The sequence below is a fragment of the Gavia stellata genome, chromosome 22 (assembly GCF_030936135.1).
Source record: "Gavia stellata isolate bGavSte3 chromosome 22, bGavSte3.hap2, whole genome shotgun sequence".
NCBI classification, from domain to species: domain Eukaryota; kingdom Metazoa; phylum Chordata; class Aves; order Gaviiformes; family Gaviidae; genus Gavia; species Gavia stellata.
The window spans coordinates 2,297,413-2,435,000 of NC_082615.1; the positions used below are offsets into that span (position 1 = coordinate 2,297,413).

Here is a 137,588-nt window from a genome sequence, read left to right on the forward strand (position 1 = left end):
GCCGTGCTGCCCATAACCCCCCCCCCCAGGAACTGGTAACCATCACAACCTTGTTCCGCTCTGTGTAATATATGACTGGATTTTACAGCGTCACTTACGGGCTTCTGTGACAGTTTTGGGCGACTGTGTACCTTGTGGGTCTTTCAAGCAACATATTTGTGCGATTTCTCTGTCTATGTGCCTCAGAGTTGGTGGATTTTTTAAATGAACCAGCAAACCCAGCCGGGGTTTGATCTGCGGGTTTAGAAATCTCCATTCCTGGTGTGGTCCATCATGTTCAGTTGGCTCTGCAGCTCCAAGCTGGTTTATTTACAAGCGCTGAGAAAAACCATTGGCCCAGCAGAAGGGAGGTGGGAACCCCCCCCTTGCCCTTCGAGTTTGTGTTGGTCCTCCTTCCCTGTGCATCCTCTGCTGCATTTGACTGTTTACATTTGTTTTATTGTACATAGGTTTGTAAACATAATATCTTTGCCTAAGATCTTTGTACATAACTTACTTGGGCTTTGTAGCTTTATTTATTCAAAATCTATATGGCATGTTTCCATAGGACAGTGTACCATACCACCGTGGTGACACAGATCATGATGTGGTTTAAAAAGAAAACAAAGGAGAGTAATCTTCCAAAAATAAAGTTCTTTTAATGTGGAATCAGTGGATTTTGCAGAAACGCTGGCAGTGCCTGTATTTTGTCATGTAGTGTTTGCAGCCCAGCCCCAGAGAGGGTTGGGGGTGCTGAGCTGTGCAGCCCCTGCTCCCCTGTCCTGGGAGCAGTTCCTTGTACCGCAGTACCAGCCGCTGCTGAGCGAACACCTTTCCTCAGCTGGCGCCTCTGCTGCTGGGACCGATAGTGCTGGTGGCTCGCCTGAGGCCTGGGTTTCAAGATTTGATTTGGGGAAGTGAGGGAGGCTTCCAGCTGGAGCCCCTGGGGATTTTTGCCTCCTGGGAGTAGCTGAAAGGCATTTCCTCTGCAGAGCAAGGGCCTCAGGGCTGGGGCCCTTCCCCAGTGTGTGCCTGCTGGGCTGGCAGGGCTGTGGCAGCCCTGGGCCCTCGCCGGTGCCTGCTCCCAGCTCTGCACCCTGCAGCACCCTGGGCTGTGCCTGACTTGAAGGCAGGTGCTGCCGCTCATAGGCCACCGGGCTCAGCTCCAGGCCGGCGCTCCTGAGCCCAGAGCAGAGCTGCCCCCAGGGCTGCTGTTCCAGCATCTGCTGCCCACTCCGAGGGCTGTGGTGCCAGGGCTGCGGGCTCTCCTCCTCCTGCTGCTGCCCAGGCCGGCTCTGCCCCAGCCATGACCGGGCACCTGGCAGCACTGCCCAGGCCCTGCTGGGGACACGCTCACTCCAGCTCCTACAGCACAACCCTCATCCCTGCCCCATGCAGGGGGAGGTTGTGCACCCCACTTGTGACCAGCTCCCTCCTCGGGGGTGCGAAGTCACCCTCGTGGCAGTCAGACCTCCTTCCTCCCCTTAAAAATCCCCAGCGAAGAGTAAGCTCTTCTTGCACAGAAGGGACAAACTGCAGGGACAGCGCAAGCCCTGCTGCAGGTAGGGAAAAGCCCTGCCTCATCCCTGCACTCTTCCCAGCACAAGGAGCAGCAGCAGCCACAGCACTGAAGGAGGCCCGTGAGGAAAAGGTGCCCAGCACTGAACAGGGATCCAGGAGCTGGTGCCAGGGACAAGCCAGAGCCCCCAGCAGCCCCTCAGTGCTCCAGCCAGGCAGCTGGAAGCAGAGGTGCCACTGAAAGGGTCAGAGCAGCTCCTACCACACCCTGTCCAGCTGCCCTGTGCAGCAGAGCCCAGACAAGAGCTTCCAGCTGCCCCACCAGCCCTCGCTCTCTGCTCTGTACCCTCTTTCCTCTCATCACAGTTGGAACCCAGTTATCTTCCTAACTCCTCTCACCTCCCCTCCCTGCATAGGTCCATCCTCATCCCCATTTTCTATGCAGACACAGCAAACTGCCTTCACCCAGCAGCACTGGTGCCTGCAGCCTTATCCAACACTGTCACTCCCTCCTGCCTGAGCTCTGCACAGCAGGACACACACCACAGGAAATTTAACTGCTCAGAAAAAGGAGCAGACCCTGCTAAATGCAGAAACAGGGGCTGTGCCTGTGCCACGTGAGGTCCACAGGAGGTTTCAGAGCTCCCTTTGTGCTCCAGCTGTGTTGCCAGTACAGTTCAAAGACAAAGGCTCAGCCCTGACCAGGCCATTCCTGCTGTATTTAGGTCAAAATAAAAACAAAACAGGAAGAATGGAAAAGGCAGCTTCCAGTCATACTCTCGTTTATTAAGGTCTATGCCAGCCTCAGGAGATAGCTCTTCCTGTAAGTAAACAGAGCAGGCGGCCGCATCTATAATGAATAAATTTATTGTCTTACAAAAATCATTGTCTAGAAATATGGGTATACAAGAAAACAAGATATTTGCAGTCAGATGCCTGGTGGTCAACAGCCAGTTTGATTAAAAATATCCAAACACACACAACAAAACCTTTGCGACAGATGTTAAAGCTTTTAACCAAAAAAGGAAATCCATGGTTTTTGAGCATGTGGCAGAGGAAGTTTCCTAGTTAACACTGATTCATTGTCACTAATATCAATAATACCACTTGGACTAGAGAGGTACATGATATGAAGCACAGTCAAAATTAATACATTAAATCATTGTTATATAGGCAAATTATATATGTAACATTGTCTTAGTACTGTAGTGTCTAAGGCACTTTCTGTAATGTCAGTTTTTCAGCTATTTAAACAAAAAGAACGCTAACTATCACTGTAATACTGTTCAAAATAAAAAAAAAAACAAACAACAACAACAAAAAAAGGATTCACATCCACTGGCATGTTAACTCGTAGGCAGGCAACATCCCTCGCCGAACCCCTGTAAGCACAGCCCCTCCTGAGCCCCACGCTGCGCAGCGCGGGCGGCCCTGCTGCTCCCGGCTGGCCCGTGGACCGGCTCCCTCCAACACCAGGCTGGCTGCTACGGCACCACGTACGCCGCGTCTCACAGGGCAGCCACTCAGCTCCATGTCCTGAAGACTAACTCACTCAGCCTTAAATTAATAAATTAATTTTGCCTGTGTTGTATGTTTATTTTCCACTGGTGTTCACATTATACTAGCCTTAATATATATACACAGGTCTGTTGGGCATGGTAGTAGCAGGTCTCTACAAACGCAGAAGTACTGTACAGATGAGGAACGGTGATGCTATTTCGGTTTGCCTGTACTGCAGGAACACTAACTGATGAAGCAGGTGCTGAGAACACTTCAAAACGATATTGCAGGTTAAAAATGGACACTACTCATTCATCCCTACATTTCCCTCTAACACTTCCCAAGGGCTTTTCACAGTTCACTCGCTGATTGTGTGCTGATCACAACAATTAGGAGAAAAGAAAGATACAGGTGCAGTTTGGTCTTCAGTGATCCAACAGACTCAATACAGCCAAGGGCTGTCTGAGCACAGAAGAAATGGAAGGATGTTGTCTGTACAACAAAGCATGCATAGCCACGACAATGGGTCTGTCCCAACCACCTACCCTCTGGGAATGAAGTTTCTGTATTGATAAAAAAAGTTTCATCCTTCACATGATGCTTTATAAAATGGCTTTACAATGAGTATCTGGAAAATAGATGCACTGAACAGAGACGATCCATTTTGTTTACTATATATAAAAAAGCAGTTGTACCTATATCTGAAGCAGGGTACAGTATGGTGAGGCTGGAGAGCCTTAAGACATAGTTGACCTATGGTAAGTAACCTTGTAGCATGCCGGCGTTTCATAAGGCAGATCTACGGCCACAAGGCAGTTCGGTGGTCAGGAAAGTCCTTCTCCTTCTGCCGACTGGTGTGTAAAAGGTCTCTGCATGCAAATGGTGTGACAAGGCTCTACTCAGCAGGCGCCGGCTGCGCTTCGTTCACATCGCTGCCTTTGCTCTCCGCGTCGTCATCCGAGAGCTCCAGAGAGGCCCCTTCGATGTGCAGCTGGCGTCTCCCGGATCGACTGGAGGAGAAGGTGATAGGGCCCCCCCTCCTGCGAACAACGAGCAGACAGCGATTGCTGAGGGGTCACGTCTTGCTCACAGCCCAAGTCCCAGTGCTGGTGGCTGCCCCCAAAAGACCTCCCTACTGAACCGTGGGGAACGCAGCAGCTCCGCTCCAGGCCACCCACATGGCAAATTTCACACGCGCTGTTTTGAGACCACCTCTCCAACCAGGGGGTCAACATGCTGTGCACAAACACGTTCTGGTACTCCTGCCTGGTTTATACCATCACCTTAATTTGGCCAGGCCCAAGTAACTGAAAATACTGTTTCTGGACAAGCACCAAGTGCAGACCAAGTGCTAAACAGAGTGGGTTCTCTAAAAATTAATCAACTGCTCATTTGCTAAGCGCTGCACTGCACCCCTCCTGCCATTCCTACAAGCCTGCCAGCTCGGCTGCTGTCTGTGTCGAGATGGTTTTTGTTCTGCACAAGTCTCACCTTTGCTGACTCCCACCTGTACCTGATACAGACCTTCACACAAAGACCTGCTCTCAAGGAAAGTGCTAAAACACTCCCACCAGAGTGGGTCAGGAAAAAAGGGATCACTACCAGCCACTGGAAAAGCATGACTGAGCCATTTCCTCTCACATTTACCCATGGCTGGATTGAACTGGCAACCCCTGGGAACCTGCCAACGTAAGCTCTGAAGAGTTCAGGCTCAAGAGCTGTCAGGAATATCCCTGTGATCTGGCAGCTTCTTTGTCACCATCACCAGGCTGGGCCAGCAGCTCCCAGCAGGCTCCAGTTTGACCCATCCCCTAGCGTTAGCAGCTCTGCTTCTGCAGTGCCACAGCTGAATGCTCCCCAAGGACGCATTATGGAGACAGTCTATGGGCACACAAGGACTTAGATAAACCCCTGCCCACTGCTACTGACACCACTTACTTACCTTAGCCTGTTTTTCAGGGTGCTGACCTCCCGGCTCAGGCCCTCATTAGCCTCTGTGGCATCATCCAGCTCACGCTGAAGTTTACGTCGGGAAGCATTTGCACGTGTGGCTTCCTCTTCAGCCTCCTCCAGCTGGCGTTTGAGCTGCTTCATTCTGGCGTTTGCCTTTTCCATCTAAAATACAAAACCAGGTCGCCAAGATCAAACTCTGCAGCTGCAACCCCACAATTTGGGAGGTCAGGGAGGTGAGCTAACACCCTGTCCTCCCTGACCACCCTGGCTGGAGATGAACCACCAGCCTCACTGCAGACTCCCGGAAACCCAACAGAGCTCCCAGGTCTGGGATGCCAGGGTGCATAATTGACCATCACACTAGAGCTAATTCAGGGAGGCTTTGACTGCTGGGAGCTACTCTAATGGTTTAGTGATCAAGACAGGGTTCCCTCAAATGTTTTCATTAAAATGCTTCTTAACAAACCCTTTCTACTCAAAGTATGGTTTTATCTGCCTTTTCTGCAAAGCTAAGCCCCTCCACCTACCTGCTCCTTGTACTGGTCTGCGTGTCGACGCTCATCCTCCACCTGCATGAAGACTTCTTTCAATTTCTTCTCTGTACGACGCACCAATTTGTTAGCAGCTGCTCTTTCCCTAGAATAATCAAAAGCCATAATTTGTCCCAGTACTTGAAGGCAAGGAACACAAGGTCTGTCCTTTCCAAAAGGCTCTTGTCTCATTGTGTAACTAATAATTTGAGTCCTCTTAACATAGCTGCCACTGTCAACAGAACTTGGATTTGATCTGCTGGAGGCTACCTGAGATGCAGCTTTGAAATAGTAAAGTATTAGCACTGGAGCCATACAAATATGGTATGTATGCTAAAGAAAGGGATAGGGATGTGCTTCTTCACAAAGAGATTCAACAGAGCAGCTTTAAAGCTATTGCTAAGCAGTAACACGGTGCTCCCACAGAGCCAAAAGCACAAAAGGATTGGAGGTGGTGATAAGACAGTCCACCTTCAGTCTTTCTGGGAGGAACTAACTAAAAAAAATAAGTATTTGGAGGACCGAGATGGAAAGGACAGGCAAGAAGGACAGGAAGCGCTCACTGGAGAAAGAAGACTTCTGCAGAGCACAGAATTCATCTCAACTAAAAGCTGCCATGCCTAAGCTGTTCAACTTGCTTCCTCTAACCAAAGACACCAGGTGTCTCAAGGGGGTGTTTCATCTTATCTCAAGAAACCTGCAGCACCCTGTGGATCCTGGGACTAACAGTCAACATATTCACCTGGTTAACTTCAAGAGTTAATTCAGCAGTTTCAGTTATGGAACAAACAGATTCTGAAACTTTCCACCCCAGTCACTTTACAGCTGTCTTGTTAAAGCGTGTCCCTCAAATGGTAGGTTTCCAGATAATAAACCCTAATGCCTGTGCTGTAAAGCTCGCATCTCAGCCCTACAAAAACTTGAGACATGGAGATTTCAGACATTCAACTGACAGAGCAAACACAGGCAAACAGATTTTTTTTTTCCCCCCCTTACTTGGCTTCCTGCTCAAGCTGTTCTTCTAGCTGCACAATCTTGGCTTCTAGAGTAGAAATTGTTGCCTTGAACTTAGACTTCACAGATCCCTCCAGTTCCTGCAGCTTGGCTTTCAGCTCTTTGTTCTGCCTTTCCAGCTGCTGCCGTGCGTTTTCACTCTTCTGGGCAGCACTCCGCTCCCCAGCTAGCTCAGAATTAAGTGTGTCAACCTTTCAGAGGAGGAGAACAGAAGATAATTCGGTGCTATTCAGAGCCTCCACTTAACTGCACACTGAAACACAGATTGCCCCAACAGCATTGCCAACAATGGATTCACCTGCAGTGTGGTCTTTCGGAACCGCTCATTGAGAAGCTCCATGTTGCTCTGCTCTTCCTCGAGCTCTTCCTCCAACTGTGCAATACGAGCTTCCAGCCGGCGCTTCTCATCCAGCAGCGCTGACCTAGAAAGGAAGTATTTGGGTCAAGACATGTTCAGATCTGATACAAAGCAACCGGGCAGTTTGCTTCTGATACTTTAGGCATTGCAAATTGTCATGAGAAGCCACTGTGTCGGCAATTTGCTTCATGACAACAAGGATTTTTTATCATGAAGACAGGTCAATACAGAATTTGCAAGCAGACTATGAGAACTACAGCTGCTGGTGCCTGAAGTTCTTTAGACACACAATTAATACATTTGATGACTCACTTTCCTGAAGCACTGTTTGCAATCTCATCAGCCAACTCATCCCTTTCTTGCTCAGCGTGACGACGGGCTCTTTCAGACGCAGCAAACTCCTGTGAAGGTTTAGGAAAAGATTCATTACAGCATTAGGAATCTCAAAACTTCTGCAAACAATTTAGCCTTCTAATAACTTCTAGGAGATGCTGTGAAGTGTGATATCCCTGAGGTCTTTTAATGGATAAGCAGAAGCAACAGCTGTAGAAGCTAGCAGGACGCATCATCTTGATATTTTCCCCTCTTAACTGCCATATGACTACAATGGATTTACTCCTCCCTGTCCCTGAAGTGTTCCTGGCACAAAGTTAAGGAAAAAAAGAATCTGTGAAGATCAGTAACATTCAAGCCCTAAACAGCAGGAGAAAACCATTCTGTCACATGCTCTAATAAACACATGCAGGGTAAAGTGGGCACTAAATCAACAAAATTTTTAGGTTCTTGCAGAGTACATGAATGCAAGCAAAGTATAGAAAATAAAATCTTTAGCATAATAGTATAAACAGCACTGAATCTCGTATTATAAAACTGTATTAAGTTGTAGAAACACCCAGGCATTTGCTACGAAGGACAATTAAATGCACTGCAAGTGCAAGACTGACAAGTCCACAAAAGAATGGCATGGAGAAGCTCTAGTAAGTCATAGGTTATCTGTATAGGCTCAAACCTAAGTGTAGTGAAATCTGAGTGATTGCTTCAAAATTTGGCCTGCAGCTAATACAGGACAAAAAGAGGCAGTCCCTCACACAAGGCAATTCTGCTGATGTTTCACCTTGTGACAGTCCAAGGAGATAATGGGAGATAAGTGATACATGGCAAGACTTAGAGCTCTTACATAAATTGCCAACAATCAGGGAACATGTGCCCGTAACAGAAAGGGATGAGGACCCAAGGGGGCAGAGTGATAAACCTCCACAGACTTAAATGGTCCCCTGAGGTACTGGAGAGATTGTTAGGTTTTTATGTATTTCCAATAGTAATTTTAGTACTGACACTGCACTACACCTTTCAGAGACTCTCGAACCACCTTGCAAATTTTAGTGAGGCATCAAAGCCGTTTAAGCAGTAGTAAAGCTTTCCTGCCACCCAGGCAGAGAAATGAAGTCCAGGCTACTAAAATGACTCCTACAAAGCCTTAAGTAGTTCACTAATGACCTGGGACAGGGGGAAAGAGAAAGTTCTCATGGCTCCCATTTCTCACTAGATTGCTTTTTACTTTTTTTACTTTCTGATCTTTGCCTTACTCTAGCAAGAAAAACACATTTCTTGGATTTCAATCTCACCTCTTGGAGTTGGAGTATTTCTGCTTCAAGACCTTTGAGCTTCTTTTCACTCTCTTTGGACTGTGCAAAGATCTCATCTCTGGATGCACGGGCTTCTTCCAGCTCCCGCTGGTAGTCTTTCATTTGAGCCTGCAGTTGGAAAGCAGGGGAAAGAAAAAGCCATGCTGCATTAGGATAATCACAAGATTTATTAGTAGCTCTGAAGCATTTTGGCCCTTAAGAGTTAAGACCCTCCTCCCAAAGTGGCTTCATTCCACTTAAATGCATTTTCAGTTCTTATTTTCATAGTAAAACTTCATTTTCTCATCTTTCCATCCCTCAATTCCTTGTCAGAAATACCACATCATTGGAGTTTTTTCCTACAAGAACTATACCAGATAATGAGGTGAAGTCTTATAAAGAGCTGCTCAATTACATTTGTCATGAAACTTATGGAGAGATAAAGCTGTTGGAATGACTTGTAAAAAATTTACTTAAATTGACTAAAAAAATCCAAAACTTACCACAAGTATGCAAGCTAAGAAACTATTCTCAGTGCAGAAGTAACACAATGCACCATTTTGCACACCTAAAAGCACATACTTATGCTTCCCTTAAGAAACACTGTTAACACTGAAACACTGAGATCTTAATCTGCACAAGTTTGACTTGTGATGCTAATAGAGTAAGAAAGTTGGAGAAACTGCATTTAAGCTGTACCTGCATCTTCAGAATACCACCAGTCATGAGACCACTTATTTCAGGTGCTCGTGTGAAAGCGCACAGAGATCAGGTATGGAATCTCTAGCTGTCCTGTTCTCTTAGACTAGAGAAGTGGGCTACTGCGAGGTACCAGCATTTTTCTTGCTATAACCTGTGCTCCCTCTTCATCCAGGGCTCAGTTCCAGAATTGCCCTCATTCAGCTGAAGTAGCATTTGAAGTCAGATTGCCAAAGAATAAAGCGGACAGGGCAGAAAGGCAATTTAATTTGCCGTATGCTTTACATGGTCTTGCCATGGCCTCATACTCCTGCAGCTTTGGGCTACGGCACTGAAAATTTTTGGCAAAACTGAACCATACCAAATGTTGAATATTTTTCTGGGAATGGGAAATAAATCCTTGACACAAGGACTGTTTTTTTCTTTCCAAACTAAAAAGAATGGGCATCTTGGAGCTTTTTAAAAGCAACTAAAATTTACTCCTCCTTTTTCTCTGGAGCATTTTTGGCTGAAACGCCTTAAAAAGTTCAAAAACTTGCAGAAGCAGCAGTCAACAAGAGCTGAGCTCTTGTAAATCAGTAAATTCGAAGATACAAACAACGATAAATTTTAAAAATGCAGCCTAGAAAGCAATACTCAGTAAATCCTTACACAAAGTGCTGAAATAAAGAAAAAAGATGACTACTGAATAGAAGTAACATGGGGGACAATCTTAATTCCTTACCGACAAAAAGATGAGAGGAGTTTTGAGCAAGTGATAAGTTCAGGCCAGATACTCTGTGACATATGTCACCATAGTTGAGTCTGATACTCCTTTTGCCTTCAAGCTACAAATGTATGTAATGAAAAGCACCACCCTTGACAGACTGTGACCAGGAAAGAAAACAGCTCAGTTGATCAGCTGTGCCTACCTGGAGCTTACGTAGCTGTTTGATTGCTTCATCTCGAGCCTTGTTTGCAGCTTCTATCTGACCTTCCAGGTCTTTCAGATCCATTTCCATTTTCTTCTTGGCTGCCACAGCAAGAGCCCTCTGTTTGCGCTCATCTTCCAGTTCTGCCTCCAGCTCTCGCACCTGTGAAATCAAGACGTTTAACAGGCTCAGTTCCAGGAATGGAGCAAACACAAATCCTAACAAAATGGTCAGTGACTCCAAAAGGCCTTTGCAGAGCAGAATTAACATTACTCAATTGGAGAAGACTACAGAATGCAAGCTACATAGAAGACGCTGCAGATGGCAAAAACATATCCACAAATTGGAAGCAGAGATCTCTGAACTGACAAAAAGGAAAACAAAGACAATAACTCAGCATCTGAAGCATTTCCATTTCATCTGTTCAGCTACTTCGTGATCAGCTTCTTGACCAACACATCTAGCCACATTTAGGTATCACTCTAGGGCAGATGTCACCAATTCTGATTGAACCGTTAAGAGGAAAATAAGAAGTAGAATGACCTCATTTTCTCAAGAAAAAAAATTAAATCATTCCCTTTGAAACAGCTGTGCTACTAGCATTTATACACCAACAACTTTTTTCCAAAACAAAACAGAAAAGTATCTAAGCAGCAAGCCAACACTAACTAAGCCAAACCTATGCAAAAATAAAACTCAGCCAGAAATGCCACAGGTTACCAACATGAAAGAATATATTTTGGTTTTGAAGCAAGCCTCCCTCTTCATGCCAGGTCAAGAGCTCTTGTCCAGTGCAAGATAATAGCAATTTTGCATTGCAGTGAACTTCAGAAGCCCTCCAGGCTGTGTTTATTTTTAAGAGATCTCTATATTGGTGATTCTCAGTAATTGTACGTTTTTGTTTTCTTGTGCTAGATCTTGAAATATTGGGGGTTTTTTCCTCAAAGCTTAATGTTAATTTAGAACCATCTTCTCTTACAAGCATGAAATTTTAAAGGCCTTTCTTGAGTCCCTTTGGATCTGCTTTGTGTTACCAGAATTCTCAAGTCTTACAAATCTGGAATCTTTGCCACAATCTTAATTTAGGAAACTGTTCACTTAATTACAGTCTTTCAGTCTATCTCAGCATCCATGGATTTGTTCCTGCACATCAAATAGGATGGTCTTGAAAGTCCGAATAACATACCCTGTCCTTGAAATACACCCACGCAGCTAGTCAAACCTCTGCTTGCATGTTGAGTGTTTTTGGAGGACCACCAGTAGCAGACTAACACTAACAGTTGACAGTGGTCAGTCCTCAACAAGACCCATTCTACTGTTTGTAAAGATCAGTGCTTGGAATTTCTATAGGATGCAATCTTTAAGCAGAGTTTTATTTTTCTGGTAGCAAGTTATCCCCAAAGCCACAGAGCTTTGGCAAAAGATCCTCACACCCCTCCCACTATGAAGTATAGTAAAATAGACATACTTGTTTAACCAGCATCCTCTTTTTCTCTTCATTCTGTTCATCCCTGGCTTGCAGATCTCTCTCAAACTGGGCTTTCATAGCTTGCATGTTCACCTCCAAACGAAGCTTAGCATCTTCTGTGGCCTGCAGCTCATCTTCCAGTTCCTCAAGCTGAGTCCTCATCTCTTCAACCTGTTGCTCTAAAGTTCTCTTTGACTTCTCTAGTTCATGGACCTAAGCCACAAACATTAATCAGACCCTCTCCTTCAGGTATCTCAACATCAGCAGTTATTAATAGCAAAAGGAGACATTATATGGACTCAGTACACTACATTTTGTGATGCTCTGAATTGTACAACAAATCAGAACAGGCAGAGCAGCATCTCTAAGTCTGTATTAGCAAACCCAACAAACATCTATGCAGATGACTGGAGATGAGCTGTGCAATCTCACAGATGAAAAGTAGTAGCGAGGCAAACTCTTAAATCGAGCACAGGTGCCATTAGTGATTTGGCCAGCAACTTCTGCTCTCCATGTCTTCACATGAAGAGGCACAATGTTAATAAAGACCACCCCCTTATTCTGAACATGAATTCCTCCAGAACGTAGGGTTATAAATCGCTTCAAGAAGTTCTGTTTTTGTGTCAAATATACTTCTCAAGCCAGGGAGTTTTCTTGTGTTATTCCCTATGCAGTATACAACAAAACAGGGTGTGGAAACATACTTACATTTTTGCCCACATCATCTTTAGAGCTCATTAAGTCTTCCATATCTGCACGCAACTGTTTGTTCTGTCTTTCAAATTCTTCCTTAGCTTCCAGGGCTTCTTCCAAAGCCCGAGCCAGAGACAGGGCTTTGGTTTCCTTCTCCCTTGCTTCTGCTTCAGCACGATCTCTTTCCTCTGCATATCTGGCAGAAATGTTCTTTTCTTCTGCCAGCATCTGAACATAAGAAATAATTAATCCATCTCCTAAGTCCTATAATCAGGTCCTTCCTGCCTCAGGTGTTTTAGTCAATGAAATGGTTAATGCTCTAAGTTTAACTGGCCTTCAGAAGCTGTCTAGTCTCTCAAATTTGATCAAAGTGCTAGTAAGAAAACTGCTACAGCTACTCTGGGATGGGATGACGAAAGCAAGAGACTAATCAAGATTTTTAATTTATTTTATTTTATTATTTATTTATTATCTTTATTTATTTATTTATTTTATTTATTTATTATTTTAATCTTTTAGTCTTCACATCCTTTCTTAGTCTATCTTGAGGGATTACAATAATACTGTTAAGTTTTTGTTCCAATATAATTTCCTTTTTATATAAAGAGCTTATTACTTGATCTAAAAGGACTCAAAGCTGGCATTTAGCTCACTGAAATTATAAAGTGACAAGTTACTCTTAACAAAGGCCAAGCTGCTCACAAAAGATTTATCAATAAACAGTATTCTAGTCAGACTCTTCTTTATATAAGGCTCATTTATGCAGTAACAATATAAACAAGATGCCATTTAAAACTCACAGAAAGCAGCAAGATGACAGGAAACTAGACTACCTGATCAAATTTCTTCTGCTTTTTCTCCAAGTTAGAAACAATCTGGCGCTGATGATCCAGATCTACCATCAAGTCATCCAGCTCTTGCTGCAGGCGATTCTTTGTCTTCTCCAGTTTGTCATAAGCCATTGCCTTCTCCTCTAGGCGTTGGCTTAAGGACTCCATGTCCTTCAATAATTTCTTCTTATTTTCCTCCAAGCCTTCAATGGTTCCCAAGTCATCATCTACCTTTTTCTTAGCATCAGCCAACTGAAATTTAATAAAAATGATGTTCCTTAGTGCATCACGAGAAGGAAAGAAAGGCATCAGGTCCAAAATACAAAACCAGAAATAGATGTTATTGCTAGCTAAAGTAACACAAAAATTGTGAGCTAGCAGGGTAGTAAGTAGGGGAAAGTCATGCCCATTGCAGTTAGTTGTACTAGTCATTATTGCAATGGAGAAAGACTACAGGAAATTTTATTCTGAAATCTGGTCTAGCACGTGTGCAAATTACATGACTTTTTCTGAGAGGTTTGAGACACCAGTTCTTCTCACCTGGAGTATGCAGGCCTTACAGAAGTCCCGTCATTTACAACAGCTTACCTGTGACTGCAAGGCGAGCATCTGTTTCTCCAAGTTCTTTCTGGCCTCCTCTTCCTCTTCCTGCTGCTCTTGCAGGTTGTTCTTCTCCTCTTCCAGCTGCCTAATCCTACTGCTCAGGTTGAGTTTCTGGCGGGTTTCTTCCTGAAGCAGCTCCTGTTACACAAACAGGCATATTCGAAGTTCAGTTCGGTTCACAGTGTGCTAACTGTGACCTTGGGCTACCACCCTCCATTACTCTAGATGGAGTTTCAGGTTTGATTGTTTTTCTCACAGCATTTTTGTACAAGGACACGCTTATGAAGATTTCTATAATTTGGGTTTTCAAAAAGGAACTGCTCATTCATTTTGGGCACACTTAAACCTTTATAATGCATACTTCTGATCAGGGAATCCATGCCACTGTCTGTTCTAGAAGTTAATGTATGACACTTTTCCATCACTAAAGGGACAAGCACAGAAGTCACCTTCAAAATTTATTTTTCTTCTTTCAGACAAGCATATAGAGTCCCTATTTTAAACCAGCAGGGAAGAATATATAGCTGCAAATCCTGCAATAGTAGCATGCTTTCAAGTTTTGCTGCATTGCTTAAATATAAAGGTCAGTTTAAAGCTAACTGTAATTTGGCAGTGGAAACTTCCATCGTAACAGAAACAAATAAAAGGTGTAACCACCATTCCCCTGCCCCATCCTGTTCCTCACAGCCCTCTCCAATTGTGATTAACATTATCCAAGCAATCGCCATTAGCATTTTTATACAGGGGGGAAAAAAAAAGTATATTTAAGTGATGAAAACATGCATAAAGCTGCATTATTTAACTCAAAACCAAACACTGGCAGTTTTAAGAACTTAAGCTGTCAGTAGAAGACAGAGTAGTGTCCCTTGTGCCTTTCATAGATCCCAAGGATCTTATTTACATTAACATTTTACTTGGAAAGGGGTTTTTGACTTAATACTTTTCTCCCACAGAGACCAAGAAATAAAAGAGAAACTGAAAGGCTACAGTCTATCAAGTAGTGAATCTTAGATAATGAAAAATTGGCTCCACATGTAGCTGAGCAGTCACTATACATTGCATTTCACTAGACTTCAATAGGAAATACAGCTTCTACCCAAGGGACTTTCCAAACCATGAATGAAAATGTACTTTCTGTTATGCAGTTAGCATTTCAGTGAGGAACAAAGCTCCAGTGCAAAGTTCAAGCTTCACTGCATACACACCTGTGTATCCTGAAGCTGAGATTCCAAACTAGCCGCATCCTTGGCAAACTTAATGCCTTTCTTCTCTGCTTCCTCCAGGAGACTTGAGACATTATCCAACTCGTTCTGCAAAGCAAGCAGTCTAAAGGTAACAGCATGCAGCTGACTCACAGCAAAGCCTACGTCCCACTGGCAGCTGGAACTGCAGAACACAAAACCTCAACAAATTCCAGGTACGGCAAGACAACAATAGATCTCAGTACAGATATACAACAAGCTAAAAATGCTGAAGTTTGGTTAGAAACTTGAAGTTGGATGTCAATCCTGAACTTAAAGGGTATAACATAACAAGAATTAGGCATGCTATTTAGCAGAGCACGTCATTCCAATATCTGCATTCATACTTAAATGTGTGTAAATTAAAATAATTTTTAATTACAGGACCATATATTTTACAAGACCATTAATTCAGGAATTATCAGGGTGGCAACTGGGTTTAAAGCATAACTGCAAGAGAAAAGGTTACTGCCACAGGTGCAAACTCTTGCTATTTTAGGCTATGCTACTTGTATATACAGTACCAGAAAGGTTCCCCTGAAAAGAATTGGGCCATTCCCTTTTTGAAGCACTTTAGTTTGATTTCCCTAAAGTACTCATTGCTGTGGTTTAAAAGTCAGCTCTGACTGCATTTTGGCCATTTTCTCTATTTGCAGAAGAACAGGTCTTTACTTGCAATCCCTATCTGTCAAGCTCCCAACTTTGAAGCACAAAAGGAAACCTGTACCCATCAATCAGTATATTTTTGCTCACACCTACAAATCAGCTCAGCCCAATCTACTCAATTCCATATCCAAGCCAAAAACCTGTAGACCAGCTGTCCTACAGGATTTGGTCTCCAGGATGGGAAGCCATGTACTTAGAAGCCACTATAATTCTCACATAGGCCAAAAAGTTCAGGATTAATGTCGTGGCTGTCCAGCTATCTCTACCTGAGGCACGCCACCACTTTAAGGCCCCTCAAGTACATGAGTGCATGACTGAGATCACCTCCCACATCAACTGCAGACCCAGTTCCTGTAGACCTAGCTGCATCTTTGAAGTCATTTCTCCTAGCCATTTCTGCATATGGTTAAGGCTTTTACTTTCTTGTGTATTTTTCAGCAGTTTAGGACTTCCATATAGCCTTACCTGCAGCTTGTTAGCTTTCTCCGCCAGTTCCACCCTCAGTCTCTCTCCTTCTGTGACCTTAGCGGTTAGCTCTTGTACTTGAGCATCAAGCTTCTTCCTCTTATGTTCAGACTCTGCCTTGACCTGCTGCAGCACCTTCACTTCACAGGCTAACTCCTTGTTGTCGGACTCTAGGCCTTGCTTGTTTTTTTCAAGATTTGCTTTGAACTAGGAAAAACAAAAAGGAAAGAAATTCAGCACTTTGTTACATATCAATAAAGTTTCCTGCTAAAAATATTCAGTCCAGCAAATCAGGTTTACAAGTTCAAAATAAAACACGTGCTCAGCAAGTTGTAAGTAGGGAGTGTTTAAAACACTGCCATGTAACTTTCTGTTTATGTTAGCCAAAGACTAAGTTAATGCAAGTTATTCCACTCTCAGATATCACAGGTAACAGTGAGGACCAGACGATACTTCTCTGAATTCAACAAGATCTGGGATGTCAGTGCTGTAAAATGACTGTTTGAGTAGCGCTGTAAGTAGGAAGGAATGTGCCCATTAACAGATCAGCATGGCTCATCTCACAGAAATAAAAGGAAAGATATCAACTAAAGCTGCCCTGATTTTAGTAGGCATAGCAGCCTGGAAGTGCATAACAAAGCACTTTTCACCACTGCACTGACATTTGTCAAAAACCTTTTTAAAAAGTAATAATTGGCATAAGGGATGTTTAAGTGCCATTCTTACTATATCACCAGAACTGACATAATCTTATCACTGGACCTTTGTTTAGGATTGCAGGGTGTTTTTCCATCTTTTCACACTCTTATTGAGAATATTTAATGAGTAAGGGGCAGAAGACATGAATAAGATCTTCAGGTGAATAAACTATAATTTCCACCAGCTTTAATTACTATGTTTCTCACTTAGTATTTTAAACTAAGGAAGCTTGTGAAGTATTCCCTACATAAAATTATTACTACAGTATATGAACTGTCCACACATTCATTTGTGAATGACCAGAACTATAATTTCACAAACTAAAGATACTTTTTTTTTTTGGCAGTGTTGGAATTTAATAATTCTGCTTTGGAACAGGACACTCAAGCAACACTAGTAGGAACCATACTATCCAGGTGTGCCTCTTCCCACCTGCTCTGGTGGGCTTTTCACCAAATAAGCATGTGGGCTGCTGGAGAATTCCCACAGATGTACTACAGGAAGTTATCTCTAGGTGCACCATTTCCAAGTCTAATGAACAGCTTTCAGACAGATGCCAAGATTGTCTATAGTTGCAATACATTTAAACTAGCAGGATATATTTGATTCAATTGCAATTGTTATGCATGTATAGAGGACAACTTAGATCTGCAGATACCAGCGGAAGGGACCACAACACTTATGTTACTTATAAAAAGTCCTGAAGCAGAAAAATGTATTTCTGTAATTCATTTTCTTCTCACCCTTTTGGCCTGTTCAAGTTGTTCAGAGAGCTCTTCCAGGGCAGTAGCATGCCTCTGCCTGATTTCCTGGATCTGTGCTTCATGGTTTTTTGTTTCCTCTTCAATTGCTTTCTTCAGTTCAGCCACCTCCTGCTCTCGCTTTGTCCTAGAGGAAACAGCAATGGTTATGAAAATCAACATTTTAGTGTTTTGTAAATGAAAGATTAATTTTACTGGTGCCTTCTTACACAGACACATGATAATCCTACCTCAGTTCTTGCTGTGCTGCAGTGGTATCCAAGGTATCTTCCAGTTCGGTTTTTAAAGCCTCCAACTCTTCACTTAAATCTCTTTTCTGCTTTTCCGCCTTGTTGCGTGACGCCTTCTCAGATTCAAGATCCTCCTGGAGTTCTGCAATTTGAGCCTGCAATTCTCTTATTGCTTTCAGTGCATTGTTCTTCTGAACTGCTTCTTCATCACCTCTGTTAAACAGAGGCACAACAGTTAATGATATTTCGTAGCTTCAAATCTATTCTCTTAACAGTCTAGTGTTATTTAAATTATGTACACAAATGGTAACTTTCCTACTAGAATAAATTAGACCTTCTAAAACTTCATAGGCAGAAAACCACTGCTGCACTGTTAGTCTCAAGACCCTAACAAGCACAGTGCCCCAGGTACTACAGGTGGATTGTTACTCAAAAAATACAAAAGGTGTTTAGTTTATAATATAATGTGGCTGCAAGACTACCACACAAATCTTTCAATGATTGAGCAGGACATACATTATCAAGTACTTCAACCATTAACAAGGCTCGCTGAGAATTACCTGTTTTTTCCCCTCCTGAGGATGAACTCTGGGAGACTAAAAAACCTTCCAGAGCCCAAATGCTATTATACCCTGGTGAAACATTGGTTTTGGAGCTTTGCAGAGCAAGGATGCTGATAAAACACCAAATTCCTTTTTTGCCATGCCTACACACAGCACACAGGAGTCTAGAGGTGCTCTAGTACAAAGGTGAACTGGCTTCTGGCTTAACATTCCCAGTTCTAACTGGTAAGTTTGCAGCCAGGTGTAATTCTGTCTGCGCAAGTAGGTTTCTACCACACTTCTGTAGCTATAAGCCCCATCATGCTCTGACCTAGCAAGAGCAGCCTGCAGTTCTTCCTCTTTCTTGGCCAGCTGGATCTTCAGTTCTTCAATCTGGGCTTGCAGCTCAGCTATTTGGTCCTGTAGGTCTGTTGTTTCACCATCAAGTTTTCTTTTAGCTTTTTCTAATTCTTGACGGGTCTTCTCCTCCTTTTTTAAGCGCTCTAAGGAAGCGAAGAATTATATTTAGAAGCAATTTTTTCTCTTGTCATCCTCAGAAGGTTCAAGGGCAGGGCAATGGGGTGGCAAGAAGGGTAGGAAGTTTACTATACGCTGTGTCAATTCCTTCTCCAGTCTGCAGCTGGAAGGGTGACTGGGAAAGATGAAATTGCAAAGCAGAACTGTGTGATTTACATAGAAAGTCAAGAAAAAGTCAGTGACTGGAGAAAAAAGTTTAAAGTAAAGGAACAGAAACATAAGCGCATCTTAACAGAAAATAAGGAATGGGATCTAACAGAGAGCAGTTTGAGCTGCTAGGCCAGGTGATCACAGACATCAGGATTCAAAAATGAAGAACAACTACAGACTGGAAAAAAATTATGGCTTGCATAGTTTTGGAAGGGCTAGGCTAGACTCCAAAAGGTCCACTTGAAAATAGTATAGCTTAAAGAAAACTTTGATAAACTAGTTTTGCAAGTATCTGTGCCACTAACTCACAGCCCATTGATATTTAGCAAGACTTTGCAACCCTGATAGTTTCCAGTAATTTATTTGTGTAGCCAAGATGCTCCTGCGCTAAGGTATTTCTTTGTGAAAACTATCCAGTTTTCAGTGCCACAGCAATAAAATACATTTAGGTGATCTGCCTGTTGTCTGATTAAGGCAGTTACTGGGTGCATTGTTTACAGTTAGCTAATGGCCAGGTATGTAATATATTTAAGTCACAGGAAGGTTTTGCTTAGCATAGCATTAGCACAATTCTACATGCACTAGCATAAACATAAGTCATTAGACTTGTTCAATACTTTGTGGGTCCTCAGTGCAGAGATTTCTCTCACACCCTTCCTAAGACTGCTACTGGATCAGGACATCATCTCCTACATGGGAAGGGAGCCATGTTCAAGAATCATCTCTTACAGCCACCCAGGGCTATTTGGGATTTTCCAGACAATCTCAAGTAACACTGTTTTTCTCTAAACAGTTCCTCATTCAAAAAAATAGCACTTTTCCCTCTGTTTTTACATTATATTTCTGGTGAGTAACAGTTAGAATAGTGTCATAAGACCCAATTTTGTAATTGAGAATGCTCATAGTAACTGAATTAGGTTGGGTTTTCTTCCAAAGTTTCAGTACCTAGCAGTGCCAAGACCCTAGCAGAGAGACCTTAATGGCTTCTTGAATAATCTCAAAGAGTAAATATCATTTTACTGTGCTTTACTAGCCAAGAAGTTGCATACTTTATATTTAAGCTTTAATTTCCATTTCTAAGGTCATCAGTCTTGGAACGGTACCATAACCAAAAACATCTGTCAAGTGTCTTCAGAAACACTAGTCCTGATTTAAGCACACAACTACTCAAGCATTATTTTCCAGTGAGTAAAGCTTAGTTATGCCCCATCTTAAAGTCTCTGAATATGATTTTTAAAGAAAGGGTACATCAATCACCTACTATCCCTGTTAGTTCAGTACCTTCCTATACAGATAAGATTAAAATTTTGGTATTCTTCCATAAGCACATAAGTTTTAAAATATGTAGCAAGACTGGGCATAATACAGCAAGTTAAAAAACTATTTCCAAATTAGGGCATAGAGAGCAACTTTGCCTTGTATTTTGCAACTTTGACTTGGCAGTTTATTAATGCTGCACAATAGCTATTTACAGCCATAAGTAATTAAGAAACATAAAATCAAGGAAGGTTACATACCGGGCTAGTTTAGCCTGTGACAAGACAGGCAAAACAATCAGAAATAAATGGCCAAAGAAATTGAATCATTTTAGATAAACAAAGCATTAAGAAAAGCAAAACAATTCAGGTTTGCTTATTCAAAAGATATTAGAAGCCTAGTGAATGCCTACTAACATTCTTCCAGAAATACGTTGTTCTAATGTGTTATTACAGAAAAGTGTAGCAGCTTCCCAAGAGACAGATGGTTTACCTTGTTACTAAGGGATGCATGCAACAACATGGATTTCTAACTGTGTCTATAAATGAAATGGATTCTCAAAAATGAAAAAGTAACAAGTTAAACATGAGAAAGACTGAGCAGCCAAATGCAACAAGTCTTGCAAGCAACACAAATTTCTTTCAAGATTTAGATAAAAATAGCAGCTATGAAGGTATCTACATATAAGGTTACACTTAGCAGACTGGACCAGATACTGCATACATTGCAATAAGTGATCCATTCCTTCCTAGCATGATGTCCAAGCTGTTAATAGGCAAATGTAGTAGGAACAAACCTTCCAAATCAGTGATCATCATTTCCTGCTTGTTCTTGAGTTTGGCCAAGTTTTTGGCCTTTTCTTCTTCTTCAGCCAGCTGAGAAGTACATTCAGCAATTCGATCCTCCATCAGCTTCTTTTCCTAGTTAGGAGAAAGGGGAGAAAGAATAACTTCTAACATACAATTTGAAGAGTCTAAGCAGTACAAATAACTATATACAAAATCCATATAGAGGTTTCATACAGCATATATAGTACAGATTTTATTTCAAGTGACTGACCTGTCAATATTAAGGATCAAGTGGAATAGTATGGAAATGTAAACATTTGTTTTCCAAGAAAGTGAGACTTGGAATTTAATACACGGGAGGCCTGGTTTTAGGACAGCATTACCTGTCCACTTTTGGAAATCTGTTTGCAAAGAACAACAGTAGCTATGATAAACACTGTTTGCAGCTCTTAGATTTGGAAGACTCATGAAATTGGAAAGAATGCATGGCAAATACCTGCCTTTTAAAGGTCAGTTTAAAAGAAGCTTTAAGTGCCTCAGCTTCAACCTGTTCAAACCCCAAAAGTCTTCAGGCACAAACTCCATAGATAACGTAACAGCAGTCTCAAATGTTTTGAGAGCTATCACTTGGTACTACCATTACTTATGTGCAGAATCACCACTGGTCTCACCTTCAAAAATTTGGAATTTTGGTCCTCCAACAGTAGGATCTCTTCCTCCATCTTCTTGATCTTAGCTTCAGCTGTCACTTTTTCAAGCTGCAACTTCTGTCGAGCTCCCTCCTCCTCATCAAGCTGTTCCTCCAGGTCCTGGGAAGAAAGGCAATTGCATATGTGCATTTTCCAGGTTACCCATATGGGTTTTTTTTTTATTAAAATGGTGAAAAAAAGTGTTATTTTGAAAAGCCACCTGCCCTAACTAACACTAAAAATGCATTCGCTTTTTGTTAGATTCATTTATATCAATGATCTGGTAATGAAATTAAGGGCTATGTGATACACATGGAATTCTTTTTTATACTCTATTTCAGCCTTGGCTGAAATATGCCATCTAGGAAATGTATACTCACTTCAGAGTCTTGCACCTTCTTAATTCTGAACATAAAAGAATCTACTTAATGACAACCAAATCAGATCAGGCTTTATGTCAAATACTTCCTAGAATACTGCAACTGAATAGGGCATCTGGTGTAAAAGTGCAAGTGTCTGGGAAAAGACACCACAGGAAACAGATCTCCTGATCTCAGTATGAATCTAGATCTCAATATTATAGCTGAAATGGTGCAGATATTGCTGCAAATAGCTAGATATGACTAGAAAAGCAATAATGTATTCTGCTTCTATTAATTCATGATTTTAAACAAAATTCTCAGCCACATACTAGTGTCCACATACTAATGGACACATTAAAAGGCAGCAAGGGCTCCGAGACATGGGGTTTATTTCCCCTTCAAGTACCTTAAATATTTTGAAAGACAGTAAGTTCTCAGGTATTCCCTTTTTCAAGGTCTCCATGCATTTAAAGGAAGCATCTAAATAATCTGATTTTCACAAAAAAATAAACCAGGTAACTTGGAGGAGATGAAGTTGTCTTAGTTTCATAAAAGTCAAAGAAGTAATATTCTTCATGATATTCACTAGATTTCAGTCAAAAAGGAACATTTCTCCCATAAGCAAGATCATCCCATCAGTCTTTATTTCTATAAGAAAGCAGGTAAGCCCCATGCAGTCATTCCCAGTTCTTCCTCCCTCTCAAGTGTTTGCTACCTTTAATACTCTATGTGCACACGCTATAGCTACCAACAGGGCATTTTGACTTTTCTTTTTCTTTTTTCACCCTCATATGCCTGGTGACAACAAGAAGCTAAACACACCAAACACAGGGAAGAGAAAAAAATTCAAATTTATTTTATTTCACACATGATGCTAAGGAGCTAAAGTCCTCCATGCTGCAGAGATGCTGAGGGAGCTTTCCCATCCTTAACTGTCCTGTTTGCATGCTTTTACATTTTCAGTTACCAAGAGGCATACCTGAATATGGCCCTGCATTTTCTTTTTCTCATTCTGCAATATTTGGTTTCTTTCCTCTTCCTCCTCAACCCTGGACTCCAAATCATGGAGAATTTCTTCCAACTCTTGTTTTTTGGCAGCCAAGCGAGCCCTCATCTCCTCAGCTTCTGCAAAGAGCTCCGTCTCAGCCTGTAACTGCTCTGCAAGAATGTTCTTCTCTTCTAGAAGCTACAAATATACACAAAAAGTAGTAAAGCAGTAAAAACAACGTTTCAAAGTCTCTCATGAGAGATTATACGTATGACAACTACAAAGTTACTTAAGAGTCGGAACAACACTTGGCCTTTGACTCCCTGGTTAATATGCAAAACCAAAAGACTTTTAGCACAGGGCTTTATCAGCAGTCCAGAAGAAACCAGCTTTTGTAATAGGGCTACACCAATATTCACTCACTTGTCCCCCCAGTTCAAGCAACAGACCCTGCTGTGCCTACCCCACGTGCCCTGTTCTACCAGCAGCAAAAATATGAGGGAAGTGCCTGTTCCCTGGACTCACACTCATCCCTGCATAGTGGCAGAGCAGTGCCACTGGAACAGTACTGGAACACATTACTTCTTGCTGTGTAAACTTGACAATAGAATAGAATAGTCCCAATTGGGAGGGACCTACAACAATAATCTATTCTGACTGCCTGACCACTTCAGGGTTGACCGAAAGTTAAAGCATGATATTAAGGGCATTGTCCAAATGCCTTTTAAACACCGACAAGCATGGGAAATCGACCACCTCTCTAGGAAGCCTGTTCCAGTGTTTGACCACCCTCTTGGTAAAGAAATGCTTCCTAATGTCCAAGTCTAAACCTCCCCGGCACAGCTTTGAACCATTCCCATGTGTCCTGTCACGGGATCCCAGGGAGGAGAGAGCAGCACCTCCCTATTTACCCTCCTCAGGAAGCTGTAGAGAGCAATGAGGTCTCCCCTCAGGCTCCTTTTCTCCAAACTATGACAAACCCAGTGTCCTTAGACACTCCTCACAGGCCATGCCTTTCATCAACAGGAACTGATGCTTTGCCATTCTAGGTATCCATCCCAGTTTTATCATGTCTCAAAATTACCATAGTGATAAATACGTGTATATCTTTACTGACACTCTTCCAGCTGTTCTTTAAATTTATATCAATGTTACTTATCAGCATAAATTCATTTTCAGTTTTGTCCAATAAATGTCATAATTGCTTCCCCATGTCATGTGTCACGTACACCACACAAGTATCCTACCCTGCAAACACATCTGAAAAAGGAAAATGACAGTGCTACTGAAATTCTCCCAAAAACTAGGAAAGGCCAAAATTCAGTTTCATTAACATGATATTTCTGCATTCCTGGAGGAATAGCTCATGTTATATCTTCCTATTCCAGATTTTAGCAGAATGTGAAATGAGTTAGCTCTCCCGATTCGCAGTGCTTTTGCTCACAAGTGTCTCCCCAACATGGCTCCCTCACACAGGTTATAGTGCAATATACATTCTACATATCAAAAGCTGATCTCAGGCACAAACCTGTTGATGTTTCCTTTCCATTTCCTCAAGTTCTGCCTCCACTTTTGTCTGTTTTTCTTTCACCTTCATTAGCTCCTCGTCCTTGGCTTGAAGTTCTTCTTCTTGACGAGTAACCTGAAGAAGAGGCTTCACCTGCAAAGATTTGAAATGAACAAGTAAGAACCTGCATCTACCTATTTACAAAAGTCAAAGAAAGTGACAGAATATAATGAACCTTCGTGAAGACTCTCCACCACTGCCAGTGCCTAAGCTTTAAATACGCAGCACAATTCCTCTGCAGGATTTTCAGTGCACTCAGTTGCTGTTGTTTCTTTGCAAAGGCCCTGAAGACAGAAAGAGAAAAACATTTCATGTTAAATACAGCTGAGCATCTGTCCGTGTTTTTAATTTTTAGGTTACCCTACCCTAGAACACTTGCAGACCATAAATAGGCTTATTTTTAAGTTTCAGTGACTACACTGATTTATGAGCACTCATTCCTTATACGAAGAGGCAGAGCAAAAGCTGGATTCACTATCTTCAAAACAATAATTACAAACGCTAGCTGTTCTTACTCTTAACAGACGTTTTTCTTAAAAAGATAAAATCAGGATGGATTAGATGCTGAACTGTCCTCTAAATTCAAAAAAGCGGCTTTCCAGAGTATCACTAAGAAATTCCAGTGAAGCAGAAAGAGAGATATTTTTTTTTTTTGCAGCCACTAGCTGTACCATAAACATCTGCCTGTGTCACAAAGGGAAGATGAAGAAAAGGAGATATTGCCATGGAATGAAGGCACAAATCCTTATTATTAGGTTAAAATTCCCCTATATACCCTGGATACAGCTACAGTTTGTCAGGCAACACACTTTAAGAAAATCTCTCCTGAAATGGAAGTTTTAATGCATAGCTCCTTATCAAAGAGACTTAAGATGACCATGAGAAAAATCAAACCGTAAGACCACACATACTTTCTAGCCAGGTATCCTCTGCAGACTGCCTGGAAGAAGATGATAATGTCTGTAATCTTCAGATCTCGTTCTTCTTCTAAGTGTGCCAAGACACCAGCTCGGAAAAAGATCTTGCTCTGTCCAATTCTGTATAAGTTGGGGTCCAGCTCTAATGCTCTGATCTAGACAGGCAAGCACATTGTTTTTACATCAAGGAAAGGATAATTTTTGTTTCAACTTCTCAATGTTTTGACAATATATAGGTATAAACACTTACCATACGCTCACAGGCTTGCTTACCATCCATAAAACCTTTTGGAATTGCATTGGGAGTAAGGATCTCATACCTTTAAGTCAAATGAAAAAACACCTTTACATTCAACAATATTATTATGTTATTATAAACCCATAAAGCTATAGTCGTCAAGTGCACGGCTAAGGAATTTCTCCAGAAAGTTTCTCCAGAAGTCCATTTTAGATTGGTTTCCCCTTCCCTAGTGTCTTTAGAATAAACTTGCAATATTTAACTGCTTCAAGTTCAAGCCACTTCAAGTCCTCACACATGGTTTTGGATTTTCTTCCAGTTGGGTTGGGGGAGGGAGTAGGGGTGTGGGGTGTCTTCATTTATTTAACAAGGAACTTTATCTCGTGAAAACTCAAAATACTGTTCCTGCTGTTACCTCTGTCTAAATTCCTGGAACACTATCCTGTTTGGAAATCCTTGTCGACAAATCCTTATTCCTTCCAAAACACCGTTGCAACGAAGCTGATCTAGAACCAGATGTGGATCTAATTTTCCAGCCTGGACAAACAAAACAAGCATGATTTTTAGTCTTTTATTTTGTATTAATGAAAAACTGTAGTTTAAGTTCTTCAGGCTACCCTCTACAAAGTCATGTGTCTAAATAAAGGGATGTATGGGGAATACTGGGAAGATATTTGATCAGTGAGAACTTTGTGAAACCTGGCTTCTGATTTCAAAAGGAAGATACAGACAGCATGCATCACCTTAAATGCATGTAAAGACTTTATTAAAAGGAGAAAGAATTAGAGGAATGGTCTGTAGTACATACCCTCTTTTCATGATTTGGAATGATGCAGCGAACAAAATTGGGATTAGTGTTTCGGAGCGTTGCCATCAGCTTGGTGAGAGATTCTTTGTACAGCTGGCCAACAGTACGAAACATGCCCTTCTTGGTCTTGTACGCAGAGCCAAAAGCCGTTTCTGTTATTCCAGTGACCTGATCCAGTCCCACAATACGATCCACTGGGAAGGACAAGAGAAAATAATTAAGTGGACTTTAATATTTGTCAGGTATAAAGATAGGCAGAAAGAGGAGCAACAGTGCAGCAGCAGAAGCTTTGTGGAACAAATGACAGAAGATGCCATCAGTAGACAAGGCAGTCAGCATGTACTGCGGACGCTGTGCAGAAGCAGTGGAACCAAAAGCCACAAACTTATACAGCAGAATAGTGTAGCTTTAGTAGGTACAGACTAAAATATCCAGCTCTTTACTTGCAGTTCTACATGACCAGTAAAGCCATTTTCTTTATTTTAAGTCAACTTTTAAGAGACAGAAAGTTGCCTGGAAACTGGCAAGTATTTGAATTCTTACAATGCAAAATATTTCTGGGTTGAATAGTTGAAATTAGACATCTGTGCATATTTGCTTAAAATGAAGAGTCACTTATGGTAATTATATAGATTAAATCTGAGTTTCACTGAATATTTAGAAGTGTTTTGAAAGCATACTATTTACGGAAGAGTTGGAAATAGTGTTACTTCAGTGACAAGAGGGGAAAAAAGTAGCAGACTAGCAGAAGTCTGGCAGATATTTTGAAGAATTCTTCCAAGTTTTATATACAACTGCAGAGACCTCCCTAGCCAAAAGACAAGTTTAAAAACAGGAAAACTGCACACCAAAGCACTTGAAAGCTGCCATAAAGCATCAGAATAGAGATTTTTCTTTGATTTTTTTGAACATTTTGGGTAAGGATCTCTATGGTTTCTTCTTCAGAAGCACAAATTAGAAATCTGACTGCCATCATTAAAACATTTATGCTAAAAGCATGAACGTGATTCCAGGTGCGTGTCAACAGTTATTTAAACAGCTCGCTAAAAAAATACACAGGTGGCTTAACACCTTAATAATTATAGTTGGCACTTCTTAGTACTGAGCAAATACACAACATATATTGGTTCTCCATGAAAACCAAGCTGGCCAGCCAGAAACAAGCCACTATACGTAGGCTACAATTTAAATTTTGTGAAGTTATCTTCAAATTCATTCAAACCAAAGCAGAGGGAATTATGCTGTGCTACCAGAATTCGTTTTGTTTATGAGAAATAACGTATTGACACTTATTTCATACTCATATTCAACTGGTTTTCAAAGGTCTATTAAAAAAAAATTAAAAGCAGAAAAATACAGGGCAACAAGTTTGAATAACCACTTGTAAGTCTTTCATGTAGTAGAGCAGAGCCCAGATCCTCCACACAGTTTTGAACACAAAAAACTAAGTGGCTTATTAAAGTTAGAAGAGTAAGTAGGTGGTAAGTTGTTCATAAGATCATATCCCAAATATTAACTTTGAAGCAGAATTCAGTTCTAAACCAGAAATGGGATAGAGATTACTGGGAATCAGTCTTACAGAAGATGAACATAACAGCTTGTAAATATTAGAAACATGCAGCTACCAGACACCACTAATGACTGGACACCATTCAGCTTTTGTTTGGCCACGTGCTTTTTAAGATTTTGTAAATATATCTCTTAATTGTGCATCTTTTGTTTTGCTCCCCTCTGTCCTCCAACTATAATATGGTCATTTATATTTCAATGAGGATTATTGAAGTTAAATGTAAGCCTTCCCTATGGGTTAAGAGCAGTCATTGAACAGCATGACTGGACAATCATCCATTGGCTAAAGCCTCTGAACTCAAGCCCTCCAGTCATTACTTTAGGAAACACCACTAGCTTCCTCAAATGTGTGATGTATCATGAGTAGTGGAAGATAAGCCCAAGTAAAGATCAAAAATCTGAAGGCACAACCTTCACATACATGTATTTCTAAACTTGGGGAGAGGAATACGATAAGGATGAGGAAGAGGTTGGATAAAATATCTAAAGCGCCTTCAAAAAGACATTCCAAATAAGTGAATTCTTTGATTTCTCGATACCTCAAGAAACGTGTGCAGCTTCTACAAAGGGAAATATTAAAATTAAGAGGTTTTTAAATAAAAGAACAATTGCAACAAGTCTGGAAGAAGTTTATTTCACTTACTACCCCCACTACAACTGCAGCACTCATTCTGATACTTCAGTACATTCTTCAGCTCTCCTCCCAAAAAAATATATCCACATCCTAAAGTGTTCTAGAGTTTTGTCAATGTTGGACTGCAGAAAGAAGCTTGATAGTGTTACAAAGCTTACGCATTCTCTCAAATGCTTGGAGCTACCAGAATTATCACTTAAGAAGCAATTCTGCATCTCAACATGGAACTAGGAAGCAACAAACCTTTTTATCTGCAATGCTTAAATGCAATGCATAAAATAGAGATGCTATATGTATGCAGCAGCAACTGAATAGGTATGCACTCAGAAACCATTTGCCTTGTGGAGGTATACCTAAGTTTAGCATGAAATGAAAAGTTCATGCAAACCTACGAGCAAAAATGGTTTTCCTGTAGATATAACAGCCCTGCCTTTAGTAGGCCTACTGTTTTTATATCCATTCACCTGGTGGCTCATGAAGACCAGTAATATTGTCATAGAAACAGGCTCTCTGAATATTCTGAATCTCTAAGGCAGAGAAACAGCAAAAACAGAAAGACAGAAGAGCAGATACACAAGACACTTCAGTTAGTATACAGAACAGGTTTATCAATTGCAAACAGACTTAACTGTGCTACAAAAGCAATTAGGCCACAACATATTCCATGCACATTTCAATTATCTGTGGAAGCAGTTTTGCATATTTGGACCAAAACACTTTTGCTTCTGTGCGTGTACTCAAAAGGAAAGGAGCAGATCCCCAACCAAAAAGTTCTTTATATATTCATTAAAACTGCTCTCTGTAGCTGAACCAAGTAAGTATTCCTGAGAATAAGAGGGGAAACTCAGTGTTAACCTACAGCATCTTCTATATCACAAGATTAATTTCCTCCTGGAATAAGAAACTTCAAGATTTATATACTGTGGCATGTAAACATACTCTAATTAATGTACTGTGATGTTAAAAACCAGAATAGAAAAGTCCTTGTAAGTATTTATTTGGCTATTTCTGCTTCTTGGGGTATTTTGGTAAAAATGTTGATAAACACTTCAAGCTAATGTGCAGGTAGACTAGCTAAACAGCAGTGTACAGTTAAAACAGGAAAATAATTGCATTTGATTTTAACATGCAATATCTAAGCCCTAGTATGGCTGTTAATGAATTTTATTTTATGAGATGCAGATTTCCACGATATGACCCACCACTGCACAAGAAACAACTGTGCTGGTGCTCACATAAGACAATATTTTATTAACAGCAAGTACTATTACAGCTGTTTACACTCAGGACTTAACTGCAGCAATTCCAGCTGAGAGTTTTGGACAAGATTCTACAGATGACATCTGACACAGGGTAACAAGTAGCAAGTGAATATCAGTTCAAATAATGAACATGAGAAGCAGCTAGTCAGAAATGGTACATGTGCAAGGGACCATAGGTGCAACCCAGCTTCCTTGTGCTTTTGGCGCTAAACAATAGAGAAAATGTTGTAGATATTTACAATGTAGAGGTGAGGGTGAGGAGGGAACAGGCACAAAAAAATAACTCATCCAGCAAGGTAAAAATCGCTAACAGCTTCCGTACTCAAAGTATGATCTCTTACCATCCTTCCAAAGCTCTGCAACAAATTTATCAGAAGACTGGTGCAAGAGTGTAGCCACATTGTCATTCAGAGGGTCCATATTCTTCATCAACCACTCATCTGCCTTGTAGTCTACCTGTAGAGTAGCCAAGTTGCACATGATCAGACTGACTAGTTTTAAATTTACCAGCATCAAAAAAAGCTTTCAAAATATTATACTGATGTTTCCCTCCTATCCTCTTCTTGATATTTGCCTGCTATGAGTTTGTTGCACCTCCTTAGAACAGTTCAAAGTACCACGAAAAGTTGGTTTTCTTTTGAAAAGGTAAATGGGAGTTTTAAAAATTTAGCAATCTGACTTTTTGCTTACTAATAGCTTGGATACATTTTCAGCCTAGTGTTATTGCCAAAACAAGGCTTTGCTGCGACGATGTAAAAACAACTCCAGTATAGATCCTAATTACTTTATCTGAATTAGTAGAGAGTAAATTAAGGATGTGCTGCAACATGATTTTTTTTTTTAATTTCACTGTAGCAGTTATACTTCAACACTTTGTTCTATAAAGAAAACAAACAAAGCCCTTATCTTGAAAGAGCCAATTCTGTGGTTTGCAATTAAACTATAGCTCAGCAATTGAAAACGCTACCATCGTGGTTTCATCCCAACCCAAAAGAGAGCCCTAAAATTCCGTAAGTCCAACAAGACCTCTATGTAGACTAGCACGTTTTTGCTTCAAACAAACTGTGAGTTTTCTATTTTTAAACAAGGGCTTTGGAAGGAAAGCCACATTTAAATGTTTCCAGCATCCAAAATTAAATCAGATCGTCATCTTAGTACTTCTTGCAGTAAATGCTATTTTACAAATTATACTAGTTTTGAAGGAAATAAACATTCTGACAGAAAATTGAAAAATGCCTTCTGTCAGAGGAAGATGTGCAATGCGGTGCCAGTATCTCAGACATGCCCACTCAGTTTGGCAAAAGTAAAGCATTCTTCAGAACAATTACTTTCCAGGAGTCAGGCACCAAGCTGTTTTACTTCATTTTGATTACCTAAAGGTAACCTTTTGTTTCACAACTGATCTACTATTAAGTGCAGTAACAGTGATGATTCCATTATTTCTAAGTTACTGTTTTAAATATTGATACAATAAAAGGTCCCATTTCTTTATTTCAATTTTTGCTACAATTATCTACTTGGCATCACTGACATCAAGGAGTAGATAACAACAAACCATTAGTACTTTAAATGAAAATTAAAGAATGGCTCTTAATCATTTGCACAGTTTCTTCTAAATAGCAGGGCAAAAATTGGTACTAGGATTAATTTTTAACTATTTACAAAACTAATTACATAGCATGGCCCTATGGAATAGACCTGGTGATCATGAAGGTTCCACAAAATGCTGACAAGAACTGCATAGTTATTTCATGGACCTGTTCACGTTGCAGTTGAGCTCTGTCTCTCAACAGGAGAATAAAGATTGAACTAACAGTAAACAAAAAGATATCAGCTTACCTATAAAAGGATATATACAGAAAATCTTATGTGAACTGAAGAGATAAAAGTGAGGAGGGTACTGACACAGCCCTACTTGAAGCACTACTATCAACTTGGAAACATAGATATTTAAAAGACATTCCTTTCAATAAAGTCCTGAGAAAACTAACCTGTAACACCTGACAACAAAATTGAAGGAAACTGAAGTATTTGCTTAATTTATATTTTTCAGTTTTCTGTTTGGTACTCCTGAATATGTTGAAGAAAATGAAACAAGGCCACCCTCCTGCACAAGTATTTCTAAATTTGGTAGCTATACCACATAGTACTTTCCCAAAACCTACATTTCTAACCAAGTATTTAACATTTAACCCTTACCTTCCCTGCATAGTGAATAATGCAGAAATCTGCTTTGTCCTTTAGCTGTCTTGGCTTTTGGAACTTGGAGTGGGTTCCTTGCTCTTGGACCAATTTTTCCACAAACGTCTTGTCAGTAGCTTTAGGGAACCAGCATTCTTCATCCAGTAATGCTAACACACCAGGAGGATTTGCCTGAAATTCAGTTGGATTTAATCTATGTTAATGTTTAATATATACATTTTTTAAAAAATTTAGTATTTAAAACACACTATTGAATGCCGCAATAAGAAGTTGTCTAAACTGATTCAAATTTGATTTAAATGAAAACAAGCTGTGGGGGAGTCACGTTGAATGAACAACGTTATGACTGTTTCAAATTCATTCCAGTGTATATTGGAGCCAGACGTGAGTGACCTGATCTAGTGCTCACTAGAGCCTTGCTTCGAGCAGAGACAGGAATAGATGACCTCTAGAGTTACCTTCCAAACATTTCTGCAACATGTACATACACAGCAGCTCATACGCATCTCCACAGTAGTTAATGTCATGCTTTAATGTGGGCTAAACTGAAGACAGTTATCCCTTCCAGCCACTCGATACTGCTGTGGCAGCCACAGAGCCTCCCCTTGCCAAGGGCTGTGTTGATACCCAGTAGCAGCATCCAAAGAGATTCAGCAGGCTTAACTTGAGCAGCCGGCATAGTTTTATATACTCCCTCTCTTTCCATACAATTTAAGCACTCCACTTGAGGGTTTGTTTATTCTTAAAGTGAAGTAGGGAACAAGCAATGTCTGTATTTTGCAGCTGTAGGATTGTTTGACAGGATCATTTTCCTCAGGGAAGACAGACTGATGTACACAGAAAAGCAATGGAAAAAAGTTTATAATAATTTATACTTCAAAAGTTTCTATAATGAATGTAAATTTTACACATTTGAAGAGAGATGTTTCTATGTGCCTCCAACATGGCATCACATTTACAGAACAATTATGAATGTACTGACATTTGCTTTTCAAAAAAAGAAAATCAAGTAATTTGATGCATTTTAGGATATTCACCTAAACATCTGCATACTGAAAGCATCCACACTTACTCCCCTCAGGCTTTCTGGCAGAGATTTTATGTTCCAAGGAGGCAGAACTTTCTGAAGTTCCACACAAAGTGCAAGCCTTTGATAACTGAAATAAGATTTCCCTTTTCCTTCTCTAAAGAAAAACGATGTGGCTCATGGGCTTTCCTGCTCTTCAGGATGCATAGCATCGTTGGCAGCTTATGCATATTCTAGAATCCACACACAGAAATGTACAGAGTAGTAACTGCAATGCCCTAGGTTTAATTTAAAAGGTCATAAAACAATTTTGACAGCATAGTTCTAAGGTGTGAAGAATGATAACTTTCAGGAATAATGATCTTTGTTCTCCCCCTTGCCCCCCCAACCCAACTGCTCCTCCCTACTCTGTGAAGCCCTCTTCAGCTTCCATATATATTGAGCAACCAGAAGAGTATGTTAAAAGTGATTTTAACCACTGTGCTTTTTAAGATACCACTTTCCTATTCACAAGGCAGATTTAGGGGAAAAAAGCTACCCTAAACAAAGTTTCAGAAATTTTGCTATTGATCTCAAATGGAAAAAAAGTTACCATAAGTCTTGAAAAGCTTTCTAATTGAGCCATTGCTCTAAAGCGCCTTTAACACAATGGCATTGTTTTAATATGAAAGTGACAGGACTAAAGGCTTCATTAGTACTAGGGAAAAAAAAAGTATAAAAATAGTAGCTTAATATCTTTAGCTCGGTGTTCTACCCTAACATCAAGGCAAAATCCCATAAGGATAAATCCTTTTGCTAATACTTGATATTTTAGACTCTGGATTTCAGCCTTCAAGTTAATTCACTTTTTATGACAGCTCCGTAAGAAATCTCTGTACAGTCCTACAATTTGCAGGCAGCAAAAGACAAAGCCGTAAATGGAGCCTCTTCTCTGTAGAGCGTTATTAATGCACAAACTTACAGGTCTTTCAATCAAGTCAATGCAAGGCTGCAGATCCAGTCCAAAGTCAATGAAATTCCACTCTATACCCTCTCGTTGGTACTCCTCTTGCTCCAGGATAAACATTGTGTGGTTAAATAACTGTTGAAGCTTCTCATTGGTGTAGTTAATGCAGAGTTGCTCAAAGGAGTTCAGCTACAAAAATAACATTAGTAACCAAGAATAATTCAGTGACAGGATTTATCACATATCTGGAAGTCAAAAATTTGACCTTACAAGGAAATTCCGCATAACTCTACGACATTCAGATATATTGTAAAGAAAACTGGAAAAAGCTGTATTCAAATCTCTTAGGTTCCCTGTTACATATAATTAAATAATGTATAGTAGGAAAACCCATCACGTATAAAGGAATGATTTAGACTAAAGTATGACTTTCTGGCACTGTAATTTAGGGTTGTAAAAGCATTTGCATGCTACAAAACAAAACCCTCCTGCAACCTTGGAACACGCACCCATTAAGCGGCTCTACACTTAGCCCTGAATGCACATTAACAGAGAAAAGAAGAGTCTGATTAGCAGTGTTTTGAAGTACCTCGAAGATTTCAAATCCAGCAATATCCAGAATTCCAATAAAAGACGCTCCCTGTCGTTTGGTCCTGTCCAAAGCTTTATTAATGCGGTGAACAAGCCAGCGGAAGAGACGTTCATAGGTGGCCTTTGCCAAAGCTTCCACTGCAAAGTCTGCCTGAAAATCCAAACAGGAAAATTTATTTACCCTGGAGAAGTCATCAAAAGAACAGACATGAACATTATCACAAATAACTGTGTAACAGAAGAAGTTTAAGGGAGTTAATACTGCTGAGGAATGAAAACAAGCAGTAGAAACAGCATGCAGTTTGATTAATGTTATGAAAAATTTGTTTTTAAACTGTTCCATAAAAAAGACAAAAGCTCTCTGTGCGTTTGATACATACAACAATGACATTAAAGGATGAAACCAGCAGAAGGTCAAGGAAAGGGAAAGGTTTCTTCTATTCTACCATTGATTTTGACCATATAAGAACACTTAATAAAGACAGTAAGGTTAAACAAAGTCAGTGGCAGTACACACTTAGTTCCAATTTTCTTTATTAAGTGCTAATCAGGGTGAGGTAGGGTTTCACTTCATCTTTAAAGCACCAAAACTTACTTGTTCTTTGGTCTGGGCTTTCTGAACGTAGTCTCTGCCAACTTTGATGCGCGGTGTCAGTATGGCCCGGGTGAACTCCATCACGTTCATTCCCAGTAGATGGCAGAGTTTCTGTGCGACTGGAGATCAAAGTAATAAAGGGAAGCATTTAAATCCTCCACCCTCCACAGCAGCTAGCAGCATCGGTGAAACAAGCTACTGACAAAGGCTGTCATAAGCCAGCTTAAAAATTGAACTGCCATTTGAAGTAGCAGTCAGGGAGATGCACTTCTGTCCTGCGGACAGACCTACCTTATCTCACAGCCCACGTCCACAGGGCTTCCATCTCAAAGGCTGATGGAAGTCTCTGCAGAAGTACACCACTGAATTTTCTTAGGGGAGTGCGGAAAAGACTAGATTTCATGAAATTGCAGGGAAGTCATGCACAGCCCACGTACAAGCGTTCATTTTGTTACTTTAATAGGGAACACTCATTTTCTCATCTCCAGAAAAAAAAGCACAGTATGAGGACATCACACATCAACTCCATCATACTAAAGGTTGCTTAAAAACTGTTTCAATTTAGGCAGATATGCCAGTGTAATGCTTCTATTCCAGACTATATCAAAATAAGTCGTTTAAACTATTTGAAACATGGGGTTTTAATAGCTTATATAGAATAATAATGTAAGCAGCAGCGCACTTTTAGACAGCATGAACTCTCCTGGTGTCACGTTCATTATTTGAAATAACGAATTACCCACACCATCATTATGTATTCTTGCTGCATCAATCCCTTCTTCCAAATAAATTTTCCAGTAGGTTAGGTGTTTATGATTCCATACTTCTAAAAATGAAAGTGACGCTAAAGATATTTTTAGGTCCGGGTAAGAGTTGCCCTTTAGCAGGAAGCCCTCCACACTATCCAGAAAGTACTTTAACCCTTATCTTTGTAATCTGACAGCTCGTTGTTTTACTGACAAAATGAGAAAAGCTATTATTTGTAAAAATCAGCATTGGAAAATAGATTTTAATACCAATATATAAGAGCTTCCTCTACTTTTTTTTTTCCTGGTATTAAAAACACTACTACTTGCTCTTAATATTGACTGTATGGCCAGACAGAGAATCTCATTAGAAGCGTTCATGAATCAACACACAACTTAATCAGTGAAATTAGGGTAGCGTCACAAATTGAGCACTCCTTTCACTTTAGCTACCTACAGGAGCATTTCTGTGCTTTCAGTATAAAGATACTGCACATCAGCACATCAGATAAAACTTACAACCTCAGGTGTAAACTAGCAAGCGCTGTCAGGATCTTTAAAAAAAATCCAGCAAGAACTTGAAAATATTTAGAAGCCATGAGCATCAGCTTGATACTGTGACATAATGGATACTATATAAAAGATATTACAGTTTTTAAGGAAGGAGGGTTTTTTTCCCCCCATGCAGTACTCCAAACACTACACTCAGCTCCTCTTTCATCAACCTGTGACATGGAATTTATTGTCCCTACCTTTCCAGTTTGTAATAAACCATAGCTTAGGTTAACAACAATAACAATAAACCATAGCAGAGGTAATAATAAAAATCACATCCAGTTCAGACACTGAAGGAGGCTGTAGCCAGCATTTCAGAGGTTTGACTGAAGGAAATGAAACCATTTGCAAGTCAAAACTCAAACACTGCAAAGGGTAGAACTGGTTCACACTATTTCAGCTTGATTAATCTTGCACTTTAAAAAAAGCATAATTCATCTTGTTTGTTTATAACTGAGGAAGGTCCATTTAAAAAGTGCAACTGTAGAAAGCCCTGACTATCCTGACTTGTGTTTTATTACTACTGGGTTTTGGATATAAAATTCTGAATTATTATAAAGCAAAGATACCGAAAATCTCATATCATAGCTGAGGCATGAACTTTATGAGGCTGCTTATGAACCTCTGCCCTTTCAGCAAAAAGGCTTCTTCCAAACCTGCAAAGCATGAAATGGTTCTCTAAATACAGCTTCTCCCTCCTCTTCATTCATGAAGGCGATATGGCTTTCTTGCCACCTCTTGTATCTATACTTGAAACTGATATTTGTTTATCTATATTTATTATCTATAGGGTAGAATTTGCTTTTAATATTCTTTGAATAGGTTCACATCTCCACTACTCGCACAAATTCCTTCCCATCTATGGAGACACTAACTTGACCTATTTCAGACACATGCCTCTAAATGAGACGACTCGCTATTAAGACACACTTATTTCTCTGGAGGACACTAGGGAAACCCATTACAGTGAGATGTGACAATACAGATGACAAGAAGGGGGAGATGAGTTTCACTCAGTGTCTTCAGAAAGATACAGTAACAAAGACCACATAACCAAATAAAGTAACTTTTAAATACAAGAGAAGAGAAACATGCTTTAACTATGATCTGAGCTTTTCAGCATCTTTGCTTTATAATTCAGAATTTTATATCCAGTATTATAAATGTCCAGTAGTATCAATATATTTATATCCAATACAATCATTCAGAATTTATATCCAAAAAATAATGGTAATACAACAAAAGTCAAGATAGTCAGGAAGTAAGAAGCATCTGTATCTTTCTACATCACACCTTTTAAATCGACAATGACTCATCTGCGTTGTATAAGCTGGCACTAAAAGCCCAAAAAACTAATCCCTCACCCAACCTTGTTTCCTCACTGCAAAACTCAAAGTGCCAACCACCAGTGACTATTGAACTTTAATCCACACCTGCTTGCTGGAGCACTTTGGGCAGCAGGCCACCGCCCTAAGAAATGACAACAATTTTGGACATTGCAAGCAACCTACATGCACAGCAATTTAGGACAATTACGAAACGAGACGCAGACAAGAATTTGAGTTATGCATGTGCAGCAGGTCCTGTGAATGATGGTTCTTACTGCTCTTTCCACTGATGCCAATTCTCAAAGCTGACTTTCCATAAGAGCATTTAAAAGGCTGGTACTGAAGTACTAAATTAAAAACCCGAGATTTGCTCCAGCAGCTATCTTTTTTTTTGTGAAGAAATATAGTCCTGAAAATGGTGATCGCCTTGCAGGTACTAACTGATAAATTAAATCTTAGTCACAGTGCCATGCCACTTCAGAAATCAGATTTTTCTAAATACAGCATTCTTATGTTCAGCCATTTCACTATGGAAGTTGTGCTTGGCTCCAGGGTTCTTATCATTGGCAAGAAAACTACCGTCAAGAACCAAAGAAAACAAACTGATTTAAGCATGCACTTTTTCCTAGTGCTTAAGTCTTTGTAGATAGCAATAAACAAGACTACAACTGAAATACTTGTTCAAAGTTTAGAAGCAATGCAAACAGCATAAATTCTGTTGATGGGTACTTAAATTTGTCTGCCACTACGAGAATGGAAGAGGAGAGTTTTAATAATTGCCCAGTGGCTACTACCACAACAGTCATGGCCTGTTTTCGGCACAGAAAGCAATCAAGGAATCTCAGAAGACTGCTCTGTACTTTTAAAGATATGCATTAAACAAACAGCAGGAAGAAAACTACAGCACAAGTTAAAGGAAGAACATGATCAACTTACCAGTATTCTCTGGCATAGAAGCTTGATCGGTATTTCTCTCCTTCTTAAAGGAAATATTTCCAAATTGTAGCACTGAAGACACCACTTTCAGCATTGCTGTGTTACCAAAAGACATATGCAACAGTTTAATTGAAGAGGGCCCAGCTTAACAACTTTTTCTTCTGTTACTTGTGTCACTTTCCTTCCAAATTCAAAGTATGAGTTCAGAAAGGAGATAAGTTTGTACTGTAGTTTTTGGGCAAATGGCTTTAATTCAACTCTAGCTCATGTTAAGCAAACATTTGCTGCAGGCTGTCAAGACACTGAAGCAACATTAAATTTGGCGACATTAAATTAGCAAGTGTGTGTGTGCGCACAAGAGAAAAGAAATACACTTTAAAAATCCAAAAGACTCGATAACTTACACAATATCTCATCATGCGAAAATCCCATGATATGCATGGCTTCCATAGTCTCCTGAAAGTTATCCTTGTCTTGTTGCCCAGGAATGGGGATGTAGCCATTAGATAAAAATCTGTAATTGTTAAACCCTTCAAGCAGCAAGTCAGCTGTATTGGGGGGAAGGGGAAGAGATAGAAAAATAAGCTAAAGAAATGCTGTTCACGCCCACCTATACTCTGTTGTCACTAAATGCACTAACTATGCTTTAAGAAATCAGTTCCTCAAATATGGCTACAAGCCATTACACCAGCTTCTGAAACTCTAAAAAAAATGAGTGTACCTTAGAAGCCAAAGACCAATTCCCAGAATCTCTATCTGTAGCAACCTACATTAGCTCTTTAATGCATTAGGCCTGTAAACAGAACATTACCCAACTCAGATCTAGCATAATCTCAAATCCCTATTTGGAATATCCTAAAAGAAGTATCTCTATTGAAAGGTAACAGACACAGGCAGAAATAGAGTTATGTATTGATGATTACCACATCAAGGATGCTAAACACCAGTTTATCTAATACAGGAGAAGAAAGAGTGCATCAATTCTCTGAAGTCTGTACCTTCATATAGTTTCACTTATCACAACCTAGCAGAAATTCACAGTTACCAAGGGCGGGGAGGGGGACGGGGAGGGAGAAAGTAGAGGATAACCAACATAGTACTGCAATGGCTGAAGAAAGCCGCAGGGTTTCACTATGTGTTAGTAAAATGACTGCTTTTTCTACCCAATTTGAAACCATGGTCCAGAATAGGTAAGGCTGTCGCTGCTGACCAGGGTTGTTATTTATCAGCTGGAAGCACTGCAGTTTCCATACAGTGATTCCCAGCCAGAGGCTGCCCAAACTGGACTTTGTCATGTAGGAACCATTTGCTTGAAATGCAACAGTTGCTTGACAACATACTTGATAAAACACAGAAGTTATTTCAAAACAAAGCCACCTGGCTTTTTGTTCCTCTTAAAACTCACTGTTTCAAGACCAAAGAACAGTTGAAACACAACTGTATTAACACTGAAATAACAAACACGGCATGCAGAAGCAACAGGTATACAAAATGAGATTCTCAACTTACACTTCAGATGTTCTCCTGCTCCAGCTAGTAGTTGATAGAAGATATGAAATGTCCGCTCATCTTTAGCCTGACGAACAGCGCGAGACTTTTCCAACAAGTCTGATGGAACTAGTCAAGGATCTCCTACAATTTTGGTTAAAAACATCCAGTGCAAACAAAACCTTCAAAGCAGGCTATACAATTACTTTAAGACCAAAAAGAACTTTAATAGTAATGACAGGACTATGTCCAATATGAACTTTCAGTAACTTTAAATAAGAGATTTCAAATTCAGACTGGTAGAATTCAATTTCAGCAAACACATTTCTTGGATGTTGACTGTATTTCCCTGCTACGTGCAGCTGACAATTGCCTGTAATGGATCTGCTGAAGTCTAAGTGAGAGGGGGAGCTGGCCATTCTTTTTCAATCACTTCTTCTGTTAAGGTCTTAGCTGAACTCTTAATACCAAAAACCCAGAAGCTGCTGAACTCAAGAGTACCTTACCTGAAGTGCATTTGTCACTTCTTTCGAGCATTGCATTTTTACATACAATCTGCGCTGCCTTTAAACAGCTCCCGAATTCAATTTGTGCAGCAGATAGCATCTAACAAATTGCCATAAGCTGTAATGTAATGTTATTCAAGTTTTTATTTCTTGATATTCCATATTGTAAAACAAATGTGGGACAGGGATTTGAAATGACACAGGTCACAAGCAAGGATGAGTTCTTGTGATGAAGAAAAAATTCCCTAAGAGTTAAGTCCTCCTGTTTTCACAAAGCTCTAGGCAAAATAATTCATCTGAACTGTCATAAAAACAAAAACTGCCTTCATTCCTGTGCTGAATGAAAAAATCATTGAGCATTAAAGCATATTTTCCCAGCCTCACTGGGAAATTATATTTTGACAGTTCCAAACATTCAATGAACTTCAAATTAAGCAGTTTAACACATAGCAACAGAATGAAAGCTTAACTGCAGCATTGTTTATGATTAATACTCACATGATGTTGTTTACTAAGACTTCCAATTTCATAAAATTATGACTGCCCTATTGCTATTCCCCCAGAAAACAGACTAAACAAACTAAAAAAAAAAATTACACACACATTTTTAGTATCAAGAAAACAACTTTAGAGAAGGGCTTTCAGTGCAAGTATTTTTACTTGTTCTTACACAATCGTAAATAAAAACAAACCTTAAAGCTAAAACTGAATTAGGCTTCAGTATTAATTGCTAGTAGATCTTGTATTATTGAACCTACACTGGTATCTAGAAGACCTAAGAAAACAGAAGGTGTCCCAGCACTTCCAGCTCTATCACTTTTTAACGAGCACCACCTCCCTCTAGGCAGCAAGCTGCTTCTGCAGTGCTGATGAGAGCAAAACCAAGCTTTAGGCACAATAGAGTAGCTCAACTTCTGATGAGGAAGGCAGGTTTTTTCTAGAAGTGTTCATAGAGCAAGGACACTTTAAATAGTTTCCCTATTTAACGTACCCTGTTTTTAAGGATAGTCTCAAAATCCAGCAGATTTCAGAGTGCTAAATTTTGGAGTATCAGATTTCTAAGCATGAGGAAGCATGCTGACTTTGTGATATTTGATCAGCTATTCTGAAACAAAGGAATAGATGGATGTTGTCAAAGGAATGTAGAAATGTGGTAACCTTTCACTGCATTCCAATGAATTCTAGGGTTAAAAGCAAAACAATCGGGGAAACTTGCATTTTACAATGATGTGGCATGAAGTAGGATACATGTCTCAATGTTGGCCCCAACAATATAACCAGTAACATCGAAGTTAATCCTAATGAACTTGCCCTGCAAAAAAAGAGAATTTTTTTGTAATTTTTTATTAACAATGCTGTCTGTATAAAAACATTGCATTCGTATAACAAGCATTTCACACAAGTTCAAATGAAATCTTTTCCCTTCAATGTGCTCAGCCATCATTTCAAAGGAATATGTTACGCTGCACAACAACACTTTCTAAAGATTAAAGTATTCTAGATATGTTTGTAATCCAGACTTAAAAACTTTTCTGAAAGCGAAGCTCAATTTCTTGCATTGACAAAACATGCTGTCTAAGGCTGAAAGGGCACATATTTCTATAGCAAATTTACTGGTGCCTAAAGGTGCTTTATCTGCAGCAATCCTGAATCTCAGTGTGCTGCCCAGCCCAGCCCATCACACTTCTACTTCCATTTCCAAAACCAGGATGGCCGCTATCTGCATAGCCTCTCTTTTCTAGCAGTTGGTAAAGAAGGGACTGAGTGAGAGACAATATACCCACTTCTTCCACATACATCTCCTTTTCTCCACAAAGGACCAAGTAAAGAGCACATTTCCCACATGTAGAGCAGCTCTTGGAAAGAAAGTGGTTGCAAGTGGATATATTATACCAGTTTTAAGCCACATCAGTTCCCCAATCTGATTTGTCACTTGGCTATGAACATTCCCAACAGGACAACAGGCTCCGGCTTGGAGTTGGAGCACTTTTAACAGCACCATTACTGTATTTCAAGTCTGGGCTCATGAAACTGTTAGGTATTCCCCTGGTTGCAAACATGTGAAGAAATCAGTGACCACACTGGGCTCTCCATTTTCATTGCATCCAATTTCTACAGTCCTCTATCAACATACAAACAGGTTTTGGAGATCAGGGAACATCACAGCAGTTTGCTAACAACTGTCTAAATGCTTTCTTTTGATGGTACCTGTACAAAGCCACCTACTAATATCTTTTGCGGAGGCCTTCTGAAAGCGCTCTTACAATTGGTATCCAAATCCTCGCTTATCTCAAGTCTGACTGATTAGTGCTATTAGTATGCTAAAGCAAATTCCTGTTTGGCAGATCCATTCAGCTCAGGGACTGTACTACTGATTTTCATATTAAATATTCTACTCTACAAGCTTGTAGAATATATGTATTCTAGCAATGGCCCAACCTAGAAAATGTATATTGGGGGTATATTGCCATGCTACAGACTCAACGCCTGAACAAGTTGCTACAATCATTTGAGCTATTGCAACTTCTTACCAGAACACCCTACCCTTCTCACCTTCCCTGATAAAGCCCATTCATGCTGTAAAGATTTGTGTGCACAAGAGTGACGCAGTTTCTCCCCCCAAACACACCAGTGAATCTAGAGAAAGGTACAACCTACCTACCAGCCTTATCTTGACTTAGCCTCAGAGCAAAGCAACTGCTCCGTGACTGTGGTTGTACATTTTCAACTCAAAGTAATTTCTCCAAGTTTCAAGAAAACTGGTGGAATACTTTAAATTAGCTTCAACGGTTACTCCCTACTGCTTAATCTGCAGTTTGGTTGGAAAGCCAGCGGCACTAAAATGATGGCATCAAGGAACAAGGCTCATTTTCAAGCATGCCCTGTCAGGGACCAGCACTTGAACTCAGATTTCTGAGTATGAAGAAACAGAACACTCCAAGCTCAGCTTGTAACTGAAGCATTTATACTTTTTTGCTCCGTAAAAATTCCAGAAAGCTGTATTTATAACTGTCACAAAGAATGAACTAATACTTTACTGAAATTCAACCAACAGACTAGATATATAATGCATGTGTCAGCACTAGCATGTCAAGAATGATGGCTGACAGCTTTTTACTCAGAACAGGTACCATAGAACCTTCTTAGAATGACACAGCTTGAATTTGCCATGTTACATGTGAAAACAAACATGAAGCATTACATAAGGTCTAGTCAGTGGCTTTTTCTGATATAATTCAGAACCACTTTACTCTGTTCCATCCTTAAAAGTTATCTAATTTCTGCTGTCAAGATACCAGTTCCATGAACAAAAATAATTGAGAGGAAATGCAGTCATTAAACAAGCTGACACATCAGAATAGGGGGCCCACATGCTCCCTGCTTCAAAGTTCAGTCATCACTGAAGTCTACACCAGAGAGGTCACTTACATAGTTCATCTTCTTAAAAGCAAAATATTAATACAACCTTTTAGCTAGCACTGGCAAATTCTGCTATGAAATCTTTAATTTATCAGTTAGATGACCACCACTACAGTCTCTAACAACTGAATTCTTTTTATACTATCATTATAGCACCAAGTATGAGGCTTTGTAAAAACCACATCAGAAGGAAGCATTTAGTTCTGCAATACGAACCCAGCAAGCCCCCTCTCCTATGCACTGCAAACTAGAGACTTTGTTTCCTGAAACACAAGGGAACACCACCTTTGGTAGAAGAAAAAAGAAAAAAAAAATTTGACAGTAGCCTTATTTCAGTCCTATCTGGTACTGTGAGCAAGGAGGGAACAGGCTGGCATCCTCACGCTGCCTAGTGAAGACTGTCAAGCCTGTATGGGCTAAACAACAGCACTTCTCACTTTGTGGGAGGATATATATTTTTTAAGTTGGGTTTTAAAATGGTTGTTACTAAAGATTATTTTTTCTGCATGAGATGACACCATCTGGAGTGCATTATACTTGCTCCTTTATAAAAATAGAGCTGGAGCCATCTGAGTGATTATGTTCATGATGGCAATGCAGACTTCAATGTAACACAAACCAGATGCTAACATCTTTTAGGAAAAAAGCATCCTCATTGAATTAGTACTATCTTTGATGGATTCAAGACGTGTAACAAAGTAGAATTATTGCACAGTGAAACCTGTTGATATTATAAATCCTATACCCAATATATATAAGCATAAAGCAATATTGTAAATAATGTGGCTATAAAATTATCAAAGTTGAATATCTACAGTACTCTGCTCTCCCTTCTTGATTGAAAAGACTAAGGGATTTAGTCATACAGTTTTTCCGGACTCCTTATCACTGGAGCCGAGTTCATACGTTATGAATCCAAGCAACTGCTGAAACGTCAAGGCAGCCAAGAAATCTTTCATTTGTTCTGTAAATTTTAGTTTTGTTCTCACAAGAAAAAAAAAGATTTAATACCTCCTATACAGTTTTAAAGTTGTACTAAAAACATCTTTCCCCTGAAGTAGATGGCTTTTTTCCTTCAAAGGAAAGGAAGCTTTAAGAAGTGATAAATAGCTATTCCTTCCGAGTTCCACCACTACTTTTAAAATAATGGAACACAAAAGTGGTTATCTGCCACCGAAACAGTACGTGAACAGAAGGCACTGACCCAACAAAAACATCAACTAGCTACAAGAGTGCCCAACACCTTGCATAAGTCATACTGTCTTTTTGACTTTCCTTCAGTAAGTCAGTCAGATAGAAGGGCGTGGAAATTTAGAGAGGTTTTTATATGCAAGTTTTGTGCTTTTTTAAAAATGGTGGATGTTCTCTCTAAACCAATCAATTGATAAAGTCACAGCTGTTGACAAGAAGGCTACATATTTAGCCAAATTCCATGTTGATACCATACTTCTTCATACTTTATAGGAGTTCAGTAGTAATTTGTACACCCAAGACACAGTTTAGCTCTGCAGTATAGTTATATTTGTTATACACTACTGTCAGTTCAAGGATGGTTGATGCTAGAAACTGGATAAAATTAAAGCAAGTTTTGCCAAGAGGCAGTGAGGATGCATCTTCAGTGACCCCAACACAATGCAGAAGTAGAACCTGAATTTGTGGAGGAAAGGGAACAAAGAAAGCTCTGATACTAATTAGATAAATTCCTAAAAACGGAATTTCTCCATAAAGAGTAATCCAGATTTACAGACTCCAAAGAGAAAAGGTGTAACTCACAAAGCGGGAGGAGTTGTCATTTTTCACTGTCTTTGCATTCCCGAAGGATTCCAGAATGGGATTTGCCTGAAGAAGCTGACGCTCCAGCTCCCCCTAAAAATCACACAAACAGAGAAATAAACAGACATAAGCAGAGTGCATAGGCCATTAAGGGTTCCTGCATCCCGCTTCTTCCTGACAGTCATTTTACCCAGGCTGTGGCAGTAATACCACCTTCAGAAGGGGGTTATTTTTCCCCTCACTTCTAAATCCGCTGATAGTCTCCTCCATCCAGTGAAGAATGCAGTTTTGGTTTTTCTTGTTTGTTTTGTTGTGGGGTTTTTGGGTTTGTTTTTTTTTTTTTTTTGCTTGGTTGTTTTTTTGCCTTTTTTTAAAAAACACACACACACAAACAGAGCAGTGACCAAATAGGACTTAATGGATGTTGAAAATCATTGAACATGGAAAAGAAAATTCACATTTAGGGCTAATGAAATTAGGCACAGACTTTGAGTGCTTAAGAGGAAAAACTAATTTAACTGTTTTAAGATTTTAGTGCAAGGTTATTCTTAAACTTCCTGCTTAGTGATTTGACAATATAGCTACTTTAGAATGCCTATTTTCAAACTTACTTTTAAATCAGTGAAATACTCACTTTCAATCAGCCGAACATTCATACCATTGCAACATCTCTGACCTGAATGGACCCGAGAAGCATGCCAGAATGGCATAATAGGAACTGAGCATCACCAAATACAAAGATCATTTTCAAATTGCTCAATTCAGCCAATGTTGCTCAGTATGTTTAATGCATTTTTTTAAAACATTTCTAAGTTCAAGCCAATGGATGTAGAAATCAAAGTACTTATCTTAAAGAAATTGCACAACAGCCTTTACAATTGCTGTCCATGAGGAGGTCTGGTAACAAAAGAAGTCTGTGCTGCATCCATGAGCCCAGGAGGCATGTATGTACATAGGAAAACATGATATTGTCTTCCTGCTCTGAAGGATGGTTTTTAAAAAAAAAAAAAAGAAAGTGAAGCTGTCTGGAATGTAGTCTCAAAAACTGATGTTTGTGTTCATAAACCTGCTTTTTCCAATTATTTATAGCATAGATGAATAAAGGCCCCAGACTGAGTATAAAGGAAAGGGAAACATAAGTCTCTTAAGGCTTCCACATGAGGTCAATTCTTACACAGGAATTTTTTTAATTCACTAGTTAACACCTAAGAGGCTTTTATTTGTATAGTGAAATATATTTCAAGTCCTCCTGGAAACTAATGGCTGCCCGTTCTTTAATGTGACCTCAAGTTATCCTCTCAGAACTTGTTTACTTCCAAATATATTCCCTTTGGGACTACATAGTCTCTGAATTCTGAAGTAACTAAAAAAGAAATAAATGTGCGAGTCTTAGCCCAGAGCACACTGAACACTACTCAGGCCACAGTGCCTATGCACTATATGTCAGGTCTGCCAACATTACAGTTCTCAGGAGCACTTTTAAATTGACAAATCAGAGAAAAACTGGATCCGTGTTATAACCACTATATGCACACCTGCAATTTCTATTCTAAATATTTCCTACGTAAAGGCATCAGATAGTGGGAAAGTATTTGCTCCCACCATTCCTCCCATTCCCCTCTCCCAATCATGCTGTCAGCTCCTGCTAAGACAACCAGGTATAAAAATGAGAAGCTTGCTTACCATGCTGTACACAGCTTGAAATAAACCACATTACGTATGCTAAACACAGCAAGCACGTCACAGCTTATGTTTCAAATTCTAGCTATTCTGGAAAAGAAAGCACACTGATTTCAAATTTGACTCCTCCACAGAACATTGCTGTGCCACTTGAAAGCATCTTACTGCAGGCACACTTCGTCCATGCTTTAAAGTGCTTTGTGTGCCACAATCTTCATTTGGTTTTGTGCAGAGGAACTTCTGCAATGCATCGTAGAATAATATTACTCGAATTCTCCAACTGAATGCAAAAGTTTTAGTAGCTCATTTTTACAATCATTTCTGAGGATTTGAAGAAAATGTTCAGTTGGGTCCTCAGATGTAGGTGAAAACCGTGAGAACAAACAGAGCAATCACAGCCTAGCCAGCCTCTGTGGTTTGAACTCGGAAGTAGACTTCTTGTAGCCATCACTAAGAAACACCAAACCTCTCACACTATGTTAAACAGCTTCTGATTTTAGTAGTTTTCATTTTTAGATGGACTGCTTTACAGCCAAAAACCAAATCTCTCTTTCAGAAGCATTCAGTGTTTTGGAAAGAGTGTAAATTTGGCCTATAGGATTATCTCCTGCATATGCATCTAAACAGGACTTGGAAAAAGCAGTATCACAGTATTGTGGAAAAAGGGAAGTCATGCAAAATTTCATGCAGGGCAACATTAAGATAAGGACAAGTTATTGTCTCAGTTTCAGAAAAACCAGCATCCCAGTGATTTGGTTCATTGTGAAGCCTGGGTGAGGCAGGGAAAGCTACGTGCTACTCACATACAACAGGGATCCACTCTGTAGTTCAAAATGACATTGAAACAGAAATGTTAATGATTATGGTTTATGCAATATCAACACTTCTGGATTAGTATGTTTCCACTGATGCATTTAAAATGTTTGCCAACAAACGGTTTATTTCAACCCTGACATGCTAACTTTAAGCAAAAGGAGGGTTAAACTAAACACTGCTCCGTCTATTTTTGGAACAGAGAAATATTTTAGGAAAAACGCTTAGAATTGACTGAGGTTTACAAGAAGGGAGGATTAGGTTAAATACTAAGAATGTCTGTAACTTCTGAAAATGAGACCATGGGCTTAGACGCACGATTGGGTTACAGAGGTTTAACAAGTTACCACACACTAGCAAAGGCATCACAGCTGTTCATGTGATTTCTTTTTGCTTCCAATATACCAGCCCTAACTTGAAGTTTCTTTTATTATTTTCCTTTCCACTACAGTTTAAGTTGCACTACAGTCAGCTTTCGGAAAAACGGAAGGGGAAGAATACAATCAGCTAAATTAACTCATGGTAGCTTCTTCAGTTACCAAGCCTTGGTTACAACATACGGAGCTGTTGCAAAGCCTTTTCTTTGTTTAAAAGCTTGTGCCCCTGACAAAAGCAGCACCACTTACCATCTCAGGTTAGAGAGTGGAGCATTTATTTTGCATAACACATGGCAGCAATTGTTTATCTCTTTCCATAGTCTTACCCTCACCTTCCACCTAACCCTCCTCTTTCTGCTCCTTCACAAGTACTCTCCATAGCGCTGGGAGTACTGCAATTCCTACTCTCGTACAAGAAGGAGGTCTAGAACAGACTACTGCTGCCCACAGGAAGAGAGGGATTAGGGGAGCAGGAAAGGAGTAGCGTTATCTGCATGGCGGCTCCAGCCAACCTGAGGAATAAGAGCAGCTGAAGCTCAAACATTAATTCAGGCAGCAACTCTGAACAAATACCACAACACTCACACCACTTATCCTAGAAAGTCAGGGGAAACACTTGATTTCAGAAGACGATTAGTTATGTCAAGCCTTTTACCCTGAGAGCAGTCTTTATCAGGTTACTTGAGAAGCTATAAAAATATTCAGACAAAACAGTACATTAATCAAAAGATTTTTGTAGTGTCCATTAATCTCTTATTTAGTACTTTGTTTAATATTTAAAAAGTGTTCTGCACTCTCTCAGCAGCACATTAACCAAGTATACACACAGCACATTGGAGAAGGTCAGCTAGGAAGAGCGGGAGCCTTTTGCTTCAGGACAGAGTAACATCACTTTAAAGTGGTGATAAGTGCTTTGCAATGCTGAGGAACTTGTAAGCTGCTCACTAGTCCGCTCTCTCAAAGCCAGTTAAATATTTACAAAGTTTAGTATTAGCTGTATACCTCTACAGGATTTCCCATATGTTATAAATACAAATTGACAGAAAATAGAAGAATATATATCAGTTTGCCTACATAACTTTAAAAACAAAGAAAAACACTTGCCTGATGTTTCACGGGTTTAGGTGATTCGGGCTGTTCATTGCAAACAAACAAACGCATATGTTAGCAAGCAAGCATTCCAGCTGCAAGTTACATCCCAAATTATTAATGTCAGTAGGTTTAGTTTAACTATATACTCACTTCATAGAAACGGTTTAGATTTATTTTAGAAAAGAAGTTATTCGCTTGTCACTGCATGCACAAAATACTAAAACCTGTGTTTATGCAAAGAACTAATTCCAAATAACACACAAGATGACAGATGGACCTTGAGCAGCAAGGAAAAAGGGCAACAGTTTAATTAGTTGTGCACTGCTTTCCACAGTTTTGCCAAACAATAACAAAAAATAAACCGACACCACCGAGTAGCTTTCTCTACAGCCTTAGTCCCTGCCACGTGGTTTTGTATGGATAAGATGATCATTATTCTTCAAAAATCAAAAAGGTTATGAAAGAACCAAGATGAAAGCAATACTTAAGGAGTTTGGGGTTTTGTTTTTGCACAGTACTTCCAAGTATTTAAGAAATGCAAACCTACAATCGAGATAAAACTTTTGTCTCTTTCTTTCAAGAGTGACCATCCAGGAGAGAAGCAAAATCTTAAGCAACTGGAAAACCCTCAAATTTTGCCAGGAAGAAAGGTAAACCAAACATAACTGTAATAAAGTAAAATAAAAACCTCAAAATTCAAATTCACATAGTTTCTGTAGAAACACAGAAATTTTTTATTCCATTATTATTTCCTTGGCTCAGTCTGCGAGTTTAATAACCTCGAGTTTCACACCAGGGAGCCTGGGGGAAAATATTGTGGTGACACACACACCAAGAAATTTTCATACCAAGCCAGATGCACACTTCCTCTGTTTATGTCTATTATTTTAAACAACTAGCACTGTTTTAGTGCAGAATAACAGATTTTGACAGAGGTCTGTAAAGCAGCTGGCAAAGGTTTGGCTTATTCAGCTAAGTGATGTGAATTTTGCAAAGCTGCATCATACCTGTTCAGAAAACAACTCGGGCATCTAAAAAAAGGTTAGATGTTTCCGTATGAAGCTACCACTCCTCCTGTAATCACTGGAGAAGGGCAGGTACACCTAGGAACCTAGGAGGCATTTCATTTGCTTATCTTCAGACAAGATGAACTGCTTTCTCGGGGTGTCCACTTCTGTCCTCACTAGAAACGGAACTGAGCATAATCAGACACATATTTAATTTCTCTGTGTTTAAATTAGGGCAGTTAAAGCTCATCTGGGAAATCCTCACTAAGGGGAGCTCCAGTCTGAGCGAGTCTACCCAAGATCCTGTACTTCAAAACCAATTATGTTTCTTTTGAAATTAATAAAACAAATTAAGCAATTTAGCATTCCAGCTACAAAGGCAAATGCAGTCACTGAAAGCAATCATTAACCTGAAAGTACCAGTAATTATTTCTGAAGCTTAAAATGGCACCACCGTGAAAGCTGGATTTTAGTGAAAATAGAGGGGATTTGGGGTGGGAAGGCTTTGGGGAGAGGGGAAATGAACAAAAGTCTAATTCCGTTCACCTGAACCAGAGGTACATAGTACCAGGATGACTGGAAGTGGAGACAGCAGATATTTATAGAACTTAACTACTTCACATACTACCATGATTGAAAACATCTGCTGATTTAATGTATTTGACCATGAATAGGGTCCAGGTATGTCCATAGTCTACAAGAACAGCTGAGAGTATCCTCATGCAGCCTGTAGAGCACGGAAGTTCATGGCAGTTCCTGGGCAGTAAGTGACAACCAGCTTTTTTCCTTCTTTTGGAAAGCCATGTATGCAATTTTTATTTTTTTTTTTTAAATTATTTCTATATTTTGAACTGACTTCTCTCCCCATCCAAACCCACGAAGTTTGTAAATCAAAGCAGAACCCAAGAGTCAGAATAAAGACTCACCACTTAACCATATTAAAGCAGCTCTAACACAGGCATTAACGACACCATTTCATTCTTTCCTCTTTCCCATCTCACTTAGTGCATATGGGAGTGATGAGCCACAAAGCTAAGCAGTTTAGAAGTCTCATTTTCCTCCCTCCTTGCTTAACCTGCCCAAAACCCTCTCTAGACACATCTGCCTCCTCCCCATGTTCATCAGTTACCTGTCTTTGTTCTCTTTCTCTCCTTTAATTCTAAATATCCTTCTTTCCCCACATCTCCTGAGCATACAGAAGAATAATAAGGTGAGAGTTTCCTATGTATGGCCCAGGAGCATGGGATAGTTGACCAGACCAACAGATATCAGTGTGGGTCACCTTTGGTCTGAGATGCCTGAGCTAAAGCACAGCAGTTGCCTTTATAAAGCTGGTCCATGCATGGCACAGTTAACAACTGAATAAACAACAATATGCTTGGTGCGGGCAAAACATACACTTGGTGCAGGCAAAACATGCAGATTTACTTCTTAACACTACCACCCCACTACCCCCAAATTCTTTAGAGCTTAAATTTGCTTTATGTGAGGCTAAAGCTTTCAGTCATTTACAATAGGTATCTTCCATCTTCTCTCCCTTGCTACACACCACCTAGGACTGTATATGTGTCAGTTCTGACACTCAACCAAGCACACTTCATTCAAGGATGCAGGCTCACTTCCATCCCACCTTCAGTGTTTAGATGAGCCTGTGTTTTAACTCACTGCCAAGCACTTCTCCCTCCCCTCCATTACTTGGCTCTAGAAAGCCCAGTCTTTATTCCTGATTTAAGGAACTATCTTAGTCTCACCTCGCTCTGCCAAGTTCCACAATTACTAAAGCATCTCTTCTACATTTTTACCATCACCACCTACCCACACTTCCTAGCACAGTGCCCAAGACAATACCTTTAACATTCCTTGGGATTAAACAGGAAATGAGGCAGTGTGGCTACAGATTCAAACACTCAAAAATTAGAAAATGCTAGTATTAAGGCTGTTCAGCACTGTAATACCACCCTCTGTGGTTACAATGTGTTATTGACTCCATTTCCCACAGGACCACTGTCTGAGGATGACATGCCAAGGGCTATGCAAGGCTCCTCTGCAGGCGCACAGTCACTAGCTGTTAGGAAAGAGGACTGTTGGGAAAGAAAAGTCTCATGGACAAGCAGCTGAATGCCAAACATGATGAGGGCTTCGAAGGCAAGGGCAGAGCTCCTACGTGATGCTCCTCACTAAGCCGAGCATTTCACAATCAGCACTGCTGGAGAATGTACTTGGTGAGCATCTGTGACATGGCAGAATATCAGTGCTACTCTGGCCATGGCCTGAGGTGTCAAACCAGGGGCTACCTTTTTTTTTTTTGTAACACTTTTACAGCACTCTAGCAGGCAAAACAGACAAAGTTAACCCTAGGCTTCAGAACAGTGTTGAGAAGATAATTATTCATTCACCAGCAAACAAATTGCTTCATAAAAAAATCCATACAGTATTTAGAACAGCCTCAATAATATGCATGTCACTGATAATTAGTAACAGGATGGATAAAAATAAATCCATGACTAGCAGTCTATTAGCAAGCCCATTTAGCACCTCCTCTGTGCACAGGATAATGCAAAGGTTGTACAGATGGGTACTATGGATCACCACCAGCCCTCTACAGTTTTCTAATGCATATGTGAACAGGAGCAAACTAGGGCTGCATAAATAAACCGAATTCTGACACTTCCTAACTTTTGAGTGTTAGGTGTGTAGGTGAGACAAACTTTGTTTGCAATATATAAATAGATTGTTACAGAAGAAGGGAGAGTCATCTGTATTTTCAAAACTGGTTTGGTTACACATACATTCTGCATTTTTCATAAACATATGCTTAATTCGGTGCTTACTATGGTACTGCATTGAATGAAGTGCACGATCAAAGTATTAAACTTTTATTCAGGACACTACACTATTCTTTTTACTGTGCCTAAATTATGTTCTACAAAGGATAAAAACTTTTCCAGTCTTCATCATGACAGTCATCGATGGTTTATGAAGCAGCTGATTACAATAACCATCTTCAAAACCCTTTTGAGATGAACACCACCATCCCATTTGATCACACTGGTTAAGTGGAGAATTAAATTGCAGTTCAACCAGCGAATTAAATGGAATTAGCCAACACTGCATTAAAAAGGGAAACTCATCCTTCCCTTCACTGACATTTTCCACGCCAGCTTTCCCCTTTCTTTTCTGTGCCTTCACTTATTACCAGTTATGCAGCCACACAATAAACAATGGAGAAAACTTGTTTTGTTGAAAGCCAGATGGACTTTTTTAAAAACACTAGTTTGAACCTGCATCAGTCTCCAAGCCCAGTGAGCGGTCACAGGAACGATTACAATGGCAAAGCTCAAAAAGCCATACTTCTTTTAGCAGAGGTACTGGCACAAAGCACTCATGGAAACGCAGCATGAGAAAGGCCAAACAAATATGGAGCACTTTTTAAGCAACCAAAAATAGGGTTTCAAGTGGTTAAGCACTGGAACAGGTTTGCAGAGAGGTTGCATGATGTCCATCCCTCAAGATTTTCAAACCTCAGCTTTACAAAGTCTTGGGCAATATAATCTAACTTTGAAGGGAGGTACATTTTGAAAGGAGGCTGGACAAGAGGCTTCCAGAAGTTTCTCTCAACCTGAGGTATTCCAAGTTTTCAATAGTATATTTAGAAGTACTTGGTACAAACTATGCACAATTCCCTTCTCTGCATAATTCCCTTCTCCCCCAAGAAGCTGTAGGCAATTTTACCCCTGCAGAAATTGAAAAAAATGCTGATTTTGTTCAAGGCTGTACAGCAGTAAAGCCAAGAATATTCATAAATCAAAACCTACACCAAAAACCAATTCTGATGGATGATGTTCTAAATAGCATTCCCCAGAGCCACGTCTTCTCCCAACACACAAGACAATGCCATGAACATACACCTAATACTGCTGACACTCCAATCATAAAAAAACTCCCTTCTAAGGCCTGTAACTGATGTGGATGCAACCTGCAGCATGCTCAGACTGCACGATAAATATTTAGAAAGACTCATTTTGATCTTTTCTGTGTGATAAATCAGCAACAGTTTGATTAAGTATCAGCGCACAAGGTCATGTTATTTGCTCTTGATTAGAGCAAAGATTGGAGTTTCCCCATACTCTTAACTAGATTTCTCCAACTCTACCTGCAGAGCAATCTTTCCTCCTCTCCCACTTCAAATCCTTGCCTTTTTTTTCCTTCACAGATTGGTCAAAAGTCACCTCCTGTTTTTCCAGGAGTTTGAGTCTTGACACATTCAAGAATGTCTTAACGGTAAGTGCCATGCACTAGAAACTACAGAAATCGTTGCGGCTACATCAGTTGATAATATGAAAGCTTACAACCACCAGGCACACCTGCGGTACTGCTGGAGAAAAGCAAGCGTACGCCAGCATTGATTATAGCAAGCCACTTGCTTGTAGCAAAGTTGAATTAATACTTCACTGCAAAGAGATCCAAGTGTTCATAGCAACAGATATTCAAACCCATTCATATTTAAAGCAAAGAATTGCTAAAAATTCTGTGCAAATTTTGAAGTCTGGCAGTAAATCGGAAGAATGTTCTACATACAAAGATAGTGACAAGTTACCAAAAACCCCAAGATTCTCTGACATAGAAGTGTATACTCTCTTGTTTGTAATATAATAAAATCTGAGCTTTTTATCAGCTGCTGACTTCTAGATATAGAAAGTCTCCAGGAGTTTAAGCTTGATGATTTCTCCCATATACAAGTTAATTTTTGAAAGAACAGAAAGCTTGTTTGCAAATATAGTACTGCATCTAGTGGGAACTAAATTCACGAAGAATTGCCCAAGTTAGTTACATTTTTTGAAAACTGGGGTTTACTGCATCAGAAAGCTTTGATACTGTTTCTAGTTACAGTGTTTGCATAAAACCTTTAATTTCACAACAGAAGTTAAACAGCTAACATTAACTGGAAATTTTGATCTAACTGCTCATTTCACCCACTACAGAAGAGAAAATAACAGTTGAGACAAAATTATGTGGATTACATTATGGCTTATATTTAATAAAGTTGTGGTTTTTTAATGCAAAGTTGGTAGTTTTCAAGAAGAGCAATAAACAAATGAGAAAATATCCCAACTTACAGGAATATTATGGTCCTTTCTTCCTTTATGGGAGGAAGCAACATGAGCAAGGTATTGAATAACCTTCTTAGTGTTTTCAGTCTTCCCGGCACCAGATTCACCTCTGCAAAACATTTCAGACATTTTCCTCAAAATTAATTTTAAACAACTTATCAATCCTTTGTTTATAGCAACCTCATTTAATTCCATTTATGGCTTTGACTACACAACAGACCTCCGCTAACCATCTAAAACCAAAAGCACTGGTGTTGCAGGGAACTACATGGTATTTGTTTAAAATACTTTCTTCATCCTAAAGATCTCCTTAGCATTAAGATGTTGATACAATGCGTAACATTAGTTTGATTAAAAGCTTTTGACTATATGCCTAAATTCTTTTGTTACCTTAAGTAACAAGAAACAGACTTGTCCTTTGCCTTGATCACAAAGCCAGAGACAGCATTTTTCAGAGTACAGATACATATTAGGTGTTTTTTTTTTAAGTCATGAGATATATATACACACACTTTTATATTTAGCATCATTTTAATGTATTTTATATTCCAGGAGCTGGTTATGAGAATTACTACATTGATGGAAACATTCAGTATCTTTGGAAGCCAGTTTCAAAGTAAAGTAAAACACATTTTAAACAAACATTCTTTGCACTGCTCATCTCAGACTCTTAGCTAGTTTAAAAATACATTTATGGCCACGGGGCTACAAGAATTCATTAAGAAATGAATTTATTACTGCAGAATGGTACAGTACACAGATCAATAAAGATAAAAATGAAATGTGCATGTGCTAAGACAGAGGCAGAATTAAAGCAGAACATGTTTAGACAAAATTTATTGCAAGGTTTACATATGGGATATTCTGGGCAGGAAATGTGACCAAGTTCACATCACAGCAATCACAAATGATGTTACTACAGGTTTTTTTTTTTTAAACCTAGGTCTGGTGTTCAAATAAATCCACACAAAGGGATTACCAGGTCTAACTTAGCCATGATTCAATAGCAGTAAACTACTGGAGAAAGATCCCATTTCAAGTGAGAGCGACTGCCACTAGCAACTCTGAAGCTAAAAAGGATTTTATTATGGGGATTTGCATGGAAAGAGTGAAAGTACTTCTGTCATTCAACAGTTGTTCAGAAATTAAAGTTCAGAAGCCAACTACTTTGCAAGAATGACAAGTACACATTTTGTGTATATTTATAATGGAAATGTTAGTTCACCAAGGGGGTATTTAAGCACATTCTTTGCACATTCTTCACAAATACCTTCCTCCACCATGCTGCACACCCCAGTTGTGTAGCTAGTCTACATTTACTTAGGTATTTAGTACCTTCAGACCTGCAATCCTTGATCAGATAGGCAGCTTATAAGCATCCCTATCGTCACATTACACTTAACATCTGCAAAAAGGGGACAATATAGCACCTGAAATTTTAACTACAGAAAGGATATTACCCCAGATTTTCAAAAAGAACTAAAACAATCTCGTTTCTTCTTACCTCCCAATCCTCTTAAATCATGGAAACCCCACAGGACAACTGCACTAGCAGAGATGACCTCTTGCTAAGAGATGGAGTGTGTGCATGTGGCCGTTCATGAGCAAGAAGTGATGGGGACTGAAATAGCTCACTCACAGCGGCTTAGCAAACTCATCACGGAAGAGTAGCCTACCAGAGCTAGGTACAAGGTCTGGGTGAAACAGCTCATCTGTTTGACCTGAGAGAACAGTATCAGCCCCTAGGTTTGGTGGCAGAAAATGTTTTCCTGAAAACACTCAACAAAATGATTCTGCAGACAAGCTGTAGGATATTTATCACAGCCTCATTACCAAATTGTGAGCTGCAATACTGGAGGGTTAACCAAGACACCTGGTTTTATTGATGGCATCTGCTGCTCAGAAGCAGCTACTTCATTCTGTCGAAAACCATTTATGTTTCATTTTCCCTCATAATAACACAAACATCATTGGAAAATAATACAGAATATGAAAGATGAGAAATCACTGTACTGAATTACTCAAAACTTTCTGGAGGTAGAGAGGGTAGTTCCTTTGAAACTTGTTGACCACGCTAGCTTTGCTCATTGCATAAAAAAAACTTGGAATGTATTACCTGAAGAGCTGGTTACAAAGAAGATTACTCTGAGAATTGGCTAATGGATAACTGGGTTTCCTTTTTGCCAAGATACCATCAATATGCAACACAGAAACTGGGTGTACTTCAGGACCGCTACAAGTGGAACAACACACTTGGACTCGTAATGAAAAATCCCGTTTCTACCCAGCCCAGAGTCACTGCATAAAGGCAAATGTGAAGACTGATAAGCAGCAAAAAAGACCTCAGATGCCAATTCTTGCTTCCCAATTAGTCTTTATTTCTAGTTTCCCTTTTACTGCAGTGTTTACATTAACATAATTCATGACTATAAGCAATAATAAAAGCAGTCTTGCCTGTTTCTGCATGTATATTAAAATATGCTTAATGCTAAAACTATTCCAGCAAGAGAAGTAAGAAAGTAAGTACAGCAAAATAAACGTTTACATTTTAAAACAATACAATATGTTCTTATTGTCATCAGAGCTTGGGAACACATTATTTATTAGCTGTGCCTTTAAAACTAGATAAATCATCTTTTCTGTCAAATCCAGAAACAAAGTTTATTAAATATTAAAGAAGGAAAATCTACTCTGACACATCCATTGAAAAAAGAAAGTACTACGATAAATACAGTCCAGATGTCAACCTTCTAAAAGGGCAGCACACAGTTTTAGAAAAGTCTACTAACAAACAGGCTTTTCTGGAGTACACAGCAGTAAAGCCTCATACAGTACAGGAAGGTCAAATGCTTGCAATACATTCCTTTTGCTAAAAAGCCCTTAAATCTAATAGCGCGTTTTTTAGAGAAAGTCTTTATGTAAGTTCTCATTCAAAAGCAACACTAATGGATGTTATCATCCCAGTTCTCCTCTCCCTGGAGCTTACAAGTATGCCAAATATTTCCTGCAGGATGCAGTGTTAGATAGCTCTGCTGCCATATACTATAAAAGAATTAGAAGATTTAGGATAAAGTCCTTTTCATTTACAGAAATAATGACTTCTGCATACTTTACTTCTTTCCCAGGAGTGCAAATGCATGAATTATAAAAATAAATTAAAATCTTCTACCTCTATCACCCTGCCCAAAAAAGGTAAACTTAGTAACTCTATGTACAATATTTATGGAATGGAGATGGTATCACGAAGCTAAAGATTAACTTTTTCAAAACCTTGTTTTAATACAACTGAATTAATATGTTACCATAAATTAAACAACTAAAACCCTTGGCTGAGATCCTAGCCTTACTTCAGTCAATGGCAGCTTTGCTAATGACTTCAGTAGGGTCATAATTTCACCTCCTTTATTTCAACCTCAATTCCACTACCAGTAGAAACACAACCTTATGAGACTGAATTGAAATGCTATATCAACTCAGGCCATGGGCTATGTCAAACGGTGCATCCAAGTAAGCAAACCATCTTTAGCAACAGCCTCAAGATGGAGGTATAAGGTTATTTCATCAATTAACTAAAGGATCTCTCCCTTACAAACTATGTTAGAGACAGGTCAAAGAAAATCTGACAATCACTGGTAAATGTATGCAGGATCTAGAGTTAAAGCGCTTTTCCCTAGAGCAGCAAAGCTTCTGCTTTGAAGCAGCTTCAAGCACATTTAAAATAGGAAAAGCTTAGCTAGCATGAGCACTTTAAAGTTTTTACATGGTTTAAAATTCATTGCATGTAAAACTATAGTGTCATTTTCAATAAAGGAAAGTACTCTTCAGGCAAATTTATCTCAGCTACAATTTGGTTAGCAAAAATCAGTGACTGCCTTCTCAACCAGCTGCAATTTTTTTCCCTGAGCAACTTGAGCCCAAATCTTGCACCTAAGTAAAACGCATTTCCTCTGCTGAATAGATTGCCATCTAGAAAACAGGCAAAACAAACATAGCAGGAGACGACTCACAGGTCACAAAGCAAACAGGCAACAGCCAGGAATGGAAGCCCATCCTCTGACTTCCAGGAGAGCAGTGTGCTCTTCCCATACGGCCCACTTTTAATGGTAGTTACCATTCTATGAACAGGTCAAACACCTGCCTGGGAAAGACCTATTCTAAGGGGAAACACTGTTCTAAAGGAAAACAGTAGTGAAACAGTTGCTTTTCGTATCATCAAGCAGGTTTGAAGCATCTACATGTATTCTTGCAATAGTTACAGCACTCAGTATGGCAGGACAAGGCAACACCACCTCTTCCTGAATTGGCAGATGAGTTTCTGGATTTTAGGGAAGTCAAATTAGTTTAAAACTTGCTTACTGAAGGGCCACTGCAAGGACAGGCACCCTTCTGCCACCACCCAGCTAGCCATTAATTTATTACCAGCATATCAGGGGCCACGCAGGACATACAAACTGTAGTGCTGAGAGTCACATAAGACAGAAGGACACAAAAACATGTGTACAAACAAAGTTTTGAAATTCAAAAGAGAGACTTTTCTTCCTCTTGTTACCTATGCACAAAGTCCCTACTGCAAACTAACAATACTTGTGAAGATAAGCATCTGGAATACATGAGGGTGGTCAGCTGCAGTTAGTGTCATCTATCTCATTGCAGGTCATCTTTGTGATTCAAGTTACTGAAAAAACGAACCAAACAAGCCAGTATTTTCCCTGCTAGGAGCCTGGATCACTCAAACCTTCCCCCTGCCCTAGGAGTTTCAGTCTATTTCTATCATTCCTGATCAGCAACAAGCCCTGTGATAGGAAGTCCATCTGGAAGCAGAAGATCCTTCAGCAAAGGAGAAGTGACACCACCACCTTGGCACCTGGGCAAGTTCTCCTCAGTGTCTGATTTCACAAGACACAGGAATCCTGACTTGATGCTCACAGATCCTGTGGCCAGCAATTCCTCGTTCCATACAAAGCAGCCGCTTATATAAGGCACCAAAACATGAAAGTATGCACTTAAATTGTTTGCAGGAGAAAGTAACTGCGTAAGTAAGAGCCCCAACAATGGTCTTTTGTCCTTCTCACAACAGCAGTTGGTAAGAACAGAAGAGACACTTATTCTCAGACACAACTGAGCAGATCTTCTGCTAGTTACAAATTAACAGATATTTATAGTCAAGACCTGTAATTAAAAGGATGTCTTAATCACTTGGCTAATTTTCTGAAATGAAGAGGTATAACAGATAGCTTGGACTAGCACAGAAGAGTCACTAATTGGCTTTACTCTTTACAAGGCTGCTTTATAGCTCCTTCATTTCTCTCTAGATGCTTCACATCATCTCAACACCAGTTGTCCAGGGAATGTTACAAGCTGGATTCTAGCCAGAGGTTGTATACAAAAATGCTTGGTATTTGCTGCTGTTGTCCTTTAATAAGCAGCCTCTATTCCCTCCACACCCCACCACTCCTACTGAAGCCAATTCAGATTAGATATCCTTGTACGGCTGCAAGCATCTGCTAAATGACTGTTTATCAAGCCCAGTCTCAGCTTTGAGAATACCATAAGCTTGTGGTAAGATTCTCCAATTTAGAACATACTAGCTTAAAACAGCACAGCGCAGCACATTTTCATATTTGACTTTCCAAAAGTCGCCTTGCAGCTAAAGACAACAAAGCTAGGCAAGGTTTGAATATCTCTCAGATTCCTAGTATACCACAACAGAAATTTCTTCATCTTGGTCATCGCCTCCAACAGCCTGGCATGCCCATTTAACATCAGCAGACAGCAATAACCAAAGAGAAACAACACAACTTAGCAAAACATCAGCAGCTGCAGCTTCTCAAAGAAAAAAAAAAAAGCCTGCAAAGCTGTTCATTGCAACTTCACATCTTAAAGAAATGAAAATGTGTACAGTGAGATATGTGCGCATTGCAAAGTTAGCGCCGCATTTCTGTAATTGATTTGTTATGGATGCTGGGTTAATACAGGCTGATAGCGTACTTACAAGCTAGCAAGAACACCAAGTTGCTGGAACTACATATATTTTCCTTTCTTTTCTGCAAACTGAGAACTTACAAACAGGACATCCTAAACAAATTATCACTCGCACTCCAACCAAGGGGGAGCGATTAGATGGAAGTTAGTTAAAAGTCTAGCTTCCCAGAGAAGTGCTGGTTTTCGGGGTTGCTTGTTTGCTTTTTATTTGAAAGTTTGATGAACTAAACTACAAAGCAATGGAGAGCTCCAGCAACCTTACAATTTGTTAGTGGTTAGCATCCCAAGATTAAACCATCCAACTTCAAAGCTAAAAAGAAATTATCACCGTTATTGCTCGTTCAGCTCCTCCCATCTCATCATTAACCAGGCAATAATCTGGCTTTCACCAATGTCTGATAAGTTGTCCAATGGATTCAGGAACTGCAGGTGTACGTGCCTGTGCACATATTTGCGTTTTTCAGTTGGTGAAAGGCCAAAGGGCACCTAAGAAATCACATCACTACTGCCTGAGGAAATCAGGGATATACCATGGAGCAGACAGAGACTTTCTGGACATGGGAAAATGACTTTTGGTTCACTCTGAGAAAAGCCTCTCTAAAATAAGTAATTTCATCAAAAAGTTTCTCCTACAAACTCTGTCCCTGGGACTCAAGTATAAACCAATTTACAAGAACAGACGTGGTTGGGGGAAATGGGAGGGAGCACAATGAAACAAATAAAAAAAGATCAGAATAAAGGAAGTCAGTGCATAAATATCTGTAAGATTATATGCCACTAACTCAGAAGAAAGCCTTGTAAACTAATCTCCACAGAAATGCTATAGTCTGTATTCGGTTTCTTAAAAGATGGAGAGTGGAAAGGGAAGAGAACACAAGGTAAGAAAAAAAGAGAAAGGAAGAAGACAATCATTTTATGTTCGGAGACAACTCTTATTTCTACAGCAAGAGCAGGAAGTCATCTATATCATCAAGTCTAGATTGGAGAACTGAATGACAGCCACATCAGCTGGCAGTCTGAGTAATACCCTTCTGAAGAACCAGCTTCCATGTTAGGTGAAGGACAACATGTTCTGCTGAGACAAGCATCCAGAGAATGCAGCAGCGGGGGGGGGGGGGGGGGGGGGGCGTGTATTAAATTTGACTTTGAGAAAATACTACTAACTAAGATCACCAGTTTACGCAAAATTCTCATCTTTAGGGCACGTCAGACCCCAAACTCCTTGTGGAACATCAGCAGGTGATGAAGTTGAGACAGGAAACCTTCAAGTAATCCCACTACCTTCAAAATAATCAGATGTGATTAGAGGTATGCTTAGAGAACCATCATCTATCAGGCTAGCACACTCCACACAGTGTGTTTAGATGAATGCCTGTATCTGCAGCATTTCAATGGAATGCAGAGTATTCTTCAGCACAGTTCTCTTTGAGGAAAAAAAAAAATTAAGATAATTCTCAGCAAACCATATTCCTTGAGAAGTTCCACCTGCATGCATGTTCCCTCAACGGGTATACTGCCTGCATACTGTCCTGTCATGCAAACAATGACTACTCTCTACCAAATGCTGAACCATCCTGGACCATTACGCACTGTTATTCCTGCGGCAAAGTGTAAACAAATCTCCAAGTGTCTACATAATACCTGAGATAAGAAATTCTTTAATGTAGCTACAAAAGTGGTTTAACTATGCTAGAAAATACACTAAATAACACCCTTGCAGTTTCATGACTTGCCTGGACACAGCTAGCCGTTTACTAGGCTAGTGACTGCATGAAGGTAACTGCAGTCCTTTCAAGGGAAACAGATTGGTATTTCCTAAAGATCCGGACAGGTCAAGACAACAAAAGTCTCAACAGCAGATTTAAGTTGCACACTTTCATGCCTAGGGTAAAAAAATACCATGTGTACCAGATATGAATCAGGATTCAGTTGTCTGTTGAGTCCAGAAGGATCAAAAGCTTAAGGTCATCTTGCAGGTGAGGTAATAACAAAATTGAAGACAAAAGAGTTTAAAGGTTTTCCAAGGTAAGTGTGAATGGACCAGACATTCACTAAGTTAGAACTAAACAAAGGAAGGCATCTGGAAGAAGCACAGAGACGGTCTTTGAAGAGGAAGAACTAAAACCAAACCCAAAGGCTTGAAATAGCACCAATCTTACAACTAAGAATGCCCTTGAGAGCAGCACTCCTGGCTGTCAAGAAAAAGAGAGCTAGATCCAGAGACCTGGTAAGGCATCATTCAAATACTATTACTTGAGAGCTGATCTGGCCCCCTACACTGAAGGCCATGGAGGATAAAAACCCAGGAAACTTGATGAACTAGAGATAGGGAGAGACAGGTGAAGATGCTAACCAGACAGACCTTTATCAAGCAATGGGAGAGACTTATCTCCAGGCTGTACATAAAGACAATTATGGTCAAGGCAGTCAGAGACAGCAGAATGACAGGCACACCACAACTGTCCACTCAGATGAGTGCACAAGTCAAGGGATGTTGTCTTTCTCACAAGCTGGCTTGAACCGCTCCTACTGGGGAAAAGAAAATGTATTCTGAGGACTTTCAGCTCTACTAAAGATCAGGGTCAATCCGGTGATCCAGGTCCTGAGACAACAAGTTTGGGATGAGAAGATGTCTCAAGCCTTTTATGAACTGCCAAAGGCGTTTCTGAAACCACCTCTGGTGCGGTTAAGACACACTCCTTCCACCTTATTTATTCCTGCCTTAGTCTAAGATTTGTAAAACCAGTGGCACGGAAGGGAAACAAACAGTTTAACTCTTCACCACAGAATCAGCAATGCAATACAAGTCCTGGACAGTAGCCCACTCTTGAGCAAAACATGAGGCCTCCTTTTAGCCTGCTACACAAGGGAGATTGCCATGGCCTTGTCCCATTCATGAAGAAGATTTAACATCCCAGCCAGCCAGATGTCAAATACTGAGTTTATAATGCAAACCTGACAAAAGAATACAGCTCCCCCATGAAGCTCATGGGGAAACCATGTTAGGGACAGTACCGCAGCAGGCAGCTGTCTTCATAGTCTATTTGTTCAAAAGATACATGCAGGGGAATACAAATGGTTTTGATTGCACTTCTCTCTGAATTGGACACAGAGCTGAAAAGCAGCTTAAGACAAACTTATTTTAAGAGGAAGGTGTTTATTAACCTGAATAGCAGCCTGGTAACCCCTACTATCCCTTTTTATAGTCGGCATTTAAATGGTGCTGATGGTTAGACAGCAAGGTCTCCTGGGCTATGCTGGAACTTCGATGTTCAACTTTATGACAACAGAAACAACTTGGATCCTAGCATCTATCCCATCATGTGTCTTCATATTCTCAAAAGGTAAGACCTAGACTGGATGTTCTTTGGTCCTGTACGTCCAGTTTGGAGATATGATGTCTTACCGTTCATAATTTTGAGGTCACAGATCTGTCTACATTATGAGGAAATTCGTATTTCCTTGTAAACCACATTCAGTGACATTGATCTTTTTAACCTTGTTTTTCTTTATGCTGCTGTGTAAGTACTTCAGTAAGAAACACAAGTTAAAGCAACAAGACAGCCAATAGAGCCTGGAATCTGTTGCTCAGAAACACAGCTTTATTAAGACTGCCACACTTCTGTTAAGTGTAGCCTTTAACACTGGTACAAACAAGAAAGGGAATTAAAAGGTAGCAAAACTTGTCCAGTGTCATGGTACTAATAGTTTCAATACTTAGTTTTGTGATATGATTCCAGGACAGTATTGAAATACTTTGGAGGTGTATTGTTCACTGCTTCTCAGCACCATCTTCTGAAATTTTACATGCAGTAGTAGATTTGTCACCAAGTATTTCACATGTCCAACAGAAAAGATTTCCTCAGGGCCATCTCTGAGGGTCTTAATATTAGGACGGCACTCAAAACAGTTCCCAGCAGCTCCAGACTTCAATACTGGATATGGATATTGTCACATTCTCCTGAGGTCTGACTGTAAGGATGTGTGTCCATTCCCCTCACCATCATCTGGAAGCAAACTTATCTCTGCAAATGGATGTACAGCAAGCAGCTTATCAACTGCCTAGCCAAAATGTGGAACTTATCACAAGATCCAGATATTTCATGACGTGTGCTATACTGATATAAAACAGGGTTCAATTGTCTATTCAGGACAGAAGGATCAAAAGCTTATGGTAACCTTACAGGTGAGGTAATAACAAAATTGAAGGCAAGAGAGCTTAAAGGCTTTCCAATTTGCAAATGACCAGATCAGACATTCACTAAATCCTGTAGCACTGCCATTCCAACCTTTGTGGTCTCAGCTGACCATGTAAAGGAGTGCAAGGTTCATGTATAGGCACAAAACATGAAGCTACTTCAAAAAAATTCACCTGGGGCAAGCACATACTGTTGAAACATCCACAAACACTCAAGAACAAAGCATTTCTTTTTGTTCTGGGATCCCATCCCTGCTTTGAGGGCTGTTTTGTACATTGCACATGAAGTAGTCATCACATGAAAACAGAAGTCCTACTAAGAGCAGGAACCACAGACTTAGACAAGCCTGTGTTAAATGGATCATCTTTTATCTTAGTTACAGAACTGTATTTCATTCTGTGTCCTTAAGCCCTGTGAATCTTGCATTCATAGTTCAAAAAAGTGTGGCTTGAAAGGATCCACCTTCAGTCTTGCATACAGTCTGATAAGGCGCTTTTGTAGGAAGCAGGAGATGAAGATTTGAATCCCTTCATGTCAAGAAGGAAACTGAACCCAGGTCTCTTTCCAGCAATTAATCTAACCATCGAGCTATTTCGGGAAGCAGGCATCCTCACAAACTATGGCCTCAATGCAGCTGGCATGCACTGGCACAGACTATGGTCAACTGATCACATAACCAAGTCAGAGGCATGCAAGCCACGTATCTTCCATCTCTCCCTCAGATAATTGAATACGTTAAGTTATACCCAAGACTGCTAACTGCAAGCAGTTTCAGAATGGAGCCAAGGTGTGATTTCACAACACAGATGAACCATGCTAAGCCCCAGGCTGCTACCAACAGGGACGGTTCCCCTCCTGCATGTTCCCACCTCCTGCTTCAGGCTAGCACTCCTCTGAGCCCAGAGAGTGCAGACCCAAAGAACTAAACTTCTGAAAAGCATCATTTTGTGGCAAGGTCAGTTTTCTGCCAGCTTCGCTCTCCGAACTAGCTTATGTTGGCTGCCAACCCCCAATGCTAGCACAAGAGGCTGCAGAAACACACAGCCTATGTGGGAGAGGAAAGGAAAGTGGACCACCCCTTTTAAGAGTAGCCCAAAGATAGATCAGCTCAGTCGTGTCATAAGCCTAAAAGCACGTTCGTACTCTTCTGACTACCCTACCATTGCATTTCCAGATCCCAAAGAAATTTAAGCTGAAGCTAGAAGTTTGCTCCTGGGTGGGGCAAATTCAGGTGCACACAGAGAAAGCAAAAGGAAACCTCAGTGTCAACTTGTTCAGAGCTCTCCTGTTTGAAGCAGATCCAAAGCTAAGCTGTTGCTCAGCAGGGTTTCCAGACCAACTTTTCATTCATGTCCCCCTCGGGCGCTATACATTGTGTAGTTACAGCACAGCATTTCAGCAGATGTACACTTTTTAAAGCTTTGTTTCTGATTTAGATCTCTTGACTGACATTTTTAAACTACATTTCTTAAATGGCACATGCCTATAAAACTTTCAATAAGGTGAATTACAGTATTAAAATAATATATCCCCACATTAAAAATCATTTCATGCTACATCTTTAACCATTAGTCACTGCCTGTCAAGATTAAAGACCAAGTTTTGACTACTACAGTTGTATCAAAGACCCCTTCCACAACGCAGATTTCAAAAAATGCCCAGATGAAAAGTGTTCACTTACGTGCAGAGAATTGATTGGTCCTCACGGTCTGCAAAAAAAAAAAAACAAACATGGTTATAGTTTTTTGTTTATACTGTCCTGTAATTTGCAAGACAGTTTCTTTTAAATGAATATTTTAAAAATTCAGCTTTAGGAGACTCTCAAGCAATTTTGATAATATCCCTTAAATGTTCCAGTTCTCTCTCACACACACACCCCTCAGACAACTGCTCAGACATTCCTAAAAGTTCTGCCATTTCATAAATTTAACCAAAATTTTGGCTTAATTATAATAATAGTCCATGGTAATCTTTTTAACCCTATTTTCAGACAAAGCTGGCTGAACATCTTTTATTCTGTATTCACCCTTTCCCAGATTAATCAAATTCTTTAAAATCTTTAAGTATTAAGCAAGGGGGAAAAAAAAAAAAAAAAACAGTTTCTAGTACACAGTAGTAATGACCAGATACTTGGAAACAGCACTAACATCTCCAGCAAACAACTGCTTTACTCAACAGCTTTTTTTTTCTTTAAATGAACATGCAAGCCTAAAATGCTTCCATAATTTAGCTTATTCATTAAAGACTTGTCAAAAGGACGTCCAGGGAAATACTGAACAGAGCTGAACTCCGCAATATGGGGCGGCTCAGCATTTGTGACACCCACTGCCACACTCATGACCTGAGTGCCTGAGGGTCAGTTATACCCTGCAAGAGGTATTTCATAATTACAAGATCTTTATAGAATGTTTCAACATCATACACTCTATACTAAAAATTATATAATCAAAACTTTCAAATATACCTGCAAAAAAGTAAAACATTTCAGTTAAAGGTGTTCTAAAGGTGTTGTCCACCCCCTGTTTGAGCCAGGATTTTCAATGAGTCCAACATCTTTTTCATAAATCTTTTACACTTCAGCTGTTTGTCGCTAGCTCCAGAAGAACACAGTTGCCTCCGGCAAGCTCAGAACTTCAAACAGGTTTTCTGTTCCGATTGGTAATTTGTAATGGATTACATTATAACAAATAAAATCAAGTTTTATTTTGTTCAAGTGTAAAGCTCAAGACTACATGTTAGACTCCTTGCCACTCTCCACGTCCACCCCTTCTCCTTGAACACGAGGCTCTGATGGACCACAGAAAGAGAGCAATTGGTATGTGATGATCATTATTCCTTCTAGGACACAGAGTTCAATACTAGCAGGATGAACAGGCAGCTTCAGTTGCTACAAGGCGGCTTCCCCACATGCTTAACAGGTTTGAAACAGATCTATGTCCATATATACAACCTCAATACATTTATGACCATTTCTGGTAAGCAGAATAATGTAAACAACATTTCACATTGTTTCAAAATAGGTCCAGAAAAAACTATTGCTAAACTGAATTGCAAATTACTGATGAGTTTTGCAGACTGTATGAAACCAGTCATCCTACCTATGTAACGAGCCGAGTTCATAGCACTGTTGGATAACAATTAGTATTGAAGCAGAATTTCAACTTTAGCTAGGTAGCATGTAAAAAAAAAAAACAAAACAAATCCAACAGTGAGCTGTGTTTGCCCCCATTACTCTGCCTGATGAACAACCCAGATACAAAACCAGTTCGTGTTCAGCCACATCAGCTCCCTGAGCAGGCTTGCCGCACAACAGCAGAAATACAAGTTTCAGCACAGACAGGCAGGACTGCCCATGGGGGCAGAGACAAAGATACCTGGATTTAGATCAGCACAGGCTGCCAGGGAGCCTGGCAACCAGGGTATACAGCCAAAATAAAGACAGGCTGCTGTTGAACGGGCAATAGCGTCCCATCCCCTTCCTCCAACTGTACCAGCACTCATGTCAGTGTAGCACAGCCAAAGGGTGAGCAGAAAAGCTGCCCAAACTGAATTTTGATCTTATTTGTGTTGAGCTGAATCAGTGCTCTCAGACACTGTACAACTGTACAAAAAACTGTACTGGCAAAAGGGAGACCTGAGAACCCTTTCCTAAACAGCAGCCCCAATTTACCTTAGATCAAAAGGCTATGTTTATACAGACAACGCATCTAAAAAAGCAAACCAGCTAAAAAAGAACTGGTCTTAGCAAAATATAGCTATTTTAATTAGTTTATAAATAGAAAGTTTGAAGGACGTGAAGTTAAGTATTTCAAAGGAGGCAGATGCTACTGCCTATTGCCACAGCTGGCTAAACCAGAGGCTTGTGGACTGCACCACTGGCAAGTTTTAGACTACATTTTAACATCAAGTATGACAGAAAATATGAGGTGCTTTCTGACTGAAAAATGTTAAATACGTGCAGACAGTTGTACTTTGAACTCCTTGTACTAGCTTGTTCAAAAATGGCAAGAAATACCAGTGATCCTCTTACCCATTGTGCAGACAAACTGCATTGGGTTGCCCTTCACCAGGAGCGCAAGTGAAGTGCTGCACCCCTGGGACTATGTCCTGCAAGCAGATGTTAGCTCCAAAAATCCTACCTATAGGGTAACAAACAGAGCAGAATGATTGCAGTAGGAGAGCAGAAGAATATTAGAGTATTAAGAGTTGGAAAGAAAATAAGATTCAAGAAGTTGGTGATACTCCCGACAAGACTGCAGGGATGGTGCTGTATCATTTCCTACATCTGCATGATGTATAGCAACTCCTGCACAGACACACCAAAAAAAGGAAGGGGGGAGCCTGTGACTGCAAGAAATGAAAGCTGAGCCCAGGCAAAAGCAGTGGGAGCATGACAACAGAAACGTTAAGAGAACACTCTAAAAAAGTTTATGTTCTTCTGGTTTTGCTATACAGCCGCTGGTCTTGCAAGTCCTATCAGGAATAACTTTCTGGTACCAGCAGAAGACAAACCCCAGAACTCTGGCAGTCAGATGTACCATGTGCACAGCTGTCAGCATAAACTAGAAAAAAGTGCAGCTTTCTGACCCTGACCTGTTTCCAGGGGTATCTGACAGTGACCCATGCACTTCACAGGCAGCTCCAAACACCAGCAAACTATCAAGATAACACAGGACAGTACAAATCATTTGTTCTTTTAGAAGAAATTGCTGAAGGAATGCCAAGTTGGTACCATGAGTGGAAAGTTAGTATTTCCTAGCGTTAATATTTATTGAGACATTTTCTAAAGTGACAACTTAATTTTTCCCTTTCTCACTTCCCAAGAAAAACTTCCCTCTGTAATTTTGTCATTGTAGCTAGGCTGTTTTGTCAAAAAATAGTCTCCTCTAAACCATCTGGACTCTGAACCTTACAAACTATGAAAGCAGAAGACAGACAACAGCAAGCTTCAAGTTTTAGCCTTCTGATCACTTACTATACTAATGGCCAGTTCCAGCATCTAGCACTCAAGTAACAGTAACAAAAAGTTACAGCTTGAAGGCTCAGGATGCTGCTTTATGCATTGTCAGATGCCAGATGTCTTTTGTCCCACAACAAAGAGCTGAGTCTCTCCAGACTCATTCTGAAAAAGACTGTGACAAAATGACTGACATGGAAGAGTTATTTATGGTTTGCATGTTTTGATTTTCTCCCCCCCCAAATAACACAGCTGTATCTGCAGTCTTGATTTCAAAGCAGCTGATTCCCTTCCTAAAGACTCCTTAGAGCACTAACTATATATCTGTTAGCCTGTCTTTTGAAAGAACTGAGCTCTTAACTGGCACTTTTCCCAGATTTGTTATGAGGGGCAGGGAAAAAGCACTAAGCTTCTCATCCTTGGACATACTTCTCAATAACACTTTCAAAAAACTGTATGATTCTGTGACCCACCTTCAACCTGAAGGACAGCAGGCAGCCCACAAGACAGAGGGGGTTTTTTATGACAGAGAACATGTCTAAGTCTTAAAAGTAATCTGCCATCCTTTGCAAAAGTTTTAATAGCAATCTTTTTTATTAAAGCCACAGAGTTTTGAGGTGGTTTTTCATGGAAACCTAAAAATATGTAAAAACTAAAGTGTTTTCCAAGTAAGTTTTGTGATTCTTAAGAACAGACCAAAAACATCTCTCTCTAGCAAAATCTTCATGCATAAACATCACTCTAACATCAGACAGATTTGTAGGAATAGAGAAAGACTAGACCAATTCAACAAATCCCCTGGGATTTATAAGCAAATTGCAGCAGTAAAAAGGAGAACAAGTTGGCAGACAATCCTCATCTCCAACCTTTAGAGCCACTGAAATAGGAAATACAATAAATTACTCTTACGAATAGCATTAGCAATTTTGACATCAGTTGCCTCTGTTACTCCATACAAAGAGTGAGAAAGTGCATTGGTCTGGAATCATTGATACTCTGAACAAAGTCACAACAAGTTCGTTACATTTTAAGCACAAAAGTAGACTACTTAGGGGGGAAAAAACACCTGTAAGATGACTTAGATAATACAACTTTTGCTATCAGCATAAATATCTTTCAAGTTACTCCCATATAACCCAATACAGTTTCATTATAAGGCTGAGCCAAGCTAACAACTTCCAGTCTTTTAGGAAAAGATATATCACATTTCTGCCATACCATCAGCACAATTTCTATCCTTCGAGCAGACTCTGCTCTTCTGATCATAGGTTAAAGCGACTCAGCTCACTAATCAAAGATACTCAGTAAGTCAATTTAACTCAGTCAGATGAATATAAGCATGAGGACAAGTATGTGGTAGGAAGGGATGAAATAAGAGAACCAACATCTTAATTCAAGCTATGTCATAAGACGAACCCTTTGGTTTTAGAACAATATAAAAGACCCATTGGAATCTATTACTTCACTTTAGAGATGTACAGCTTGGATTTAAATATATCCCAAGGTCTTCAAAATACACTGAAGACCATAGCATTCAAGTTGCACAGAGAAGGGTTACTACAATATTCCTAATTTGAAAAACAAAGTTCCAAAATTATGCAGAGTCTATGGATAAATACGAAGTTTGATTTTTCTGCTTATGAAATAAGCTTTCTATAGGACTAGTATGTCCTTTTCAATGGAATAATTTGGAAGCACAAAGGCAATACGACCTGACACTAGCCTTAAGCTGAAGCTCTCCCGCTGCTGTAATTCAACTTGAGCTGCCATTGATGTCTCTCCTTCCCCTGTCCAGTTTCACCATCCCATTCCTCCTTTGAACCAGCAGCCGATTGTGCAGATGCATCTGAGGCTAGTTCACATAGCTGATGGAACCAACAAAGTTCAGTTTTTAACCAGATCAGCTCCCTGATTCAGTTTATAATACAGCCACACGAACACTGGAATTAGTGTATGGAAAGCAAGAGAACTACCTCTTGTACCAGCTACCCATACTCTGGTCACTCTAAAGCTACCGCAAACACATACCCCCCAGCTCAGGTGAGCTGCAAACCATTCCCAACCAGGTAGCTGCTGCCAGAAGAAGGTGCCACCTCCTCCATCCCCAGCATACATTCACACTGCCTCCCTTGAGCCAGGGAAGTCATACCAGCAGAAAACTAATCCTGTCAAAATATATTAAGGGTGGGGGTGGGGAAGAGCAGTCAGCACAAGGGAGATAGAGCAACAAATAGCCGGAGTGGGTCTTACTCTTTTAGCAGTGGCTAATCATCAGATTGGCTTACACTGTATCAAGCTGTATATTCAGCATCTGGAAGTATCAGACTTCGAAGCATTTCTCTCACTCTTGCTCTCCTCCTTCTCTTGCATCCACCCAAAGGAAGACCGACTCTCACACCTCAAGGCAAGAGTCAGCAGCTGTGCTTGACACCTAGTACCGCAGAGCTGAAAGACATCTTACTGATGCAAGAAGCAGCAGACACATTGGGGAAACCCAGTCATACAACACTGAACAGTACAAATGCTTTGAAGAGAGGCCAAGGAGAATTACCAGAATACAAGAAGGACAACAAGAATTACAGTTCTGAAAGCCATTTTTCCCTACACTCTCTTAAACCTATTTTGCTCTCGTCTCCCCAGAGGAATACGCTCTGGGGACAGCAATTGGCAGCTCCTCAAACAAAACTGTTGCTTGGCTGCAAAAGAGTTGCCGTGTTTTCCTGTTTGAAAATCCAATAAGAATAGATCCTGATGTTTACCTTACCATGTATATATAATAAAATGCATGAAGTTTTGACTGTCAGAATACAAAACATTTTACTCCACATCCCTTCTCTCACGAAACTGTGGAAGGATTTTCCCCCCCTAACAGGGATTTTGTTAGGTCTAGTCTGTTAACTCTGAGGAAGGTTCCAGATGTACATTAAACATATTTGTTGGATAATTAGTTCAGCCAGGATGTTCTGAAAAGTCGTAGCTCAAAGCTATAGAGTCTGTCTACAAAAGAATTACTGTATTTTAACAAAGCAGCTTTTCTTAAAAGCATGACTTAGTTCTGCTTTGGTCACACTATAGTCATTCATAAATTGATACAAGATAATCAAACAGAAAAGGAAGAATTTGCTTCAAGTTTCCCTCCAAAACTCAAAGACAGTAGCATTGCAAGCACAGAAATTTTATCACAGAACAGAGTTTACAAGTAAACAGATGCCCACCCTCTACAACTGTCTTTGCTCCAATTGCCCTTTCCTATATTGACATTTTAAGCCTTGCAAATGCCCTGATCTGACTTTATCCATCATGATTTGACTCAGAATGAATGGAAGCAGCCATTTGGAGCTATCCCACACAGTGAACTGCCCAAATAGAAAGCCATTTTTTGAGCTTAACACAAATATGCAAATCTATGAAAACAATTCCACAGATGTATTACCTGCTTTCAGATTTAACGTATCTCTGATTAATTTGACAGCAACTACAATTCTTGTCAAACACAGTAACTTTGATACAAACATTGCCAGTCTCACAATCCCACCACCCTTCCTATAAGCAACCCTTTTGCATCCAGCCTTTATTTAGGTAAGAACATGAAGTAAGTGTGCCAAGATAAAAAGGTTAGTTCTAGAAAAGCAGTGAAAATGGATGTATGGGAGTATTAAACTGCTTTCCTGACTCAGGTTGAAGAAAAAAAAAAAAAATCTATGGGCTACTACCCATCCAGCCATCAGGAAATTATGGAGAAGGAAGTGATTCTTATTTGCAGGTACATCAAGGGTTGTCCTTCCTAAAACCCAAGCGCAAGACTCTTGCGGATCATTCATTTTGACATAGCCTTTCCTTATATTTCTCCAGAGTATTAAATACCTATCCAGCAGTAACAAAATGCCAGCCTCATTTCTGTAGCTGGCATAACCAGAAAAGCTGATGCTTTTGTTGGGGTGCAGGGTAACTTCTTTGATATTTCTCAAATGGGAGAAATTGTTTTCTTTCCAAAAACAGGCAGTGGTGTAGGGCAAATAGAGGATTCTTGTTCATTTTTAGACAATATTTAATTCTCAAGTGCCATAGCCCATAAACCAGGAAAAGCTTGGTTCCCTGGTCAATACCCTTGTCCGTTGTGAATGTCAGGCTTGGAAGATCTGTGTACATTTGCCCTCTACTGTAGCTGAACAGGCTCGAATATCAGTCTATTCAAGGACATTTAAAAATTGAATTCCTGACAAGTTTTGTGAAAATGGGTCACTGCATGGAGGAAAGAGACCTTCCCATCAGCACAGATTTTGCTGCTGCCAGAGCATTCAGGGGATTGGGTCATAAACACTACATAGCATTATGAAGCACAGAAGTGGTCTGACAATCTGCCATTCTTCTATTCCAAGCTCTGAATAACTTTTTTCTTTTCTTTAAGCCAAGTCCTACTGGACTGATAAGCACAGGAAGAGATCTGGTTACAGAGATGAAGCATGCCTTTATATTTTGTGTTTGTCTATAAGATGTTGCCTAGTTACTCCATAAACTATCATCAAACACTTAACACTATGAAGTAACTTGCAACAAACATCTCTAACAAGCGTAATAGGAAGACTGACAGGCACAAGTTTGTTTGCTGAGTACCTGCCTTACTGCAGACCAAGTATACCCTGACACACTTATGCTCACCATGAGATTTCTGCAATAGCACTGTTTATCCTACATTTCACCTCTACCTTTAGTTGTGCAATAATCTTTGCTATGTACAGCTTAGTCATTCACTCTTCAATGTACATTCTGCAACTTCACAAAGAGACAAGGGCAGTTTACAGGAATATAGTCAGTATTTTGCCAACAGTAACCCATCAAACATTCAAGTGAATGTTTCAGAAAGCATGTAGTTTTCTAACACTAAAGCTGACACTTCAAGTTATAATACCTAAATTTAATCAAGCCAATACTGACTATTTAAGGAAGCTGAACCTACACATGCCTAAAGCATCTTATGTCATACATCCACCAGTGCTAAAGGAGCTGGACAGTATCATTGCCAGGTTACTCTCTTCTGGGACGTTTCAGGTGACTAAAAGGATGGAGACATGACAGGCATCTTCAAGAAAGGTGCATAGGATCATTGCACTCTCCTTCTAAAGGCTGGAAGGAACCTCTGGAAGTCAGAAATGATCAAGGACACTGGCATTCTTTAGGGAAAACCATCTCTTTATGTACCTTGAAACTGCATTTATCTTTTTCTTCCTGCCTTGTTGTCATCAGCTTATTCATCTGTTGGTTGGTTTTTACATCTGAGTCTTATTTCTTTGAAACTGTCAAGCAATGAACTTGCAGAAATTCTCAGTCTTTGTCCTAAAATGTGTAACACTAATTTAAACTAGAAGCAAGATCAAATTCAAATGCACTCGACTCCTCATGACTATCCAGTGGTTTTAAGATCTAGAATAATAATATTTATCAGTTTTGCTTCATCACTACTCAGACACTTTTTCCACAAAACACTGAAAGCCCCCAATGCTGGCTTAGACACCAGCCCATGAAGAATTACGTCAAAGCTCTCCCTCCAGCCCAATGCCGTCCCCTTCAAAGACAAATACAACAGTGCTATTTTAAATCAATTACCAATTCCCAACTTTGTCTGTTTGCCTAGTATTTCACACACAGCATGATACAAGACACAGCCAGCCAGCATCTAGTACATTTCCTCTACCTAGAAACCAGCCTGAGAAAGCTGTCAGGTTGAACTGCCACAAACCACTTTTGACAGACCAGTATTTCACTCTTGCCTCTTTCGTGTATTTTGCCCAATTACTCCAAGATACCTCCAAGTTGTTAGTGAAGGGCTGAGAAAGCACCTCTTCACTGTGGAGTGGGGGCACTGATGTAGACACTCTATAGGTGTTCCTGCTATTTGTGAAGTTAAAATAACAAAAGCTTTTTTTTTTAAAAAAATTATTCTATCCCTTACTCTAAAAGATGTGAGATTTGAGATAAATCACAACAGTCATGCTTCAGTTTTGCTTGCTGACTGACTGCTAAGTACTTTAAGTTAATTATTATCAAATGAAGCATAGCAGAGGTCAGTCAAACCCCAGTCACGGTTTACCCTGCAACTCATTTACGGTGAACCATAGCACTGAATACAAGTATTTCTTGCGTGTCTACAGCAGACTTCATGACCACACTCATTATTCACTCGCTCACCCCAGACAGCTCAAGCTGCTGCACAAGCACTCCAGCGCAGACATAGTGCAAGTGGAAACCCTGGAAGAATAAGCCAAGCTATGAATTGAGGCTATTTTAGAAGTCATGAGTTAGGTATTTGCAACATTAGCTTCAAATTACCCAAATTCCTAAAGACAAAATTGTGGCATTTGTTTTCAGAGTTGCTAGCCAGGGCTGAATCAGCATAACAGGAGAAAACAAATAGCTGTTAGACTACGTCCTGCCCACTTAATGAAACTGTGGGTAGCTTCTCCACTAAATACCAGACAGAATTTGAATTTATTTTTTTTAGTCTTCATTAAGTTTGAAGAAGCTCAGACATGATTTATTTTTTCACTGGCAGTCTTTCACCACCTTTATTAACTATCATTAAGAGAAGCTTTAGTAAGTCTAGCTTCGACATTAAAACAGAGTTGCTATATTTGTGAGCAGATGTTAATAGGTAACACATTCCTTCCCTAACAAATTCATTCAAACAGGTATGGATTTACAACAAGACTTGCAAACACCCCTAATCTATTATGCAATACCGAATTTATTTAGCCTTTTGAAACGGGTGACTGCTATAGTTTAGGAGATGAGCAGAGAATAGAAGTCAGCCTTCCGTTTAGAGAAAGACCAGAGAAAACTGCACAATCCCAAGGGCTGATCCACGCTGTGAGCAGCAGCTGAGATGTACAAACAGCTGATACATGAAGAGGGAAACAACTTTGACTGTCAGAGTGCTCCCAATGCACCACACCATCGAGCCAGTGGGGCCAGCTACAACAATTTATGTGCCTGATTTACCGTCAAAGCCAACGACTGGTTCTCACACAAGTATTTAATGCAACTTAGCTGAAGGGCAGTAACAATCCATAAGGCAGCAACTTCTTAAACTGCTCCAGCTAGAGCTGCAAGGACTTGCTCACCTATGCTTATTGTTCTTCAAATGACACAGATGAGCAGTTCTCAGCCTTTCCGATTTGTGGCTCCCAAAGAGCTTTCCCAGTAGAAATAAGCAGCTCCTAAATCTTCTAAACAGGCCGTCCCTATGCTTACTTTTCATTTTTTATTTGCATGCTGCTTAGAAGTAACTTAAGATTAGTAGTAGTTGGCAAGCCACAGGCTGGAAAAGGTTTATTTAGACTGTAGAGTATTCAGCATAGCAGTGGTTTCTATTCTCCATCAACCCTGCTTAAGTTGTTCTGTTTCCCATGTAGTACAATTTCGCCTAGACAAAGATTACGTTGGCAACCAAAACAATGATTCAAGAAGGTCCTTTAACTGTAAAATCTGCCATTTAAGCTCACTCATTTAACTTTTGCTCTTCTCCTTCCCAAACAAATAAGCAAGCACAAACCACTTAACAAAAGTGGCTGTAAACCAACTTTCACTCTAGTGGGCTCTTCCTAAGCTGTTTCATTATGCCTGAACTCCACAAGTTTGGAAAGATAGCAAGTATGATAACAGTACATAGCTAAGCTTTCCGACTTCAACACAACATGGTCAGCGGTTTGGCGTTTTGTTCTCAGTCACACACAGGACAGGACACAGATCATCAGCCCACCCCCAGTAAGGTCAGCCACGCTATACACACCAGTGATTGTAACACTTTAGCCTAGCTATTGCTAGGCTAAAAAAAAGTTGTAAGCATTTTTCTGATGGATATTTTCCAAGACCCACAACAAGCTTTTTGACAAGTATGTTTATCTGAAAATATTTTAAGTCCCAGATATGCTCTGTAGGCTTCTTATACTCTGTTCTTCAGCAAGAGTCAAGTTATTACTTTTTCCAATCACTGAACACCGTAAGTTCTAAAACACTTTCCCAAGAGAACATGTTAAAGCCATTGTGACAGTCTCATGAGACATTTCAGGAGACAAAAGCTCACAAGCTTCCACCACTTTACATGCTAAACCATTGAGGCTACCTTGTGAGTGTGGAAAGATACAGCACAACCTCATATGCTGTGCGATTTCAAGATAAACATTTTGTCTACAATTAAGATGGCGGGGGGAATAGATCTCTCAAGTGAGCCTGTTCAAACATTAATATCCTTTCCAAAGGACCCAAGTTAATGCTGCTTTCTTATATTTTAAACACAGATTTCCTTTAGTTTTTATTCTGAATAGTTTTTAAAGAAGTTCAACAATTCAGAGGAAAAACAACACACTTGCCCTACCCTCTTGTGCCTAAATCCCCACTAAGTTCTCAATCAACTATTTCAGCACAATTTGAAATTGCACAATATCAATCTGTCCTTCAGCTTTTAAAGAAAAATTCACAAGTATATTCAGATCTCCTTTCCTTTGGAGGAAAGACATTGACCTTCATTTCTTTAAGGTCAAAAGAGCTTTTTACTCACATGCACTTGTGTACACACACACAAGCATTTTCTTCTCCCCTTTGCCATTTTTCTAAACATGAGCATCATATATTCCTTATGCTGTTTACAGGGGGGGAAACCTTAAAATCCTCCTCTCTCTCTCTCTCCCTTGAGCACATAGACCTTACACAAACATTTGTTCCTGGAAGTACAAAGCAATAACATTCATCTGATAGTTTCACTGTATCTGCTGATAATTAAAGTAATGCTTCCCTGTCAGAAATGGTCATGAACAATCATTGTTTACAAAACAGCTTTGATTGATTTTTTTTTTTTCTATGGAGCTTAATACTGTTTCCATCTAAAAATGTAGTGTGTATTACTGGGGTGTGGGTATGTGCAATATCCCCCTATGGAGAGCAGGAGTGGAACAGGAGGAGCATCTCCCCACCAACTACAACTCTTCTCCACTGACTTTCAGCACCTAATACCCCGTTTCTTCCAGCCTTAGTCTTCAATAAGAAAGGGATGTGAAAAACAAGGATACAAGGAAGAGGAGGATAATCATTGTAGGAAATTTTGACCCCATAACTACCTTGAATTCATTTCTGTACTAAAGGCAATGTTTCCCTGTAATTTTGTGAAGAAAAACTTAATCTCGTCTTTTAAATCTATTACATTTGAGATGCTGAATGTCACCATGAACATCTACCACTTTAAAAAGAGATACAATGACATTTTACCAGCCGCCTCTTCTCAGCCAGTTTAACACTTCAGTGTAGTAAGAAATAATACTTACAGAAAGCACCCCAGTAAAGACTAATTAAGCTCCATGCAGTCATAATAAACTACCAGCTGTGCTGCAGTTGCCATTAGTCTCATCAGCCTCTTAAAAGCCAGCTGCAGCAGATTGCTGCACTCCTACCACTCCATGCACTGCACAGAGAGGCACACACACTAACCCATTACACTCCACAGCCTTTCAGTGTTTTGAAGACACAGACTATTACCATTTAACCCACGTGCACTTTCATATGCAGGTTACAAAGTAAACTTATTGATATAGCAAGTCAGACCACATACAATCGGAATCAGTATCACACTCCAACAGCAGATAACATTAAGGACCAAAATTAACAGGTAAGGATGATTCCCCACAACACTTTCCCAGTAGCCAGCAAGTTCTCCTGCAATTCCCTGATCCATTATCTTCAAGACTTCAAGTTCGTGTTTTCCTCAAATGGCTTTTTGGATAAGCATAGGCTTTCAGCACCCACTATATCCTGAGGCACAGACTACCACAGTTCAGCTATGCTGTTAAAAAATTGCTTCTTTTTGTTGTTTTGAACATGTCATTTGGAAATTTCAAGTAATGACCCTTTGTTCTTGCATAGGAAGAGATGGGGTGGAGGGAGGATCACTATTCCCTCTCCCTGTGCCACTTCAGATTTAGACTTCCGTGATATCTGACCTGAATTATCATTTCCATGCTGAATACAGTTTTGTTAATGTCAGTTGTTTTTTTTTTTTAATGTCTTCCTGTGATATTTCCTCTTCACCCAAAGCAGGGAAGGCCAGAGCTGCACAAAGTGGTGAAGATAAGGTGTACTGTAAATCTATGGCAAAAGTGTTTCCCGGTTTGATCCCTTCTCCAGTTACTCCTCGCATTCTCTACCTGATTTATAATATTGCCGAACACTGCGTTTAGATATCCACAGATCTGTTTCATCCCCTGCAGCTCCTACTCAAGCAGTAACAGCTCCAACAAAGTTCATTCCCCCCAGTACACCACCATTGTGGAGTGGTACACATGGAGTCTCACATGCTATTTTAACCTGCTATACACTCTGAGGTACAGTTCTTCACATCAGGCTCTCATTTTTGCTACCCTGGATAACAATATAAGCCAAGTAACCCCTCATAAGCCCTTCTCGTTTCCAAGCAAGACCCCTCACAATCCCTTCTCTCTTCCAGGCAAGACGTTTCTAAACAAGAAGCATGAACATGATGAGTGCAGGTTCCACGGGGTTTTCAGCAGTAACTCTGCCAAACCATAAAAAGGAGAAAACAATGGACAATATTGGTCAATCTTTAACCAGTTCTTTATGTTACGAAGGCCTTTCCTCCTACTGCAGTTACTTAAGAGCCTCTGATTAGGACCGTTATCAAATTACTTTTGGAAAGCCACATAGGCCATAGCAGATAGCCCTCCTTCTTCACTACAGATTCATCCACAGATCAATGCATTTGCAAGGCATGACCTCTCTTTAGAAAACCTATACGGAGTCTTTATATATGATTATATTCAAAGATGCGTATGTATGTTCCTGCAAAGGCTAGTTTTATACTTTGGAACAGTTTCTACCAAGGTGTTTGACACCGATCGTGAGTATACTGGTCTTCAGATTCCCAGATCTAAAAAGGAATCTCAAAGAGATGGCACTCCGTAGCTAACATCTGGGTGCTTTGGTACCAAGTGTTTTGTGCCAAGTGTTCCGGTGCAGCATAGTCACTCAGCTATGCCATCTCTGAGATTAAGAACTTGGTTCTTGCAGTTTGCTACCATCATTTTTCTATGTACTAACCCTTCAGTTTGAGAGTGATTCCCTGATGTTTTCCTCAAAGGAACATTCCCAGCCTAAGAACTTCCCTGAGCAACTTCATAGCACACACACATAAAGAGGTAGTCACATTTTTTCCTGCTTTTTCTTCCTGGTTTTCCTTCTACACATCATCTGATGGCTTTACCATCACACTGAAAAAGCCCTAGAATAAAAAGAATTTTAATGCCCGAAGTATTCAAAGAGCCACGAGCTTTTAGTCACCTTGCTTTATGAAACAGCGTACTAGAGGTGCACAACACCTTGCAACTCTGAATCACTGAGGAAGGTACACAAAGTCTGTCAGGAGTACCTAAGCAGCCAAATACCTGAAACCACCAAGTATGGACAAGTGAAAGGAAGCTAGATATACACCAAGATATAAATTGGCAAATATGTTGATCATGTGAGCCTTGCATTATTGAAGACGAGGAGCAGAACACCACCAGCCCCTCACCACTTCTCTCCACTTGTTAAGTGATAAAAATTGCTCCTACTTCTTGTTGCTTCCTTGCCAGAGTATAACAAAGAAATTTAAACAAAGAGGAAGGGGGAGGAAAAAGGAGCTTCTGCAATTGCTATTAGTATAGCTATAGCATAGCTAAACTCTTAGTTCAACACCCCAGAGGAATGCAGACATGACTGACAAAAACCAGTTATTGTGCAAAACACGCAACACCTACCAGTGCTGTTATAGTGCAATGTGCTGTCAAGAGTAGAATACGTTTAAGTTTTTGTTGCACAAGCAGTAATGTCTTGATGTATGTCATCTGAAGACTAAAGCCAAGCAGAAGTGAATTATCCATTTCACAACTACCTAGAAATAAATGGAGTTTAATTTAAACTAAAGCGTCAGAGTAGAAGCAGGTGCTGGCTGAGTAATATGCACAAAATGATTCATCTCATGAATGATTTCATAAGTTGGATGCACTTAGTCTTGAATTCCTGTCTGTAGGCTAGCACAGGCACAATTCAATTACGAGGCCAGCTTGCATAGCAAGTTTTAAAATTAAAATCATCATCAGTTGGTCAGAATAGCCGAATAACCGAAAACACTGTGGAACAGCCTAATCTGCTGCAACACTTCACTTCAGAAATGGGGAGAAAACAGCCAAGGCACCAAAGAAACTAAGAATTCTTTATGTAACAACTGTGACTCCTGTCTCATTTTTAAATATAAGAAAGTTACTTCTTGAAGATACGCAAAAAAATTTAAGTCAACCACTTCAAGTGACACTTCTAAGCAACTGAGCCTTAAGCAAGGAGTTGTTTACTGTAAATATTACCATGCCAAATTAAGTTCATAACCTTGAGGTTGAACACCAATAAAGAGCAGGGATCCTAACACATTCTGACACAGAGAAAGACAAAGGTTAGGAACTGTTGTCACAAGCACTAAAGTACTAAAACTTTTCCAACAGTAACAAAAGAGTTAAGAAAAAGACATGATGGTATACTGTAATCTAGTTCTAGAAACTAAGTTCAATTGAGTTTGTTCAGTAATTGCTACCAATGTCATTCCAAAGATGGTCTAGCAAGGCATGACAATTTAAATCATGAAAGTAACTTCACAGTCACTGAAGCACAAAGATTTAATATCAAGAGACAGAATGGAAGAGTGAGGGGAAGGAGATGAAATATTGCACAATAGGTTCAGTTGACAGAAGCGTTTCTCATTTTACTTCAAATTCAAAAATAATGAGGCAGAAGACTGTTTCAGCATGATGGATTTCAGTTTTTTCTATTTCATTTCTTGCTTCAAGAATCTGTTTCCTGCCACTCAGCCATTAAGACCACTGTATATTACATTCCTATTGGTATACAAACCAGTCTTGATGTTAATGTTATTGTCATCTAAGTATTTATATAGCCAGCCTGATTGGACAAAGTGAAAACACAGAAATCACAGTGTAACAATAAAGAGACCTAGAAATCCTTCACATAACATTTACCAAGCAGCTAATTCTGCTTAGATCGCCATTCTGCACTTTGTAACTAGTTAAAAAGCTTTGGGAAATCTTTCGGTAAGTCAAGATGTAATGAAAATATCAAGAATATTAATTGCATTTAACAGGTTCTATATACTCCTCACATAACAGAGAATGCTAGTCATCACTTCCAGGGTTTTTAGTCTCGGAGCAATTTTTTCGTCTTCCATTTGAAGATTTAATAGACCTTTAAATAAAAGAGTTACCATATTTTAGTTTCAAGTCTTTTCTTCCACATCTTTGGGGGGAAAAAAAACCCTAGTCCCCTAAAGGGAGGACTTAAAACAAGATTAACTAAAAATATAGATCAATACAATGTTTTTAAAGAGAGAAGTATTGCATCTGTAGGCAGTACTAGCTTCTCCAACACCAAGTGTTCACTTCACGTATTACAGTGTTTCCGATAAACCTTCTCTGCAACAGGATTAAAGGCAGTCCTAAAATATCAGTGCTAATTTAGTGCTCATCAAGATGTCCTCAGGGAAACAGGATAAAAAGGAGAGACTAAGCATAATTATACAAGAGTAATGTTAGTAGGCAAGCTGGTCTTTGGCAACAAAAAGCAAACAAGTTTTCCTCAATATTTCTTCCAAAGAACTTTTAAGAGTCAATGAATAAAGAGGCATAATAAAAAAGTGCTATGCTTCCTCTGGAAATACAGTGGGAGAATAGGAAGGGAGGAGGGAGAAGAGAAAGCCAAGTATGGTAAAAGCACGAGAGAAAAATTGGTTAGCGCCACTTTCACAGAAGTCTCCCTTGCTAGTAAAATAAAGATAGTCATCAATGAACTTTAAGAAAACTAATTCTGTAAGTCTAAAGAAAATCCTAGTCCCTGTCAAAATGTTTTCTTCTAAGTGCCTATAACTTTTAACAGTACAGAAGAACACTAGCAAGTCTTGCAAATTGTATTACCAAACAGAATTAAGGTCAATGTTGTCACAGGGATTAGGATACCAATTCCTTATGACCATGTCAACTGTCCAGCAGCCGTGAAAAGCTCAGTCTGGGATTCTTTTGTGAAGCACACCACCTCCAACCCTATGCATTTCTGCATTTGACTTCTGTCTAGGGCTAAACAATTTCAATATGCCTAGAAGCCCCTGGGTTATGTGTACTTACTGCTTCAACTTAACATCAGGAAAATTAAGAGAAAGCACAGGAGAAATCCACTAAACCACCTGTGAAGTAACACTTACCCTCCTACCACACTACTTTGAAAAATAATTACTAGGGGAGAGAGGGGAAATCCAGTATGTAAAGCTGAATTGCATGTTATTATCTTCTGAGGTCAAGGCACTAGGTAATGAGTCTTTTCCTGAAAAGAAATCCTGACTGTCATAACCAGAACGCACCCAAAGTCTTCCTTATTTTTAATAAGACTATGTTCGCACTCAATCTTTATACCAGTCTTGCAGAAAAGGCAACACTTATGAGATCAAGCAATCAATGATGTTTGCTTTTCCTTGCAAAACTTGCCTCAAATCCTTCACGCACCACAGCTGCACCACCACTGAATCGCTCATCTGCAACACTCAGCCATTAAAACAATTCTGCACCTCCCTCTCTCTTGTGACAATGTACACCAATTCAATATGTCTCTCTGGAGAATACTGTTCCTCTCTAAAATGGCAAACTGGGCTTCTTGAACATATTCTCTGTTTTACGGCTCTTCCCCCCTGCCCCTTTGCCCTCCAAGTTTAACAAGCACTGAAACAGATTTTCAGCCCATTATCCTCCTCACTAAAAGGCACGATGGGAGCTGACCTGTGAAGACAGCAGGGCTGAAGGTCCTCCTGAACAGGAAATTTTTCAAGGGAACAAGAATAGAGAAGCAGTCTGACAACTGGCAGCTAGCAATGCTTCCATGCAACCTGTTCCTAGCAGAGAGCACTGTGAGGTGCAGTGCTCCATTTGTATCGCCAGTTTAACAAAATGGAGTATTTCCAGCAACATTTAAGACAAGGAATAACTATTGAGATGCACATGCGTCAGTTGTTTCTGCTGACCAAAAAACTTTTTGCTTTCATAATCTAAAACAGACATCTAAGTTTTGTTGCTTAAGCATAAATATTATTTTAAAAATATACAAAACTTCAGATTAGCAGAAACTTGATCTCTAATCATCCATGCTCTAAATTAAAGGCATGAAAGCATTAAGATACTGAGTAACAGGTTACTCCCGCTACTGAATTACCAGCACAGAAAAACTGTGTTTTAGGAAATCAGGTTGTTCAGAGTCACAGCTCAGGTCCAGGTATCCTGTTAATCAGCATAAACACACCTCAAACACCTAGAAAATTAGTAGTTTGTAGCTACAAGGAAAGTAAACATGATTATACTGAACAAATTACCACTGAACAATACAGCCAACCGCTTTCACTGACCTAAATTAGCGGTGAAGATATTTCTATAAAGGTATGGTCATTTTATCCAAAGGAATTACATTCCTATGGTTTCAATTTCAGGTTTGAATCCTAATAATTAAACTCTCGATGTCAAATACTGGAAACACAGAAGTCATTCATATCAAATGAAACCTATAAATATGCTATAATAGCAATAGCATGACTTGCATTAATATTGGAAAAACTAGTCTCCCCTACCCTACTCTCTCTACCATCCTCTCTCTATCTCCCAAAGCAACTATGTGCACAAACAAGGACATGAACTGTAGAAGAACAGTTTTATAGTTACAAATACGTGTTAGTAACTTATCAGCAATAGCATCTTGGTCAAGGATTATGCTGCAAATAAATGGTAGCAGAAAGCTCTGATGACATAATCTAAAGCACTGTGATTAATACAGCTAGTTGGTTAGAGACCTATTTCTACAAGCCAAAAGTTTCTGGTACACATTTTCTGTTTCATTAGTTTAAGACTGAAAGTCTAGCAAAACATAAGGCACAGTTAGAAGATTAAGGACACTTTGTGCATTACATTAAATCCTTGGCTAGCAGGGAAAACTTAGCTCTCCCTACCAAATTCTAAGCACACTCAGTAGTTGACCTTCTGTTGCCACCAATAACCAGAAAATAAGCTGAATATTGCAATAATCCTTACTGTTAAGACAAGTATTATTTGATGTCCTAATGACTAGAAAACCTTAGTTGCTGTAATTGCAAGTTTTATTCATATAGTGAATGGAATTTCTGTTCCCTAAGTGCCTCTTTGTCTCTCTGCATCAGGTCCCATCTAGAGGCTCTGGAAGGAAAAAGGGACCAGCACTCAGCAGTGCTAGTGCCAGACTTCTCCACTGGCCCTGATTTAGACAAATACTCGCTAGTCTTTCTCCTCATGACTGATCACTGCTTCGCAAGACTGTGTAAAGCCAGGGTGATTGTATAAAATCACCAATACAAATAGCAGCGAGTCTCATACTTCAGGCAAGCTTATCTCCAAAAGAAGTCTGTATACCACCTTCCTCCTAAAGGAAGCAGTGTCTGTGAACAGTTTCAAGCAGTGCCTGTAAACAGTTTCATGAGTCCATTATAAATTCAGAAGCAGCACTGTTTCTCTTTTCCTCTGATCCAACCCAAATCAGGCAAGAACAGCTTGCTTAGTAAAATATCTGCCAAGCACAAAACTGCTAATGCCTGTTCTAGAGTTTTTACTTAACCTTGGCAATGCAATTGTGAAGGCAAACCATTAATGTAAAGTTCACTGGCTGACTGCAATTGCTTGCTAAAATAAAGGGGGAGTAGCTCCATGCAGGTGAAGGGCACTAGAAACACAGATGTAGTTAGCCTTGAAGAAGTTATTCCCTAATAAATTGATCCTGTTGCATAGTTTTCATCTATTCTTATTCCAATCTATAGCTTCATTCTTCCAAATGAAAATAATTCAGACAATCAAATTCAAAAAGAAAGCAAACACAGAAAGACACAGATTTGATACAAAATATAAACCTCCATTTAGCAGTATGGAAAGAAAACAAGATTTTAACCAAACATTTACCATCACATGAAAATTTTTTCACCTCATCTTCCAAGAATAGTAAAATCTGTACAAGTGGCAAGACCTCCAGAGATATAAATCAGTACTAGCATGGTATGTGAACAAATATATAGAACACCTGAAGTGTGGTAACTACTGACATTGACTTACTTTATCAGAGGACAGTTGTCTCAAGAACTTTTGAAAAGTTCTTGAGATAATTTCAAAAGATATTGTGCTTTTAAAGTGAGAAGCCCTTATCCACAAACCACTTGAGACTTCTAGGAATAAACTCCTTAAAATAATCTTAAGGTTTGCTCTATTATTCCATGTACACTTGTTATTAGGGGTCCTCTGGTCTGAGCTGTTAAAGGCTGTTGTTTTGGTCAGGAGGCCATAGTTTTTCTTTCATAAAAACAGAGCCCCAAATATCCATTGAGAACTGTGACAACTCTTGTGGCCCCAATTTGCTGCTCTTCTACTGTTTGCCCCTGCCTCACCCGGCTCGGTGGCAACAGCATAGGTTCTTCTGGGATGAAAGAGCACTCAGCAATCCAGCAACCTGTAGTTTATTATTAAGCAGCCCTAAAGACAACGGCACAACTGAAGAAACAAAGACTTACAATGATTTATTTAAAGACAGGAAATGCCTTTTTTAAAAAATGATTTACATTTATATGGTTGGTTAACCTGGTAGCAGAAACAGTGTTTTCTTAGTTTGTGTGAACTAGGTCAAATTGCTTTTAACCTACTTCCAGTACATCGATACCAGGTCTATAGCAGAAAACACAGTAAATTTTTCAGCCCTGCCTCTTCATTACACACACTTTTCTAGATACAACATGCTTGTGTTTCCAGATCAGTAAAGCAGCCACCTAAATATCAACTAATATTGGATAGTATGAGCCGTGTTTCTGACATACTATGTCAGAAGTGCAATTTTACAAGTTCAACAGCATGTGTTTATTTCAACACATTTATATAGCGTCAGATTCAGTTTTCATATTTGTCCAGCACAGCCTTAAAACCAAAATTCAAAGTGTGTGCCCTCCATAAACTTACTCTCTATTCTACTACAGACATGACCTATACCAGTTTGAAGAAAAAAAAAAAATCTTCAAGGTTAAGCATTTCCCTGACCTCTTTTTGAACTCAAACATACTATTATTTCATTGTCACTTCAGATTATGTGTCAGCTGCCAAAATGCCAACATTTTTATAGAATTAGAGAGACAAGTCATTAACATACTTTAGCTTTCCCTTTTCAATCACACTTTCTCATTCTTACTTCATTCAAAGCCAGTGCGCTAACATCTTTTGACGTGAATCTTATCTCTTCTTTTTTTAAGAAGAAAGTGTTTCTACTACAACTTTCAATGCCACCAGCTGGCACAGTACACTTCCTATTAGCGTTAGTTTGCCTCTGTGCCTCAGTAAGTCAGGCAAATATGCCGACAGGAGTCAATCTCCGAGTTATTTCTATTCTGAAAGTTTGAGGTTCTAGATAAGAAAGCTTTTTTCACCCCTTTTAAATACTAGAAAAGATTCTGATCACGTTAGAAATTACTATATAGCTGGATAATGAAGCTCCTGAGTTTTAGGTACATTACAAAGAGTTGTCAACTAACTGTTAAGTAGCATTTAACTAATTCTTACCTTGTAGCATGCATCTATATGCAGATTCAGATATTGCATAAATGTGCGGTGGCATTTCATGGCGCTTCTTCCCTCTGTACATCTCGATAATATTTTCTGAATAAATCGGGAGGTTCTTGTAAGGATTTATAACTACGCAGAACAGTCCTGAATAGGTCTTAAAATAAAAAAAACAACACATTTCTGTTAGTAAACAGTATTGAAATAGAGCCATAAAAAGCAGGAAACTTTTTTCACAGGTTCTGTAATATTTATCTTAGAACAAATTGAGGTCCTTTTTGTTGAGCAACTCAAAGTACATGCTATATTCAAGTTATTGGTTTCTAGTTCTCTTAAAAGGCTCTCTAATTACCTGCATAAAAAGTAATTTAAAGATAATAAATGTGAGCAAATATGAAGTGGAGCATCTGATCTCCTTCCCACAGATTTTTACATCTCCCTTCCATTTGCCAAGTTACACGTAATGCTCAACTCCTTCAGTAAAATCTGCATTCAAAGCCATTTTTTCATTTTTGAAGGAACTGATAATCTTGATTACCCTAGTAAGTAATCTGGATAAGGAAAAAGCCTATTTCCAACCACCGCGATTTCTGCTATCCTACTGTTTTCTCCTATCTGTATGTCTTTCCTGCTCATGGGCCTTTCTCAATTACAAAGCAGTCTCCTCCTGGAGAGGTCATTCCCTCCACTGTCCCACCCCAACTGATGGATAGCCTGGCAGCTGGCACTGCAGACGTTTCACAGTCTGCTTTTAGAGTTGATACTGAACAGAAGTTACCAGGACTATTACAACATCAAGAAACTCAAGCACAAATTTACATTGCTTATTTCATTGGCATTTCTGTTTAGTCAAAAAATGCCTCAAGTTTTACAAAATTCAGCACACATTGCAAACAATACATCCAGGTCCACATTTCCCTGTGAATGAAGTATCAAAGACTACTTCAAACAGTTCAGTCTCTGCTCGATGGAAGGTATCGTATAAATACAGATGAAAGAAAAATGTCTACAGTCAGCCACTCATGCTTTGTTATGTGGGAGGGACAGACGAGCATGGTCTGGCTGTATCGGCCTTATCAGGGATCAAAGGTTAAGCTCACAGACAGACAGCTTTGCACCATGCAGAAAACAGAGTTAATCCATGGTGTTTCCCTGAACCTAGGCATCCGGATGGCTCTTGGCTTTTCAGAATCAACCTAAACTGATGGGTTTTAGGAAAGCAAAAATCTCTCTATTCACCTTCACATCACCGCATGCTTTGAAAGTGTGTTCTTTTTGGTCATTAATATTATTCACGTCTTTACTAGCATAGGAATGTTAGCGAGAGACCAGTCTTGACAGAAACGGGGAGTGTCTTTCTAATGTCAGGAAAACTCTGTTTCTTACCTTTGCAGGCTGAGAGGAGAGAAGGAATGGAGACAGTAAGCAGACAGCAGTAACAGCTGTTGAGACCCTATAGTATTAAGCAGGTAACTCATGATTCTTCTAACATTTGTCATTTTAAAAAATATTTTGCTACATTTGTATGAACAGAGTAGCTAAAATTTCTGATCTGCCCTTTTTTAATATCTAAAAAAGATTTTATTTGGAGGAAAAGGTGCCCCGTTCTTTCTATACTTGAAAGGTATTCTGGAAAGACAGACAAAAGGTGACCTCTGAACTGAGTCAGGAGCACCATTGGTAAAGAAAGAGAACTTGGTTTTATGCCAGATGTCCTGACATAAGGACATAAGATGTCCTTACAGGAAAATAATCTCTCCACTTTGGTCAGATCTGCTGGATGATAAGCACCTGCAGTGCCTCACCCAGCCAATAAGGGTATTTATTTCTCAAGAGAAAGGAAACAGATGTTATCAGGTCAACTGACCCAAGCATAAAGAACAACTTATTAGTCATTAACTCAACATAAGCATGGGGCTGTTGGCAAGTGGGCAGTTCCTCCCCAGCCTCTCTTCCAGCTTCATGTTCCTACCACTGTCCCTCTTGCCAGCATCAACACCCTTGCAGTAACTTATTGAGCTGGATACTACTGAAGATAAATTTCAGAAAGAATTGGTTGGTAATAAGACTCAGTTCCCTGACCAAACTCATTCATGGCCACTAGTGATACTGTAAGGGAGAGGGAAGGCAGGACAGTATTTTAATAGCATGGTACAACTGACCAAGGAGACAATTAATTGATAAATACCGGATCTACGTTCCTAGCTAGCCGTCTTCCCTGTTGTGCTCAACTGAGGTCACCCACATTCATCTATAATCACTATGGGTGACATGAAGGCATTGAGAATTACCACAAGCCTGATCTCCCTTCTAGTCTTCAAATAAGAATAACTAGAAGAAAGGCACACAGTCACCAAGCCCATCGTCTGATCACCAGCTCAAAAAATCACTGAACAGCACCTCTGCTGCATTTCTCCACTACAGCCACATCTAATGAAAAACAAAAAAAGACTTGTTTATTGCTGACTGCAGATGAGATTTGGCCACGAGCAAGAAAATTCACACAGCCAAAGTCCATTTCCAGATCTGTCCCAACACACCCTCTGACCAGTGTAACGGCATGAACATTTGCTTAAGCCAGCAGACCTCTTTCCTCCAGGATGATTCTGGACTCTCTCATCCAGCAGCACTTCTGAGCCCTGGTCTGTTTTTTACCCACCCAGCTTCAGAGACTTGCAGCTTACCTCCATGGGCTGCTGTCCTGTATCTTACTGTGGAGAGGAACTCTCAAAACAGTGACTGATGGTTAATTAAGCTGTAAGGGTATTGCTGTATATACTGGCTATATTACAGAGTCACCCTCTTTCAAGAGCAACACCTCTATTTCTCTGCAAATTAATCTAAAACTTTTATCAGTCATTTTGGTCCTTTTACATTCACAAAGGGAAGTTGTTTTTTCCGTAGTATCACTGCCCTTCCCCAGACATGAATAATCTGATCAAGTAAGTGAAAAAAAAAAAAAAAAGGCGCACACACTTAATCCTTCAGACCTCTATTGACAATACCTAACCTGGAAGCCTTTCTAGAGTATCTCCCAATGCAGTAATTGGATAAATCAGTGAACCTGGAACGACTATAATAAGCAAAATCCAGCTACATGCCAACATAACTCAGCCAATCTAGAGGAAGACCATGAAATGTCCTGGGCAAATGAAAAGGGTTAATTTAAGAGACTTTATAATGAACAGAGCCAAATTAGAAGTTAGGAAGCACAAAATTCTACTATTTCACTGGTGCTGGAATTAATTTATTTGAAACTAAATCTAAAAGATAGACTTTTATCACTGACCATTAAACCTATATCATGACAGAGCTCCTCACATGCAACACCTTGAACTCCAACATCTTGATTTCCTGAATATTTCTTACTCAGTTCACTCTCCTGCCGTTTCCCTGCAGAATTTAAAAAAAAAAAGACAACACACTTTCTTCAAAGTATCACTACACTGTACAGCCTTAATTTATTCAAATGAAATGGAATTGTGTTCTCCCACAAGGCTCCCAAATTTCCTGATCATCATCTATTGCAGAAGCAACATATGAACATATGGGTGGGGGGTTTTTTGTGGCTTGGTAGGCATATAAACACAGGAGGGTTGCTTTTGTTGAGTCAAATTTAATTGAGAGGGAGCTAAATGGTACAAAAAATTTTATACAGCTATTTTATAACTGCAAGTCTCACAGTACTGTATCTAAGACAGCAGATTGGAGGATGTCAGATGGGCTTTCTGCATGCAAATTGAAGAAATGAGAAGTAGGCTGAGATTGTTTAAACACCTTGAAAAGGTTCTTGGTGGCCAGCCATAGAAAGAATTAACAGGAATACTTGCACACCTGCCTTACAAATGGACACCCTACTTAATAAATACTACATGTAACTGTTAAAGATGCCCAGACATTTCAGATGCACCAACGGGGCAGAGTGACGCCCTGTGCCTCCCCTCTATTCTGCAGCACCTGGACTCTGCCCAAACTGTCAGAATATCCGAGTTACAGTTAGGATCAAGCACCAATGAGCTACAGTAACTTGCCAGTGCGGCTGAAGAACCAGACTTCGCGAATTTTTCAGCTGACAGGGGTAGATATGTACATTAAAAAGTTAATGTCAAGTAAAGATGCTTATTCACCTTGAGATCATGGGATCAGCTGCAAACAAGCTAGTTGCTTGAAACACACACATTTCTGCTTTATCAAGGAACAGGATATAGACAACATCAACCAACAGCAATAAGGCATGTTGGAATGCACACTCTCTAGGCAAGGCTCCAGAGACAAATAGTAAAGCAGTGCTCTGACAGAGGTTTGTTATACAAACTCTCCTTCAGGACACTAATTGTGGAGTTTGAATGTTTCCAGATGCTTACAAGCCTTTATCCAGTAGTATATCATTTAGTAATTTGGATTTTGGTAAGCTATCCCAGACTGCAGAGTTCAGGTTCCTGGTGCTAGCCTATTTGAAAACCACATTATATTCCTAGCAGAAAGCAACCTGAGAAAGAGGTATATGTAAGTGAACTACTGGCAAATAGAGAGTGCATTATTGCCAGGTGAAAGCACAAGGGAATTTAGGCTCTAAATTTGGAGCGTGGGCTCCAGAGCAAGAAAGGTTTTCATGGCCTATCTTCCCTTAAAACCGTATCAAACCTTCACTGTGTATACACACATATGGTGGTATTAGTGTCAAAAGCCTTGTACAATTCCTTAGATTAATAGCTCAGCTTTACAGCTCTTACATCAAGGAATATGCTGTTATGACTGTTAGGTTGGTTCCTCCTGCTGCAACATCAAAAGGCCTATTTAAAGCATCGCTCCAGAGTGCATTAGCAAGATGCAGGTAAATTTTTGGAATTTGTAACAATCAGCTTGCATCACCTGAGTATCCAGGCTCAACATTTATCTCCAGTTCATCAAATATAGAAAGTGACAGATTTACTCTACCACTACATAAATAATTAAGCTGAAATTAGCTTCTAGACATCTTCTATTGTTACCTGTAGTATAAACCAGCAGTTTCTAGCCTAGAAAACAAAACCTGTTTTAAGCAATGTCCCATATACTAAGGGAGTAGAGCACATTCTCCAGATTGATAAATTGCATCATCATAGCATTTTCTTGTCTAGTCTCACTTCCTGAGGTTATGGACCCATCTTTCACACTCCAAGATTTATCAAGTCCTCCCAGATTGGCATGGTTTTCTCAGGTACTCCCTCTTCCCCTTAAATGAGGCAGTTATCCTATCCTAAACTCAAGCCTTAAAAAAAGGGCAGGCAGCTCTTCAGTCTCAGAGAGGAGGAAAACGAGGCTGTGGCCTGGGGTGGAACACATACTTTGCAGAGCAGCTACCCCCCCAGCTACAATCCACCCCCCCTCAGGGCAGAGGGGACACACAGTTGCTCCAGCACCATGGGCAGCCCCCACACCACCACCCCAATCCTGTGCCCCCTGGCCAGAGCACAGTCAAGACTGGAAGCCAGAAACTATCCCAGACATCTCTGTACAAGCCCGAACTGCTAGATAAAAAAACCCAAAACAGTAAGTCCTGTTGGCACCCAAGAAGTTGGGGTCAAGGGTGCCAACAAGGGTAAGGAACCCCCTGCGTGGTAATGGGAACCTCAGCTCTGACAGAGGCTGGGGGACAAGAGCCACTGACTGTTACTCAGGACAACTGAAGAGTAAAATCTGTGCACAAGGAGAAAGAGAAAGGGAAGGAGCACAACACACATACAAACCATTAAGGAAAAAGCACAGCCCGAACTTTAGAAGACTTGTCTATTGAAGTTGTCTACAGCTAGCACTGAAGAGAAGAGATTCACCAGTACTGTTTTCACATTTATGTGTTATGTGTTTGAAGAGAGAAAAACCAACATTAGATCAGCTGTGCAGGTTACACTCCTGCTCAGTCAGCTCACCATCTCTCAGAGATAGACAGACTCAGTGTCACAGCCACTCAGACAGCATGACTGCTTCAGCTGCAGCAACTGCTAAGAGGTAAAACATGATCTCAGGTTGCACCAGGGCAGAAAAGTATTAATATTCCTTCACATCCCTATCACATCCTGTATAGCTGCATGTCGGAGCTTGAGTCTCTACAGACTGCTTACAACAGGCTACCCGTGACTTCTGATGCAGGCATACAGCTTGAAGGTGTGTCTTACAACACGGTGCATTCCTTCCACTGAGCACTTGAACCATAATCCAAAATTATCACACCTTTTTAGACTGCTTTTTAGACACCATTTTTAATAGAAGCAGAGAATAGATGAAAAGAACATGCACTTTTTCATACCTCTGCTTGCCTGATTGGTTCACTTCCCTTAAATTCCTCAGACGTTTCTAACAAAGTAAAACCGTACACAGAACACTCTCAACTTGATCACATTTAGAGTCTTAGAAAAGTCAGAGGCAATTTAAAAACAAGTTCTTGTGTCAAAGCAGCCCTTACAATTTGAACACTCCAGCATTTCTTCTGCCGTATATTAGGTACTCAATCCAGTGACTGGTTTGCGTTAAGAAAAAGACGAAATTAAGTAACAAACCCCATTTCTTACAGGTTCTTTTAATACCAGTCTTCGATACTCAGTAATGGGAAACATTCCCAACTGGACCAGCAGGAAAATTAAAGCAATTAGGAGACAGAAGCTTATATAATAACACAGACTGTTCTAGGTTATGCTCTGGCCTCACAGGAGGCAGCAGCTTAAGAGAAGAAACAGCTTACAGACATCTCCTCAAGCACAGTTTTATAAGAGCTTCCACCCACAGCAGGCTCTGGAACTGGGGACTACAGCATAGTTCTCATTCTTTCCCTTTTCTGCCCCAATAAAATGGAAAGTACATAAAAAAAACAAAAGCAGCACAGGGCTGCAGACCAATTACAGAGGTAATACTTGTAATTATCAAAAAATATCTGCTGAAGTATTTTTAATTGCACAATAGTAAGCATGTTTTCTTCTTTACTGGTAGAAGGAAAACCCAGTAGGCATATACACGGAGAGCAATAATTAGCAGCAAGGTTCCAGAAGTGCTCAGCCTTACATAAACAGTTTCCAACCCTTTTGAAAAAGTCTTTACAAAAAAAAAAGTGGAGGAGTGGGTGGAGAAGATAATACATAGCTCATTCGAGTTTGGAGGACTTTGAAGTTGAATCTAACCCTTTCCTCAAGAGTGCTTCACCATCTTTTTCTCCTTCCTCAAGGAACAGCAAAACTAGTCATCTCTAACTTGACCTCACCTGCAGCGTGCACACGTCTTACGCCACACGTCCCCACCTGAAACTTTTAGCTGAGCACCCAAATGGAGGTCATGGGCTCACCAACGACAGACAGCACCAGGGGAGCATCCCACATACAGTCACATTGAGGCAAGAGGCCATCTGGATACTGACATGGGTTAATAGAAGTCAAGCATTTGAGAAATTCTATTAATTTTAATCCTTTTGACTGAATGAGGTCAAAAAGCAGTTAAGTAGTAATTGCAATAATTTATGGGGGTATCAGTAAGCTACATATAATCAACTGTGGGTAATGGACTTCCTCCAAGAGAGCTAGGAGTAGAACAGGACATGTGGCAACATCTTTTGAAATAGATTTTTATAAAGCCCATTGGATTTTGACTATCTTAGCCTTTACTGTAGCTTAATTACACCCTATGTTTGAGTGAGCAATTCCTTCCTCCCGTCTTACTGCACTGGGTACAGGAATGGGAACTGTTGACTGCACAAGAAAGACTTCTGGTCCTGCAATATCTTCTTTCAATTAGAAAAGATAATCAAACTCGAACATTCATAGACCCATTGAGCAGACAACATGCCATTTATCCAGGAACTTTTCAGGTATTAGTCTGCACTTACCAGTCAGACCATTAAAATACAGCCATCTGCAACTCAGATGTTATACTTTACTGGAAAATCAGAAAGGTGTGTCAAACCTCTACAGGATCCATACTATTAGTATTTGCTAGTGCACTTAGTGAGAAAGCCATTTTGGTTTAACAAAATATTTCTGTTAACAAGATGAGCATAAAGTTATGTTTTTACATTCATGAATAGAGTATGTAGGAACATACAAACATTAAAAAAATGCTTTAAAAGGGAAATGGAAGGGTCCTTCTTGCCATCAAGAGGTACTGACACAAAAGCAGAGCTTTAAATTGCTGGAAAAAGCATCACCTAGCCCTGACTTAGAAGTATTAACAGTCATTAGCTTATTCATTCCAATTCCAGTCAGTGTCTGCAATATCAAGAACATGTTGCTTACCATTTAAGTAGAAACGAGGTATTTACATTCCTGATCTATGCAGCTAGCTGCATTCTGATGAACTGAAATGCTTTTAATTGACTTAATTTGGAATACTGAGAAACTTATATCCAGAACAATGCCCAAAAAAGCACTGAAATTGAAAATTATTTAGAGCGATCAGGAACACTTCTGACCACTTTGCTTTTTGCAGTTCTAGAAATGGTATAGCATATATCAAAATTTCCTTTCAGAGTTAAAAAAAAAAGAGAATCATCTTGCTCTGCAATGAAAGGAAAGGACTCTCTACTGTACACTAACTAATTAGCCACCAATCCCAGCTCTCTCTCTTCCAAGTGCAGAGAAAAAAAAATGGCAAGAAACTAAATATTAAAAAAATATGACACAGTTCTTTCCTTCAGATCAACCATATGAGTCAAATTGGGTAGTAATCTTCGAGTAGAACCCTAATTTTGAATGTAACTGACATGCCTATATATAAGCTTTATGAACAGATAATGAAGCTAATACATTGTTGATATTTAAGTGCAGAGATCAGAGAAAATGCTTCTGACATCAGAAACTCCTTTGCAGCTTTCAGACCTTATTTGTAGGTCTCTGTTGCAAATGAGTGGTTTAGGCCACTTAAAGAATCACCATCAAGGGTATTGGCAAAAGCAATTTTAATACAAGTTAATAAAAATGTAACTTAACAGAATTCAATGGCAAGGTTCACTCTATTACTCATTTGCGACAGTCTCTATCAAAGCACCTAAATATCTCTCCCCTCCATATTGTCAAGTGCAGCATATGCCCTCCTAGCACTTTATTTTCAGACTAAATCCTCTTCTTGTTTATCTCCCTGCCACTCCCATCCCTTCCCACCAGAACCAGAGACCTATTTCAAGTGTCTCCCTTTTCCCAGGGTTCCAGCTGAAGGAGACAGCTATAGCTCAGACAGCCGAAGTCACTTCTTCAGATGGGCTTCACACACACCCAAACAGCAAACTGACACCACAAGCCTCTGAGACATGAGCAAAACTGCTCCTGAACCTCTACAGCTTACAGCACAGCAGTTTAAAAATTTAAAGTCAGTGATTTCCTATGTTCAGATCCCATACTGGGCCGTGAAGAGTTTGGAAGCTGGTTCATGTGAACCCCCAAACCTCATGAAGCAGTGACAAGGAGAATTACTGGAGCAGTAATCTTGCCTATCACAGCTTATCACAAAGCATTATGGCAACAGTGGTCTTGAGAACTTAGTAGCATTCAAGGCCGATGGACCCTTAACATCCACTCTTTCCAGTGAATAACTCCATTTCATTCTCTGATTCAAAGATTATCTGCCCCCCACCATGAAATCATATTTTGCTGACATGACTTAAGCTGAAAGCAAAATCTAGGGCTGATATCCAGAAGCCTTCACAGTGGCATTTTACATGCAGGTCTTGTAAAAATAAAGATGTTTCCTCACTCGGGCTACAGGCCTTGATGACCCAAAACCTCTGACAACTAGACTCCTTTCTCAAAGAAATGCCCCCAGAAAGACATCTGGATCTCAGTTCATCATGGTATAAAGATATTCAAGAACCACCACAAAACCAGTCTGAGCAAAATCCATGTTTATTCGAAATATTCAAAGGACCCCCTAAGCCTTTGGGTATTCCTCCTGGGTACCCTTACAGTGAACTACCTCCAGTTTCTGATCTACAGCTATGAAGGATATTACTAAATACACACTGAAGCTAGTGTTAAAGCTGGTCACTCTAAAGCAGACCAGGCAGAATAGTAAAGTTTTATATGAAGCTGAAGAATTGACAGTTCACAATCATTTAAGGTAACCAAAACCCATGGGAAGCAGCCACCAGAGCAAGACATGAGAGACCAATCTAGAGAATTAGTGACTCAAATGATACATGCCTGCCATAAGAAATGCTGATATCCCTAGAAAGGCACAAAATTTGGAAAAATTCAGCTATGAAACACAAGGAGAGTGAAAACTCCTACTAAAGGTAGAAGTAATGAGAAAAAACTGCTGTAGATGGCTGCACCTTCACGGAACAAACACTTGCATTTGATGAAAGCCAAGCCTCAAACATGAGCAGAGATCATCTCGGGGACTAAGATTCTGCAGGATAATGCTTAGGCACTGATGGGTTAAGGAGAAAAGTCCAAGTGTAAGAACCCATAATGGTAGATTTACCCATTCTTGGGGGTGAATATACATATAGTGTATTTCAAAAGAATTTGCAAAGGTCGTACAGCTTCTCTAGGAAATAATTTTAACATATTTTTCAGTTACACTGAAAATAAACCTTGTGGCAAGAAACTGAATAGGTGATGTTAAAAGTGGGGCAAGAAATGAAGTTATTTCATCTCCAAAGCAAAACTGGGATCACTATAGTTTACACTCCAACCATTCTTCCCAGCAGTTCTTGTACAAGTCCTGCCACCTTTCATCTTCTGGGCTGTCACGAACAGACCAGAAATAAAGACAGGACCAAGCATGGACATCGTGCTTTTACAAGCCACTGGTCTTCCACATTCTCCATTTGTGTTCATCTCCCACAGCAGAGTAATAATGCAACTCAGAGCCCAAGATCATGCCACCTGCTAGAAGTTCCAGAAACTCCTCGCCATCCCTACTTAGATGTTACATGAAACTCTACTTGGTGAAATGAGCATCACTGCCCAGGTCACGCTGACGGGCACTAGCTAGCTTTAGTCAGCCCTCCCTGTTCCTCCAGCAGTGTCATCTTGGAGAGGTAGATTATAGGCAGATGACTACACCCACCAGCCAAATCCCTCAACTCATTTGTTTCCTTTCTAGGGATTGAAAGGAAACATGTATCTACTTCAGTTGACAGTCTTCCATCTTCTGCTTCCTCGAAAGGCAACACTGCGCGGTGCCTCTTGTGAATTAAAGGAAACCAAATCAGATTCACTATCTCCGTCTTAACTACTTGAGACCCACACCAAAATATAAGATTTTAGTTTGGTTATTATGAGAGTACTATCCGGAAATCAAAACATACCTTTAACCAACTCTCATCATGGCCAAACCACCATAATTCACTTCATCAGATCAGTTAACTTTGGCTTTTTTCCGTACACCAAGTGAACGTCAGCAGGATATGCAGGCAATGGCAATCGCTCTGGGCTGTACTGTCAGCAGCAGCAATGATAGTGCCACATTTGAGAAGTTTAGGGATCTCTGACAGAGACCCCTACCAGAACTGCACTAAAATCCCCAGCAGCTCAAGTTCTTGATGAAGTGTCTCTCTACAGCCTATTGATCTTTGCCAGCATTCAGCCTCTACACACATAGTACTCACATCTGCTTTTTCCTCCCCCCATTCAAAAATTAAGCTCAGTTTTAATTTCAAACAAGAAGCCATTATTACAGCTGCATAGAAACATTATTCTTGGTAACAGTAGCATCCTCCAGCAATGTTCCTGTAACTCAGACCTCCAGTTAAGGCCAAGAAATCCATTAGCTTCTTGATCCCAACCAACTTTGTCCAGCTCAGGGGCGGGGGAGGTCATTAGTAATATACAGATGCAGTAATCCTCCTATGTGACAGCAGTAGCTCAATGCCAGGAACCAAGTTTTAGAGTCTGCCTCAACAGTTAAAGAATGAAAGCAGAAAGGGCCTTTTTGGGAAGCGGAGGGGGAAAGAAAAAAGGTAAGTCACCTGTAGGATATCACTTAAACTTCACACATACGATAAGCCAGCCTTTCACAAAGGGGAGTTTTTTAATTTGTCAGTCATCCAAAGTAACACAGTACTCTATCATCTGTGTATATACAAGAGTGACAGGTTCTCAGTGCTGTCCTCCAGAAGCATTTGTGGCTATGTTTACTGTATGGAGTCCTTGGACTAGAGCTTGCTTTGACATTTAAGGCCTTCAGCTTTTAACCTCCATAATGAAATACGGTTATAATAGTTGTAATGAATTTCATAACAACTAGCATTATGACTGATACATACACTGAAAACTTTTGACCTATCAACTTGTTTACTTTTAATTTTCAATCCAGTCCTTACTAATTATCCAATTAGTTTACTTATAAGCTTGCAGGAAGCATTCCAGAAGTATTTTTCTCTAAGCTCTGCTGCAAGGGTCTTGGTGGAAGGCCTTGGAAGGATAAAAACCAAAAACCCACAGAGGAAACTGACAAGGAAGCACAAATATGAAGGATATTTTGAAGTTGCATATAATTTTTAATAAGTCCAAATATTAGCAAGGCCCAAGCAAAAAACGTACCCCATTAATACCTAGATGGAAGGGAAAGTGAGCCAAATAACTAGCGGAACTAAATAAAATGTATTTAAGCTTTAGAACAAGTGTTTATTAAAATGAGCCAAGCATTTAAGCAGATGTTCCAGTTTCTTTTAAGATAGAAAGTCTACTTGTAGCTCTTAATGATACTCTGACTCAACAAGTCACTATGTGATCAGTTTGCCAAGAGACAAGGAGCTACTCTTAACTGTACAGCACAGACACTCATTGAACATTGTTCAAGGAAGGAACAGGGTCAAAAGCAGCATCAACAATGTTGTGATCCCTAACTCTATAGAAAGATGGTGATAAGCCAGATGTTCCAATTAGTGCTTCAAAACCACTGAAAAAAAGAAAGCTTTATCTTATTGGTTTATTTTAAGCACTTGAACACATTCTTTCCTGGCCCACTGAGTTGATACTAGATTCCAAAAAGACATTTTGCATTCCTAGCACTCTCCAACTTCAGCTTTTAAATAATAGCATAGCCTCTTATTATCATTTTTAATACGCAGCAAGTTAAAACAACATATATGCTTATTCATATGAGCAATTAAGCAACAGTAATTCAGCAAAGTTAGGGTTTGTAATCTCTCGTCAGCTCAAACAAGCCATTTGATACTATTTGCTGTATCAGTTAAGCATGTCTGAGGCAAGTGCTCTAACGAGCGGCATGAGCTAAGCACCCAGAGTTGCCATTTAGCATTCTATTTTTGAAAGATGCTTGCAGAATTATTTCCATAGGAGAATTTTTTATTATTTGTTTTATGACAACAGAGTTCTTGACCTGTACACAGCATAGAAGACGACCCTGGACTAATCTAAATGCTAGGGACACAAAGTATTTAGGCTATCAAAAAATCAGAGACAAGACCCACTTCCTCCATTTCAAATAGGTAAAAGAATGGGAATCAGATAATTTCAGCTGAATTAGCACCCATATGAATCTAATAATTAGTACTTACATAGATGAGCCCAGAGTAATACCGATCCTTTAAATTATGCAATACAGAGGCTTCATTTAAACAGGTTAATTCTGCCATGTCTTCCACTTTAGAGAACTTAGGAGGATTCATCTTCTGAATATCATCTTTATTGACTAGTGCTTTCTTTCCATTCTCTGCCAGTTCAACCAACACTTCATCCCCTTTTTCCTCCTTGATGCTGGCTGCCTCAAAACCATGGCGCTCTGAAGGAATCCACACCAACTTTTTAGCAGTCCAATCAGCCTGGGTGGCAGGGTTGTAGATTACAGCCCTGTCCACAAAGAGGTATCTCTCGGGATCTTCCTGTCCGGATCTCTGTGCCATTGTAGGAAGTGAAGGTGTCCACTATCAGTTACCCTGTTAATTGGAGAGGAAAAAAGCAGAGAGTATGTTACATGCTATATTCTTATCGATTAAATGAAAGGAGCTATGGCGCATAATTAAATGATCTATCATTAATATCTGTATCTTCTCTTGATGAAGCAGCATCATTAATTTCTTCCATAGTCTAAAGAAGTTGCTATACAACTGAGAGCCCCTATTCACACAGCAGCCCTCTGAATAAACCAACTGTCATACCAAAGTTAAAATGATCTGTCAAGTATGATCCCAGACCCAGTGCAGGAAACTCGGTATAAACTGGTTCTAACTGTGCACCAACTATGGAGAGACATTGCAACAAATGTGAAAACTACAAGCAGGAAAAACACACATCTGTCTTCTGTGCTTAAATAAGAAGAGCAAATTCAACAAAAGCTTGCCAGCAAACTCAACTTCAATTGAACAGTTTAAAAAAGGATATAAAAATACAAAAAGTCTTCAGTGGATAGCCAACTACGGTAACCAGAAGAAGGCGAGAATATGTTTTAAAATATGGATTTTCAACTACAGACAAGAACTTGAGACACTTGGGGTTTCTGCAAGCCATTAAGCTAGCTAACCCTTGCCCATATTCTTCCTGAAAATATAAGACTTTGTATTTCTACAGCCTGCTTCTGTTCTCAGTCGTGAGCACTGACATTACCATATTCCAAAAAAATGTCTCCAGATCAAGTTTACCTCAAGGCTCAAGACACAGCGAGGACTGATGTTAGATTTTCCAACAGCTTCATGAGTAATTTGAAGGGGAAAGAAAAACCGCTGACAAGAGCTCTTGCACACTCATTTTACCTATTTGCCTCTATCTAAGAGAGGCCACTGTTAACAATACCGTCACATCCAGGATTCCTGGAGCTAGCAGTTTCACCTGTAACTGCCCGAGGAGCAACAAGGTCAACGTAGTACTCAGGTCATTAAATATCTAGTTTATGCACACACTAGATCTTTTCTGCTGAAGAATGTTACATTAGTAAATGGTAGCCTCTTCCAGCAGGTAACTGAAAGGTTAGCTTCAAAAGCAAGGAAGGTTTCGTAAACTGCATTTGTCATCTTTCATACTGTGGTATGCACCCTGATGGAAGTTCTGCAACACACCCATCCTCAGAAGAACATGTAATTAAATACAATAGTTGTTTCTCCATCTATGGCATGGACATTTGTTACGTTGTCCAACTTTAATGTAAAGTAAGTATGAAGTCATTGAACCCTTTAGAGGTTTGAGGAGCAGACCGTTTACTCCAGACAGCTTAATTCAAATCAAGAGGTGATGACTCAACATTTAAGTATTTTAGAAGAGCCTCCGAGAGAAAAATTCAGTGAAGAAAGAGGGAATCATTGAGCAGACACCTTAAGTGATAGCTGGACTCCTCAGACAAGAAAATGAAGATATTCATCAAGGAATGCTACGTTGGCTCAAGAAGCCCACAAATTTAATATCCAAGCCTCCAACCCCAATTCAGATAGCTGTTTGTCTCCACTGTGCTAGACTACGGCTGAAGTTCCAACAAAGACCTGAAACACTATTGCCGCCCTCGTGCGCAAATGCATCTCGGTGTCAAGTCTCTGAAAGCTCCCTTGCCAGGTACGGCAGACAGCCAAACGCATTTATGAAAACCTTGGTCTCAGCTTTGCATACTGAGATGTAGTGAAACCTGGAGGTCAGATAAAACTCGTATGAAAAAAATTAATCGGTATTGTTCCTCGGCAGAATTAAAGGCTGAAGACTGAAATGAATGCATGGACTGACTTTACACCAGTTCCTAAGGAATATACCTAACATCAGGGGATCACAGCCAGTTTCAGGGTCATTTTTCCACTTCGGCTTTTAACGCCACAGAGCCCATCACAAAAGACCCTCTGCAGAAGCAAAGCAAGTTGCAGCTCACTCTACCCAGGGCTCCTCTGTTAACAATGGCATTCAAATGAAATACACAAATGAGCACATTTATCATGCAGGAATCCAGCACTCCCAAAAGAGGACTAGTGCAAAAAAGAAAAAAAAAACCCTACACATGTTCTGCTCCTCTAAACAAAAGGGGGGTGGGAGAGCACCGGCGGAGATGGGGAGTGGCATCCCTCAGCGCAGCCCGGGCATTTTCAAGGACAGGGGCAGCCCGAGGAGCCGCAGAAGCCGCACCGCCCCCGGGCGCCGAGGGCTGATGCTCGCCGCCCTGCTCCTGCGGGAGCGGCCGCGGAGCCCCCCTCGCAGGGCCGCAGGGCCCGCCGCCGCCCCGAAGGACAAAGGAGGCGGCCGGGGCCGCCCGGCCCGGCGGGGCCCGGGAACGGCCCCCTCCCCGGCGCAGCCCGGCCCCAGCCCCGCGCCCCCCGCCCAGCCGCCGCCCCGCCCGCGCGGAGGCTGCGGGAAAGGGAGAAAATGGCCACCTTCCCCTCACCGATGCAGCCGGGAGCGGCGGCGATGCAGTGGAAGGGGGGAATGGGAGGGGGGGATGCGGCGGCGCGGGCGGGCGGGACGGACGGCGCGGCCCACACAAGGGGGTCTTTGTGTGCCGGGCCCGCCGCCCCCGCCCCACCCCCACCGCGGGCGGGCCCGGCCGCGCGCCCCCGGCGAGCCCCCCCAGCCCGCCCCGGGGAGCCAGGGGCCGCCGCCGCCGGGCCCCGCCGCCTCACCTGTGTAGCGCCCGGCCGCCGCCGTGCCCCGGAGCTCGCGCCGCCCGCCCGGCTCCTCAGCACTCGCGCCGCTCCGCCCCCCGCCCGCCGCGCTCCTTTAGCGCCACACCGAGCCCTCCGCCCCCCGCTCGCCGCCGCCGCCGGCCCCGCCCCCGCCGCCGCCGGCCGCCGCCCTCCCATTGGGCGACGGCCACGTCCGTCCGCCGCCGCGCGCTCGTCCATTGGTCCGCTGCGCGGCCGCTCTCCAGCCACGGCCATAGCAACCTCCACACGCTACCCTCCAAACCCCGCCTCCCTGCTTCGCCCCGCCCCCTCAGCGCTCATTGGCGAGCTCCGCCCGCCCGTCGGCCCATCGCGCTCCTCTCACTGGGCGCCCGCCACGCCTGTCGGGGCGGGCTCCGCCCCGCGCTGCAGCACGCCCGGCGGGGGGCGCGGCGCGTCCCCGGCGCTGCAGCGGGCGGTGCGCGCGGTGCTGCAGCACGGGGCGGGGGCGCGCTTCCCCCTCACCCACCTTCCCCCCCGGCGGCGCCCCTGTATTTTGGGTCGATGAAGGGTTTTTCAGGCCCCGGCCCCCGGGCCGGCTTCCATCGACGTGAGAGATAAGGAGGAAACCCGTCCCCGGTCGCTAGAAGCGGGCAATGCCCTCCCGCCGGGCCCCGGCGGCCCGCCGCCGTGCTGGGGACTCGGGGTCGCCTCACGCTGCCCTCAGCGGTCCCCGTCTGAGGCGGCGGTCTCCGGTTTCCAGGCCCTGGGTGGGATGGCAGTCCCGCAGAAAAGGACCCGGACCCGATTTCCAGATTTCCAGTTCTAGAAACTCTACCGCAGCCCTCAGTAGTTGCTCCCGGGGGTAATTACCCTGACTATTAAAATAAAAACCCAGCCCTCGCTGCAAGTCTGACCTGGTCTCCCAGCCCCGCGATCCGGTCGAGTGTCTCGGTGCTGGCTCAGCAGCCCCGCTGAGGAAAGCGCGCTCCTGCGTGGCGGCCGTTCAGCCGCCACCGAGCAGCCCCGGCCTCCCCTGCCCCAGGCCGGCCGAGCTCCCGCTCAGATACGTGTTTTTCTCCTTCCATAATCCTGAGGCTTTTTGGAGCCCTCACCCGTTTGCCAGCGCATTTTCTGGATCAGGCAGGAGGGTAGGCAGGAGGCTGCAGCATGGGAAAAAAAGGCGTTTGCAGCGTCTCCGAGCATCTCACGGGCTCACGTGGACTTTGAAGATCGGTGCCGGGTGGGTTTCAGGTGGAACACCTCAAGGGGCTGCTGGCCCATGCAATCCGGCACTGCTGCTGCCTGGGATTTTGAGATGGAGAGCTCCAACGTCCTGATGGCCTTCCCTGCTTTTTTGCAAAACCTTTCCCATGTTTTGCTCCCTGGCTCAGAAATCTTCTCGGGGATCACACATGGTGTGTTCAGCCTCTGGGGAATGGGCACAACCTCTCACCACAACCACGGCTCTCTCCAGCCCTGCATGCGAGCAGGTAACTAAGAGCGTCAAGGGTTCCCATCACCAGAGCTGCAGATTTCGTTTCTCCGCCCAGACCAAATGCAAATGCAAGTGGCTCAGGAATTAGAGCTATTTTGTTGGAAGGAATTTGTGCCAGATCCTTCCGATCAAGTCAATGAGCAGAGCGAGGAACAGAGAAGTGGCAGGAAGGAGCATCGAGCCTGGCACGGGGCAAAGCCGCAGCGGGGGATCCCGGGAAGGGCTGAGGGTGTCAGGCAGCGCCTGGGGACAGAAGTAAGGATGTCTCCCATTTCCCCTGTGCTTAGGAAGCAGGACTTTCTATGGACTACCTGCACGAATGGAAATGTTTCAAAGCAGCACCTGCCATTTCAATACAACTTAGCATTTTTTGGACAGGTTGCTCGTTTCAAAAAGGGAGGCAATAAGGCAAACCATGGGGAACCAGGCTCCTGGCACGGAGCTGGAAATCACTCGGTCATCTCTGCTCATCTTTGCACACAAATCAGTTCATGCGCAACTCCTGGCACTTGGATTTATATGAAAGTCTCCCTCTTAATTACCATTTCAGTGGGAGGTCTTGTACATCCTGTTTCACCGAAAAATAAGGGTGTTGACTCGCAAACGCAGGTAGATGAAAGCCGAAAGGCTGAACTGGTTACTCCCCAGCTGTTTTTCGCTTTGCAAGGACTGCCACTCCCGGGGCTGGGATGGCTGAGCTGCGCAGCGAGCCGCCCCGAGCACCCGTAGGCAGCAGAACGAGGCCAACACCGTGCGGACTTTGGGTTGCTTAAATACAGGCATCCAGCATGTCGCATCTCCCACGATTTACACTTTTTCTTTGCTCAGCCAGCAGGTCTGCTCAAGATGCTCAGCCGACGTTCACATTGTGGTGCCAGCCCCTCGGCAGCACCAGGGCTTTGCAACGGAGCAGTCTGATGAGTATTTTACTCCCTTTGGAAAAACCACACACTCAAGGAGCAGCATCGTGCACTGGTTACGGTCACCCCTCGGGGCGCCTGAGGCCTCGGGATGGTGCAGCACCCACACCCGCCTTCATGCTCCGGGTCAGCACTTCCACATCATGCTGCTTCAGGCTTCAGTCACAAAACTTCCATTTTCAGGCATACAGCATCTTTTAAAAGAAAAATAGAAACATCACACAGAAAACATTATTCTAGAGACAAGCTGTTTGAAGAGTTTAGTTTCTTTTAGAAAATTATTTCCATGGAAAATCTTTGAGGATCCTGTAGATGCCATGTGGAGTGTGTCAGGGTTATAGCATTGAGTTATTATTTTTATCCCACAATTATTTTTATCCAGGCCAGTGTTAGGAAGGAATTCCCTAAATCCGCTCAATGTCTTTAACCTATAGAGGGAAAGATATTTCTATCTTCGCCAGGAAACTGGAAAGAGCAGAAAGAAGCATCTTTCATAAAGGATTTTTATTTGAAATAGAAACTCAGCTGGTCCCTAATCCTAAAATTGCTTCCCTACCTTTAAACAGAAGGATAATGATACCGTTGCTACTAGGGCATGCATGTGCTTAAGGCAAAGCATGTCCCTGTGGGTGTTTCCACAGCTGGAATCCGAGCAGGTAACTAGGAACTACTTAAGCTTAAAGCAGTGCCTGAGATTTTGAAAACAATATGTGGAGGATCTAGGCAAAAAATGCTCCATTCATTTCTAATTTAGAGGTCTTACTACTGGTGGCATGTATTGGAAAGCTAATTTCCGTACTGGGCGATGTGCGCCTCCATCCCCAGTCTGCTTTGGACGTCGCTGGGCAGAGCGAACTTTTGCAAGGGGAAAACACACAACCAACACCCAACAGCTGTTTGTTTTGTCTCGTGTCCCTACCAGCATCCACAAGTAAGCCAAGCAGCGCTCATTCCTTGATTATTCGACAACTTTGCTTCCTGCAGAGACTGGCATCCTCCCTCTCTGCCCTGCTTTCTGACTGCGGCAGGTTTTGGGCACATCTCCAAGACTTACAGAGCCAGGTCTGGCCTCCCCCAGGAGACCCACGTCTCTACAAAGCAGGACGTCTTAGAATCTTTCTGGGTCAATTTTTTTCTCCATAACTTCAAGTACTGAACAATACTGAGCCAAGGTTTAGAATTAAATATTTAAATACAAGAGTTGCATATGCAGAGGCATTGTCTGTGCTTAGTGGTGACAAGGCGACATGTGAGTAAAATCCATATGGATTCGTTTTCCAGTTCAAATCCTGACTTGCTGTGGCTTTGGGTAGCCACGGTACCTTCCCTGCCCTCGCTCACCCTGCAAAGGGAAAAGACTTTGTTATGCCTGTTTGCCATGTCAGAGATGAGATCACGTTTGATGTATAATGTGCTTTGACACCTTCAGAAGGAAAGTGCGAGGAAAAGGCAGAATTGCTCATGTAAAAACTGGCTGCTTTGTTGCATGGGATCAAAACACAGAGAAGTGTAGGAATAAAAGAAAAATTATTCCACAATAAAATTACTTTATAGTAAACATTTCTATGGGAGAAGCTTGAAAGGAATTGGAAATTCTAGCTTCATGCTTAGTGCTTGAGTTTCAAAGCTTTCTGAGATGTAATAAATTACAGTAAGATGAGGTTACACTTATTTCTTGAAGCATGCTGTCCTCCAGGACCGCACCGTTTATTTTATCTCATATGTCAATAGGAAACGTTTTGAAACAGGAGGTGTTCTCCAGGGCACCACACAGGGATCAGCACCAAATATGAGATTCATTGTCTCACCCATCATATATTTTAGTCCTGGATAGTTTAAAAAGTTAGCTAAATCAGGAATGGAAAGTCTGCTTCTTACTCACAAAAGGGGATTGCACAATAGTTGGTTGGACAGGCTGCTGTGAACCTGATGTCAGATCAGCAAAAATAGCCACCTCTGCAGCAAATGAGTCAAGATCTGAGCAGCAGAGTGAAAGATTTGCATTCCCTCCAAGCAAACCTCTGACATCCATGCTGCTGTTTTCTAACAGGTTGTGCTGGAAGCCAAGACACTCCATAGAACATCTCGAGCCTCTTCAAACATGAAGGGCTTGAAGCGGAGGACCCGGGATGAGATCCATGTCAGATCACCCTGCTGCAATCATGCTTCATGCTAGGAGCGAGACCCAGACACACACGGGGGACCTGCGCTCGCCCGCTCCTTGCTTTCTCTCTTCCTTCCCCTTTCCTCCATCCATCACACTGGGAAGGAACAGAGGCTGGAAAGGTAGAGCAGGATTTTCGCAACCATGCCTTCCACCCTCTGTGCAAGGGTTTGGCATGCGTTTCTCTTCCCTCAAGGAAAAGGAGGGCTCATTCACAAGTCTCTGCTTAAAAACAGACGGAAATCTGAACCTCCCTTTTCCCCTCGAAGCAGGAACTTGTCTGCAAGATCTGTCCTCCCCCTCCTCACTCACCACACCCAGAGATCGGAAATTGTCCCCGGGAAAACCACGTGCTGCAGGTCTGGGGAGCTGCCTTTTTATTTCTGGCTAGCTGGGAGCTTGCAATTCACCAGACTGGATTCTCGTCCCAGTTACACCAGTTCGCATTGTAGAAACACTTCTCGCTTGCAGTACTGTTTTTAAGAGAAAACGATTTAGCCATTATATAGTAGAAAAGCCAGAAGAAAAATTTCTCAGGCATTGTAGGATCAGAGGGTAATTCAAGCTGGAATGGACCTCAGAAGATCATCTAGTTCAACCCAGCTAGGATTTTGCAGACTTACAAAAAATAAAGAAAACGGTGGAGGTTTCCCGTGGAGCCACTTGCAAAGGGCACATTTCCCTGGGGATCTCTGTCTCGTCCAGAACTGGCCTTTACTCAGCACAACTGCAAGATTAGGTGCTTGGATGCCAGCAGGATGAGCACGTCACACATACCTCTCCTGATGAGAAAGATTGCCCTCCTCGCATTTCGGATGTGGGGTTTATTTGTAGCCTGCTCTTTCATGCCCCATCTCCATTGCCTGTAGGCAGGGCTCGTGCATCGGTACTGGTACAGCACCCACCCTGGCTGGAAACCCTATTTATCCCCTCGCTTTCCTTCCCCTGTCCCTCTGCCCATGTTGCCAGGGCTCACAGAATGTTTTCTAATTTGAACTAAATGCCCCATTTATAGCTGGGCAAACCCAGCAGGGTTTTTTTGAGATCTATTGTATACAAAAGTGATGCCAAGGAACACGAGCCCCCTGCATGGTCCAGGGTTTGGGCTGGCCATGTGCTGGAGGGGCTGGGCAGAAATCGAAGACCTGCCCCTGAAAGAGCTTACTGCATCAAAGCCCCAGGGTGGGAGAGCTGAGCTCTCGTCATGGCTGGGGAGCGGGCGGGGATCAGCTGTCCAGGGCCCATTTCTCACCACCCAACGGTGGCCCTTGGCCAGGCTGAAAGAGCCAAATCCTTCCTCTTGGGCTTGAACCTCCATCCGAGACCTTTCTGGCAGAGGTTTAACTGAAACCATCTGGTTTTTACCCAATTAAAGGATTAGCAAAGAAGAAACAGTGCTGAAAAGTTCCCATCAGGGCATTTCCAGCACTCGTGGTGGAAAACCTGGCCATGCCCATTTGCCGAGGAGCAAAGACACGGCAGAGCTGGCCGTTCTCTGCAGGGCTGGGGGTGATGCCAGGACCATGCCAGGGTGGGTGGGACTCTGAGAATTGAGGAAACACTTGGGCCAGGGCTGCCCCAGACATCCTGCAGCCCACGGGCCATGCTGCTGCAACGGGATAGGACCTGCGCTGGAAACCAAGCCTGTCCTTGCGCATCCCAGCACCACATGCCTGCCTCCCACCTGCCCTCGGGGTCTCTTTGAATGCCTAGTGTGCCATGGAGGAGAAAAACCCTCCAGGGCCCACTCCAAGGAGCAAACAGCCAAAAACTGAGCTGAGGATGGCATCCAACAGACCGCAGGGGAGAAACCTTCCACCAAGAGCAGAGAGCTGATGGTTGCTGGGGTGCCTCAGGAGCCTAGGGCCCATTTTTAAAGACAAGTAATGCTTTTGGGATGTCCCTCTGCCTTTCAAGAAGGTGTAAGGTCCTCAGGGTCCACCTGAGGAAGGCATGGACGTGCCCCAGCACACCAGCAGATCCCACCAGACTGTCAGCAGTCTCTAGGGCTAGCAGCAACTTCAGTTTCTTCAGACCTGACCCCAAGAGCTTCTGTCTGCTTAGAAAACCACAGAAAAGCATTCCCAAGACCTGCCTCGTGTTTGGACACAGGGCACAGACACTGCCAGCTCTCCTAACCTTGTAAAACCCTCTCATACTTCAAAAGTGAGCATTTGCAGGGCCAGGCTGCAGGACTGCACCCTCCGACTGCCTCCAGTCCCCTGCAAGTGGCAAGCAACGGCGTGCAGGGTTTGCCCCGGTGATTTCAGTGTACCGGGGATTTTTCCGGCTTCAGCTGGAGCCTCCTGTTAGACTCTGTGCAGTCTTTAATTGGAGCAGATTTACGGCATTTTTATTGCTGCAGACAGCCAGCAGTTGGCACAGCAGGCAGCTTTAATATTACTTTTGCATTTTGTTATTGAATCACCAGCTTGGAAGGCAATTGCGGGGCTTTTTATAGCTGCCGCCTGCTCATGAGCAGCCTGGCACCGCTGCCCCTCTCTGGCCTTTAAATAAATAACTCTCACCAGCTCGGCCGGTGGGAGCCTGTCTGGTCATCCATCAGTGGACCAAAACACCAGGGCCCAAGTGTGTCTGAACCCGGCAGGTTGTGGAGCCGCTCGTCCCGCTCGACAGCTCCAGCAGCACAGCCATAATTCAGCCACTGCTCTGGGGCTCATTCATGGCTTTTCTGTCCCGTAAGGTTGGCCTTGAGGTTTTCATCTGGGGTTTTTGCCATGGATGTGCAAGTGTTTCTCCCAGGGTGCAAAATGCAGCTTCTGCTGTGGAACAGGAGATACAGTCCAAGCTGGACCTGCTGCCTGCCCACGGCACGCCCCGATCGCTCCCCAGCTCAAGACAGCAGAGAGGCAGGGGCAGAGGAGCATGTCCCAGCTGCTCTCACCCTCCTGTGTCCAGCAGAGACCATGACAGACCCAGTGGCTGTAGGATATGTCTCTTCTCTTGCAGGCTCGCCCTTTCCGTTTATGCTGATATATCGCTTCTTGGTCTCACGGGCATGAAGGATCTTTGTCCTGGTCCAGTTTGTCTCTGCGCAAGGGGCGTGATAGTATGCCTAAAAGGGAGGAGGGTGGTCTCCTCCCATTATCGATTATCACGCAGTTTTTTTTATCATATTACATTCAAAGGAGTCAGTTGGTCTTCACAAGCCTCCTCCGTAGCCATTTATCTTTGACTTCAAAGCAGGAGGGTCAGGCCTCATGGACACCAGCTTCCTGATACTGGTTAAGGGCCATCTGGAGAAACCCTCTCCCCTAGAAACCCAGCAGCTGACCCCTGTGCATTCGGGCTGGGAGATGAATTATTCCTGGGGGATGTTCCTGCAAAGGGAAGCAGCCAGTGGTCCTCATATTACATCCATATTGCAGCATGCTGGCTCTGTTGGGATATGCTGCGCAGGGAGTTCCCATCATGGCCCTGGCAGCCGGGCTCGCCCTGGGGTGTTAGCCCACGTCCACCATCTAATTCAATTTAATTCAATCCAATTTAATGATTGACTGAACCCTGCTGGTTTAATTAGTAAGCCGATACTCAGCTATCAGCTGGTCGTAGAGTTGGTAAGTCAGTCATGTGCCAACCCCTTCCCTGGGCTGGGGAGGGGGAACGGGGGATCGATCTCCGCTCAGTCCCATTGAATGAACTCCCTCGGGCGGGTGAGGATGAGCAGGGTGAGGAACAGTTAACCCCTGGCACAGCACACAGAACACATTAGCACGTGGAGTCCAGCTCCACTGTCAGATGGGTGCCAGCACTTCACTTCATGCTGAAGAGAAAATGAGCTTGCGTATCCCTGTTAAGGTCAGGGAGCCCACCCATTTGTGGCACTGGTGCTGGCCTGAGCACTGGGATCCCGCCAGCAGCATCTAGTCCCCTCCAGGCACTGTGCTGTGCTGGTGTAGCTTGTCCCCAAGTCACAGCCGCCAAGTGATGATGGTGCAGAGTGGTGAAGGTGTCCCCAGCTGGCAGACCCGGACCTGACGCAGCATGCCTGGCCTGGCTGGGGAAAGCTTCAGTCTGCCCTGCACACCGTGGGCAATCTCAGCATCGGCAAAGGCCTGGAGCAGAGTGCTGAAGGCACTCGCCAATCCCAGCAGTGACAACTCAGCCATGGGATGACTTTTAAAATACCTCCACCACTTGTTCACACCCTGTGAATGGAGCTGTTTTGAGCTCTGCAGGCAGAAAATGTGGGTACTGCATGGGAAGGGTGGGAGACAACCACAGCAAAGAGCTTAAAGCTCTTGGGTACCACAGAAATGTCTCCCAGAGGTACAAAAATACCTTTCCTACCTCATCACATCAGGAGCTGAAAGGGCAGAGTGTCATGGTAAGCAGGGTACTTCCATCATGATCATCTCTCCATTCCCATGAGCATCACCCTGTTCCCATGGTTATCTCCCCATTCCTCTTGATCATCACCCCATTTCTATGGTCATCTCTGCATTCCTGTGACAGTCACCCTATTCCCATGGTCATCTCCCCATTCCTGTGATCATCTCCCTGTTCTGTGATCGTCTCCCCATTCCCATCGTTACTGCCCCATTCCCATGGTTACTACCCTGTTCCCATGACCATCACCCTGCTCCCATGCAGGCAGCATTCCCATTTCCCACCTTAGCGTGGGTGCAGCCTGTGGCAGGGGCATGGAGAAACCAGGGACTAACACACACTCCTTGATAATTGCTCCCAGCTCACAGAAACAGAGGAGGGCCGAGCACCATGGTGGTGATGCTTGGTAGAGCCTTAGGATGAAGATAAAGGTGATTTGCAAATGATTCAATGATTTTGTTTCTAATTGGACTTGTGCCTTTTCTCATCTGTTTAGGATGGATGAGATTGGTCTGAGCATCTGAAAAGGTTGTTTGTAAAACAAACAAACAGGCTATTAATTACCCTGGATGTTAACTTTGGTCTTTTTTGACTTTGCTGGAAGGCACGGTAGGAAGGTCTGCTCTTGCTAAAGGATGAATCTTGTTGGGCTCAGTCAACCTGGTGCAGCTCCTGGTGCAGGTATTCACATATCAGCGTAGGAGCGGTTGCAACCACCTTCACTTAACCATCCGCAACCTGATTGAAGAGAGTCCACATAGCCCAGTTGCATCAGTTTAATGAACCTATCTAGCAAATGAATTTAAGGCAATCTGGAGATGCAGCCACTGCAACCTTCCCCACCTCCGCTGAAGGATCTTGGTGCTGAATATTTAAGAGGCTTCCTTCCTCCACGTGTCTTTACACCCTAGGGTTTAAAGAGTCTGAAATGAATCCTCGTCTCTTTTAGTAACTCAAATTTTGTCATCAGTTTATTTATTTATTATTTCTTAGTTGTAATTTTATATGTATGTTGTTATTCAATCACCAACGGATCTCAGGACTGGGCAGAAACCACCTGTTTCTGGGAAAAATAAAATACCCCTTTTTTTGCATTGTTTTCTACTTGAACAACCTCCACAGGTGCTGCTGTGCCTCCAGGGCAGAGAGTCGAGGGATTTTTCAATGTAAAATCATGTGGAAGTAAGCACAGAGGTGCTTATACAGGGACTGTGTTTAAATAGTGCTGAGCGATAATGGTTTTGCATGGTGCAAACACCACCAAAGGGAATGAAACAGCACAAAAGAGATGAGCAGACCTTCAAGTTGAAGGAAATTCCCTAATTTCAGCCCTGTAGCAGGGAAACGAGGAGTCCCCAGCAACAAATACCGGGGCTACCACAGCCAGGGGACACTCTTAACCCTGGTACATTAGCTGGGGGGATGGAACGACCCCGGGGGGGAAGCAAACCCACTATTTCAGGGTGTGTAAAGCCCTCAGCATCCCCAACTTGAGCACGCATGGGATAACCATGCCATCAGCACGTCCGTGCAATTACCAGAGCCGTTTTCAATGGCAGCAGCCCATGCTGCAGGGGACGGGGCTATTGATTTGCAACAGGAGATGCAGCCAATGAGGGGTTTTAATATACACATCCTTGTCAGGAATTTTATTTTTCCGTAGGGCTCTTTTGCCTCCCTCCTCCCCTTTCAATTTAAATTTTCTGTCAGGGTCCCAAAAGAGGCCAGCCCTCACCCCCAACCGAACGTACGCGGGACCTGTAATGAGTTAGGGCTGAATTCCTGCCAGCCCTTCTGGTAACGTTTAAAGAGGACGCTGGCGGCTGTCCAAACCCCGAGCGCTGCGGAGGAAAGAAAGGCAGCGCTTGACAGGAGTTAAGATATTGCAGGATGTCTGGGAGACAAAACCATTCAGGGTAATATTGCAACCCACGGTAGCAAGGTAATCCATAAACAGTGAAAGGCTGATGAGCTCTCTTGTAGCCAAAGGACCCCTTGACGCTTAGGAGGCAGAATGCAATTTATTTGTTTCTAATATTTAAAGGCGGTCTTACTCGAAGGCATCTGGCAGAGGGAGAGATTTCAAATCTTCCTCTCTATTTCTTTTTTTTAGGGGAGGAAACAACCCTTTTCTGGAAAGCCTGCTGTAGCCACAAACTAGCTGTGGCCAAGCAGATCCTGTTCAATGGAAGATGGTTTCATAGCTCCATGTTCCCAGCCCAGGTTTTCCAAAGTGCCAGGAGAAGGGTGGAGGGTGACCAGTTTGCAGAGGGCATGGCCCCACGACCAGCTGATTTTCAGGTAGCTGGGGAGAAACCAGCCTGATTTTGAGGAGGACTGGGGAGTGGCAGCAGTCTGGGTTCCCATTTGGCCCCCTGCCTTGAAATCTGGGCTCCCAGGCTCGGCACCACAGAGACTGGGATGTGCTGGCAGTCATGGGGCTCTGGGAGATGGGACCTAAAGAAGCCCCATGGACCCCCCGAGCATGCTGCGGCTGCAGGAGCAGACTGCAACTGCATCTCTTCGCAGCACTTCAACTTCTCTGGGAGAAATCCTGGTCTATTTGGTGAGAGCTCGGCCCTTTGTTAGAGCCCATGGTCACAATGTCACTGTACCTGAAGCAGCACACGCTTGTGTGGCTGCTGCAGCTGCTTTCCTGTCTTGCTTTCCCCTGCCTGTGCCTTCCCAAAGGCATTTTCTCTGCCTGCCCACGTGCTCCCGGCATGCCCAGTGCAGGGGGTGTAGGGGTGTGAGGGCAGTGCAGCAGCACAATTTATCACTCCGCATCTCTGTGCAACAGCAAGAAAAGTTTTCCCTAGCTCAAGGATAACTGCAGGTTATCCCACTCCTAACACAGGGTTCACGCATATCTCCCTGAGCAGGGGAGCATGTACTCCCCCTTTTTTTGTGCCCCGTCAAAGATGCCCCCTCTGCCATGCTCCCTGGACCGGGCACCTGCTCCTCCCAGGCAGTGGGGACCATGGGCAGCAGGGACCCCAGGAAGCCCTTTCGGCAGCACCTGGGTGCCCAGCACCTTGGTGTCTCGCACCTCCTCCCCCAGCCTCTCCTCCCAGGAATGCTGCGAATGCAAAAGCTGACAGCTGCCCAAACCAGCTTTTACCCTTATATAGTATCTGCTTACACTCTTCCCTCCTGAAAGCCGGGCTGGAAAATCCTGATGACAGTGTGGGAAGATAAAGGGCTGCTGCCAGATCGGGGATAAATATTTGTCATTTTCCATCACTTTGTAAGAGCAGGCATCAAGGATTGCAGGCAACCTGCAATTAAACCGGATTCCAATCTGATTAACTGCCATGCGGCTCTGCCGGCTTAACCCCTCCACACCCACCTGCCTGCCAAGCCTGCACGTTACCGCCAGCACCGGAGGGGTTAACGCTCGTACATCCAGGGAGCAAACTGTCACCAGGGATTAACTGCAAGTCCGAAGGCTTTGTGGGGTGCTCCACTAGTAGCAACGACTGGATGCAAACAGCAGGTGACAGCTGGAAGTGGGGAGGTGTCCTTGAGCAAAGCCCCTTTGCAGGCATGCTGCTGGCTGGTGCTTCCCTGCTGGCGTTGAGGAGCTGCTGTCCCGAGAGGACTGATGTCACATCTTTGGTCTGGTCTGAGCCCTTCACTTCTGGCATCATTTCTGGGGATCCTAATGCATGCTGGTAATGCCCCCCAATAAACATCTTAGCAGAAGTCCAGCAGCAGAGCCTCGCTTTCCCATGCACTCGCCCCAATCCGTTTGCTTGCCCCATATCCCTGGACTCTGGACACAAGCTTGGCTGCAAACCCGCACACTCCCTCTGCCCCGTCAGCGCAGGGCCCGCTGGTGGCAGCTCCTGTGCCTGGCCAGCCCTGTGCAACTTCTCCCGTCTCTCCAACACCGGCCGCTTGGCCCCAGTTCCCATTTGCTTTTACTGGGCTGGTCCCTGCTTTGCCAATGCTGCTGTAATCAAACATGTCCCTGCGGCAGAAACACTCATCCCTGTGCCGGGCAGCATCCCTGGCTGAAAGGAGCATGGGAAAGGGCACAGATCTGGCTAGTCTGAAGCCATGTGGTTTGGTCCTAGCAGGGTGGTCCTCCCACTGCCACCCCGGCCGGTCCGTGGCCCAGAGTACCCATCTCTGGCTCTCTGCCAACTCAGAGAAGTCATTCACATTTCCATCCTTCCCTTCACAGGGCACAAAACCTGTATTTCCCATCTTTTTAGTCCCCTGTGTCTCTGGTTTTCTAAAACATCTTCACTCACGCTTAAGAATAACCAAAACCTGCATGTGTAGCGGAAGGAACATGTGCAGGCAGGCTGGACCACACAGAGCCATGCACTGGAGCTGTGTGCAAATGTATTTGTTAATTCACAATCATATACCCCCGCCTTTTTGCTGCATTGCTGGAGGTGCCCCCTCTGCTCTGCAGTGACACAGGGGAACGATACAGCCGTTGTAGCTGGATTAGATATAACCACCTTTTAAAGACATGTTTCATTTTTCCCCTTCCTGGTTTCACTACAGGTGTTTTGTGCCTGATCTCTGCATTCCTGACATGCCTGAAATTCCCTGACGCTTAACCTCAGCTCTGAATTTCCTGGATTTATAACGTTTGGGTTTAGGTTAATAGCAATGACCTTGTAATATTATTCACCCCAAACTACTGATATCTGAGCTCCCCCATAACTCCAGCTTAATACCATTTTGTGCATGTAACATATATATTTGTTACGCCTGCCAAAGCAGCCTCAAGAGTTTCGGCTCTCTGTTTCTATTCAAACTCATCTGATATCCCAGGCCGAGGTAGCATGCATGTTCTGCAGCTTGGTGGGATGCAGACCTGAAAGGTGTCTGAGCATCCTCCAGCTCCCCACCCAGCGCTTCAACCTCTAGTCCATCCCATGGCCACAAGCTCTCCTGCATCGGCAGCCTGTGTCTTCTGGGAACTTCTTGGCAGGAGGACGACTGTGCATCGCTTGTGCCTTTCCCCAGGCGCCTGCCAGGCTGACTCCCAGCCATCAGCTCTTTCCTTCCCAGCACTGAAGAAGTCCCTTAGATATTTTTAAGCTGCTGAGCTGGGGTGCAGAGCTCTTCTGCCTGTGAGAAATACTGGTCTAGGGGCAACATGGTGAGTGGGTGTAAAGCAGTGCAGCTCCAGAGGCTGTTCTGGGGGATGTTGCTTTACACCAGTGAAAATATGGCCTCTGCTGCTTGAAGAAGTTGTGTTTCCTGGTAATAACGGCAGAGTAAGTGAGTAAAGGGTGTTAACCTGAAAGGCCCTTGAAGGCAAATACCTGTGTGTGTGGTTTACAGTGTGGTTTAGCTCCGATCCTGGTCTGGGCAGGAGACGGGCCGGTGGCTCCTTGCTGGCTCAGTGTCCATGGGGGATGGAGGATGCAGAGTGGTATAAGCAGTGGCGGTGGGGAAGGCTGCCCCGCTGGCATGGGAGCCAAACTGCATTTCATCCCCGGGATGGGACCACACGGCCGAGTCCTGCCCATATCCCAAATCAGGAGTAACTGCCTTGTGCTCAGCAGGGTTGCCTGGGTGGAAAATCAATGGGACCGAGCCCAGGGCTGAGTCACGGCGCGGCGTTACCTGCCCTGCGCCCTGCCCCTGCTCGCTCAGCGGTTTCCTATCGGCCCCAGCATCGCTTTGCCTTTGAGGGAGCTGCTGGAGATAAACGGTGCTCGGCAAGTCTGAGCAGCCGCCCATGCACTGGCAACACAGGCAGCCCTGCCTGCAGCTCAGCTTCCCCATGTCCTTGCTGAGGCCATGCTGGAGTGTCACAGGCGAGGAGGAGGAGGTGTTGATGCACAGACCCAGCAGTGCTGTACAAGACCCATCCTGGAGATGTGCAGCCACTGCACGGGAGCGGAGGGGTGTGTGATAAGGAGGAGGAGCGGGTGTGGCGTAAGCTCCTCCTCGCACCTCGCCATTACCACCATTGCCTGCGGGCAGCCCCGTAAGGCCTCGTGCAGGCTCTCTGCATATGGCCAAAGGGCCTTCGTAGAGGTCCTGAGTAGGCTGGGAGACAGCTCGGACCAGGGTTGGACAGGATTTACCCAAGGTCCTGCCTGCGGGCTGAGCTCTGCCCAGCCTCGAAAACAGCCCAGCCAATGCCATTGCCTGGGACCAGGTGTTTCTGGTGCCTCTAACAGTCCACAGCCCCCTCCTCCTGCCCCCAAAAACCTTCCCTGGGACGTGGCCCCAGTGCATACCCAGCCCCAGGGACTGAGCTCCCACGTGGGCAGCCCCTGCCTTGCAATGACCCTGGGGCTCACAAAGATCCTGGGGCTGTGAAAATCCCATGCCCTGCTGACCAACATCACCAGGGACATCCAGGACATCCAGGAGACCAACTGCCCTGAGTCCCTGCAGAGGCACCGTGCAGGGCAATCCCACTGACTTTGCAGTCTGTTTCCATCTCTCTCCCATTACTTCTCCAGGCAGAGCCTTTGAGGGTCCTAGGTACTGTGGGGGCTGCTTAACTTGGGGTCCCCCCATGCTGAGTCCCCAGTTTAAGTGTTTTGATCGTTTGACTTCTTTTCGTTGTCATCCCCCATAATCGCATGATTTTCTCTTTCTGAAGACCCCCTTTAGGGAAAAGAAGAGGATTTCACTGTTGCTGGAGGGGCTGCTCGGGAGAAATCCAACAGAAGCCATGGCCATAAGTGACCAGGGAAGAGTAAGATTAGGATAAGCAGGTGCAGTGTGTCCCATAGATACTTTCCCAGCCTCCAACTTCGTTTGGCATGCAAGACTTTCTGAGCCTGATGTAGTTCGTTTGTTTAGCAAATCTCAACATATCTCTTTTTCAAGCACTTATTCAGTGTCTCCTTGAATCCATGAAAACCTTCTGCAGCCACATCTTCTTTTGGCAAGGAGTTCTCTAGATCCACCAGCCCTCACGCTGTGAACCACACCTTCATTTGACCTATGTTTGGCTTCTGCTAACTTTATCCAACGGCCCTCAGCTTTTCAGCGGAGGAGGTGGTGAACAGCAGATCCTCTCAGTTTTTAGGGGGATCTTTGAGTTCTCCAGACCCCTGAGCCACCTCTGATCCAGGCTGAACGGCTCCAGCGGCATCGCTCCTATTACAGAATTCAGCTCAGAGAAGCTGAAGGAGCAAATAACTAAAGCCAAGTCATCACCCACCAAAATGGGAAGAGGTCTTCTAGCCAAGTGGTGCTTGAGCAGGCTCTGCGAGTAATGCTATCTACACCAACACTCCTGTAAGACAGGGTCTCTGTATGTCCCTCAGTCCTTGTCCAGCATGTAGGGAATTCCTGCTGTTCCTCATCCTGCAGCTCTACAAGCCAAACTCACTGCTCCATCACCTTTGAGCCCCCGGAGTAACCACCACGTCAAGCAGTGGCAGCTCTCAGATGGAGAAACCTTGACTTTCCATGTCTCCAGGAGCTGCAGCTGGTTCTGCTGGGGCCAGGACCAAGGGGTCATACACTGTCCTCCTTGCCTGTAGCCATTGCCTTTGAAAGTGACTTTTGGGACTGCAAATGGAGGCATCTAAAAGGAGCTTGACGAGTGTTTCCTAAACCTGCCCGTTGCCTCGCTCACAGCCCAGCCTAACCGGGGTGAGCGGTGCTACCTGACTGGTTTCTATCCAGCTTGGCTAGTTTGGCCATTGCGTTTTTGGTTGCTGGCGAGACAACTGTATTTTCTGGTTTTACTTGCAGCAGCTTTAATGTGGGATGAGACTGCTGGCTGATCTGCTGGTACGTTGTATCTCCAACACAGCCTAGGAATGGGGGAGCTCCCATGCACACACAGATCTGTGGTTGTGCAGCCAGGGAGGACCAAGACATTCGCACCAGTAACAACCACTACTTGGGCACCAGGAATGTCCCGGCGCAGGTGGCCATATATCCACATTGTCCTCTATGTGTGGTAACCCTGGAAGACCTCCAGCATCTCAACACTGCTCTGCTTCCCATGGCCGGACATGTGATGCTCAACCAAAAGGTATCTGCGCTAGACACGGGTTCTTGGCAGCAGGGCTCCTCAGACAGCCACTGGCTCTCTGTGCTGGCATGGCCAAAAATGTACTTGCCCTAATGCCAGGAAGGCAGAGCATTGGCCTCACCCCTGGTAAGAGAGATCACCCCAATCCTGGAAATGCTGCTGTGTGGGTTTAGGTTTAAGCAGGCGTCTTACTTGAAGTCACCCAGGGAATCTGCGGCAAGGCCAGGAGTTGGATGCAGATCTCCTAAATCTCATTTGATATCTTCACCACCAGGCCTGCCTTCTTCTGCCAAGTCGTGTCTAGGGTCAGCGACAGAGCTAAAGAGCAAGGAACCGAACCCAAGTGTCCCGACTTCTCTTCCCCTCCGTTTGTTTCCACCTGGGTTGGCTCTCCATAAGTAAAGGATTAATTGAGGCTGTTACAGTTAACTTGAAAGGACCCTGCAGCATAAATTCATGATCCTAAACATAGCCAGTTCCACGTTAGTAATTAGTGCATTTCATGGTGCAACGCAGGTGCATCCGGGGAGCTCTGAAACAAGTACAGGATCAGCAAGAGAAATATCTGGAAGCAATGGCAGGGATTTCAGATAACTCTCTGGCTTGAAAACCCAATTGGATTATTGCTGTCCGCCTCTTTAGAACTACTCCGTTAGTGGAAAGCCTTTGGGAATTGTGGCAAAATCCTCAAATTTCATCTCCTACCTCAGAATTGAGGGCCGCCCATAATTCCTATATCACAGGGCTGGCTGGACCCATTCCAGTATGAGCATGGACAAGTCACTTCATCGTCCTGTGACTCATTTTCTCCTTCTCTAAAATGGCAGCGGTGTTTCTGTGCCTTGGAGGGGTGATGAATATTTGCACAGAGCTTTGGTGTTCTTGGATGAAGGGATAAAATCCCTGTGAAATGCTGTGGTCCTCCCCCTGCTCTGTGAGTCATGCTCAGGTCAGCAGCCATGGGGGAGAAGAGCATTTTTAGCATCCTTCAGGGCCAGCACTCAACACAGGATGGGAGTCAGGCCCGGGGAAGTGCTACATGCAGAACGTGATAAATCACAGCTTTCGCTGAATCCCCCAGGGGGAAATCTGAAGCTGCTTTGTCCAAGCTTGTAAAGTTGTAATACATTAAGAAGGAGCCGACTGGTGTCTTCCAGGAACTGAAACTCCTTAAACAAAGAGATATCATGGGATGTGATGGGCCTTCCTGGGCACTAGGAGCTGGGTGGCCTTTGGGCAGAGCTGCGGTCTGAAGGCTATGCCAGGATGAGATTAGCAACCCTATTTTGGTGGGGAAGGTGGGTTCCTGAAAGTGTTTTTATTTCTGGGGTTTGCCCAGGTGCTGTCTTTGTCCCTCTGCTCTCAGCCCTCTCTCACCTCTCCAGCATCCTGGCAGAGAGCATCCCGGACAGGTCAGCCCTGGAGACAGACACTAGGGCTGAGCCTTTGCTGGTCAAACCCAGCATCCTTCTGATGCTACTGTGACTCCAGGGTGCAGTGACCACAGCAGTGCTCGTGGGCTGTGGGAGGGGTCCCTGTGCTGCTGGGAGCAGTGCCAAGGCAGGCGTTACCTTGCCCTGGACCTTGTCAGGAGGGGATGTCCACATAGCAGTGGACCAAATCTTATACCTCCTTTGCCCTCATTCTGTTTCTCTCAGTCATCCTCCTGTGGTCTGTGATTTTCCAGCTGTCCTCACCTGTGATTTCCCAGGAATTCCTCTCTCCCTCTGTGTCCTGCCCCTCCCTATCCCTTGACAACCTCCTGTTTCAGGTATGTTCAAAATTAGGCAAAGCAGGTTCTGCTGTGGCCCTCAAAGTCCCTGCCTGGGAGGTCAATCTGGTACCTGCTGACCAGGGACACGTGCTTATTTGATGGCCCAGGAATTGAGTTGGCCCCGCTCATAGCCGGCGCAGTAAGGACAGGTTTGGTTTCAGTGACTGCGTCCTCCCAGCAGCGGGGGACGTGCGCAGGAAGACGTGTTTATTTTCCCAGCTCCTTCCCCTGCAGCCCACGGCAGATGTCTGGCTGACGGTGGGAGCACTACTGCGTGCCTTTTGATGGGTGATTTCATCGCCAGGCGGGAAGGGGTTAGTCTGGGAATCTGTGCTGAGTCCCAGCCAGATCCCACTGTGGGGCATTTCTGGGAGCAAAGGCTGCTCGCAGGGGCAGCCCCACTGGTGGCTGTGCTGCTGCCAAGGGGCAGAGATACTGCTGAGGAAGTTCCAGCCGATCTGCCGTGCTCCTGAGAGATGCAGAGCAAGGTCTGGCTGTGCCCTCTGCTCTGCGGCGGTGGCCACAGGACACTGCAGTGTTGGGTCTGAGCCAGGTGAGTGGGTGGGAGAGACCACAGTGTTGTGGGGTATCCAGGAGTTTTTGGATGAGCCAGCTTGGCCCTGACGTTATGCTGTAGGGATGTCTGTGTTAGTGTCCGCTGTCTCCAGGCAAGGGCTGAAGCTCCCAACAGGTCTGGGGTCTCGGGCCACCTGAGCCCCGATGCACTACCAGGCTGCTCCTGCTGTGGTTGTGGTGGAGAGGTGCCCACGCATGCTGCCTGCCTCCTCACACAGGACTGCATGCTGAAGAAACAGTGCCTGGCGCTGCTGGAGAGGGTCTCTGCATCATACTGATGCGTCAGAGCAGAGCCATCGGACCAACACAGGTCTCCACCACAGCCCTGGGCTCTGAAGCTGCTGAGCCTTCCATGGGTTCAGAAGAAAATGAGCTAAGAAAACACATGGAGTGGAAGAGCGGAGCAGTTAAAGCTCTGGAGGAGAAACTCCACGAGTGTGGAGAAGGGTTTAAACACTGATTCCCTCTGCGTATGCAGGTTATGGAGGCCAACGGGAAGGGAGAGGCAGCCTGATTTCAGCACTTGACACTCTTAATGGCTTTTGTGTAACTCAGTGAAAGCCAACAACAATGCTGCTGGAGAAGTCTCTGGCATCCTGCACTCAGCAGGCAAATGAGACCAGGGGGGATGCTTTTAAAGTGGAAGATGCAAGGAGGTGAAGACAAGACTGGGGCTGAGAGCCAGTCATGCAGTTTGGTAAGGAGGCAACCTGAGTCCCCAGCACAAAACCAAACTGCGGCAAAGACCAGGGGCAAAAATCTCAAAGCCCCAGAGCTGGCCTTGGGCAAGCCCATATACCTGGTCCACACCAAGTAGCCACAGGACAAGAGGGAATGGCCTCAAGTTGCGCCAGGGGAGGTTCAGGCCGGGTATTAGGAAAAATTTCTTTACTGAGAGAGTGGTGAAACACTGGAATAAGCTGCCCAGGGAAGTGGTGGAGTCACCATCACTGGAGGTGTTCAAGGAAGGTGTGGACGTGGCATTGTGGGACATGGTTTAATGGGCACAGTGGTGTTTGTTAATGGTTGGACTTGATGATCTTACAGGTCTTTTCCAACCTTAGTGATTCTGTGATTCTGTGTGATTCTGTGATGGACAGGGCTGTGCCAGCCTGGGTGTGAGTGCGAACCTAAGGACTACAGGGGAGGAGACCCAAGGCAGAAAGCTCTGCCATCTCTGGATTTGGCTTCCTGAGGCACCACAAATGAAGCTGGTACCAATGGCTGGGAGTTACTCTGGACCATTTTGCTTTTCAGGGCTGTGTCAGCACAGGCAGCAGTTCCTCTAGCTCAGGAAATCCTTCATAGGAAGGAGGTCAGAGGTCTCCTCCGCACTGAGGAGTTGAGCAATCTGAGCATAAAAGTAGACACAGACTGAAAAATATAAAATTGAGAATATTGTAAGGGTGAACAGTACCTGTAAGCAGGCAGAAAATGCTGGGAGCAAAGATGGAGATGTAGAGGAGGAGTTTGAAGACATCTTCCCCCTACCAGAGAAACACCCAGCTCTGTGCCAAGAGGTGGAAGAGCCTTGTGGTGCCCCAGTCCGTCCCCATAAGAAGGGCTAAGAGAAGAGCCAGGCAGCACGTCGCTCTGGAGGCCCACACGAGGGTGGAGGTGTGCAGTGATCACCGCGGGAAAGCGGCTGACACAACTCTCCACTCACAGCCAGACCCAACGTACTACATGTGTAGGAGGAATATTTCCACTGCTTTCAAGGGGAAAAATTCTGGGGGAGGTGACTCATGCCAAATATTTTTACGTTGTGTGCATTAGCAGGGCTCTGGCAGGTGGGCCTGGAAAAACAGGAGCAAACTCACGTGCAATGAGCTCTCCTTTAGGATACACTGACCTCACTGCCATTTGGGTGGTAGGCAGCACTGGGGGGTAGCACAGAAAAATAAAGCTATTTATAATGATGTTTTGGCCATTTCATTTTATACAGGTGATGTTTTGACTTGGAAAGAGTAGAGGAACATGATCCATGGATCTGAGCCATTCTTTACTAGTCAGAGATGCTGGACTACAGCTCAATTAAAAAAACGAAGACAACAGAATAAATCGTCTGTTACAGAAATAATGTGCCTGAGTGAGAAGTTATTGCAACAAGGTGTGAAATATAAGGATGAGGGTACGGTAGCAGCCCCCTCCGATGACAGAAGAATACAATAAACCTTTGAGAGTGAGTGGTGTTGGGAACTGTGTCCCCAGTCTAGCAGCTTGAATCGCACAGACGTGCAACAGACGTGAGGTTCAGCCTGCCCACAAAGTGCATTAAGTGTGTCTCATTCCCCAGGAGATACAAGACAAGCATAAAACTGCAAAGGAATACAAGACTGGGGGGCACCTCCTGGGCCATGGAGACCTACTGTGCATGACAGACCCTCTCTGTCCCGATAGCTGGCACCTCCTGTAACTTTCCAGTGGGAATTTCTCCGTGGCCAGTTCATACCCTTTTGTTGTTCTGCAAGGGGGGCCCAACGCCTCCAGGAGCCATCAGTCGGTGAGACCCCAGAAGGACACCGATACCCATCTTCGCAACAGCACAGTTGAACCCGGAGACCAGCTTGGTGCTGGAGCACCAAAATCCCCAGAGAAGGAGAAACCAGCACGAATATTTCATGCCTTTACTTACAGGAAGCCAATATTAGTGAAACCTGCTTGACAAACTGCCCCCGCAAGACTGCAGAAATACCTTTTCCATCTGCAAATGGGCTGTTAACAGGGAAAGATTTAGTGGTTTCAAATGCACTTCAAGAGCATTTGATAAAAGTGCGTGGGAGCAAAGTCCAGAGCTTGAACTAATACTTCTCTGCTGGATCAAAAACGCTTGTCTAGACTCCGGCAGGATGCAAACTGAGTGCCAGAGCTACTGCTGGAGAGGAGACTGCAGGGAGTCACTACGTTATTACCCCGGCACTGTTTGTTTTTTAGCAGGGGCTCTTTATACCCAGTAGGGTCTTGTTTAAAGGTTGGTGATTCATAAGACAAAAATAAGGTCTAAAGGATATATAGTACCGCTTCAGCACTGGAAAATCTAAGATAAAGGCCAGAAATATTTTAAACTGGACTCCAGTGAACATAGAGATAGGGAAGGACGTTAGGGCTTGTTGCATGTGCCAAAAATAGAGTACATCAAGGAAAATAGCCTGTAACAATGGTGCAGGAAAAGCTTATCTCCAGGAGCAAAGCAGCACAGGTTTCTTTATACTGCCTGGAAAAAACAAAACAAAAAGATGACCTTGTTCTAGATTCTTATTCTCAGATGTCTAAAACAGCCTTCCCAGATCCACCACAGCTACTAAGGATGCGAATGAAATGCATTGCTGGCGGATGTGGCTCACCTGGCCAAGCAGGGGCTGGGCCACATGTTAGTGCTAACACATTTAAGCAAATTGCAGTGAAAGGTGGAAATAGAAACATAGCATCTAATCTTCATTACCGCAGCTTCATAAACGGATACAAAATGAGGAGCCAGGCTGAAGTCTGCATGGTGAAATCACACACCAGTACCAGTGAAGGCAGCTCCCATCTGCTGACAAATGTTGTCAGAACCCGACGCCGTGGAGGGCATGGAGGCGTGTGAACTGTCCACGAAAGCAAACCAAGGTCTTGGTCTGATCTCAGTCAGGATTTGCCACTGCTTCATGAAAACTTCTCTGGTCATATCTACCTGGGGACAATGATGTCCATCTGGGGGGTGTTGCAGGAGGCAGTCCATGTTCACCTCTCTAGATGGATGACCTAGAAAATTACCAAGACCTTCTGCAAATCTGAGAGGAAGGGGCCACCAGATCAGGCATTTCATCCAGGAAGGTCTTTGGCAACAAACACAACCAGTGGGAGTAGCTGAATGTTTGGGTAGGACAAGGAGGGATGGACAGACAGCCATTAGGTATGGTGGGATGAATTGAGATGGACAGACAGCTGTTGGGTGTGGTGGGATGAGACAGGATGGACAGAGAGTTGCTGGACCACAAGAGGGCTGTTGTCCTGGAGGGGACAAGCAGGTCCCCTCGGGCACTGCCTTATAGTCCAGGATGGATATGACTGTGGTTCACTGTTACATGAGTGGTGTTCACGAGCGGGGACAAGGGGAGCACTGCCTGTCAGCATCTCTGGCTGAGATGTGGCTCTTTTCATCACTTTAATCTCACAGTGTGAACAAAGGAGGAAGAAACGCCCATGCACTTGCCCAAGGGATGCTGCAATACAAAATTTCAACATCCACCCAGACAGGTGCCGGCTGCCGGGTATCCACACACCCTGAGCAAGACGGGCAGGGGCTCAGCAGGGCGAGGGAGCCTCAGGCTTCACGATGTGCAAAAGCAGGTCTGCAGATGCATGGGCAGCTCAGCTATGTGCTGCCCGTGCTTGGCTGGACAGACCATAGCCAGGGTTCATCTGAGACGCTGTCGCCTGTCCAGTGCTATGCAGAACTGCAGGTTTTAACATGCTTTTCTTTTAAGTGCTCCAGCCGAGCCAGATGAGCGAATGAACACACTCCCTAGTCCTGTTCCTGTGGATGTGCAAGGCTTTCAGCTGCTTGACAGATGCAGCTCCTTGCAGCCAGTAGCACAGGGTGGGACGGGGATAGCAAGCCCAGGAAAGCGGGTACGGGGGCAATGTGAGATGCCTGTGGGCACCAGGGCTGCAGTGGGATTTGCTCCTCTGGGCTGGGGCAATGCTCAAGGGGGACCTGTGGCAATCAGGACACCACAAAAACTCTGGCGAGTGTAGTATCATGAGGATTGTGTAAATATTTTTATTACCTTCTCCTTGAATCTAGATGAAGGGGAGATTTTTATCGCATTTACTGACAAAATACCTTTTTTTTCCGGGAGGGAGGAGGAGGCTGACTAACTGCTAGAGGAGGATTCCTGGGGTGATTTAATACCAGATGAAAGCAGCCAGATAGGAGTTGCTGCTCCCCAGGAGCAAGTGGACAGCCACCAACAGCGCGTGTGTTGAACGTGAACAAGCTTACGATTCCTGTTGATTGGGACATATTTGATATACTTGTCTGTCTGCTCAGAGTTGACACATGAAGATGGGGCAGCACAAGGTGCTGCAGAGTGTGTCCAGCTCCACGGGCAGCTTGGGGCCCTGGCAGCCTGGCGGGGAGGGCTGGCTCTGTCCTCCCTCCACAGCAGTTCACACGGTTCGTTTGAAGGGCTTTGGTTTAATCCCTGCGCGTTGGCTGGCATGGTGTCCATCGTATTAACACAGCCTGTAAATAACTCTGCACTAGCCCGCGCCGGGGGGGAGATGGGCTTTACAGCGTGGTTCACACCAATGCAACTGCCCTGTGGGGAGGTGGTTCCTCCGCTGCGGTCTGGACCTGTCCCAGCGTGAGACCTCCACAGCCGCTGTCGGACCAGAGGACATCCTCTCCTTGCCAGAAGTCCCCAGGGGAAGTTCAGCTGAGCCTGCAAACAGCAGGTGCCCAAAACAGTGGAGAAAGGCTATGACTAATGAAGATGGGATGGATGGCATTTCCATCAGCAGAGTTTGCCTGAGTGAAAGCCAGTGCAGGAGGCCTCTGCAGAGGTGGAGGAGGCTGAAAACAGAGATGTTCACCTGCTTTCAGGGAGCAGGTCCAGAGCTGAGACATCACCAGGGCCTGGATCACTCCAGGGGTGCGGGAGGAGACACAAACTCAATGTTTCACACCTCGTCTGCATCCCCAGTACTGGTGATTGCTAAATATTGCCTGGAGGGGATTGCCGACAGCCCCTCACTCTGCAGTAAGTCACCTCCACAGACAGGAGGGATGGGACTGGCGTGGCAGCAGGCTTGCAAAGACCTGGGCTGGTGTCATCTGTCAGTCCATCCCACCTGCCATCCAGCTGCATCCAAGATGTTTCTGCCAGATCTCAGCAGAGGGTGACACCCTATGAAACCATGGGCACCTTCTGTGGCATCTCCTGTTTTAAAATGCACCATGGTCTTCCTCAGTTCATCTGACAGAGGCTCTGTGGTGCAGAGCACAGCACTAAGCACAACCAGGGATGACTTTTGCTTCAAGGCTACAAGAACTTTGTTCCCCACAAACAACTGACCCCTGCGGGCTCCTCAGTCATGGGGATTGTCCCAGCCGTGGGGATGCTCAGGGGGAATTTCACCCCCATGAAAAATCTCCTCTTGTTGTCCCAAAACTTGTGTTTAAACATGTTAAACATGTTTAAACATTTGTGAATGCTGTGCATAAAAGATTTTAACATACCTTTTGCTTTGAATAGAAGAATGGAAATGATGAAAATATGGTTCAGGGCATGAAAAGGTGTTGGGGGAAAAAAATGTAAAAGGTTTGGTAAGAGCCAAATAAAAAAGTTAAACCATTTCTCCCAAAGAGGTGTTTTAAGGGGAAATTTGCTTCCACCTTGATCCTACAAAAACACAGTGGCATCTTTTGGTGCATTTCATATGCAAAGGTGGAGCAGGGGCATGGGGTGTGTGTGAGATGAGTGCAGTGGTGGCTGGCTGATGGGGGAGCTGGAGTCAGTCAGGAGTCGACTGTACTGCAAGCAGGAAAGGACTGCCTGCATCAGGACAATGGTGGCCTTATCTCCGCTGGAAGAATGCCCCAGAAAGTGATATCAGCACATGAAGTAGGTGGTGCATGTGTTACAGCCTTGCTGGTAAATTAAATGGTTCCTGGGAAAGAGCCTGGCCCTTGCAGCTTAGCTGCCAATAAAATAGCCCCCAGCGCTGCTTTGGGGAATCTCTACCTGCTCTGCCATGGAGTCTTTTTGCTGTGCAGCCCTCTGAGATGCAGTGCAGAGCTGAAACGTGTCACTGAGAGGAAGGCACCTCGATGGCACCCCATGGCACATACAAAGCCCACTTTGACCCTGCCGCTACTGCAGGTCTGGAAAGTCACCGTGCAGTAGCTGGGCTGCCGTAAACATTGCAGCAACAGTTTGCAAAGGGCTATTATAGCCTCATGATCTGAAGTCCTGATTTATTACGCGAGCCTAGGTTGTCAACAGATTGGTTATGATAGAGGGCAGCTAACAAGCTATTTTGCATGCTGATTAGACTTGCTTGTCAGTGAATGCCTGCATGATTGCTATCACGAGAAGTGCGTCATGGCTGGGATTGCTTCTCATGTCTTTGACTCCGCAGCCTGCCCCACAAACCCACAAAATGCAGAGCTGTGGCAAGAAAACAAATAGCGTTGTGCTGGGGCAATCTGCAAAGCCATCGTTCACGTCAGCGGACAGGCACGGTGCCCCACCAGCAGCACTCGCACGTGGTAAAACATGGGAGGAGAGTGCAAATGAGATTTTAAAATAACCTTGTCTAGTGAGGGACTTTAAATGGCACTGAGAACTTCAGATCTGCTCCACACAATCTGCTGTGCTGGAGAGCAGCCTGGTTTGTCCTCTGGGGTTGACCCTGTGACGTTCCCACGTTGGGCAGTGCTAATGGGGTTGCTTCATGTGAACAAATGTGGATTCCCACTCCGTACCACTGCTCCATGGCCAGGCTCTCTTCCTGAATCACCTCTGGTCGACAAATGACCCTTCTCAGCTCCAGCCAGTACAGCCCTCTTATCCCGGTTTCCCAACTGACAAGGCACAGGGGCTGCTGAGAGAGGGAGACGCTGGTGATGCTGGGGTGGCTGGTGGATGGTCAGGTGCTCTCTGCTCTGCTGTGCTCCGGGTCCCTCCTTCGCTCCTTGTCTTGGAGGGTCTCCAGCTCCATCAGCTCAGCAATCTCTTTCATGCCCCGCTTCTTTGATAGTGCTCCAGAGAGCAGGGAGGGAAGGACAAGCTTCAAAGGGCTTGGTTTATATTACTGGCTGTCCTGGCTGTCTGCTTTCCTGCCTGGGACAGAGTGAGAGTTGCTCCCTCTGCACCATGTCCTCAGGGTGCTGTCCTCAGGTGCCCCGCCCTGGGCTGGGGGCAGGAGGTGGCGACAGGGCACAGCTCCTGCTCCTGGGTGTCCTGGGGTCCTCTGCCACTCAGTGGGGCTTCAGCACATGGCTGAAGGTAACCTGGGTCAGCGCGGGTTTGCTGCAGGGTCAGCTGGTGGGATATGATGAGCAGCAGAGCTGGAAGGATGGCGATGTGCTGGGAGAGAGGGTGGAGGGCGGAGGGGAGGAGGAGGCAGGGAGGGGAGACTTCCCTCTCTGGGCACAGGGGAGCTGTGCAGCAGTCAGCCTGCCATCCCCGTGCTATCCTCTGCTCAACATGGCTCTTCCCATGGTCAGGCAAAGTCCTTTGCGTTCTCCATCCTCCCGACACAATTTTGGGAGTTCAGAGCAAGACTTGCAGTAGGATGGGGCTTCCTGAAGCCTGGACTGCCCAGGGGCCTTGGGCACCTCATTCCCATTAAAATTAATAATTCCTAACTATCCTGGAGGTCTGGACTGGAGTCAAAGAAGTGCTTTGGAAAGCCTGGGACCCTTCATACACAGTTCAGGTCCAGGTATATTTTCAGAGCTAATCAGTTTTGGCTGGCGTTTTCTCTCTGTCATATTGCATTTGCCTCTGGCCTGGCAGTCACCTCAAGAGCAAGGAGCTTGTTATCATTTTATACAGCAAATTAATTTAGTGCAGTAATTTCTGTGTGAAAAACGTGCTTGGCCATTGCTGTAAAGGTCAAATGCCCTGTTAGCAGGACTTGTGCTAATGGATGGTCCATTGTGTTGTCCTTCAGGAGATCCTGACTCATGGCCTAGGAGCATCTCCCACCATGGAAATGCCCCCAGATCTGCAGCATGTGGGAAGTCCCTGCATCTCCATCCCACGCATCCATCGTCCTGTCCCACCAGCCCACCCCAGGGACATGGTGCTGATGTTCCTGTGGGGGGAGGCGTGCCACAAACCTGGGGGTGTGCAGACGAATCCAGTGCTCGGCCATACTCCAGCCCTCTCCCTACATGCCATCAAGTCCCGGGCACTCACCCCCCTTCACTGCCTGCTCCACAGCTCTTTCCCAGACCCACAGCCTTCTCTTTCCTCCCCTAGCAGCCTGGGCCAGATCGTCCCGCAGGCGTCTTTCCTGTGGCTGCCCCGACCCCTGCACTCCCCGAGAAAAGAATGCAGCTTTGCAAAAGCAAGGCAGGAACAAAGCAAAAAAGAGCAGTTTTGTATTATTTTCTTTTCTGGGCCATTTTGAATTAATTAAGGAATGTGATCTAAACTATAAATACCCTCTTTCACATATGATTTATGGCCTGTTTGTTCTGGATTGGTATGTGCTTAATCTCTAATTGTAAGCCCACCATCTGTTTTTATTGATCTGCTTGCCAGGAGAGTTATTGCTCTCCTTGGCCTTATATGGGAAAATTAGGTATGTGGTGAGCAAGCCAGCTCCAGGGCTGCTCTTACGTCAGCCTTGGAGCTGCTCGGGAGCGCGCCTCCCAGCTCTGCTCGGGCCTCACACTTCTGCCAGTCTCTATTTACTGTGTGAAACTTGAACTTCTGGGTCCCACAAAGCCCCATTATTTTCAGGAGCATCTGCCCATCTCAGCCTCCCTCTGTATCAATCCCCCTTCAGCCCCCAGAATGGTTTTGCTCTTAAAAAAAAAAGTGGGGAGAAGAAGAAGCTGGCGTGGCCTTGGTGTTTTTGGCTATAAATCAGGCTGCCGCCAACTCAGCCTGGGTGCTTTCAATGGTGGGAGTGTCTCCATGAGAAAACAGGCTGGATTTATTCATTAAACCTAGGGGGATTCAGCTGCGTTATTAACCAGCTAGATAATAGCACCCGAGCCCAGCCCATGTGCTCTGCACAGCCAGAGCAGAGAGGGAAGGATAAAAGCTCTCAGGAACGTTTTGAGGCTTAAAGGAAACCTGTGGATTTGAAGAAAGAGGCACAATTTATTTGCAAAGCTGGGAAGCAGAGAAAGGCAGCTACGGTGCTGTGGGAGAGCTGCCCCAAAGGGAAGGGGGTCTCTGTCCCCCTCCACCAGTGGAGGAGGATCCCACCCTGGACCCCAGTGGGGCCAGATGATGCCTCTGGCTCCCAGACCCAGCTGGACTGTGGGTGGGAGCCCCCAGTGAAGGGTGGAATGAGTCACCCTTACTTCAGAGGGTGTTTTGGGCTTAAGGATGGGTAAAAAGGGAAGAGCAGGATGGAGACAGCGACTGAGGCACCTGGGGTTGCATGGCTGCTGAGGAAGAGCTTGAGCTTGGAGGTGGTTTGTTGGATAAAAAAATGGGGCTTAGTTTGGAGAAAGCAGGCCTGGCTTGGTGGCAGGAGCTTTGCTGGGGAAGCTGTGGCACAAGGGGATGGATCTTGGGAGATGATGGCTACTGCATTTATTCATTTTTGTCACAGCACTGGTGCTGGCTGCATGAGTTGAGGGCCAAGCAGGCTCCAGCCACTGGATCGCTACCTGGGCCACCGGGTACACAAATAACCTGACCTTTGATCCTCTGCCATGGGTGCTGCCTGGGTGACCAGTGCTGTCCAGAGCATTCCGGGGAACTCCACTGCCCAGTGGACTTTGGAGGCTGTGTCCCACCAAAAGAAAACTGACAGCCAGTTGTGACAAGGACTCTCAGTGAGCTGTAGCCCTGTCAGCACCCAGCGACACCCTCATCTTTTCCAGTCCGGGGATGTTCCAGCACACCTTTGGTTTTGCAGCTCCCCAGCTTTCTGGGGCCACAGTCCCTTCCCTGGCTGTTGCTGGGCACCTCACACAGCCGTGATGCTGCTTCATCCTGTCACCATCCAGCCCTGCCCATCACCCTGCCTGCCCAACGCCTGCTCCTGCTGAGCTCCTTTCTTCTGCAGAGCTCCCAGCCTTGCCCATCATGGCAATGGGGCACAGCACTGCCAGGAGCTGGCCCGCCACTGTGCAGGCACTTTCTGAGTTGCGACCTGAGCCCTATCTGCTGCTGGCTGAGGCAGCTCCTTGTGCTTGGGATGCTCAGCACCATGGCAAACAGCAGCCCTGTGACAGGGCTCCCTTCCTGGCCCTGCTTGGGAACCCACTGCTGGGATCCAAGCCCATGTCTCCCTTCCCCTTCCCCTTCCCCTTCCCCTTCCCCTTCCCCTTCCCCTTCCCCTTCCCCTTCCCCTTCCCTTTCCCCTTCTCCTTCCCCTCCCTAAAAACAGGGAGAATCCCCTTAAAATGTCCTGTTCATCCCCTAGGCTATTTCCTTAGCCAACCCGAAGCCTCCGTGCCTCACTGCTCCCTCCACGCAAACATACCCGTCTGGGCAGCAAATGCTTCCATGTGACTTGGCAGCCATCGCACCGTCTGTCCAGGCTGCTGAAGTCCAAAAAGGCGGCCCCATGGCTGGGGCTTGACACCCCCTGGCTTGGATGGACTCCTTGGATGGGTGCATCATCCCATGGGGACCCGCTGGGTGCAGGGAGTGGGGCTGGAGAGCGGCAGGCGCGTGCCCACTGAGCCAGCACAGTCCCAGCAGCCCCCAGACCACTTTCGAGTCCCCAGCCTAGGGCGGGCGTGATGCTGGAGGTCCGGGGTGGTGCTGGTGAGCTGGGAGATGCTCTGTGCCCAGTGCTGCACGACATCTACAGGGGGAGGGAAGTTTTAGGGCCAGGCTCATCCCAGCCCCAGCGAACGGCTGCCAGGCAGGGTGTCCACCAGAGCACCGCACAGAGGTGAGGGCTTGGCTCTGCTTCTGCCTTGTGCCCCTGGGACCAGCAAGCACCCAGGGAGGCACAGCTGGGGGTCTCCTCGAGGGACTCCCTGGTGTACTACAGGCACCCAGAGCTGCCATGCCGCAAGTGACGGGGATGCAGTGATGTCCAGGATCCACACCACTGTCCCCAGT

At 43.0% G+C, this 137,588-nt stretch overlaps 1 protein-coding gene across 1 annotated transcript; it reads right to left on the minus strand.

Moving 5' to 3' along the window:
- Positions 1-2,348: 2,348 nt before the first annotated feature.
- MYH10 (myosin heavy chain 10) lies at positions 2,349-106,618 on the minus strand. The gene is made up of 43 exons (XM_059828138.1): positions 106,585-106,618; positions 103,558-103,935; positions 90,075-90,231; positions 68,107-68,134; positions 56,251-56,353; positions 50,139-50,168; positions 46,165-46,257; positions 42,220-42,283; positions 40,487-40,585; positions 39,382-39,525; positions 38,978-39,073; positions 35,413-35,531; positions 34,816-34,968; positions 34,242-34,415; positions 32,251-32,424; positions 30,393-30,507; positions 29,254-29,316; positions 26,587-26,780; positions 26,194-26,315; positions 25,791-25,860; positions 25,535-25,695; positions 24,799-24,907; positions 24,585-24,716; positions 23,048-23,254; positions 21,689-21,826; positions 21,026-21,149; positions 18,617-18,788; positions 17,744-17,956; positions 17,496-17,640; positions 16,054-16,260; positions 14,887-14,991; positions 13,667-13,819; positions 13,082-13,330; positions 12,264-12,476; positions 11,556-11,768; positions 10,088-10,249; positions 8,478-8,606; positions 7,165-7,253; positions 6,793-6,916; positions 6,477-6,685; positions 5,478-5,586; positions 4,940-5,112; positions 2,349-4,037 (listed from the first exon to the last, which is right to left on the minus strand). The coding sequence occupies exons 2-43, from the start codon at positions 103,900-103,902 to the stop codon at positions 3,893-3,895; spliced, it is 6,024 nt and encodes a 2,007-aa protein (XP_059684121.1). The 5' UTR covers positions 103,903-103,935; positions 106,585-106,618; the 3' UTR covers positions 2,349-3,892.
- Between the last annotated feature and the right edge of the window lie 30,970 nt (positions 106,619-137,588).

Coding starts and splice junctions, on each gene's coding strand:
- MYH10 (XM_059828138.1), bottom strand. CDS start 103,902: ATGGCACAGAGATCCGGACAGGAAGATCCCGAGAGATACCTCTTTGTG. Junction 39,074..39,381: donor TTCGCATGATGAGATATTGT/GTAAGTTATCGA, acceptor TTGGTAACACAG/CAATGCTGAAAGTGGTGTCT. Junction 10,250..11,555: donor AGAGGATGCTGGTTAAACAA/GTATGTCTATTT, acceptor TTGATTTCACAG/GTGCGAGAGCTGGAGGCAGA.